Raw genomic sequence first — 132,346 nt, 5'->3', positions numbered from 1 at the left:
GGACGAAGTCCATGCCACTCACTATTTTCAATGGAGTTAGCCCCATGCTACTGTGAACAGCATTATTGTACATGACCTTGGTAAAAGACAAGAGGTCAGCCCAATTGGATTGCTGATAGTTCACATTACACCTCAGGTACTACTCTACCATGGCGTTCAAACGTTCTGCCCCCCACCCTCCACTCATAGCCAGATGAAAAGCTGAACTAAGGCCCTGGGACGACTCAATAGACTGCAGGAACTCCCTTCGGCCACTGTGGGTTTCTGTGGAGACAATCTCCGCATTATCGGTTGGAATTTGCCATGTTTTGACTGAGATACCAGCTCCTTGATGCAACTGCGAAGTTGCTATAAGGGTTCCGACAGGTGCCCTAATTCAGGGGTGTCCAAACTTGGCAACTTTTAAGACTTGTGGACTTCAACTCTCAAACTTCCTCAGCCAGCGGGAGTTGAAATCCACAAGTCTTAAAAGTTGCCACATTTGGACACCCTTGCCCTAATTAAATCATGAGTCTGAAGCCAAGTTTCAAAAGAAATCCAGTTATTTATTAGGAGCTTCATGCCGGCAGGGACCAGATGGAACCAACTGGGACCTCAGTTAATTTGTGCTTTGCCTCTGACTGTCAGGGTTCCAAGTAACATCCCCAACAAAAGAAAACTCAGGAGGCTTGAGTTTCCTCGAAGTTCCATTTTCTTAGATATATCATATTGGCACACCTGGGAAAACCCAAATGTGAAAGCTTCCAGGTTTTCCCCACCCAAAAGAAAGTTCCTGCCACATCTCCATCACATGGTCCAATCTAAGCGCCGTCCAAACTGGAGATGTCTCCCAGTTCTAGCCTTCCAGAGCAAGTAGTCCTTGACTTTCTGATAAAGGAATGTTATTATGACTATATATCACCATGGCGCTGTACAATTCCTCCCTCCCAGTTTCCTACAGCAGTAAACGTGGCAGGCCTGAAGATCCAACGAAAAAGATGGCTTCCAGGCCTGACACTGACCCTGTTTCTCCTTCCCGCAATATGCGTCATCAGTTGGAATGTGCCTTGTTTTGACTTAGATACCAGCTCCTTGATGCAGCTGCAAGGTTAGCTTTTCCATCTCCCTTTTCTATAGCAATTCGAGAGCAGGTCAGGGATGCGCTGCGGTTTGACATACTATCAATCAACTCATACAGCAACAAGATAAAAAGTTTTCTTACATTCCAGTCTGTAATTATAAACCCTTATCTCCATTTTAAAAGAGAGAAAAATAAGTCAAATTAAAATACAAAGTACATTAGTTAAGAAGTCTGTGTCATGTGCCCCTCAAGGCAACTATCTAAATGACATTGGCTGATTCTGAAAAGATAATCTAAGAAAATGTCTGGTTAGAAGTCGGATGGAAGATAGCAAGAAATTTCAGACTGAAGAAGTGAAAAACTTCCAGGAAGAAGGCAACATTTTCACTTTGCCACATTGTTCGAACTTAGCCTAAAGTTGGGTTCATGTGGATTCATAAAACTAGGTTAATCCATAACCACAGCTCAGTTCACCAGAAGAAATCAGGTCGTAGAAATAAGAGTTACTTTAGGCAATTTTGAGCTAGTTGGACCTGAAGACCAAATAAGACCTGAAGACCCTGATTTAGCAGAAAGCAGTTTTCTCCAGAATTTAAACAGGCTCTTCATTCCTGAATGCACAACAAGCGTTCTGAAGCTATATAAGATGTACGATGCTGTTCATTTAAACCAGAGGTACAAAAATTGTAGCTAAGCATTTTTTCTAGACATCAAATGCCTCCATGGGTTCAGCCAGTTTTCTTCCCCACTGGACAACCTGGTTTCAAAGAAGCGAAATGGCTGTAGTGAAATATTTGCAACTGCTTCAGCCTTCTTTACTCCTTCACTCACTCACACACACACACACACCACTTTTAGCATGCGAACAGGCTGGATATACTGTAGCTCTAAAGCTTATGAAAACAGCATTCAACTAGTTCAGTGGTGGCAAACCTTTTACTCACAGAGTGCTGAAAAGGTGTGAGCTTGCATGCTATCTGTGCTAATGTGCAGCTCCTCTCGTGTGCTGCATGTGCAACCGCACCATCTGAACATGGACACGGCTTTTGCGTCCACCTCCCTGTGCGCTGTGTGCGCAACCACACTATCTGCATGTGCACAGCTTTCTTGCGGCTTCCCCTGTGCGCTTTGCATGCAATTGCACCATTTGCGCATGCATGCAGGTTTCGTATGGCTCCTCCCTTGCACTGTGTGCGCAATCGCATCATCTGCGCATGCACAGGAGAGCTCCAAAGACCAGCTGGGTCCCCTGAATTGCACGCATGTGCACTAGAGGCCCGAACACCAGCTGGGGCACACGCGCAGTTGCAGGTGAGTTGGGCAACAGCTCGTGTGCCTGGAAAGATGACTCTGCATGCCATCTTGGGCACGCGTGCCATAGGTTCGCCATCATGGAACTACTCCATTCAACAAACTAGACCAGGGGTCTCCAATCTTGGCAACTTTAAGCCTGGTGGACTTCAAGTCCCAGAATTCCTCAGCCAGCAAAATTCTGGGAGTTGAAGTCCGTCAGGCTTAAAGTTGCCAAGATTGGAGACCCCTAAATTAGACTATAAGGTTCTTGGAGGTCTCTGAACTTGTTTGTTTTCTTGCAGATTTTTCATTACCCAACTAAGTAAATTTATCACTGATGCCCAGCACTGATGTTACCTTACCTCGGTGGGTAATGAAACCTCTGCAAGAAAACAACCAAGCTCAGAGAGCACCAAGGACCCCTCATGTCAACCCTGAGCTACTAATATTCTCCTTATCAGTACAATGTAATGGCAAAGCACTCCTTAAACAATGGGCCACAGGGCAGAAAATATCCTGCAGAAAGCACAACTCCACAACACAGTGACTTCAACAGTTCCAAGAAGGCTCCACACCTCATCTGCACCACTCAGGTGACCATTAAGGACACAGACAACCCTCAAGTGGCCTCAGCAACAACTCCCTAAAAAGAATGCAAATGTCCAGCTGTCTGCAAGGAATATAAATCCTTCCATTCCCCACCATCCAGTCAGAGCTGAAGAAGCTTCTGGGATGAGAAGCGAAACGTCTTCAAAGAAAAAAAGAACCTTTGGGACAACCATCACCCTGTTTGGAACAACCAACTTCTCAGTCTTCTAAGGCTGAGGATGCCATCTATGGATTGCCTTGCACTAGACAAGAGAGAGACAGATGACAGACAGACAGAGAGAGAAAACGAGAACTTGACTGTGTGCGTTTGTGTGCATGCGCTCGTCCTTGATTTCTGAGAAATTACTTTTGCAACCGACCAAATGAATCCTCTCGGTTGAATTGCAGGTCCAAGAAACTCCATTCTTGGAGCTGCAATTTTAGGAAGCGCTCAAAAACTGCGAAGCGATGGGCTGCTGCTGCTGGTGGGGGTTGGTTTGCAGGGAAAAAAAAGGACTCTTGGCGGATTCGGCTCCGATTTCGCAAAGCAAAACAGCGCAGGAATAGTTAAGTCCTAATATTCCCCTCCCTTCCTCTCCTCCCACCCCCACCCCACGCCCCCCCGTTCCCACGTGCAGAAGGACGGAAGGGGAGGGAAGGCGGCGTCTTATCCGGAGGGGGGCCATTGCGCATTTCCTGGGATGGGGGAGTTCCCTTCCTGCGGGCTCCCCCACCGCCACCACTCTTCCAGACGCAGTCAAAGAAGACAGCGCTCGGGCAATGAACCAGAGGCTCCCGAAGTGTCTCCCGTCTTCCGAGGCGGAGGGCAGGTGAGTAACTCCGGTCCCCCCCCCATCTCCCAGGGCAACTGCAACCTCATTCCCAGCCAGCCCCACCAGCGCGCGCGAGCCTGCTGCAAAAAAAGGGAATCAATTCCCCGGGAGCGAAAAGGGGCATCCCTGCCAAAGGCTCCCGTGGCCGCCGATGAACCCCAAGCTTGCGACCCGTCCAGCCGCGATTCCCTTCCCGGGAATCCGGGGTGGTGGTGGGTGGTGGTGTAAAATGAGGAACCGGGACGCCTTTCCCGCCGCCTCGCCTTTCCTCCAATGGAGAAGAAACGACGGCGCCTGCTCAATTTCGTTCCCTGCCCGCTTTTCCGCCCGTCTGTGTAGCGCACGGCGTTGCGCCCTCTTCGCCCCTTTCCCCCGTCAAATTGGATCGGGAATCCAGCCCCTTCCTACTTTCCCGTCTCCCCCGTTATTGTCGCGGAGTGGTGGTGGTGGGGCAATACGGGGAAACTGACCTTTGAGATCCTTCATCACTGGAGGTTTTTTTTTAATTTTTATAAAAGAAGAGACTGGACAGCCCCGCTTGTCTGAAACGTTGTAAGGTCTCCTGGTCGAGCAGGGGGTTGGACTAGAAGACCTCCAAGGTCCCTTCCAGGTCTATTCTGATATTGATTGATTGGTTGAGATTACGCTAAGGGTATATATATATGTGTGTGTGTTTTGCGCGTGTATGCGTTTCTCTGTGTATCTGAACTTGGGACTCTTTTGCTTTTCCCGTGAAAGCAGTTGCTAAGGTCGGGATTTCCGATGTTGGAGTCATGTGGATTTTCTCATCCGCTACTAAATTTAATTTTTCTCTGGAGCTCACCCATTTTTTTGTTGTTGTTTTTGGTCCGGTTCCTTTGTTGCCTTCAAATTTGGCCACCCCGGTGTGGAGCTGGTAAGAACTTGATCTCTGAATTTGAGAAAGAGACTTTTTTACCTTTGCAAAGGGGCTTCTTTGCCCACCAGGTAGTACGAATTAATGCGGGCAAAGCAAAATGTCGGACCTGCCACAACTTAAACCTCTAAATAGAAAGGATCTGTCAGGTCTGCCATCTTCAGCTTCTTTCGCTTTGCTGGCATCCTGCCATAAAAAGGGAGGGGGGAGGAATTTGAGGGAAGCAAAGGTCGGGAATGGGAATGAGTGGACAAATGGACATGTGTGAGTGTGGTGGGGGAGTCAAGTTGATCAGAGGTGTAAAACTGGAATAAGCCGGTTACCTGGGACACAGCTTGGGAATAGAATGGGAAACTATAACAAGTGGCGTCTAACATCAGAGCTGTCCCCAAAACATTGAAAAGGAATGCTGTTGGACACTGATAACTGGTTAAGGGAGAAAGGCCGGAGAAAGTCTGACATTAAAGTTAGATCTAAGAATTCCCGTGTAAAGGTTACATGGGAATTCTCAGATCTAACTTAATGTCAGACTTTTAGACATTTAGGAAAGAAAGATTCTTGACTCCATTAGGCTCCGTTTTACTAAAGTTAAGTGGTTGCAGCGGAAGTAAAGCTAGATCTGAGTATTCCCAGGCAAAGATTTCATGGTATGACACGATCCTTGGCTCAGTTTATTGAGAAAGATATAGTTTATTAGAGTGTATTATGGTACAAGTAGTCCTCGACTTAAGACCACAATTGAGCTCAGATTTTATGTTGTTAAGTGAGAAATTTGTTAAGTGAGTTTTGCCCCATTTTATGACTTTTTTGCCCTGTTTGTTAAGTGAACCACTGCTACTGTTCCCCCTTGACTTCCCCCTTGACTTTGCTTGTCAGAATGCAAAAGGTGATCACATGATCCCAGGCCACTCCAACCATCATAAATATGAACCAGTTGCCAAGCATCTGAATATAAATCACATTGTGAAAAATGGCCATATGCCACTTTTTTCAATGCCATTGTTAACTTTGAATGGTCACTAAACAAACTGTTGTTAAGTCCAGGACTACCTACATAATTGCAAAGCCAGAACTGAAAATCACAGGCCAAAATTCCTAAGTTCCACTTTTCCTTCCCTTAACTCTCGTCTCTTTGTTCATCCCAGTGTAACCAATCAGGTTCCGGCAAGATGTTTTCATAACATTCAGTCCAAGGGCAGTTTGGTATGCGGCTCCCCCCTTCCAGCTGGGTGACCACAAGGCAGGATTTTCATTTTTTCCAAACAATTCCCCCTCCCCACAATTCATGGCACTTTGTCGCCGCCTAGCAGCGAACCACATAAAGTGGCAGCTGACACACACAAAAATGATTAATTGGGGGGGGGGAAATCTTTTTGTAGGGTACAGAAACAAATGATATAATGTGTTGGGAGAATTTCCCTGGTTTCCCCCCCCCCCCACCCAGCTGGGAAGCAATCAAGATGCTGCTTTTGGAAAAAAGATTTATTATTCCAAAAACAATTTGGAACCCATTGATATGAGATCACAAGAGTGTGATGTATAAGTTTTATGGTCACCGAGAAACAGGAAATACAGGTATGATATACTTTTATAGTCTTGGGAACTTAGAAAATATTTTGTCTTGTTATCTCCCTCATCAGGAAAGATCTTCCTGGCCAGGCAGAGGTGCTAAATTCCCAAGGCTTTTAAATGTTGATTGACTCCAGAGCCAGATATTCACACCTGTCAGTGATTTATTGCCTTTAAGAAAACATTGCATTTTTTGAGTAGAGATGGGTCTCTTGGATTCAAGATCAGAAGGCTGTTAAAAAGAGGCTGATTCAAGACTTTTTAACTTTTCAGTACTGTAAATAGCAATAGCAGTGGCACTTAGACTTATATACCTCACAGTACTTTTTACAGCCTTCTCTAAAGCGGTTTACAGAGTCAGCCTGTTGCCCCCAACAATCTGGGTCCTCATTTTACCCACCTTGGAAGGATGGAAGGCTGAGTCAACCTTGAGCCTGGTGAGATTCGATCGGGCAGTTAGCGGAAGTAGGCTGCAGTACTGCATTCTAACCACAGCACCACCCCAGCTCTTCGATCATTTATTTCGTAAATAAATGATCGGTTAAAATACATTGATCATTTTTGAAGTTTGAACAATAGAAAAAAAAATAGATTTTTACGTAACATTCCACAAATGACCGGTGTATGGCTTATGATGATACTCTTTCCCAGTTAGGTTTGCGTCTTTTTTGCACATTGCAAGTGTATTCAGAAGTTGTGGGAGCTTCAGCACTGGAAGCTTTCACAAAGAGGCTGGACTGCCATCTGTCGGGAATGGTGTAGGGCAGTGGTTCCCAACCAGTGTGCCGCGGCACTAAGGGGTGCCGTGAGATCTTTTGAGGGTGCCGGGAACTTTTGAGCTACGGAGATTTTAAATATCTATTTCCTTATAAGGGTGCCGGGAACTTTTGAAAGGCTTTCCAAGGGTGCCTCAAACAAGAAAAGGTTGTGCCTCAAACAAGAAAAGGTTGGGAACCACTGGTGTAGGGTCTCCTGTTTTTGTGTGTGTGTGTGTGTGTGTGTGTGTGTGTGTGTGTGTGTGTGTGTGTGTGTGTGTGAGAGAGAGAGAGAGAGAGAGAGAGAGGTTGGACTAGATGACCTACAAGGTCCTTTCCAACTCTGCTATTATGAAGTGGAGCTAAATCTTTTATTATTCAGGACAATAGCTCTTTCTGCAGTTGCTGAAAAAGCCAAGTCTCACACATAAGAAATGGCCCTGGCTAATAAAGGAGGAATCATGTTTCTTAGAGATAAAAAAGAGGGCCAGATTTGGATATTAGAAGTGGTAGTATCACCTTTTAAAATGCTAATTTTCAGCATTCCAGAAAACCCCCTCCTGCAGAAAAGACTCCGAAGCAAACATCTTTCAAAGTTCTTTTACTAGCTGGCACAATCTGGGGATCCGGGTTTTTCCTCAGTAAGACAAACTCCAAAATCACCCCACCCCCACCCCTCTGCCGATCACATGCTCCAATCGCCAACCGTCCCATCTCGAGACATCACTCCGGCCACTCCTTCTCCAGATGCAGGACTGGCCTGGCCTTGACCAGCAGGAAGAATGTTATTATGTCTAATTGCCCCCTCTACCAAATCCCCCCTCCTACTTTCCCACACAGGAGAAAGTGGCAGCACGGAAGCCTCTGGCTTAGTATGGCTTTCAAAGCTGACACTAATAACGAAGCTTAAAATCTGAGGCCACATCTTCCTACTTTGGAGACTACACCCATTGAAAAACAAGTGTGATGGAATGTGCAGGGATGGAGGATGTGGGGAGGGGTAGTACCACTGCAGGTTCTCATAGAAGAGGCAGCACATTCCAGAGAGGGGGCAGAGATAGATCGTTGCTACGGGAAGTCCTTAACCTACAACCAATTAGTGTGTGTGTGTGGGGGGTTTCTTGGTGTTCTCTGAGCTTCCTTGTTTTCTTGCAGAATCTCTTAGATTGGGGTATTTACTGATGGCTCTTTGGCAGTTTCTTGGTCAACAAACTGCCAAAGAGCCATCAATAAATAGCCCAACCAAAGAATCTCCAAGACCACCCCCACCCACGCACACAGACAAGGCAAGTCACCAGAATATAAGCTGACAGCAAACACCACTCTTTCCTAGCACTATTGATGTTACCTAGTTGGGTAATGAAACATCTGCAAGAAAACAAGCAAGTGTCAGGGTTCCAAGTAACACCCCCAATGAAAGAAGGCTTCGAGGCTAGAAGTTCCTCCAAGTTCCATTTTTATTAGAGAGATGCCATATTGGCACATCTGGGAAGCTTTCAGATTTGGGTTTTCCCCACCCAAAAGAAAGCCAAAGTCCCTTCCTCTGAACCCACATGTCCATCACATGGCCGTCCCAATTGGAGATGCCTCCCAGTCAGCCCACTCCAGATGCAGCCTGAGTTGTCCTTGACTCCCAGAGACAAGAATGTTGTTATGGCTATATATCTCTACTCCTCCATGCAAACCCCCCTCCCAGTTTCCCACAGGATTAAGTTTTGCAGCCTTGAAGATCGAAAGTAAAAGATGGCCTCCAGAGCTGACAGCAAGCTCAGAGAGTACCACGGGCCTCTCATTTCAACCCTGAGCTAGAAATATTCCCCTTTATTGCTACAACCGATCATTTAATGACTGTTTGCAATTACAGCCACTCCTGCAAAAGCGACTTACAACCATTTTTTCACACTTATGGCCATTGTAGTATCCCCGTGGTAATGTGATCAAAATTTGGGCCCTCAGCAACTGGCACATATTTATGACATTGCACTGCCCCAAGGTCACGTGATCCCCATTTATAACCTCCTCAGCTGGTTTCTGACAATTGTAATCAACAGGGGAAGCCAGTTGACTTAACAACTGCATGGTTCATTTAACAATTGCAGCTTAACAACTGTGGCACAAAAAGGATTGCAAAATTAGGGCGCAACTCACTTAACAACTGTCTCGCTGAGCAGCAGGCGATTTGGGCTCAATTGTGGTTGTCAGCAGAGGACTACCTGTATTGCTGATACTCCCCTCCCCACATATCCTTCAATTGCACATCCCATCTCACCAAGCACATATCTTTGCTCACAAGTGGCTTGCACACCTCTGGCTTTTCTGTTGGGGAAAAAGAAAAGAGGTCTCAAAGTGGACAGTAAATTTAATTTTAAAGAGGGACTAGTTCCACAGAGTTTGCATGGCCTGATGCCAGTCCATGGATGGGGGTGGGGGACCCTTGCACTACAGTTAGTCCTTGACCCAAGACTATTCATTCAGTAAACTGAAGTTACACTACAGTTCTGAAGAAATGATGGTTATGGTTGGTCTTTGGAGTTCTGGCTGGCCCAGCAACTCTGATTCCATGACTTTGTTCTAGGTATTGGACAACTGGTTCGTGCTTATGAGTTGTAGCAGTTCATCAGCATGCTCACCACCAGTTGTAACCTTCCGTAGTAAATTAATAGGGAAGCTGGCTGGATAGGTTTCCACACCTTCACACCTTCTCTCTGCCCCACTGACATGCCCAGACCCTTGCTCATGGTAGCAATAGCGCTTAGACTTATACCGCTTCACAGTGCTTTACAACATTCTCTGTTTTATTTATAGAGTCAGCCTCTTGCCCCCAACCATCTGGGTCCTCATTTTACCAACCTTGGAAAGATGGAAGGCTGAGTCAATCTTGAACCGGACAGGATCAAAGGAATCAAACTCCTGGCAATGGGAGCAGAGTTAGTCTGCAGTACTGCATTTCACCACCACAGCTCTTTTCAGCTAGGGCAGGGGTACCCAACACCTTTTCCATGGGCTAGAACTGGTCCGTGGGGTACCAGAAACTGGATCCACGCAGACAAGTTAAGGGGCTGCTGCTTGCGTCTGTGGGATGCAAGCAGCAAATGAAACCTTGCCCCCACTGGTGCATGGAAAAAACTCTCCACGAACCAGTTCCTGGTGCCCCAAAGATTGGGGGCTGCTGAGTTGTGTCTTTCACTCTCCCCCCTCTTTCATGGCATCTTTTCAACCACTGCCACTTGTGCACCTTCATGCAGTCTCGTTCACCCTCCTCTGATGGACTCCCTTGCACTTTCATGACTCGCACCATGCCTCTTGCACACCCTTTGTGTATTCCTCCTGAGCCATGCCACTCCTTGCACCTTCCTGATCTGTGCAAGCCTGTGTGGCCGACGTGCAAACATTCTGACCAGCATCACACCCTCTTCCTCGCACCTTTCCCGACACATCGCGTTTCTCATGCATCCTTCCAAACCTATCCTTCACCTCTTGTACATCCTTTTAGCACAAGGATCCCCAACCTTTTGTACTTCAGGGACCACCGAGTTCTTAATTTTAAATCCCGTGGACCACTAATACGAATCCAGCGCGCCACTTGCTGAAGCACCTGGACTCCCAGTAATGGGATGGGGTCCTTCAGGCACTGTCCCTCTTCTCTGTTTCTCCCCTCCCCTCCCCTCTTTCTCCCACTCTTTCTCTCTCATTCTCTCTTTCTCTCCCCCCTCTCTTCCACACCTTGTCTCTCAGTCTCTCATCTCTCTCTTTCTCTCTCTCTCTCCCCTCTCTCATTCTTTCTCTCTCCCACTCATTCTCTCTTTCTCTCCCACTCTTTCTCATTCTCTCTTTCTCTCTCCCTCCCCCACACGCACTCTCTCATTCTGATTCTCTCTCTCTCTGATTCTCTTTCATTCTGTCTCTCTCATTCTCTCTCTGATTCTCTTTCTCTGTCTCTCGTTCTCTCTCATTCTGATTCTGTCTCATTCTTTCTCTCTCACTCTCTAATTCTCCATGCATCCTTTTCAGAGCCAGGCGGCTTTGAGCAAGAGCTGCGAAGAGAGCGGTCCCCCAGGCAACATCCCTGGGCAGGTGGGCAAGCTGGGCAACGGAGCGCCCTTTGAATTTTTCCTCTGGCTGAGTAAGCAGCCCAGAGACTCTGGGAGGAGGAGGTGGGCAGAAGCGGGAGGGGAGGGGGTCTCCAGAGAAACAAGGTACACCGGGAAGGACCGCTGCCTGCTGCGCCGACCTCGCGAAATTGAAGGGGGGTCGATACTTAATGCAATACATCCCCCTTCATCCCCCCACACTTCTTTCAAGAAGGTGGTGCTCTCTCTCTCTCTCTCTCTCTCTCTCTCTCTCTCTCTCTCTCTCTCTCTCATTCTCTCTCTCTCTCTCTCATTCTCTTTCTCATTCTCTCTTTCACTTGTGTCTTTTTTTTTCTATTTCATTCTGTGTGGCATCAGCATTCCGCCTTGGTATATTTGCCCAGCTGGTGGCGCAAAACAGCCTTCGTCTCCTGTTGCTTGGGACTCAGAGCTGTAAATGGTGTCTGATCAGGGGAGCAGCCGGATTTTGCTCTCTATTGCGGATGCCAGATCGGCCCCCTGCAAGCTCTCGTCTTTCGAGGAGCCTGGCCGAAGTTTCCCGCGCCACTTCAGTGAGCGCTCCTCGAGAGACGAGAGTTTGCAGGGGGCCGATCTGGCGTCCGCAATAGAGAGCAAAATCCAGCTGCTCCCTGGATCAGTCGCCATTTACCGCTCTGAGTCCCAAGCGGAAGGAGACAAGGGCTGCTTTGCACCACCAGCTGGACAAATATGCCGAGGCGGAATGCTGATGCTGCGCAAGTACAAGTAGTGCTTTGCTCCCACAGCTTCCAGCCATCGCAATCACTGCTTCGGCCTGCTTGCGCCACACCTCCTCCACTAGGGTGCACTGGCAAAAATATGAAGATTTCTCCACGGACCACCAAAATTTTCTCGCAGACCACCAGTGATCTGTGGACCACCGGTTGGTGACCGCTGCTCTAGCACTCTTCCTAACCTTTTATACGTCTCTCATTCACCCCCCTCCCAGATCTGGATTACATCTTTTGTCCACCCCCCCCCCCTTGAACCCTCTCACTTCCCCAACCTGCACTATGCCTCTCATGCATTCTGTCACACTCTTGCACATTGTCTTGCTCCATCCCTAGGACTTAAAACTCTTCCCTGTCTTGCTCTATGATTGCATTGCTTAGCAACAGAAATTCTGGCCCAGTTGCTGTTGTAAGTTGAGGACTGCCTGTATTTTTTTTTCACAATTGCCAACTTTTTTGACCAGACATATTTTCTTTCTTTTTTCCCCCCCTTCAGCTGGCTGGAAGAATCCTCTTTATCTCTTTTCTGGAGAGTGTCTATTCATAGGGAGAACGTAAACTAAGTTCCAAAAAATCAGCAAGAGGTGACAACGACTGCTTCTCAGGAATCTGACTTCCTAGTAGACTCTAAGCTGGTTGCTTCTTTTCTTCACATTTCCAAAGCCAGAAGTCTAAATTAAAGTTGAAATGGAGAAGTGTTCACCTCCTGTTGGAATGATTAAGGAATTCCTAAATTGCTTACCATCCAGGAATGACTGCATGTATTTAAATGGGACGGCTGTGAAGCCCCAGTGCTGGGAAGTCAGACAGCAGGTCCTCCTACCGACTCCACAACATAAAGAGACAGATGCAACACCTCCTAAGACAACAGTGGATGATATTCAGATTTGTGTGGTTTCCTCTGAAAATTCTCCTGACTCCTTTAAAGAGAAGAAAGCCAACCCTGAAGGGACGGCTGGAATTGATTGTGTGATTACTGTTGAAGAAGAAATTGAAGTCCAAAGAAGGTCCTCACCAGAATCTAGAGATGATCTCAAGATTTGCACTGTGCCTGAATTACAAGACAAGGCCCCATTGATGGTCATAGATGGAGAGAGGTCTAAAACCTTCACAAAACCTGTTAAAGATAGCGGCCTCTCCAAAGTTGAAAAGGCCACTCAGACTGAAGTCACCCTGATAGAGATGGCTAAGATCTGTGGGGACTATATTCAGAAATCAGAAGGATCCAAGGACATCCTACAGGACAATCACCAGGCCATTGTGGTTTCCCAAAACAAACCAAGAGATTCTGAAGAAGGAATGATCCATTTTACAGAACCTGACAGAGTAGGAGAACCTGAAAAGGCAGCTGGAGACAAGGGAGGTGAAGAGCAAGAAGAGACAAAAGGAGGCCTTGCCCTGGAGCATGCCCGCCAGGGTTTCCGTTGGTACTGTTACCTAGAAGATGAGGGACCTCGAAAAGCTTGCAGGCAACTATTGGACCTTTGCCACAATTGGTTGAAACCAGAGAGACGTAGTAAGGAACAGATTCTAGATCTGCTGGTCCTGGAACAATTTTTGGCTACCTTGCCCAAAGAAATACAGAACTGGCTATGGCATCAGCACCCGGAAAGTTGTGGGGAAGCTGTCGAGTTGGTGGAAAACTTTCTGACAGGATTGTCTTTGCTTAAGAGACACGGGGAAAAGGTGAGGGATCTTAAAGGCCATTGGCTGTGAGGCGTAGTGTCTTAATATTGACCCACTCAGGGCTCAATAGTTTAGAAGGTGATGGTATTAGAATCACTATTTGAAGTTGAAAAACAATCTATCCATGAGGAAAGGAAATTCCCAAAGACTGAAGATCAGGTCTTCAATTTTTCAGACTGAGGAACTCTGGAAAAGCAGACATATTTATATAGGGTGGCTTGGATTGCTATTGAATCATTTGGGTCACTTGACTCCTTGGAGTTCTTCAATGTTCCCCAATGATGTGCCCTTGAGAACTCATTCATCTTTTTAACAGATTAACAGAGTTGGAAGGGACCTTGTAGGTCATCTAGTCTAACCCCCACCCCCTGCCTAAGCAGGAGACAGAAACCATTTTGTGGCAAACCATCCTACTTCTAACAATTCATTCTTGAAATAAGGATGAGTAGCCACTCACCTGGCAGGGTTGATAATGTGGGTAAAATAGGAGGAGGAAGGCATGTTGGATATGTTCATTGCCTTGAGCTATTTGTAAAAACAGTAAATATCAATAAGTTGATATAACAAATGGGCGCACTGATGCTTGCAGTAGCCTTCACTGAGGTGGTTTTATAAATTCATAAACAAATGACATTGTTTTAAAATTAAGTTTTTTTCTCCCTTTCTCATCCCACAGGATATGTATTCTTTGGACTTCTATCAATATTCCTATTTTTTGCCATTTAAATAATTTGAGAAAATGTGCATGATTTAGTGATTCTGTCTTAATATAAATAATATATATGCTATTCCGTAATTTAAATGCAAAATTTAAACCACATCTTGGTGGCATTTAGAATGTAGTAGTTTCTGCCTTCTCAAAGAATCATATAACATGTCTGTGACTAAATTTGTTTAGTGACTGTTCAAAGTTTCAACAGCGCTGAAAAAAGGGACTTAGATCAATCCTTACGCTTATGACCATTGTACAATCCAAACAGTAACATGTTTAAAGTTTGGGGGCTGGGGAGCTGGCATGTATTTATGATGGTTGACATCATACATGACAACATCCCGGGTTTATGTAACCACCATTTGTGACCTTCCCAGCTGGCTTCTGACAAGCAAAGTCAATGGAGGAAGTCAGGTTCACTTAATGACCACATGATTAATTTAACAACTGCAGTGAATTGTTTAACGACCATGGCTGAAAAAAAAATCATAATATTGAGTGTTACTCGCTTAACAACTCACTTGCTTAGCAACGGAAAACTTGGGTCCTAACTGTCGTAAATCAAGGACAAGCTGCAACAACTGGTCATTTCTATGTTAGAATAGAATAACCCCCTGTTTAGGCAGGAAATTCCATACCATTTGAGATAAATGGTTATCCAGCATCTTCTTAAAAATTTCCAGTGTTGGAGCATTTACAACTTCTTGAGGCAAGTTTTCCCACTGATTAATTGTTCTCACTGTCAGGAAATTTCTCCTCAGTTCTAAGTTGCTTCTCTCCTTGATTAGTTTCCATCCACTGCTAAAAGCTGTGGAGACTCTCAATCATTCCACCCATTGCTTCTTGTCCTGCACTCAGGTGCTTTGGAGAATAGTTTGACTCCCTCTTCTTTGTGGCAGCCTCTGAGATGTTCTCATCAGTTTCCCTTGGAAGCACAGGTGGTCTGTGACTTATGACTACAATTGAGCCCCAAATTTGCACTGCTAAACAAAACACTTTTAAGTGAGTTTCCCCCCATTTTATGACTTTCTAGCCCACAATTATTAAATAAACCACTGCAATTATTAAATTAGGAAGATGGTTGTTAAGAGAATGGCTTCCCCATTGACTGAAGCTTACAGGAAAATTTCAAAAAGTGATCACATGACCTGGGGACACTACAACTGTCATAAATATTAGCCAGTTGCCAGGCAGCCAACTTTCGATCACATGACCCTGGGGGGATGCTGCAAAGATCGTAAGTGTGAAAAATGGTCCCAAGTCTTTTTTTTTCCAGTGCTGAACGGTCTCCAATTGGTTGTAAGTCGAGGACTATCTGTACAGGATGGGGTCTCAATTATTAAACATTTGAATGGTTTCAGGCTCTGGTGACTTTTGAAGAGGTGGCCCTGTATTTCTCAGAGGAAGAATGGAAACTCCTAGATGAATCTGAGAGGAAGATTTTCACAAAAGTGATGATGGAGAATTATGAGAATGTCCGAGCATTGGGTGAGAGTTGGACAGGATTGGGGAAGTGTAATGGGATGGGAGACTAAACCTGAGGAACAAGAGGAAGGGCTGAAGCCTACACAGGTGTTTCTTAACTGTAACCACCTGAAGATGTGTGGACTTCAACTCCCAGAATTCCCCAGCCAGAGAAACCTGAAAGCAGGCATGGAAGTGGAAAAAATCTCTTAGAGTTGACCCTTCCACATTCTCTGGAATGCAAAGTTAAGGAAGGAAGAGGCACTTGCAAGATTCTGTTACTATAACCTTACAATAAGCTTAGAACAGTATTAGTATTGTTTACCTGATCTGGACTACTTTGAAAGACTGTCGGAAAGAGACTTATGTCTTATGGACTAAACCTGGCTCACTTAAATCAAATAGCTTAACAACAACCAGATCTTATATACCTTTGGCCTGTTATATTATGAAGACAAGACAAAGACAAGATAGTCTAAGTTAGGTTTAACCAGGCTGAGTTTGGAAGGCTTTTAATAAAGCCTCCAATGAAACTTATTTATCCTTTCCTACTAGGTTAGCATAGCAGCTGTAAAATCTCTGAGATTTGATTGTGAATAGAGTGTTTCCCCCCAAATATCCCCCCCCCCCGGGTCTTATATTAATTTTTGCTCTAAAAGACGCATTACGGCCTATTTTCTGGTTAGGTCTTATTTTGGGGGATATACAGTACTAAACGCCTCCGTCTGCTGATGGATCTTAACTGGGTCTTATTTTCTGGGAAACAGGGTATATGATAGCCTATCACAGTAATAAATAAGATCACTGAGCCGCAAACCATAGCCAGATACCTTCTAAGGCAGAATTCCCCAACCTTTTCGGAGAGGGAGGGGGGAGGGGATAGCACTGATGTGCGGCCTGCTCCATTTGCACAAATGGTGGGCATTCGCTCGTGTGAATGGAGCACACATCCATGTGCCAGCCCCTTGCTCGTTCAAGTGGGGATGCCGCACACTCGCCCGCCACTTCCCATGGCCCGCTTCCGAACGGTCCAAGGCCAGATAGTGGGTTGGGCATCCCTGTTTTAAGGAAGAAGCTACTGATTGGTTCCTTCACCATAAGTTTGAGCCTACAGCTGGTGTTGCCATTGAAAACCGGAAGTTGGGTTTAACTTGTGCTGTCGAAACATTCTAACTTGACATGCCAGGCAGATTTGATTTTTATGTAAATTGTTCTCCTGGATTATCGCTTAACACGTTGTTGTTTTTTAAAAAAATATTTTTTTTCTCCATCCCCCTTTTCCTTTTTTATTGGTAGGGTTCCCCACCAATAATCCAGATCTCGTCTTCAAAGTGGGGAGAAATGAGAACCAGAAACTGAGTACGGATAAAATTCAGAACCCTGCAGAAGGTGTATCTCCAAAAGTCAAAGGTGAGGAAAAGGTTGCTTCTTATTTGAGTTCATTTGCTTCTATGCCCAAAAGCAAGGAATGGGGATGGAGCTGCTTTGTGAAACAACGTAGAGTAGCAGGTGAGTTTCTCAACATCTGGAAAACCTACCCCCACTGGAATGTGTAGCAGCTACATGAGGGCATGGCACCTCTTCCAGAAAAAAAATCTTCAAAGTAATTGATATTTATTTAGCATGTCTTATGGAGAACATAGATAATGGTAATAAAATTATATGGAAGGCTCACATAATGCTATGGTAAATGCATGATGGAAATATGTAATAAGTTTAGTAAGATTTGAAGAATTCAAGAAGTTAAATCACTTCTTAGATCACTTCACCCTCATGTCAAAAGCACTGAGGTGCCTCCAAGTTGAATGGATTAGTTGAAAAGGATCATTATTGCTGCCTGTGAGATGCGAAATCAGGGGCTCCAGCTGGAGCTGGAGCAAAGGATGGGAGCTCATCCTACCCCAGGGCATCACACAAGTCGCAAACACGGGCTTGCTAACCTCCAACCCACCATCCTAACCACAGGTGCCAACATGCTCCTTTAGTTATAGATTAGATTTTAAAATATACTGATTCATAAGAGTAGAATAAGTTTTCTATATATTACCGTATTTTTCGGAGTATAAGGTGCACTGCAGTATAAGACACCAAGATTTCCAAGAGGTAAACAAGGAAAAAAAAAGGTTTTGCCCTCCCCGGCCCCCAGGAGCACTCTGCAGACCTCAAACCTTCTATGCATCCTGTTTTTGTGAAAAACGGGCACGTTTTTCGCAAAAAAAGGGATGCACAGAGGTCTGGGAGGCCTGTATAGTGCTCCTGGGGGCTGGGGAGGGCAAAAACGCGACAAATTGGGGGGTTTGGGAAATGCGCCCGATTTCTGCAAAAACGGGCTGCAGAGGGTTTGGGAGGAACCTCCCACATGTTCCATTTTTGCCCTCCCCGGACCCCAGGAGCACTCTGCAGGCCTCCCAAACCCCCTGCAGGCCCTGTTTTTGCATTTTTACTGGCCTGTTTTTGGTGAAAATGGGATGTGCAGGGCGGGGTTTCGGGAACTCAAAATGGCTGTATTCGGTGTATAAAATGCACCAACATTTCCACCCTCTTTTAGGGGGAAAAAAGTGTGTCATATACGCCGAAAAGTACGGTAATATCAAGCCATTTATCCAATTAAGCACACTATTTGTTAGTTGGAGAAAGTCTGCTTTTTCCTCCTGCTTAAACTATCAAAAGACAGCTAGTCATTGATAGGTTGTGGAGGCTAGTTTTTTTAAATTAATGGTTTGCTACTGGGAGAATTTTGCCGAACAGTTTGGAATGTATTATTAGACAAAACATAAAGCTTTCTTGTGGGAACCTAGGTAATCTCCTGGGCTATGGAGGAAGGAAGAGAGGAATACAGGAGAAGCCTGCCAATCAACCTAATTGGCCAGTGTGATTAATGACACAGGGAAGGAGTCATTACTGGTTTTAACCATACTGTAACCTTGGAGGAAAAAGAGTTGGCTTTCCTTCAAAGTGTGCCGATATAATTTACCCAATAAAGAAGTTCTTTGAGGAAGTTTACAAAGGTCACATGACCTCAAGATCCTGCAAACAGTTTTAAATGCAGCCTAGTTGCCAAGCACCTGGTTCAATCATGATGTTACATGCAGGGGTGACCTTTGGAATTTAGAATAAAAGTAGTGGGTAGACCCTTGGCAGGTCCGTCGTAAGTTTGAATGGTCGCTAAGCAACTGATCATAGGTTGAGGACTATATGCATGATAAGGTAGTGGTCTAGCAGGATCTAGTTTCGTGTTGACTGGAATTTCAGGGTATCAGCCAATGGAAAAGAACAGTGCTCCAGGCTGAATATAATTCCTACTTTCCCCCCTGCCCTTCTGCTTTAAAGGAAAGTTGGTGCTTTCAAATGAAAAGAAGAAGCTGGCAACCCGGAGACAAAAGGATATGAAAGATGTCCTGCCCGCCGGGCCAACGTCTCCAGGAATTCTCAAGATTTGTGATGCCCCTGTTGATGGTCGCTCTCCCAGAAACCAGATGGTAAAAACCGTATGGCCGCAAATCATGCCAGGCTTTGTATGCCCAGACTGTGGCAAAGCATTCTATAGCAAATCGGACATGGCTCGACACCAGTGGTACCATTCCAGAAAGAAGCCCTACCAAGTTGTGAGTTGTCCCAAGAGCTTTGCCAAGCCCTCCCACGTGGCCCAGCTTCAGCATTATCAACCTGGAGAGCATCAGTGCTCCAAGTGTGGGAAGCGGTTTACAGATTGCCATGGACTGGCGCACCACCAAGCGATCCATTCTGACAAGCGACCTTTCCTCTGCCATCCCAGGGGCTTCTACTTTAACTACAACCTGCGCCAGAGCCAGAACCCAGACCAGCAAGTAACCGCAGCAAAACCCCTCTTTCACTGTTATCACTGTGGGAGGCAGTTCACTCGCCGCTGTAACCTTATCCAGCATTCTCGAGTACATCAGTATCAGTGGCAGCCACAAAGGAAGCAGAAGGTGGACCTCCACCCTAGAGGCCAAACTCAATGAAGCAATGGAGGTTCAGGGTGGACATTTTTCATAGCAGTAGAGTTGGGGTTCTCTGTACGGGGAACCCTGAAAATAAAGAGGTGGGAGAGCTTTGGATAGGGGACAATAATGATAGCAGATTTTTTTTCCTTCCTAACAATTTCCTGCAAGGGTAAAGTCTGCTTTTCAACCCCAAATCAACTGAGTGTTGATCTGTGGGTTGCAAGAGGAACCGACCGACTGACTGGCTTGTCGCCTGTACCTGACGTCGTATAGCCATGATTGCAGAGAGATTTGGTGGTGGTAATGACTCTTGACTCATCCAGGATGGAGACCTGTTGCACCAGATCAGTTGGGTGGATGTTCTGATCTAAATCTCCAACCCACTAATGAGCCTCTTCTGAATAATCCTCTGCAGACACTCAGTAGGAATTCCAGCTTTTCTTAAGGCTAGGCAATCCTGAAGCATCTTGGGAATTCTGGCACTCTTTCCGTTTGTCCAACATAGCCATCCAAGATCAGTTTGCTTGTGTTTTTGACCAACCGTACGCAGGTCTGGATTGTCCGCAAAGTTTTAGGCAGTATTTGAACAATGACTGTCAAGAACACAGAGGACCATTGAGTCATTCCTATGGACAAATACCCATTCTGGTATAAGCAAATGTGGACAGAGCTGCAGAGACTATTCTAGCACTAGTAAGTCCAAGATTAGTGTCAGGTTTTGGCATTTGCTTTGGTACAGAATACCTTTGTCCTCTCACCTGAATCTGTGGTCATGATCTTGTAATTCATTGTTTCTCAATCTTGATGGCTTTATGGACTCCAATTCCCAGAAATCCCCCAGTCAGCCTTTTAAAGCCAACAAGTTTGAAAAACACTGTTGTAACCTATCTTGACTAGTGAAAAAAATTGTGGGCAAATTAGACTGCAGGAAGTCTTGGTTACAACGGGCTTGAAATACTTGACATGGATGGTCTAGGTCAGGAGTCTGCACCCTTAAACACTCAAAAAGCCATTTGGACCTGTTTCCCGCAGAAAAGAAAACATCAGGAGCCAATAATTTAACAACCGGTGTGACTGGGTGGGCATGGCCAACTTGATGTCACTCACCCACCCAGTCACATGACTCCCCCCAGCCATGCCTACCCAGCTGGTCATTAGGGCAGAGAACCAGTTGTTAAATTATTTGCCCCACCCCACCCCTATCCCCCCTCCCAGCCACCTTTTGCCACACCTGGCCTTGGGTGTGTTGTTCACCTTTCCCTGTCTCTCTCTTTTCTCTCTGTCTCTCTCTCTGTGTCTCTGATTCTGATTCTCCAGTGTCTCATTTCTAACTGGGTCTTGCTGCCCGATAGACTGCAGCAGGAAACAGCGGGCGGCTACTTCTGATGCGCGACCTGCTCTCCGCCCCGAGTTACTGACCCTCCCTGAGCTGTGGCCGCTGCTGCCGCTGTTGCCAGCGGCGAGTAGGGCAGGGTCGCATTGTGGCTCCGTGTCGTAATGGGCTCCAGGAGGAGGAGGGGACCCTGTATCCTCCATTGTGAAGCGTGCTAAATTTCACTGTGCTGCACAACGCGCTACGAGAGCAGTAGGCACACCATGGAGATGGCAACAGCTGTGGCATCGGCTGCGTCTGCATCAGGCCAGTGTCTCGGGGCAAAGAGCTGGTCATGCGTCTCCCCAAGCAACCGAGGCATGCCCAGCACCAACGAGGGCCAGAAGAAGTGCCTGCGAGACCTTGTAAGCAGGGGTGAAATGCTCCCGGTTCGGACCGGATCGGCTGATCTGGTAACGATGGTGGCGGGTGGCTTGGAGAACCGGTAGCAAAAATCCCTGCCCCTCCCACCCCTGCCCACTCAATACCCAGTTGCCCGCTTCTTTTAAAAAATGTTCTTAAAAGGTAAAAAAAGGGCTCTGACGATCACAGCTGAGCTGTGCGATTGTCCGAGCCTTTTTTTTTACTTTCAAAAGCACTTTTTTACAACCTATTTGGACGAATAGGTTGTAAAAAAAATGCTTTTAAAAGTAAAAAAAAAGATTGTGCGCCATAGCTGATCACCCCCGCGCGCTATTCTATTTACCCCATGCCTCCTTTTGGCATGCACTGCACGCATGCGCACCTTGCATTTGGTTCATGGTGCGCAGTGCGCATGCACAGCCAGCGAACCGGTAGTAAACCGGTTCAGATATGACCACTGTTTGCAAGAAATGAGGCGGCATAGAATCAGCCCCAGTCGCTTCTCTCTGCAGCAGATGGATGAAGGGAGGGAGCCATAGCAGAGGGACAAAACCCACATGCAGCTCCGGAGTTGTGGGTTGCCGACCCCTGGTCAAGATTGACCCAAGCTGGTTTCCATTTGTGACTTTGACTGGGATGTGGGGTTGATGACAAATTTAAAAATTGCTGCTGTGGAAATATTTACCTTGAGAAATTCAGTTCAGCAGAGGCAAAATGGAAAAAGAAGATAGTTGGGTAAAAAAAAGTGCCCCTCACTTGTAATATAGTTTGTATATAGTTTTCTAGTCCAAAGATTTATTCAGGTTCATCCTAAGATATTCAAAGAACAGGCTGTGGTAGCAGATCTTGTTCTGATTTTGTTTTTGTTTAATGCTTTGCTTCACATTTAGATGACAGTGGGACACCCCTGATTAGACAAGCTGTATTACCCAGGGGACTCATGTTTTAATATTATTTTCTCCCATCAGAATTGGAGGAAATTGAAGGTTGAAGGTTGTCATAGGTCACCTCTAGAGCTTGGTTGACAGGCCTATCAAACAGAGAAAAGAGCCTGGATGCATTCAGTCAGAATATTCATAATATTCAGATAGTCAGTATTGAATAAATATAGACCAGGGGTCTGCAAACTTGGCTCTTTTAATTTGTAGACTCTTAAAAGAGCCAAGTCTTAAAAGAGCCAAGTTTGCAGACTCCTGATATAGACTAAGATATAGATATAGAACACACATGGATGTGTGGTCAATATTTCATAACTGGACTGTAACATCCACATGACCACTAGGTGGTAGCAAGAGTTTTCTATATCTCCTTGTTGCCCTCTACTAATTGTATAGTTTTTTGCAGATTGAATAAGTCAGGCCTCCCCAACTCTCGTTCAGTGACCCAGTGCTGGGCTGCAGCACTTTTGGAACTGGGCCGCAGAAGTGGTGGGCGAGTGCATGTGTACGTAACACGAAGCTGCATTTGTAAAAGTGGTGCGCACACACGTGCGGAACCAGCCTGTTTCCACGTTGCCGCCACCTCCGCTGGTCCGCCGAGACAAACAACTTAGAGACCGCTGGAATAAATGATGTGAACAGGGATAAGTGCTACATACAAAATACTTCCTGCGTCAGGGATCCCAATGCAGAATGCACATTGAAGATGCCCTTTTCTTTCCTGTTTGCACAGATTGTAAATCCATGCTGTTACTGTTACTGTTCTATTAAGGGTTGGAAAAATTGCAGGTTTTTTTTTTTCTGTATACAGGAAAATGGATGAAAATCATTTGTCTATGCAGTGCCACCCTTCCCGACCACTGCCTGGTCTTTATGCAAATGAAGAATTTTTGAGAACTATAAAAAGATACTGCAGGGGCAACCTATTGTTATATTTCTGTATTGCATACTTTTTCTCTCCAGCTTGCTTCTTTTGTTAGTGGAGCCAGAGGTCATTAATGGAATTACTCTTAGACTGGATTTTATCTACTGTAAATTCTCTCCAATTTTAGCCAAATGGAGAAGAATGCACGTTTTGTATTTTTTAAATGATGTTTCTGGGCTAGTTAATTATGTACAAAAAAATAAATAAAATTGTTTTGTTCACTTTTGTGACTTTTCTGGAAGAAGGAGGAGGGCTAAGGCTGACCTATAACATAAAAGGATGAATTGTGTGACACTGCTATCGCAGCCTCTAGCCAGAACGCTTTATAATAGCAAAACAATAGCACTTAGACTTATATACTGTGTTACAGTGCTTTACAGCCGTCTCTAAGTAGTTTACAGAGTCAACCTATTGCCCCCAACAATCTGGATCCTCATTTTACTTACCTCGGAAGGATGGAAGGCTCAGTCAACCTTGTGCCTGGTGGGATTTGAACTATCAAATTGCAGGCAGCCAGCCAGCAGCAGAAACAGCCTGCAGTACTGAACTCTTAACCACTGCACCACCAGAGCTCTTGCAAAACCTTTGGATTCAGTTCTGCTTAATGGCTATACCAGTGGTCTTTCACAACAGCTCTACCCTGGAGAGAAACCATTTCAAAATCTTTGGGGTTGGTTCACATATTTTGCAACCTCAGACCTGTGCAGGTGAGCATCTGTTTCAGCACCTGGATGGTGGGCATTGTTTATCAGGAGGGCACACTTGGTCCTACATCAGAAAATCCACTAAAGCAAGGTGACATCACCGCCCTCTTCACCAACTCCTATTTGCAATGGCTGTTGGAAGAACATCAAGCAGAGGTCCCATCTAGTGATGATGCTCAGGGTGATACAGGAAGTCCTCAACTGACACCCAAAATTTATATTAAGTGAAAAAATTGTTATATGCTCTATTTTAGGACTTTTCTTGCCACATTTATTAAGCGAATCACTGCAGTTAGAGGCGGCATCAAACAGATACTTTTGCAAAACATTGGGGCTTGGAAATCCTTGGCATTAGTGCAAAGCAAACTGCTTATCAAGTAAAAATGTAATTAAATGCTCTTGAAGAGTGTGCGTATAGGTGTAATTGTGTAATTACAAATTGGTTTCTTTATATATATATATATGTGTGTGTGTGTGTGTGTGTCTTTGGTTATTCGGGTTTTCTCCCGCGTAAAATTGGAAGTGTCTTGGCGACGTTTTGACGAACGTCGCCAAAACACTTCCAATTTTACGCGGGAGAAAACCCGAATAACCAAAGACCTACATACAAACACCCGCGAAAACCTCAGAAAACATATATATGTATGTATATATGTGTGTGTGTGTGTGTGTGTATGTATACACACACACACACACACACACGGTAAAGGTTCCCCTAGCACATACGTGCTAGTCTGCTAGTCGTTCCCGACTCTAAGGGATGTGTGTGCTCATCTCCATTTCAAAGCCGAAGAGCCAGCACTGTCCGAAGACATCTCCGTGGTCATGTGGCCAGCATGACTAAATGCCAAAGCTGCACAGAATACTGCTACCTTCCCACCAAAGGTAGCCCCTATTTTTCTACTTGCATTTTTTGCGTGCTTTTGAACTGCTAGGTTGGCAGAAGCTGGGACAAGTAACAGGAGCTCACCCCGTTACACGGCAGCACTAGGGATTCGAACCACTGAACCACTGAACTTTCGATCGACAAGCTCAGCGTCCTAGCCCCTGAGCTACCGCGTCCCATATATACAGCCTGATATTCAAAGTACAGCAGTTTTTAACACTTAAAATGGAAAAATGTCAATCCCAACTCTTAGGTTTAAAAATATGATTTAGTTTGATGTGATTGTTTCTTCCAACAAACCACAGTTAAATTATGGTTCAGCTTGGTGCATGAACCCAGTCAAACAAGGAAATTCAGCACATCGTGTCTCCAGGAAAGCATCTCTACTTCTCCATCTCTGACATATGTGATAACAGCCAGAAATCCCAACAGGAATATCTTTTCCCAAACTGGTAGCATTGATCTGTTTCAAAAGTCTGGTCTATAAATTGCTTTTGGTAGTTGGCACTGGCATTGCCATCCTTCAGTCTCAAAAGACTATGGTATCGTGCTCTGGAAAGAAATCCTAAAACAGCATCTAGTGTGACTAAAATGGCCAATTTGAGAATGGCAATCCCTGCCACACTGAGACCAGATGCATTCTGTCCCCTGCCCAGACCCCAGATTTCACTGGTTCCGGGACTGCCTCTTTGCCTCAGCCTGCTGAACAAATGTCTCTTCGAATTGGAGAAGGCCATGCTGTGTCTTTAGCCTCCAAACTGAATGATCAGAGATCAAGGTTTTCCAGTTGTTAAGGTCTTTCCCAGGGCCTTTAAATCCCTCTTGTTATATTGCAGCTGTGGTCTCCCTCTGAGGCGTTTTCCCTGCACTAATTCTGCATATAGGAGATCTTTCAGAATCTGACCATCAGCCATTCACATGACATACCCAAACCAGCATAGACGTCACTGTTTCAGTAGTGTATACATGTTAGAAATTGCAGCATGTTCCAGGACTGCACTATTTGAAACTTTGCCCTGCCAGGTGATGTCAAAAATATGTCAGAGACAACGCATACGAAAGGTGTTCAACTTTCTCTCCTGCCATGCGTAGTTAATTTGGTAGTTAGGCAACAGTAAAATAACAAGAATAGTCAATTGCAAATCGTATTTTTACTTGGAAAATCTTAGATCCTGCAATGGCTCCATTAATATTAAGAAACATCTGCCTATGCTAGGACATTGAAAAGGACTCGACTGATGGACAAAAATGCCAAATCCAGTCTAAAAATATGGCTCTGTAACCAATCATAAAGGCCTACACAAGTTGTAGCCTTTTAGTCACAGAGTAGAGCAGTAATGATATCCAAAAGTCCAGATTATTAGTCAATTTATATACCATATGCCTGCAAAACTATGGGCCCAAGATCCATTATGCTTCTGCTAAACAACAATCACACATGTCAACATGATAAATATGATTCCACAAAACAGTGACAACACCAAACTTCCAATTTTATGATTATTGTAAACTTATTTGCTGATATTTTTTTCTTCCCCTGCTGTCTCTTCATCGTTTCTTCTTCTTGCAGCTGTTCATTCTGTTCCTTCAAATGTTTTTATAAATTAGGCTTTGCTTGTGTTCTGTAGGACAGCAGCTGGAAATTCCAGGTCCATACATTACTGAACAAAAAATAAATATTCTAAAGAAAATTAAGAGCAAATGACATTTATAGAAAACTACACAAGTAGGATTACAGATAGTTAGGAGGCATCAAGCTTGACTAGAGATTTATGTGGTCTAGCACAGGGGTCTCCAAACTTGGTCACTTTAAGCCTAGAGGACTTCAACTCCCAGAATTCTGGGAGTTGAAATCCTCCAGGCTTAAAATGACCAAGGTTGGAGACCCCTGGTTTAGCACGAAGTTCAGCAACTTTAAGATGTGTGGACTTCCACTCCCAGAATTCCACTACTCTAAAGCAGAATGGAATATGGAATGGGATAGAACAGAACAGTACAGAACAGAATAGAACAAAGAGACCTTGGAGGTCTTCTACTCCAACCCCCTGCTCAGGCAGAAAACCATTTTAGACAAATGGTTATCCAACATCATCTTAAAAACTTCCAGTGTTGGAGTGTAGCAGTCACAACTTCTGGAGGCAAGTTGTTCCACTGATTAATTGATCTGACTGTCAGGGAATTTCTCCTTAGTTCTAGGTTGCTTCTTATCCTGCCATCAGATACTTTGGAGGACAGCTTATATGGTACATCCCAGGATCTCCTGGTGATGTTCCATCCAGATACTAACTTGATCCGACCTTGCTTAGCTTGTGTTGAGAGCAGCCAAGGTCGGTGATAGCGTGCCACCTGTGGTAGCATCAAATAGAGTCAGGCGAGAGTGTTACAAACCTTCCCATTCGGATTTGGGTAGGAACGACAAAAAGCGTCGGCACTGAATTTGAGCGGAGCGAAGATCTTTTCAAAGCCTCTGTCCGCAAAGCCTGAGACTCCCGGATCGGTTTCTCCCCGTTGGCATCGCCGCGCCTTTTCCCACGACGCTTGCAACCGATTCGCGAACGCTTTCGCTCCCTTAAAAAAAGTTGGAAGGGACCTTGTAGGTCATCTAGTCCAACACCCCCCACCCCCGACCAAGCAGGAAAGCAAAGCATTTCTGACAGATGGCAGCCCAGTCTCTTCTTGAAACCTTTCAGTGATGAAGCTCCCCACAAGACAAGCTGTTCCTTGGATGGATTGTTTTATTTTATTTTTTTAACTTTATTTATTTCGTCAAGCATGTATTTTATAACAGATACAAGTGTAAACATAATTATAAATACATGTAAAGGATACTAATAAAAGAAAACTTTAGGACAGGGACGGTAGGCGCGCTGGTGCGCTTATGCACGCGCCTTGTTCCACACAGCCAGAAAAATTTCTCCTTTACTTCTGGGTTGAATCTCCTCTTGGACAGTTTCCCTCCATTATGATACCCCATTATTCGTTATGCACCATCCCTTAGGATTCGCCATCCGTGCATCGCGACAGCCCGAGCGATGAGTCGTGCACAGCCGCCCAGGCGCCTGGCGAGCACGCACTATCCGCGCTTCGGTGGCGCTCGGAGCGCTGCGCGTCCTTGCAGCCCCGTCCGCTGCCTCTTTAAGGGGAAATGGTTAAACACCATAGAGAAGGGCTCCTTCTCCCTCGCAGTCGGCAGCGGCGGAAGAGGGGAGCTGCGCTGCCAAAAGCACTTCCTCCGCTCTCTCCCAGTCACCCTGAGCCTGCTTGCTGGTGAGCGGAGATCGGTGCCTCCATCGAGCGGTGCTTTTTGGGGAGGGCTAGTGGGGTAGGTGGGGGGAGAGGAAGAAAAGAGGAGAGGGCTAGTTTGCAAGAATGCGGGGAATATCCCCGGGATGCATCTCTGCAAAAGCGGTGCAATATTGGGCCAGAGCAGCTGCAAGGGTCAGGTTTGAGTCTTTTGCAAGAGCTGCGAAATGGGTACATTATTATTATTTATTTGCAACGGGGGGTTTGGCCTAGAAGGCTGCTCTCGTCGAGGCGGAGCTCCCCTTGGTTAAGTTGCAAAGGAAGCGAAGGAAACAATAGGTTGATTCCTCGGTGGCGACGTTGTAAAGGAAAGTTGGCAGGAAGGAGATTAGAAGCGGTTCTCTTAGCACGGATTAAGGATCCTTCCCTTCCCCGGTTGCGTGCCTTGCCGGAGGGATTTATAACCTGCGTTTTTGTCCTTGACTTCAGTGACAAGGCACAGTTAAGGGATGGGACGACACGAACCAACAAGCGGACAGAAGAAAATTTGGGGGCAGCTTCTGAAGTTGGTGGAATCCGCCAGGTTGCCTAGGTGCGAGATGCTTGTTCCTGGTGAACAGGGACCAGTGGAGGGGGGAGGGGGAGGGAGGAGAGACTTAAAAGACCAACTCTTTTTGGCACTTTATTTTTGCAAGGTTTCTCACTATTGCTTAGAGAATTTTGTATTTGTAGTAGTTGATAGTATGTATCTAAGGCTTTTTTTGTTTCTCTCCTGTATGGATTCTAAAGTTTTATTAAGTTTTAGAGCAGGTGTCACCAACCTTTTGGACCTCAGAAACCACTAAATTCATAATTTTAAATGGACAACTAATATGATTTTTTTTAAAAAAAATGAATAGTATTTAGTGCAATATAAAAAAATGTAAATCATTTTTCTGGGGACCACCCAAATTTTCTCACGGACCACTGTTTTAGAGGGCTTTTGGTGTTTGTGAAGTATATTGCTTTAATTTTAACTGAAATGAGGATTGTACACCACAGTTCTATAAACTCTTTGGGATTATAAACATTTGTAAGCATTTGATTGGTGGTCTCCCTAAAATTCATTTACTTGAAAATAAAATTTAAAAAATTGCAAAAAACAACAACAAAACCCTTAGATCAGGGGTCTCCAGCCTTGGCAACTTTAAGACTTGTGGACTTTAACTTCCAGAATTCTGGGAGTAGCTTTTGTAGCACTGCCTTTTTTGCTTGATGATCAGTGAAGTTCTTGCAATTAGTGCAAATCCAGAATTTTTTTGACATTTAGCTTGCTGTCTTACTCGATTGTTTGGAGAGGATGAAGGAACCCTGTTTTTCTTCCAGAAAGTCCAGTGGCTGAGCCTTTCCAATTGCAAAACATTTTGGATACCAAGGCTTGAGAAATCTTCAGCCTGAGGCCCTACTGTCCAAAGGGGGACAAGCTGTCCTTAAGACGCTTCGCTTTAAGACATGCTGCATGGGTTTGTGGGTCCAATAATCCAAAATTCAGGGAAGGACTGACTCTTGGTCTGTTTGCCTTTATCTCTTCTAATCTTTTTATGATTGCTTTTTCTTCCCTTAGACATTGATTCATTTTTGTTTCCTCTGCTTGCAAAGTGGGACCAGACTAAACGTGCAAGGCCTTTGTATTTTAAGTTCTACAGAGGCTGTGTTGGATCATTGCATCCTTCATCATAAAAAGAGTCCACTTTATCCACTAAAGATGGCTACTTGATTACAGGCATTCTGTTATTTTTAATCCATTTTAAAGACTTAATTAAACTTTTCTGTAACTGCCCTTGTTGTCAGTGTTTCTCAACCTTGGTCACTTTAAGATGTGTGGACTTCAACTCCCAGAATTCCCCACCATGTATGCAGCAGTTTGACTGGCTGCTGCTAGGGAATTCTAGCAGCAGCCAGTCTCCCAGAATTCCCTAGCAGCAGCCAGTCAAACTGCTACATACATGGTGGGGAATTCTGGGAGTTGGGTCTGCAGATCTTAAGAAGTTGCCAAAGTTGAGAAATTGTTCTAATCTGCTTCTAATTCCCATTCAATCATGGCACTATTGAGAACCATTTCTGTAACTCTTAAGGAGGATATTAACTGGATTTATTATCAGCTGTTATTTCCAGTCTTAAAAATTAGGTATGCCTTCTTCATCTGGATTTGGCTCTTTTAGAGACGAAGATCTCGGCTGTAGCAATTTCCTTTTAAGAATAACCTCCTAAACAGAAGCAGGAAAGAGGACAATCTTGTTAGCTGTATATCCTTTGTAGAGTTGACTGACTTGACTTTGTGAATGTATTTTGCAGAGACTTCTTTTCCTATTTTGAGTTGCTTAAGCTGAGGCAATTGGATTATTTAAGGAAGATTTATTTATTATTTAAGGCCAGATTGGTCTAGTGGTTAAGGCAGCAGGCTAGAAATTAGGAGACACAGAGTTCTAATCCTGCCTCAGGCATGAAAAACCAGCTGGGTGACATTGGGCTGGTCATTCCCTCTCAACCCAATTCACCTCACAGGGTGGTTATTGTGGAGAAAATAGGTAGAGGAAGGCGTATAAGTAGTTTTCAACTTACAACCATTTGTTTAGTGACTGTTCCAAGTTACAACAGCACTGAAAAAACTGACATGACCGTTTTTCACACTTGTGGCCATTGCAGTGTTGCCTATGCACCCTTGGTTGAAATTTGAATGCTTGGAACTAGCATTTATGATATTTATGATGCTTTCAGTGTCCCGGGAGTCATATCGCCTTTTGCCACCTTCTTACAAGCAAAGTTAATGGGGAAGCCAGATTCACTTAACAATCGTATTGCTAACTTAATAAGTGCAGTGATTCACTTAACAACTGTGGCATGAAAGGTAGTAAAATGGAGCAAAACCCAAATCTTGCTTAGCAAGAGAAATTTGGGGCTCAATTGTGGTCGTAAGTTGAGGACTATCTGTACTAGGTATATTCGCTGCCTTGAGTTACTTATAAAAACAATAAGGGTGGGATTAAAAAAAGTCTTTAAAAAGATGGAATGGAATATGCAAGTATTCCAGGCTTAGATTGAATAGATGGAAAAAGGTGTGTATCTTGTCTCATCTTGAAAAGCTAAGCAGGGTTGGATGGGAGACCACGAGGGAAAAAAAAGCAGACTAGACTGGATAATTAAAAAAATATCTGGGAAATAGGCAGTTGAGAAGCCACTTCCAAATTGCTGGGCATGATACCTACATGGTTCTGTCTATCAAATCTCCAGGAGTTGAGTTTAATGCAAAGAATACTTAACCTTTACTTCCGCTAGACACACATATCCTAAAAATAAATGCCTGTTTCCAATTTTGTCCTATTTAACACTAGACTTTATTGGTCTTGTATATTACAGGTAATCCTCAATTTATGACCATAATTGAGCCCAAAATTTCTCTCGCTAAGCGAGAGAATTTTGCTCCATTTTAGGACCATTCTTGACAGAGTTGTAAAGTGAATCACTGCAGTTGTTGAGTTAGCAACATGGTTGTAATGTGAATCTAGCATTCCCACTGGCTTTGTAAGAAGGTTGCAGAAAGTGATCCTATGACCCTGGGACATTGTAGCCGTCGTAAATATGAGTCAATTGCCAAGTGTCTGAATTTTGATCACAATGACCATGGGGATTGCATAACAGTCAAGTGTGAAAAATGATCATAAATCAGTGCTTTGAACGGTCACTAAATGAACCGTTGTAAGTTGAGGACTACCTGTATTATTTTTATCCTTGAACTACTCTGAGCATATATCTTCATGGTGGAAAACTAGTATCTGAAAATGGGGGAAAAATATTCTGGAGAGGTTTTTTTTTTAAACAAAGGATGTGTAACCAATGTCACCTTAATTGCAGTGACATCTTTTTAATTATTTTCTAATATTTCTTGTGAAATGAAGTTCTGTACTGATTTCTACCATGGCAGGGAGATAAAACTTCCCGTGTCACTAGTATTTGGCCGCCCACCTGCCCTGGAAAAATGATGCATGATGGGCAGAGATCTCCAACTTTGGCAACTTTACGACTTGTGGACGTCAATTCCCAGAACCCAGGAATTCTGGGAGTTGATCCAGAAGTTGTAAAGTTGCCAAGGTTGGAGACCCCTGTTCTAGGGTTCCTGTGGATTTGTGCATGTATTTGTGCATGTATCTATCTCCAGTAGTTTATATTTAAGTACCTACCTTGCAACAAAGGGAAGCCAAGGGGCACAGAAGTAGAATATGTTGGCTTCTGTCAAAAACGTTTAGAAGAGTGTCCAAACTTGGCAACTTTAAGACTTGGACTTCAGCAAAGCTGGCTGAGGAATTCTGAGAGTTGAAGTCCACAAGTCTTAAAGTTGCCAAATCTGGACCCCCCCCCCCCCCCCCCCCCGGTTAAGAATGGCGGTATCTCTCCTGCAAAAATCCAGCTGACTACTGGGGCAGCAAAGCCATATATATCTCAGGGATGCAAGTTATTTTTATTTATTTATTTGTCAACAAGTACAAGGAAACAAGTGACAGTATAGATATAGACATGAACACATGAAAAAAAATTGGCACAAATAAAAGGATATAAATAGGCAAAACATAGCCATAAACACATAGAATGATTACATATAAATGGGGACAGTAGGACAGGGATGGTAGGCATGCTGGTGTGCTTATGCATGCCCCCTTAGGGACCTCTTAAGAAACATGAAAGGTCCACGGTAGACAGTTTACAGTAAAAGGTATGGGGATTAGTGAAACTAACAACAGGATCAGGTAGAGTGTTCCAGAAATTTATTACTCTATTGCAGAAGTCATATTTCCTACAATTAAGTTTAGAGCAAAATTACATTGAGTTTGAATCTATTGATAGCCCTTTACAGTTGAAACTGAAGCACTCATTTACAGGTAGGACGAGCCTACCCAGACCTAAAATTTCAAGCCTGGTGGTATAGGGAATTTTATTTTGAGCAGAAGTTTTGTGTATTCTAGTAAAATATCTCAGTTGGTGATAGTCTGGATTTTTTTTTTTTTTTGCAAGCCAAATCTGGTAGTTCCAGGATTGTGATGTAGGAAATTTAAGACCTACTGTCCCAAAGGTGCTTTTTCAAAAAGTAACTGAACTTCCTTTGTTCTTCCTCGAAGACATTTTGCTTCTCATCCAAAAAGGTTCTTCAGTTATGAACTGAACTGAACTGAAGGATAAACAAAGAAAGTCCAATTGCCTTTTGAAAAAACACCATTGGGATATTTGTGACTCGGATGACTGAGAATCTCCATAGATATGAAGACCTAATGATCATCCAATCTACAAAATAAAAATAAAAAAAAATTAACCAATGGGATGATTTCTATTTGTCTTTCAAAAGGTTCTCTATTTATTGGTACGATTTATATCCCGCCCAGTGGTGAAATGTAAAATTGGTTACTACTGGTTCTGTGGCCGTGGCTTGATGGTGGTGGGTAATGTGACTGGGTGGTTGTGGCCAACATTTTTTTTTAACTTTTAAAAGCATTTTTTTTCTACAACCTCTTCGGCCAAAGAGGTTGTTAAAAAATGCTTTTAAAACCCTCTGATGATCAGGCAACTTAGCTGGGATCACCAGAGGAGCCTTCTAAAAGCATTTTTTTATAGCCTCTTCGGCTGAAGAGGTTGTAGAAAAATATGCTTTTAAAAGGCTCTGACGATCCCAGCTGAGCCGTGCGATCATCAGAGGCTTTTTTTTTTACTTTTAAAAGCATATTTTTCTACAACCTCTTCGGCCAAAGAGGTTGTAAAAAAATGCCTTTAAAACCCATCAGGCAACTCAGCTGGGATCACCAGAGGAGCCTTTTAAAAGCATTTCTTTTACAGCCTCTTCGGCTGAAGAGGTTGTAGAAAAATATGCTTTTAAAAGGCTCTGACGATCCCAGCTGAGCCGCACGATCATCAGAGGCTTTTTTTACTTTTAAAAGCATTTTTTTAGCCAAAGAAAAAATGCTTTTAAAAGTAAAAAAAAAAGCCTTTGAAAATCAAGTGGTTCAGCTGGGCATTGGGGGGGGGGGGCAGGGATTTTTTTCTACCAGTTCTCTGAACCACCCGCCACCATCACTACCAGATCAGGCAATCCGGTCCGAACCGGGACCATTTCACCCCTGATCCCACCCTTTGTAAAGGAAATCAAGGTAACGTGCATACAGCTACTTCCTCTTGTCTTTTATGCAAAACAGTTCTGTAGGGAAGGCTGAGTTGTTAGAGAATAACTGGTCCAAAGTCACCCAGAGGCTTCTATGGGTAAGGGACCGAGGTGGTATTCTGCCAGTTCAGACTGGTTCGTCTGAACTGGTAGCGGAAATTGTAGGTGGGCCTGCCCCGGCTCTATGCCATCATATTTAGGCACGTTTTTGAGGCCGGGCAAAAGGCGCACAGGCCAGCAAAGCACATGCACTGAAGGCCAGTAGGGATGCGTTCAAATTTGCAAGCCAGTAGGGAAAGTAAGTGAATACTACCCCTGGTAAGGGAGGAGTCTCATACTATAGCATTTATTGTCATTATACATCATATATACAACGAAATTGGTCTCATTAGTCCAACACTTAGATGTACACCACAATTGTTCTTAGTATTCAGGCTACAAGATAAAGGTAGTCCTCAACTTACGGTCACAATTGAGCACAAAATTTCTGTGGCCAAGTGAGACAGTTGTTAAGTGAGTTTTGCCCCATTTTATGACCTTTCTTGCCACAGTTCTTAAGTGAATCACTGCAGTCGTTAAGTTAATAACGTGGCTTTTAAGTGAACCTGGCTTCCCGTTGATTTCGCTCGTCATAAGGTTGCAAAAGGTGATTGCGTCACCCTGGGACACTGTGACCTTCATAAATATGAGCCAAATATCTGAATTTTGACCACGTGACCTTCGGGATGCTGCAGCGGTCGTAAGTGTGAAAAATGATCCTGAGTCACTTTTTTCAGTACTTTTGTAACTTGGAACGGTCACTAAAAGAACGGTTGTAAATCAAGGACTACCTGTTCTTAGCAAGTTCTTTTTATGAAAGAAATATCCAGATTCATCCTGGAGAGAATTGCATTCTAACTGTCTGTTTATTCATACATTGGCCTTATGAAGATTTTTTTTTCTTCAAATTCTGAATCAGCAGTGGGAAAATGAGGCTAGAGGAGGAGTATTGGGGTGCTAAATCTTGCAATTAACTTGGAAGATAGCGTGTAGAAGGGAGGGGCAAATTTCGGGTAAAGGGTGTTCTGACCCAGCCTTAGTAGAAGCAAGAAACAGAATCCTTGTCATGAAAAAACCCTCTTTACTTGCCTCTTGCGAATTAATTGCATTCACCCACCAAAAATTCCAGGCAATAATCCTTCAAGTAATTAACGGCAGTAACAGACCTTATCAGTTCCTTGCGCAAGTCTGTGAGCTCCGAGCCTAAAGGCTGCAAATTATGTTCTGGCAAGCACTCTTTGTGGCATCAAACACAATGAGCAAAAATTGTTTTTGCCTCAGGGCAAAGCCCCTGAGGGTAGAACAAGAAGCAGTGGGTAGAAAGTAATCAAGGAGAGAAGTAACTTAGAACTGAGGAGAAATTTCCTGACAGTTAGAACAATTAATAAGTGGAACAACTTGCCTCCAGAAGTTGTGAATGCTCCAACACTGGAAATTTTCAAGAAAATGTTGGATAACCATTTGTCTGAAATGGTGTTTAGTTTCCTGCCTAGGCAGGGGGTTGGACTAGAAGACTTCCAAGGTCCCTTCCAACTCTGTTATTATTATTATAAATCTTCAGAAATACAAACTGTTATCTCATACAACAACCACTCCCCTTTCCGTCTTTATTCCCCAGCCAGGGAGGGGCCATTCAGCATTCACATGTGGTTTGCTTCCCGAGTCGACTCCTTGTCCTCTGTTGCTCACCTCTTCTAACTGCTCTGCGCATTTGTGCATCTGGAACAGGCCCCAGCTGTTCTTCCTCCTCACTCTTCCTCCAAAGGCAGCTGCCTCTTCGGTGGCTGGGAAATGTCAGATGGCTCTGGCTCTATCTCTGCATCCGACGCAGAGCATCCATTAGAGCTTTCCGCAAACTTCAGAACTGGCCCAAGTTCCTCCCCAACCTCATCATCAGAATCTGCCGCCAGCTCAGCTGGCAGCTGGTGGATCACAATAAAGGGAAAGAAGAGAAGAGAATCAGATTAAGAAAATGCAGGTAGCTAAGTGTCGTGACCTTAGGAATTCCGTAAGGGTTGTTAGTGTGAAAAAAAGGTCGTACGTCACTTTTCAGTGCCGTTGTAACTTCAAATGGTCACTAAACAAATGATTGTAAGTCAAGAACTACCTGTAAGTGTACTGCTTACTTCTAACCATTGCATTTTCATCTGCATGTTGCAGGAGTTTTGCAATTCCACAAAGAGCAAGGTGTGTTGTTAATCTCACTTTGCTTTCCCAAATCTGTCAGGTTTTTTTGTAAAATGTCACTCTTTCTAATTTTCTTCTTTTGGTGAGTTATGTCTGGAAGGGTTTTGTTCTTGTGATGTCAAGAGATGCTCCATACAGAGGTAGATAATTGACAACATTTTCAAACTTCATGTAAACTCTGTCTGTGTGTCCCAAAGGGGCTTTTTCAAGAGGCAACTGGATTTTTTTACTTTTCTTTGAAGACGTTTTGCTTCTCATCTGAGAAGCTTCTTCAGCTCTTCTTCAGAGCTGAAGAAGCTTCTCGGATGAAAAGCAAAACATCTTCAAAGAAAAAAAAACCCAGAAAGTCCAGCTACCTCTTGAAAAAGCACCTTTGGGACAACCATGACCTGGATGACTGAGAATCTCCATGAGCATCTGTCTGTGTGGATTCTTCCCCCAAGAAGCCTCTGCAGGGGAATTGAAGATAAATGACCCCCATTGAGGATTTGCACGAACCAAAAAGAGGGATGAGGAAATATCTACAGACTAGTGGTGAAATCATTTTTTTTTTACTACTGGTTCTGTAGGCGTGGCTTGGTGGGCATGGCAGGGGAAGAATACTGCAAAATCTCCATTTCCACCCCACTCCAGGGGAAGGATACTGCAAAATCCCCATTCCCTCCCCACTCCTGGGGGTAGGATATTGCAAAATCTTCATGCCCACCCCACCCCACTCCACCCCACCCCACACTGGGGCCAGCCAGAGGTGGCATTTGCCAGTTCTCCAAACTACTCAAAATTTCCACTACTGGTTCTCCGAACTGCTCAAAATTTCTGGTACCGGTTCTCCAGAACCTGCTGGATTTCACCCCTCACATCCTGGACACAATCTATTTCAATTTCTCCCTTCATGCCTGCATGACAAAACCACTAGATACAAGATAGTTCCCCACACGTTGTTCCATCACTCTGTTGAACACTTAATTCCCCCATCACTGTCTCATTTCTCATCCTCTCATCTTTCCTATTGTCTCCTCCTATTGGTTTCTTATTATTTATCTATTGTTGTTTATTATGATCCATGACCTATTACTTACTGTTTACACAGGCAGTCCTCAATTTACAACAGTTCATTTAGGGACCATTCAAAGTTACAGCGACACCGAAAAAAAGTGACTTATGACCATTTTTCAGAGTTACAACCTTTGCAGCATTTCCACGATCATGGGATCAACATTCAGATGCTTGGCAACTGGTTCATATTTATGACTTGTGTCCCGGGATCTTGTGATCATTTTTTGGGACTTTCTAACAAGCATAGTCAATGGGATAGCCAGGTTCACTTAACAACTGGGTTAGTAACTTATCAACTGCAGTGATTCACTTAACAACCATGGCAAGAAAAGTCGTAAAATGTGGGGCAAAACTCATTTAACAAATGTCTCAATTAACAAACAGAAATTTTGGGCACAACTCTGGTCGTAGGTCAAAGATTACCTGTACCTGTTGTACACTGAGTACCTGTATGTACACTGAGAGCTTAAGCACCGGAGACAAAATCCTTGTGTGTCCAATCACACTTGACCAATAAAGAATTTCTATCATTCTATGAAGACCTTATCCCATTGATGAATGTTAAATGAATGACTCTCATTTGCACCTTTTTTAATTGAGAGGTTTTTGAATTGTTTTTGCACAGCATATTTTATTTTTTATTTTGGAAGCTGCTTTGAAATTACAGTTTTCAAGGGAAGTATTATGGAAATGAATTAAATAAATAATAAAACCAAGCCCCCCCCCCTCCGGCCCCTTCCTGCACTGACCCAGTCTTCCTTGCAGCTGTATAGTAGAAAAGAAACCTAAACAGGACTTTTAGTTTCTATTCTTGCCGATGTTTATGGAGATTCTCAGTCATCCAGGTCATGGTTGTTCAAGAAGCAAGAAGGTGCTTTTTCAAGAAGGTGCTTTTTCAAGAAGCAACTGGACTTTCTGATTTTTCTTTGAAGATGTTTCGCTTCTCATCCATGAAGCTTTTTCAGCTCTGACTCCTCACCATCCAGTCAGAGCTGAAGAAGCTTCTTGGATGAGAAGCGAATCATCTTCAAAGAAAAACCAGAAAGTCCAGTTGCCTTCTGAAAAAACACCTTTGGGATATTCTTGCTGATCTTCTTTCAGGGCACACTGCAGCCTTGACCAACTGTTAAAGAATATCAGTCGTCTTCTGATTAAATTTCAAGTTTACCATTTTGCTTTTGTGCTTCCAGTTCATTTAGAAATTGCTTCTTGCCAGAAAGTAAACTTGACTGATCCTGGAAGTTTGGAAGCAGTGGAATCCCTGAGAATCCCCTATGCAGGTGAGAAAGAAAGAGACTTGGTGGGGTGGGATTTGTGAGTGTGTGTGTGTGTGTGAGAGAGAGAGAGATCTTGGAATGAAATTGGAAGAGGTTGCACAGGAAGATGAGTAAGAGCTAAATCTGAGATGAGAGAGCCAATCAGAATGAGACACAAGCACTGAGTTGAGTGTTTTATGTGGCCTTGAATGCCTGGCTCTTCAAGAACAGTGGGTCAAAACAAAATTGGGTTTCAAATGTCTAGTTAGAGGTCATTCTGACACAGGGCTGTCTAATCTTGGCAACTTTAAAACTTGTGGATTTCAACTCCCAGAATTCCCCAGCCAGCCAGCCAGCCAGCCAGCCAGCCAGCCAGCCAGCCAGCAATGTTGGCTGAGGAATTCTGGGAGTTGAAGTCCACAAGTCTTAATATCGTCAAAGTTGGACACTCCTGCTCTAACACAATAACACAATACAGAAGAAACTTTGGGGAGTCAGAGCACATTTGGAATTTTAACTGGTGGCTACTGAAAGACAACGATTGCTGTGCAAGTTTTGCTTGTTCATGAAATGGCCACCTTGGTCATCGCTGTAAGACATAAGGTTCCCATTTACCAGAAGGTGGAGTAATCCTAAATATTTTCTATCCTATAATGGAGCATTTCTGTAAATGAATCTGATGGTCAAGCCTGGTGAGTTATCTGGCAGCATGCCAGTTTTATATTTTATTTTCTAAAAATTAAAATAGTCTTTTAAAAAATGCAGGAGAGATGATAGGGAATCTTATGGGTGCTGAAGGAAGGGTTTGGATACCAGCTGGCTTTGCCTTTGTCGTTTTCTGCCTTATAAGCATTCAGACCAATGTTTCTCAAATTGGGCGGCATGAAGATAATATGGGATTCAACTCCCGCAACTGCCTGGGGAATTCTGGGAGTTGAAGTCCACATCTACCCTTCAAAAAGACCTCGACTATGTGTCAGATTGGTCTAACAAGTGGCAGCTTCAAATCTCAACCAACAAATGCTCTGTCTTGCACATTGGCAAAAAAATAAAAATAAAAACATAAAATACAAAGTAGATGGACATGATCTTATAGATGACCCTCATTCTGTCAAGGACCTTGGAGTAAGATTTAAGTGCCAGAACCCACCGTAACAACATTGCCAAAAAGGCACTAAGAGTTGTTAACCTAATCTTGCGTAACTTCTTCTCTGGTAATATTGTACTACTAAGTAGAGCATACAAAACATTTGCTAAACCAATTCCTGAATACAGCTCATTTGTCTGGAACCCGCACTGCATATCAGACATAAATACAATTGAGAGAGTCCAGAGATATTTTACAAGAAGAGTCCTCCACTCCTCTACCTGCAATAAAATACTTTATGCCACCAGACTCCAAATTTTGGGCTTAGACAACTTAGAACAACGCCGACTTCAGTCTGACCTAAGCATAGATAAAATTATCTACCACAATGTCCTACCTATCAATGACTACTTCAGCTTCAACCACAACAATACACGAGCAAATAATAGATACAAACTCAAGGTAAACGGCTCCAAACTCGATTGCAGAAAATACGACTTCAATAACAGAGTGGTCAATGCCTGGAATGCACTACCTGACTCTTGCTACATCATCAAACCCCCAAAATTTTAACCTTAGACTTGTCTACTGTTGACCTCACCCCATTCCTAAGAGGTCTGTAAGGGATGTGCATAAGCACACCTGCGTGCCTACCATCCCTGTCCTAATATTCCTTTTTACTTACTCTTTTCATGTATCCAAATTATGTTTATATTTTACCTGTTATCTTATATATGATTGATAAAATCAATCAATCAATCAATCAATCAATCAATCAATCCTTTCAAGTTGCCCAGTGTTGTAAAACACTGATTCAGAAGAATAATTCTATTGGTCTTAGAATTATGACCCTTTTATGATTTATGGATTTTTATGATTTTATGACTTTTGTGATATGGGGACTTCAACTCCCAGAATTCCTGAGCCAGCCACGGTCTAGAAGTGAACCTTATGTACTAGCTTTGTCATGACACAATTGAAAATCTGTGTCCTTTGTGAAATGACATGATGGCACCAGTTGTCATCCTGCTATCATTATGGCTTTTTACAGATACTGCTGAGCCAGTAGACTGACCACTGAAGGCAGAATCTTCTGTTCTAGAAAGTCCCCACCTGATATCACCTTAGTGGGAGAACAGGGTCAGTTTTGTCTTCTGGATGACACACAGATGGACGTGGAAAACTTAAATTTGTTGAGAATGCTCTTTTTCTGATTCTTAATCTGGTTTTGTCTTTACATTTTCCCAGGCTGTGGATTATAGCATTGCCCCTGAATGAAGAGGCAGGGGAGATTGTCCTGAGCATTGAGCCCAGCAGCCACATGGAACAGGACGACGCGCCTGCAGTCGATCTAGCCCCTGTGCCCCGAGGGAAGGGAGAGCGCAGCTACCCCTGCAGCGAATGTGGGAAGGCATTCAGCCAGTGGTCCAAGCTAGTGCGCCACCGGCGTATCCACACAGGGGAGCGTCCCAACACCTGCACGGACTGCGGAAAGTCCTTTACTCAGAGCTCCCACCTCGTTCAGCACCGGCGGACACACACCGGCGAAAAGCCTTACGTCTGCCAGGATTGCGGCAAGGCCTTTTCCTGGAGCTCCAACCTGGCCCAGCATCAGCGCACCCACACCGGGGAGAAGCCGTATGTCTGCCGGGAGTGCGGCAAGGCCTTCTCACAGAGCACCAACCTCATCAAGCACCAACGTAGCCACACCGGCGAGAAGCCCTACCGTTGCCCTGAGTGCCCCAAAAGCTTCTACCGCTCTTCCGATCTCATTCAGCACCAGATCACGCACACCGGCGAACGCCCCTTCAAGTGTGAAGAGTGCGGGAAAGGATTCACACAGAGCGCCAACCTGGTCAAACATCGTAAGATCCATGCTGGAGAGAAACCCTTCCGTTGCAACGACTGTGGCAAGACCTTCATCCAGAGCTCGGAGCTCATCCAGCACCAGCGCACCCACTCTGGGGAGAAGCCCTACCAGTGCCAGGAATGTGGCAAACGCTTTGGTCACGGTGCCACCCTGGTCAAGCACCAACGGCTTCACATGGGGGTGGAGCCCTATCGCTGCACAGATTGTGGCAAGACTTTTGGACTCAGCTCTGCACTGGAGCGCCACCGGCGGTGCCACAGCGAAAGCCGCCCGTACGCTTGCGGGGAATGTGGTCAGAGTTTCTCCTTAGCCTCCAATCTTACTTTGCACGCTCGTATCCACCGGGGCGAGAAACCATACCGATGTGCTGATTGTGGTAAGTGCTTTGGCATGAGCTCCACCCTCATTCGCCACCAGCGCATCCACACAGGTGAGAAGCCATATGCGTGTTTGGACTGTGGGAAAGCCTTTGTCCGAAGCTCGCACCTCACCCAGCACCGCCGAACGCACACGGGTGAACGGCCGTACCATTGCGAGGAATGCGGCCGCCGTTTCTCCCAAAGCTCCAACCTCATCACCCACCAGCGCATCCACATGGAGGAACGGCCCCACATCTGCCACGGTTGTGGGCAGCGCTTTGCCCTGGAGGAGGAACTGCAGCACCACCAGCAGGAAGAGAATGGGAAGTGCAAGGAGAAAAGAAAGGCCAAAGAACCAGAGAGAAGTGTTTCCCCCGTAGAGGACCTGTATGGTAGCAGCCCTGAGGATGATGCCCACATGGAAGAACTTTCAGAGGACAGCAGTATAACGTGTGCCACATGCCGTCTGGATGGAACAGATGCTGGAGGAGTGGAGCAGAGCCACCGTGCTGTTCATCTTTGTAATATTTGTGGGCAGAGCTTCCAAGATGCTGAAACGTTAGTGCAGCACGAAGAGAGCCATACTTCTTACATCTGCACGGAGTGTGGGAGGAGCTTTGATGATGCCGGAACCTTGGCTTGTCATCAGGAGGACCATGAATCTTGGATATGTGGCACATGCGGACAGGTGTGCAGGGATAGTGTGGCTCTGGTTGAGCACGAAGAAACCCATTCGCTGCCAATCAGTAGGGCCTGTAGGGTGAAAGTGATCGACCGCAAGAGAGATGGGCAGCATGAGAGAAGCAGGAAGGGCAAGGAAAATATGAAGCGTTCATTGGTCCAAGAACCCCCCAAGGTCCTGCCGTGCATCAATTCCAAGGTTGCGGAAAGAGACCTCATGGAGCCAGAGGAAGCACAGGACGCTTGGGTCCGTCTTGAGCGTGGAAAAAGCTGCAAGGATATCTCAATCCTAGGGAGTCATCGGCAGAGTCACAGAAGATCTCTTGTCTGCTCTGAACATGGGCATGGTGAGGTCAACTCCAGACAGGAGAAATTGTACCAATGTTCTGAATGTGAACAGGATTTTGGAGATCTGTTGGCCCTGACTTGCCACCATAGGGAACAGAAGTGTGGGAATCTGGATCAGTGTATGGAGCGTGGTCAGCCCGTGGTGGACACCTCAGCCCTTATGCTCCACCAGGAAAGGCAGCTGGCGGACAAAGCGCACGAGCATCTTCAACCCAAAGAAGCTTCCAGCTCTGAATTAGATATTCCTGTACATCAGAAGAATCGGACCAAGGAACCTTCTGATACAGCTCTCACTGACCCTCAAGAAGTCTTGGCAGAAGAGACTTCCAAAGAAAGGGTTCTCTCTAGCTTCAATCAGGGAAAACCACTGGAAGGTCAGCTGTTTTGGGGCTCCTCAGGTCTTTCCGCCCACCAAGGAACCATCACGGATGACAACACTTTCAACAACAAACCTCAGAGAATCCCCATGGGACCCTCTGTTGGGCTGCCACAGAGCCATTCATCTCCTTCCTTACAAGAAGGTGAGTCCTGCTTGCATCCACAGGATGGCTATAGAGCCAAGAATCCCTTAGATATTTCTTCTTTCAAAGAAGCCTCTATCCGTGCTCTGATCTCTCCAAGGACTAGCATCTTAGACAAGTCTTCTCCGGTATCCACAGTAATGACCGCCCTCATCCAGCAGTCAGGCACCAAACCCTACAAGTGTCATGAGTGCGAGCAGAGTTTCACCACTGCGGCCGGCTTGTCTCATCATCAGATTGGCCACACAAAAGAACCTTTGCTGAAGTGCCCTGAATGTGGACAGGGATTCCCAGAAAGGTGGGCTCTGATCCAGCACCAGATGGACCACAGGGTGGAGAAAGACAGAGGGGCCCATAACCCATCATCCCCAAAACAGAATTGTAACAAAGACAAGGGGAACCCAGAACTTAGGGAGAACTTCACAGGGTTCTCAGCCATCCTTTTGCAGAGAGGGAACCACATCTCTGAAAGGATGCAGCCCAAAGACCATGGAGCTGATGGAAAGCAGACCTTGGCTGATGCCTTGGAGACCTCAGAATCCTATTTCAATCTTGACTTGGGTAAATCTCCCCGCTCTGGTAGCCTGTTGGCCCAGCACCACATACGGTCAGATAAAGGCAGATATTTTGTGCGTTCTGAGCCCAGAAAGATTTCCAGAAACAGTTCACTTTTGCTGCACCATCTCCAGAACCACACGGTGGAGAAGCCTTGATGCCCTGAAATTGCAGGTCATGTCAGTATGACTTGTGGTGTTGGCCATGTTCATGCTTTCCCCTCCTGGTGAACAGGCCTATTGAGCTGTGTGGCCCTTTGATGCAATTGTCATTCTTGAAGTCTGCCAACCAGAGGAAAGTTGCCAGCTAGGAACTGTGGGAATCATAGCCCCAAAAAGCACCAGGTTGGGGAAGGTTGCTTCCGATGGAGATAAGATACAGACATTACTCTATGGATGGGATGTGGAGATGAAACCGGACTGAAACAGAATGCGCTGTTTGACAGATGTGCAAGATGAGAAACCCTTACAGTATTTCTCTATCCTCAAAACAGAGCAAATTTCCTTTCCTTTCCTTTCCTTTCCTTTTCTTTCCCCCTTTTCCTCCCCCTTCCTTCCTTCCTTCCTTCCTTCCTTCCTTCCTTCCTTCCTTCCTTCCTTCCTTCCTTCCTTCCTTATTTCCTCCCTTTCTTTCTTCTCCCTCCCTCCCTCCCTCCCTCCCTCCCAACAGGCAAAAAACTCAAGAATGATGTGAACTCAAATTTCTGTCATCTGTACTGGGTGAATGGAAGCGGAAATGACTTGAATTGGGATTCATGATCAGTTTAGAGCAATGTTTTTTTTTTTAACTTCGCAACTTTAAGATGTGTGGATTTCAACTCCCAGAATTTAATCCTGGGAATTGAAAGCCCTAGTATATGAGTGTGAAAAAAATCGATAGAAAAAGAAAATGAGTTTTTTTTCCAGAATCCATCTCTTTCTCTGGCATATTTCAGTGCTTCTCAGAAAAACCTACCCCACTACAAAGAGATTTCTTGAAAACCGTGAAGAGAGACCTTTAGATCAAGTGAAAATTGTCCTTTCTCGCCAAATGGTGGTTTTCTTATCACTGGCAAGCTTCTGAATTTTCCATGGCTGATTTTGCATTCTGTATTCATCGGGTTTGTTTTATTGTACATTTGATAGCAATTTGGAAGCTTCAACTTACAGTCTTCCTCCAACGAAGATTGCATTGCCACTTCCATGCCACCAGATGGTATCTGTAAATCAGAATACTCAGATGCAGGCATCTTCTAGACAGCTGGGCAGTATATAATTTTAATAAATAAATACATCTTCTACACCATAGATTTCTGCTCCTTGGAATAAAACCTTACATAGCAAAGAATTTTGAAGTTTGCTAAAAGGGGTAGGTCTAGGCAGCATTTATGATTTATTTCCTTGATGAAGTTCTGGATATTCCAGTCTTTCTATATTGCCAGTCTCATATTGTAGAGATGATAAATAGCAATAGCACTTAGACTTATATACTGCTTCATAGCGCTTTTACAGCCCTCTTTAAGCGATTTACAGAGTCAGCCTGTTGTCCCCAGTAATCTGATTCCTCATTTTACCCACCTCGGAAGGATGGAAGGCTGAGTCAACCTTGACCCAGTTGCAGTCAGCTGAAGTAGCCTGCAGTACTGCACTCGAACCACTGCGCCACCTCAGCTCTTAAATAAATGATGGTTGGCTTATTGCAGACAGTTTCAGAGATTTGATGGGTATCTCTTGGATCCAAGTGTACAGCAGTCAGAATTTGTAATTAAAAATTGATGAACATAGTGGGTCTTAAAAATAAAATTAATACTGGTATAGTCAATCTGATCACAGGGAGCAATGCCAGTGTTACGATTTTTAAAATTTTTTTCCAGAAATGGATGAGTGATCTTGGTCGAAAATTGATTTCTGCCCAAGGTGACTTGATAATCTGTCAGCTTGGCTTTTTATTTTTTAAAGCAATGTTATCTCACCCTTGGCAACTTGAAGATGTGTTGAACTCAACTCCCAGAATTTCCCAGTCACCTTGCTGCCCAGAAAATTCTGGGAATTGAGCATACATTTTTAGGCTGCTGAGATTGAGAAACATTGTTTTAAAGAAAAAATAAGTCTGGAATTAAAACAGATGGGCTGAAATTTCAGGAGAGATGTCCGCTATGCTGGTTTTGTAAGAGTTTTTTTTTCTCTGTAGTTTAGGAAATGTTTTACTCATGAGATTGGATGACTAGTTTTTAGCTTTTCAAGTCAGATGTTCATATTTCTTTCTCCATCTTCTGAATTCTTGTAGTTTTTGATTCTTGTTAAATTTATAATAGAATTTTATGGTCTATGAAAATATTTTAGATTAAACAGCCACTGGTTCTTTAATTTATCAATCTAAGTTAGATCGTATAATACCTGTTGCCACAGCAAGAGCTATAAAACACACAAGAACTGAAAATCAATCTATTTGTAGAGAAAGTGTTTGAAACAAAATAATCATAACAAGGGCTTAAATTGTTCAATTTAGACTAATACAGATTTTCTAACCTTCCAATAATTTGTTCATAATGGTGAATCCTCTTCATAACATATGATCACACATAATTATTATTTTAAATTAATGATCTCAGATTATGGGACTGCTTCCATTTCATACCTCTTAACAATTCAGCTGGTTTGGCTCCATATTTTTGGAAAAACTGCTAAATTGGCTGGTTGCTTCTGAAGGAGCTGCTGTTAGTGACACTCCGAGCCAAAGGATGAATGTTTTAACCCAAAGCATAGCATCAGTGCTTCCATTTGGCTATAGCAATTTGTTTCGTTTTTTTAATGTTACTTATGATTTTGATATGCCATCTTACCTCTAGGAACTCAAATGGTCTGCATGAGAATCTTCTTTTATTTTATCCTCACAAAAATCACCCTATGAAATTGGCTGGAGCGAAAGAATTGGATCAAAATTTCCATGATTGGGGCTGGATGTGAAACTGGCTTTTCCTGGTCCTATCCAAGGTTGGAGCATGCTAGAAATCCAGGAACATTCCTTTATCCATCAACGGGAACATTTAAGCCTGTAGAGGCTTTGCTTGGTTAAGAGTGGATAAAATATACAGGTGAACTGAGAAGAGGTATCAGATAGCAAAGTGCTTCAAGAAAGTGTCCAAAATTTTGTGGCTCCCATGTGAACCATCGTACTAAGGAGGTCAAGGAAACCAAAGAGCCAGTGTGGTCTAGAATAGAATAGAATAGAATAGAATAGAATTTTTTATTGACCAAGTGTTATTGGACACACAAGGAATTTGTCTTGGTGCATATGCTCTCAGTGTACATAAAAGAAAAGATAAGATACATGGTTAGGTGTAAGCTTAGAAATAGGAGACTGGGTTCTAATCCTGCCTTAGGCACGAAAGCTGGCAGGGTGACTTTAGGCCAATTGGCAGGAGACTGTGAGGTATAGTCCCGCTTTAGGCATGAAAACCGACTGGGTGACTGGGCCAGTTATTCTCTCTAAGCCCAACACACCTCACAGGGTTGCTATGAGAATAATGGGAGGAGGAAGGAGTATTAAATACGTTTGCTACTTCGAGTTATTTATAAAGTAATAAAGGCAGGATAAAAATCAAATAAATCAAACCTCAGCCATTCTTGTTTTGAACACAACTCCCCTTCCCCGGGAAACCAAATAGCAGATAATGATGTAAAAGGGGAAAAAATCCTCCAGTGTTACCTTATCTGACTATCTGGACCATCTATGCAGTTTTATTGAAGCAGTGGGAAAGTGCTCCATCATGACAACTTCAAAGGTGCTTTTGCGGTATGTATCCCTGCTTACAGTTCTGAATTTCTGGGTCTGTTCTTCCATCTATGTTCTAGACACTTCTATTCAGCCTACTTTCTCCTGCTCTGCGCTGTAATGATGTTCTAATATTCAATTTGAATTTTATCTACCTTCTCCATTCCCATTCCTTCCTATTATTTTCTTTTCAGGTCTCCACTGAAAACCGGATTTCTCACCTTAAATTTGAAAAACTATGTTTCTCAGAAACAAGTTCCATTGTGTTCAGCAAGGTTTCTTTATAAGCATGTGCAAAATGATTACTTTTAGCACTTGTCTTTTGTAACTCAGGGCTAACATTTTATTTTCTCCAAATCTTCACCTGTCCAATATCGATAATTTTTAAAAAAACCCCTTTCATTAGCATTCAAGTGTTAACTGTTGGAGATTTTCCGATATAAATATGATTTTAGTTATTGGAAGAGCTATAATATTGTTTTTCTTTTCGCAATCCTTTGGTTTCAGTTTAATGAATTGATTTCCCATCAAAATTTCATTGTAAAACTAAGAATGATCAAACCCGGAACTAATACAAACTGAAAACTGATTTATTCAATTGTTTTGTGTTATTATTATATAGCCAACAATGTGAAATCATGGCTGTCAGTTCTTTAGCTGGTGTTTGCCTTCACATGCATTGAATTCTTCCCCCATTGTTCTTATCCAAGCAGTGTTGCATTTTGCAATTTACAGATGGAAATTTTGTCAATGATTAGTTTTTCCAAATTTTATCCAAGGTATTTTGGTATGGCACCCGTCTCAGCTGGTTTATTCCATAATCTTTCAATTTTGATATATTTGGGATATGATTATGGTTGATTGCACAATCAATCAGATGTTTAGATTGGATTTGGCATTTTTATCCATCTATCCTTCCTTTCCAATTATAATTGTTCCCATGTAAAGAAAAAGCTGTTGAAATCAGTGAAACTTAGGTCACTGGACACTTGATCATATGTTTTAAACTGTAGATGGCTGCCAAAGAATTTGATAGATAAAATAATAATTTAGCATTATAAGCAAGAACAATGGGTTTACAGTTTAAAACCCATTCATATACAGTGGTGGATCAAATATTTGACCCTAAGATGCAAGGAACATTCAGACATGTCTCTTACAAATTGAGGATAAGATGGTGCCTGTCTTGCAATCCAAACCTACAAGTGATTTTTTTGTGGTATTATAAAACTTGAGGTCATCCTGACTAACCCTCTATTCAAGAAAGGAATCCTAACAACAGCATCCTGGACATGACGGTAGCTATTTACAAAACAGTCATCTAGCTTTTCTCATATAATAGGACAGGGGTGTCCAGCCTTGGCAACTTTTAAGACATGCAGACTTCAACTTTCAAAATTTGAAATATGAGGGTGTAGGAGAAAAATTCTAAGTTTTCCTGAAAGGTACTAAAGTACTAGTCTTTGACTTACGAACAATTTACTTAGCGACCATTTGAATTTAACTCATTGAAACAAGTGGATTATGACCAGTCAATGGGGGACCTTGGATTTGACATGATTCACTTAACAACTCAGTGATTTACTTAATGGTAGCAAAAAAGTAATAAAATTGGGTCATTCATTCAACAACTGTCTTGCATAGAAACGGAAATTATAATCGTAAGTGAGGACTGCCTGAAATTGAATTAGGCTACAGTGAACTCAAACTTTTTCCCCACTTAACATTTTCTAAGAGTGGTGAATTTGGTTTCATTGTGCCTTTTGATCTCTGCAGAAACCTCAATTTTTAATACCATTAAACCATTTGGGCACTTTCTAGAGCAGAGGTCTCCAACCTTGGCAACTTTAAGCCTGGTGGACTTTAACTCCCAGAATTCTGGGAGTTGAAGCCCCCCAGGCTTAAAGTTGCCAAGGTTGAAGACCACTGTTCTAGAGGGGAAAGAATTTAAAAGGCAAACTGTTTTAGGAGCCTTTCTCGTGTAGCATGATTGAATTTATCAGCATTTTGGATCCTCCAAATATTTCATCTTCTCTAAATATGGCTCATTAGGACTTACGGTAATCCTGCTCAGATGGAACTGGATCACCACTGATGCAGATTCGCAGAATTGCTCTATACATTAGTGGAGGGATGATTTGACTTTGATTAGTGCTAATTCTAGCTCAACTACCTTAAGATGGCACATGGTTCCATCAACTCTTCCTCATATATTCATTTCCCATCTCACTTTTATGAAACAGCACAGTGAGGTGCTGTGCCTAATTGTTACAGTGAGCCATGGTGTACTTAGCCAGAATAATTATTTATTGAACAATTGGCTGCAAATACACCTCATACCCAGCTTTCAAATTGCAGTGGTTTTGTTCCTACAGCCAACTAAACCAGATCCCAACACTGCAGAGTAATGTCTGAAGCCAGCCAGCCATTATGTCCTTTGGATATCTCAAAAGTGTCTTTTGGATACACAGGGAGACTGACACTACATGATATTAACTTATATATTCAAGCCAAATCTTCAACAATTGGCTGTCCTTTTAATGTATTCAAAGTCCAATAATATCTGGTATCCTATAATATTGATGAAGGTGATGCATCCTGTGGGAAGAAATATCCATCTGGATTCAGTTCTATGTGGGGAAAAAGACACTGGAAACATGGAGGCTGATTGGAAAGATGATTTATTGTTGAAGCAGAACCACATGGATTTGTGATTCTGGTCAGCTGACCAAATGGAGTTGTGAGTAGAGGGTTTTTATACCTTCTTTGGGCTTTGCTCTTGAGCTTCCTGTTCCTGTGCAAGAACATAGTTTCCTGCCTGGGCAGGAGGTTGGACTAGAAGACCTCCAAGGTCCCTTCTAACTCTGTTATTATGTTATGTTATGATACATACACATACATATACATACTACATACATACAACATGTATTCTATTAGTTGTCAGATTTCTATGGGGTTATGTAGGGTCATAGCTGGCTCTATAGGCAAAAAAGAATATACAAATCCTAGGTCAGTGGTTCCCAACCTTTTCTTGTTTGAGGCACCCTTGGAAAGCCTTTCAAAAGTTCCCGGCACCCTTATAAGGAAATAGATATTTAAAATCTCCGTAGCTTTTTTATTATTATTTATTTATTTGTTTCATTTCGAGAGTTTGCATGCAACAACACCTTATACTCCTAGATGATATGAGAATACTGTTTAACTGATTCTGCCTTAATAAAAAAAATAGTATTACGATACAAATATGTAATTGTGACAAGTTTTACTGTAGTTGCACAATGTATTCAAGTACACTATGATACAAGACAAACACACAAATAGACCACAGTGCATCATGCATGTATACTCAGTGTGAAACTTGTGATTGATGCTTGGAACACAAACTCTTGATATCAGGTCTTATTGTTGACAATGCCACCCGCATATCGTCCTCAAGTGAAAGAAGCCTATTTCTTTGTTTCGATTTTATTGTAGCCATGGCAGAAAATGCCTGCTCGCACAGATACGATGTGGAGAAGGGCAAAAGTAGAGAAATAGCTTTCTGACCCAAATTAGGGTATTCCCCCAATGTTGCATGCCAAAAAGCTGCCAGTGTCTTGTCACTCTTCTCAAATTTGACTTTCAGTGTTGGAGCATGCTAGAAATCCAGGAACATTCCTTTATCCATCAACGGGAACATTTAAGCCTGTAGAGGCTTTGCTTGGTTAAGAGTGGATAAAATATACAGGTGAACTGAGAAGAGGTATCAGATAGCAAAGTGCTTCAAGAAAGTGTCCAAAATTTTGTGGCTCCCATGTGAACCATCGTACTAAGGAGGTCAAGGAAACCAAAGAGCCAGTGTGGTCTAGAATAGAATAGAATAGAATAGAATAGAATAGAATTTTTTATTGACCAAGTGTTATTGGACACACAAGGAATTTGTCTTGGTGCATATGCTCTCAGTGTACATAAAAGAAAAGATAAGATACATGGTTAGGTGTAAGCTTAGAAATAGGAGACTGGGTTCTAATCCTGCCTTAGGCACGAAAGCTGGCAGGGTGACTTTAGGCCAATTGGCAGGAGACTGTGAGGTATAGTCCCGCTTTAGGCATGAAAACCGACTGGGTGACTGGGCCAGTTATTCTCTAAGCCCAACACACCTCACAGGGTTGCTATGAGAATAATGGGAGGAGGAAGGAGTATTAAATACGTTTGCTACTTCGAGTTATTTATAAAGTAATAAAGGCAGGATAAAAATCAAATAAATCAAACCTCAGCCATTCTTGTTTTGAACACAACTCCCCTTCCCCGGGAAACCAAATAGCAGATAATGATGTAAAAGGGGAAAAAATCCTCCAGTGTTACCTTATCTGACTATCTGGACCATCTATGCAGTTTTATTGAAGCAGTGGAAAGTGCTCCATCATGACAACTTCAAAGGTGCTTTTATGCGGTATGTATCCCTGCTTACAGTTCTGAATTTCTGGGTCTGTTCTTCCATCTATGTTCTAGACACTTCTATTCAGCCTACTTTCTCCTGCTCTGCGCTGTAATGATGTTCTAATATTCAATTTGAATTTTATCTACCTTCTCCATTCCCATTCCTTCCTATTATTTTCTTTTCAGGTCTCCACTGAAAACCGGATTTCTCACCTTAAATTTGAAAAACTATGTTTCTCAGAAACAAGTTCCATTGTGTTCAGCAAGGTTTCTTTATAAGCATGTGCAAAATGATTACTTTTAGCACTTGTCTTTTGTAACTCAGGGCTAACATTTTATTTTCTCCAAATCTTCACCTGTCCAATATCGATAATTTTTAAAAAAACCCCTTTCATTAGCATTCAAGTGTTAACTGTTGGAGATTTTCCGATATAAATATGATTTTAGTTATTGGAAGAGCTATAATATTGTTTTTCTTTTCGCAATCCTTTGGTTTCAGTTTAATGAATTGATTTCCCATCAAAATTTCATTGTAAAACTAAGAATGATCAAACCCGGAACTAATACAAACTGAAAACTGATTTATTCAATTGTTTTGTGTTATTATTATATAGCCAACAATGTGAAATCATGGCTGTCAGTTCTTTAGCTGGTGTTTGCCTTCACATGCATTGAATTCTTCCCCCATTGTTCTTATCCAAGCAGTGTTGCATTTTGCAATTTACAGATGGAAATTTTGTCAATGATTAGTTTTTCCAAATTTTATCCAAGGTATTTTGGTATGGCACCCGTCTCAGCTGGTTTATTCCATAATCTTTCAATTTTGATATATTTGGGATATGATTATGGTTGATTGCACAATCAATCAGATGTTTAGATTGGATTTGGCATTTTTATCCATCTATCCTTCCTTTCCAATTATAATTGTTCCCATGTAAAGAAAAAGCTGTTGAAATCAGTGAAACTTAGGTCACTGGACACTTGATCATATGTTTTTAAACTGTAGATGGCTGCCAAAGAATTTGATAGATAAAATAATAATTTAGCATTATAAGCAAGAACAATGGGTTTACAGTTTAAAAACCCATTCATATACAGTGGTGGATCAAATATTTGACCCTAAGATGCAAGGAACATTCAGACATGTCTCTTACAAATTGAGGATAAGATGGTGCCTGTCTTGCAATCCAAACCTACAAGTGATTTTTTTGTGGTATTATAAAACTTGAGGTCATCCTGACTAACCCTCTATTCAAGAAAGGAATCCTAACAACAGCATCCTGGACATGACGGTAGCTATTTACAAAACAGTCATCTAGCTTTTCTCATATAATAGGACAGGGGTGTCCAGCCTTGGCAACTTTTAAGACATGCAGACTTCAACTTTCAAAATTTGAAATATGAGGGTGTAGGAGAAAAATTCTAAGTTTTCCTGAAAGGTACTAAAGTACTAGTCTTTGACTTACGAACAATTTACTTAGCGACCATTTGAATTTAACTCATTGAAACAAGTGGATTATGACCAGTCAATGGGGGACCTTGGATTTGACATGATTCACTTAACAACTCAGTGATTTACTTAATGGTAGCAAAAAAGTAATAAAATTGGGTCATTCATTCAACAACTGTCTTGCATAGAAACGGAAATTATAATCGTAAGTGAGGACTGCCTGAAATTGAATTAGGCTACAGTGAACTCAAACTTTTTCCCCACTTAACATTTTCTAAGAGTGGTGAATTTGGTTTCATTGTGCCTTTTGATCTCTGCAGAAACCTCAATTTTTAATACCATTAAACCATTTGGGCACTTTCTAGAGCAGAGGTCTCCAACCTTGGCAACTTTAAGCCTGGTGGACTTTAACTCCCAGAATTCTGGGAGTTGAAGTCCTCCAGGCTTAAAGTTGCCAAGGTTGAAGACCACTGTTCTAGAGGGGAAAGAATTTAAAAGGCAAACTGTTTTAGGAGCCTTTCTCGTGTAGCATGATTGAATTTATCAGCATTTTGGATCCTCCAAATATTTCATCTTCTCTAAATATGGCTCATTAGGACTTACCGGTAATCCTGCTCAGATGGAACTGGATCACCACTGATGCAGATTCGCAGAATTGCTCTATACATTAGTGGAGGGATGATTTGACTTTGATTAGTGCTAATTCTAGCTCAACTACCTTAAGATGGCACATGGTTCCATCAACTCTTCCTCATATATTCATTTCCCATCTCACTTTTATGAAACAGCACAGTGAGGTGCTGTGCCTAATTGTTACAGTGAGCCATGGTGTACTTAGCCAGAATAATTATTTATTGAACAATTGGCTGCAAATACACCTCATACCCAGCTTTCAAATTGCAGTGGTTTTGTTCCTACAGCCAACTAAACCAGATCCCAACACTGCAGAGTAATGTCTGAAGCCAGCCAGCCATTATGTCCTTTGGATATCTCAAAAGTGTCTTTTGGATACACAGGGAGACTGACACTACATGATATTAACTTATATATTCAAGCCAAATCTTCAACAATTGGCTGTCCTTTTAATGTATTCAAAGTCCAATAATATCTGGTATCCTATAATATTGATGAAGGTGATGCATCCTGTGGGAAGAAATATCCATCTGGATTCAGTTCTATGTGGGGAAAAAGACACTGGAAACATGGAGGCTGATTGGAAAGATGATTTATTGTTGAAGCAGAACCACATGGATTTGTGATTCTGGTCAGCTGACCAAATGGAGTTGTGAGTAGAGGGTTTTTATACCTTCTTTGGGCTTTGCTCTTGAGCTTCCTGTTCCTGTGCAAGAACATAGTTTCCTGCCTGGGCAGGAGGTTGGACTAGAAGACCTCCAAGGTCCCTTCTAACTCTGTTATTATGTTATGTTATGATACATACACATACATATACATACTACATACATACAACATGTATTCTATTAGTTGTCAGATTTCTATGGGGTTATGTAGGGTCATAGCTGGCTCTATAGGCAAAAAAGAATATACAAATCCTAGGTGCTTGTGTGAGCTAATTTGCTCAGCCTCTGGCTTATTTATTTTAGCTCCTGGACTGCTCTGGGGTCATGCAAAGGAGGGGCTTGTGTTCTGAAAAGATGTTGGGCAATTCCTATTGTGTATTAAGAGGCTGCTTCTAATGCTACCATTCTACCTTTGTTTGAACTTCACTGCATCTTGAATGGATTTCTGCTTGGATTGTTTGCTTTGCTTATGAATAGAGCTATCTAGATACTTGCTTCTTATTCAATAGCTCTTTAACTCTTAAGTGCTGACATATGATGTGGGATATTAAGAAAAGTGGGGGCTGCCTCTAAAAAAACATGTTCTCCATTTCTGCCTTTGAAAAAATACAATATTCTGCCTTTTTAATATTTCCCAAGATATTTCATTCTTCTGGGGGTGGGGTGCCAACTTTCTACAATCAGAAGATCGAAAAATAGTGTTATGAGCTTCCTGTCCACGCAGGACATGAGACTTAGCTAAATTGTATGTGAAGGATATGTAAGTTAATAACAACAACAAGAAGAAGAAGAAGTTGGAAGGGACCTTGGAGGTCTTCTAGTCCAACCCACTGCCCTGGCGAAAACCCTATACCATTTCAGACAAATGGTTATCCATATTTTCTTAAAAATTTCCAGTGTTGGAGCATTCACAACTTCTGCAGGCAACTTGTTCCACTGATTAATTGTTCTGTCAGGAAATTTCTCCTTAGTTCTAAGTTGCTTTTCTCCTTGATTACTGTCCACCCATTGCTTCTTGTTCTACCCTCAGGTGCTTTGGAGAATAGTTTGACTCCCTCTTCTTTGTGGCAACCCTTGAGATATTGGAACACTGCTTTCACGTCACCCCTGGTCCTTCTCTTCACTAGACTAACCATGCCCAGTTCCTGCAACCGTTCTTCATGTTAGCCTCTAGTCCCCTAATCATTTTTGTTTCTCTTCTCTGCACTCTTTCTAGAGTCTCAACATTATTATATGGGCATCTTATATGGGCATCTGTTGATTATACAGAACTTAAAAGAAGACAAGACAATGGTGAATCCAACCTATACATCGACTACCGTGCTGATTGCATAAAAAATAAAACCTACAATCAAAAAATCACCTCCAACCCCCCATCACCCATAACAATCAACCAGCCATCCCAATATTCAATCAAGTACCCATCACCCTACCACCCTTTCAACCAACAATCTTACCAGCCATCCAAACAGCCATTCAACCAACAATCCAAGCAGCCATCCAACCAGCCATCCAAACAGTCACCCAACAATCCACCCAACCAGCCATCCAAACAACCATCCATCCAAACAACCAAACTACCATCCAACCATCTATACAACCATCTGTTGTACACAACCCCCAACCTACTAACATCCAAAATTAGGTATACACGCCCCTTCCCTTTTCAACACCAATCACTTCAGATCTCAAATGCAAATTGATAAATGCAAGAAGGATTGTCAACAAATTACCTGAATTTATCCTCTTGTTAAACAGTGGCACATTTGGTATTATTTTTGTTTGTGAAACATGAACAACTGAAGAGGTGGTGGAGTGGCTATCTTTTACAAAAAGTCACTGAATCTAAAAAATATCCAAGAAGCACATAAACTTTCTCTTCCTGAAACTATTGTATGTGACCTATCCCTTGACACTACTCTTCGATTCTTACTATGCTACAGAGCCCCTGACTACGACATTACCCATGCAAATATGCTAACCTCAATGCTAACATGGGCTACCTCTTGCCCATATCCTGTCATCTTCCTGGGTGACCTAAATCTACCTCTCATTAACTGGATAACTAATGAATGTTCAACTGACCCAATCCATACTACACTATACAACGCTGTTACAAACCTAGGTCTTGAACAACTTGTAACTAACAATACAAGACTCAACAACTGCCTTGATCTCATCTTCTGCAACAATTCAAACTCAATTTACGGACTACAAATTAAAGAACCTTTTTCCAACAGTGACCACTGCATGATTGATTTTCATCTCAATATACATCCATACTTAAATCGTCATAACAACAGTATTCCCAACTACAACTTCAAAAAAGCCAATTACGACCTTATAAACAACGATCTTTCATTTCTGGACTGACAAAATCTGTTTGCAACCTGCATAACCGCTGCAGACCACTATAGAGTCTTCCTACTTGAAATCAATAGTCATTAAACTATATGTACCACAAATGACTACCATGATCAGGAAAAACAAACTACCCATATCAATAAAAAAGCTTCAATAAAAAAAAATCCCTCTGGAAAAGAAACAAAAAAGGCTATGTTACAAATTTCAAAAACCGCTACAGAAATATATGCAACCAAGTAAAAACTGAATGCACAAATTACCACACCAAGCAAGAAGAGAACCTTCTGCGCACAAATTCCAATCGTGCCTTTTATAATTTTGTTAACAATAAACTTAAAGACTCAAGATCCATCCCACCACTAAAAGATTCTAACAACAAAGAATGCAATGATGAAACAATTAAAGCAAACCTCTTCAACATTTTCTTTCGCTCAGTTTTTGTTAACTCTGATAACACATATCCGACATTCCACAAACGTACCAGCAATGATTATGATGACTTAACTCACATAGATTTCACAGAAAATAACGTTAGGAAAGCTCTTCATAACTTAAAACCATCGCTATCTATTGGACCCGATGGACTATGTGCATACTTCTTAAAAAAACTTTCCATTAATATAGCAGAACCCCTAAGTATTATCTTTGACAAAGCTTTCACTACCAGTTCCCTTCCCAAACTTTGGTCACTAGCCACAGTCATCCCTATCTTCAAAAAAGGAGACCCCAGCTTAGTCGAAAATTACAGACCGATCTCTCTTTGCTGCATCATCTGCAAAGTCATGGAATCAATCATCAACCAATCCATTACCTCACACTTAGAAACTAACAACCTACTCTCCAATAAACAATTTGGTTTCAGGAAAAAATTATCATGTAACTTACAACTTGTCCACTGTAAAAACATATGGACTACAAATCTTGATCAAGGCAAATCAATAGATGCAATCTACATAGATTTCTGCAAAGCTTTTGACTCAGTAGCACACGATAAACTTCTCCTAAAACTAATATCCTATGGCATCTCAGGACCACTTCACAAATGGATATCTGCTTTTCTGTCTAACAGACAACAAGTGGTCAAAATTGGCAATGCTTTATCAAATCCTGTTCCTGTCAAGAGTGGCGTTCCTCAAGGCAGCGTCCTTGGACCAACACTCTTTATACTATATTTATTTATTTATTTATTAATTAGATTTCTAGACCGCCCTTCTCCCGAAGGACTCAGGGCGGTGTACAGCCTTATTAAAACACATAGGTACACAATAAATTTAAAATACATTTAAAATGAAATATTTAACCGGCCAATTTAAAACTAAAAACGGTCAAACGACCGATATAAAACCCTAAACTATAAAATCACCATTAAAAACCCATAACTTAAAAAACTAACCCAGTCCAGCGCAGATAAATAAGTAAGTTTTGAGCTCGCGGCGAAAGGTTCGGAGGTCCGGAAGTTGACGAAGTCCTGGGGGGAGCTCGTTCCAGAGGGCGGGAGCCCCCACAGAGAAGGCCCTTCCCCTGGGTGTCGCCAGACGACACTGTCGTGCCGACGGCACCCTGAGGAGTCCCTCTGTGTGGGAGCGGACGGGTCGGTGGGGGGTATTCGGTAGCAGCAGGCGGTCCCGTAAGTAACCCGGCCCTATGCCATGGAGCGCTTTAAAGACGTTCACCAACACCTTGAAGCGCACCCGGAAGGCCACAGGTAGCCAGTGCAGCCTGCGCAGGATAGGTGTCACTCGGGAGCCACGAGGGGCTCCCTCTATCACCCGCGCAGCTGCATTCTGACCAACTGCAGCCTCCGGATGCCCTTCAAGGAGCCCATGTAGAGAGCATTGCAGTAGTCCAGACGAGACGTCACAAGGGCGTGAGTGACTGTGCACAAGGCATCCCGGTCTAGAAAGGGGTGCAACTGGCGCACCAGGCGAACCTGGTGGAAAGCTCTCCTGGAGACGGCCGTCAAATGATCTTCAAAAGACAGCCGTGCATCCAGGAGAACACCCAAATTGCGCACCCTCTCCATCGGGGCCAATGACTCGCTCCCGACAGTCAGCCGCGGACTCAGCTGACTGTACCGGGATGCCGGCATCCACAGCCACTCCGTCTTGGAGGGATTGAGCTTGAGCCTGTTTCTCCCCATCCAGACCCGTACGGCTTCCAAACACCGGGACAGCACTTCGATAGCATTAATGATCTTTGTGACCATATCTCAAGTAATTGTGTTCTCTTTGCTGACGATGTCAAACTATTTAACACCACAGACAATACTTCTATCATTCAAAACGACCTTGATCATCTAACCGCTTGGTCTAAAAATTGGCAGCTCCAAATTTCAACCAGCAAATGCTCAGTCTTACATATAGGAAAAAAGAACCCAAACACTAAATACATACTAGATGGACATTACCTTACAGACGACCCCCATCCCGTTAAAGACCTTGGAGTTTTCATGTCAAATGATCTAAGTGCCAAAGCCCACTGCAACTACATAGCAAAAAAAGCTCTAAGAGTTGTAAACCTAATCTTGCGTAGCTTCTTTTCCAAAACAACCACATTACTAACCAGAGCATATAAAACATTTGTTAGACCAATTCTAGAATACAGCTCGCCTGTTTGGAACCCTCACCACATCTCTCACATCAATACAACTGAACGTGTCCAGAAATATTTTACAAGAAGAGTTCTCCATTCCTCTGAAAACAATAAAATACCTTATCCCAACAGACTTGAAATCCTAGGCTTAGAAAACTTGGAATTCCATCGCCTTCGACAAGACCTAAGTTTAACTCACAGAATCATCTATTGTAATGTCCTTCCTGTTAAAGACTACTTCAGCTTTAATTGCAATAATACTAGAGCAACTAATAGATTTAAACTTAATGTCAACCGCTTTTAGATTGCAGAATATATGACTTCTGTAACAGAATCATCAGTGCTTGGAATACTTTACCTGACTCTGTGGTTTCTTCTCATAATCCTAAAAGCTTTAACCAAAAACTTTCTACTATTGACCTCACCCCATTCCTAACCACCCCATTCCTAACAGGACCATAAGGGGCGTGCCGTTCCTGTCCTATTGTTTTTCTTTTCTTCTTCCTATATATGTATATATATATTTGTTTTCTGACAAAATAAGGGCAGGATTCCAAATGGCTGGTAGGTGGGAGGTATCATCTCCTTTGTTCATGCTGTGTGGGCATTTTTCTATCTCGATGGCTTCTCTGATTATTCTGTTGTTAAAGTGTTCAGTTTTGGCGATAGTTCTGGTCTTTTTAAAGTCATTTGGAAACCTGCCCTTATTGACAAACGTGTCCCTAACAAGAGGAATGACACCAGACCCACACTCACGAGGTCCACACAGGATGTCACCACCACACATCCACCCAGAAAGCAGATCCAAACCCACACTGATCATGAAGCACGACCAAGGACCAGAAGCCAGACCGCAGCTGCAACATTAACCATTTCAAACCCCTCCAATCCATACATGCAGCAGACTGACACCCACTATGAAGATGTAGCACGACCACGAACACAAAGCCAAACAACAGCTATGCAGCTCACCAGCTCAAATCCCCCTGCAGCTCAGACTAATCTGAGCACAACCAAGCCCCCACCCAAAGAGGACACACCCCCATCCAATCAGAGCACCAAAAAAACCCCATCCAATCAGAGCACAGCCAAGCTCCCACCCAATCAGTTCAAACCCCCACTAGCAGTTAAAAAGGAAGAAACAGCTGCAGTCACACATTGCTCCCAGAAGCACAAAGCTGAAGCCTGAAGATGACGAATGAGACTTCGTCGAAACGTCGCCAAGACACTTCCAATTTTACGCGGGAGAAAACCCGAATAACCAAAGATCTACATACAAACACCCGCGAAAACCTCAGAAAACAAATATATATATATATATACCTCCTTATATTTACTCATATATGTGTTTATATACTATATAATCCTTTTTGTATGATACCTACATATATTGTTGTGACAAAATAAATAAATAAAATAAATAAATAAATATGTAGATTATGTTAGGCACACACCTAACTTAAATAAAAATCAACTTTATTTTGCTAAAACAATTGAAATAGCAAAAACAACCACCACCACCCAGCAAAAATATAAGGACTTTTCCGAAGTGCTTTTGTAAGAGTTTCAGTAAAGCCTATTTCATTGTAAACATCTATACTTAATCTGCAAGCAACTCATTTATGAATCACTGCACATATTTCTGGACTTCCATCTACTGAATAACTAAGGCTACATATTTCTCTTTCCAACTTCGAAAGTGGGGTGGAGAATGGCGCCTCCGCAACCCACAACAATAGAGGGCTGAAGGGCAACAGGTGAAGCTCCCGCCCTCCTCGTAAGGCTAACAGAACGACTCCACTCGTATGTTAATATTATCTTATTCACTCTCTCATTGGCTCCCTTGCCTTTTTTTTCTTCTCCGCGCTCTCCGATTGGCTCTCCGGAGCGGGCGAGGTGGGGCGTTTCGTTTTGTTCAAGAAAAGGTACCGACGGCGAAGCAATCTCGGGGAGCTTTTGCCCTCGTGGCCACGCCCGCCTGCCTTTTGATTGGCTGAGGAGCAGTCGGGAGCCGTAACATCCGGGCACTCTCTTAACCAGCCGGGCGAGCCATCATCATCTCCACCACCACCGCCAGGGAGTAGCGGATCAGAGAGGGAACCGCCCCTGTTTGTCCACCTCCCGAGACCTTCTGCGCCTGATCTCGCATCTTGGCAGGTGGGGACCCTCTTTCTCCCGCGCGTTCCTTCCTATCCTCATTAGGGGGAGACGGTTCCAGCTGGAAGGAGGTTGGGCAGCGGTAGAATTTTCTTTTTCCATTGCAGCCTCTCCAGCTCATCATCTGCCCCCTCCCCATCGGCAGCCCCTTCCCCTCCTTTTGATTCCCTCCCCATCCCCGCTTTGCCCCACTAGCCACATTCAGCTTGGCCGCTGTACCCCAGCCCCTCCCCATAAGATCCCCCTTCCCCAATTACTGTCATTGTCTAAGAGATCAGCGTAGGTTGGGTCTTCATTCTTTGTCCTGTTGGGTGGGGTGAGAAAGGGAATGTGGCTGATCCAAAGTCACTCGGGAGAGTTTTTAGGGCTCTGGGTGGATTTGAACTTGGGATTTCCCAGTCTTGAGCAAGTGCCTTAACTACCATAACCAATATGACTCCCTTCCTACAAAGACACACTTTTCTTTTTCTTGCTTTATAAAATCGGTTAGTGTCACTGTCCCTTTTTTTTCCAAATCCAGCCCAGATTGTTTCTTAAAACTCACTCTGTCCTGAGAACTGATTTGGGGTGTGTGTGTGACACACACACTATTTTTTCTCTTCTCTGAAATCTCAGTGATAACTATGTTTTGATTGATAGGAGGACAACTTCTCCGTGCTTCCCTTCTCTCCCCCCCCCCCCATTCCATCCTGTAATAGATTCTTCTTTATTTCAAGCTGGCAGATTAAACTGTCACTCTGCTCTATTTTATTTTCCCAGTCAGAGGGGACGTAAGTTGAAGACTACTTGCTGATTGCCCTAACAGTAACAGTTGGAAGGGACCTTGGAGGTCATCTAGTCCAACCTCCTCACGCAGGAGACCTATACTAGAGATTTGAACTGCCAACCTTTCTGAGCGACAAGCTCAACGTGGGTTGGGTCTCCCTTCATTCTTTGTCCTGTTAGGGAATGTAGCTGATCTGAAGTCATTCGGGAGAGTTTTTAGTGCTCAGGGTGGATTAAAAAGGAATTTTTTTCCCCACCTTCTCTCCTCAAGCTTTGCATCCATCTTTCTACAGTACTTTCTACAGTGCAGTATTTTATTACAAGATGCTCAGTAGGTTGAATTATCTTGCAAGTAATTTGAGTTTGTTACAAATAATTTGCACACCCGCTTTTGTGCAAGATTGTTGATTGTAATAGATGAGCCACAATTTTTTTAAAAAGCACAAAAGGAGAGGATGCAATTAAGAGCAGATAACAATCTGCATAGCTAGCTAATTAAGGTCAATAATAGAAAAGCAGGGGAGAAACAATTGATGGATTATATTCAATTATATGTTTCATCTATTGATATAACACACTCATATTTTGCCTGTCATTCTGCCCATAATTCCAAATTTTTGCAATTCTAAAGCCTCTAAAATAATGTAGTCATTGAGTATTTCAGGAGAAATTAGTCCGAGATTTGAAATGCTGTACTAAATACCAGCACTTTTATCTTGTGCTTAAATTGTAACAAGGTTGGCACATATTTGAAAGCTGGTATGTCTTGCTTGGATGAGAAGCAAAACGTCTTCAAAAGAAAAAACAAGGAAGTCCAGTTGCCTCGTGAAAAAAGCATTTTTGGGATAACCATGATGTGAATGACTGAGAATCTCCATACACTTTAATTAAACTGGTTCTCTGGTAAGGCATACATGTCTCTAGTTGGCCCTAAATCCATTTATTTATTTATTTATTTATTTATTTATTTGATTTTTATACCGCCCTTCTCCCGAAGGACTCAGGGCGGTGTACAGGCAAAATAAAACAATACAATATACAGATTAAAATACCATTTAAAAAACTTATTTAAATTAGCCTGAGATTAAAAATTTCCATACTAAAAAACCCCATTTAAAAATTAATAAAATTTCCCATTAAAACTAATTTAAGCCAGCCCCGCGCGGATAAAGAGATGTGTTTTTAGTTCGCGACGAAATGTCCGAAGGTCAGGTATTTGACGTAGATTGATCATCATCTGCTAAATTCTATTGCTATCTTGGGTTACCTTAAACAGCTTGGGTGCCACACAGTGTTTTAAGGCTTGCCTTTTGTGTCCACCTGCTACATTTCCTGCAACAAAGATGAGAATAGAAAGCTGGGCATTGGACAGCAACCTCTTGGAACGTTTGGCCAAGGCAGCAGGATTTCATAATTCACATTTGTCTCTTTGTGTGTGTATGTGTATGTGGCAGACCATGGCTGAACCACCAGTGGAAGACGAGGGTGAGGAAGCAGCTCAAAGTCAACCCAAGCAGGAATCCACTCATCAGGCCACGGTGGCAGCGAAGAACTTAGCCATTTTGAAAGCCCGGTCATTTGACGTCACCTTCGAAGTGGGAGACGAGTATGAAGTCATTGAAACAATTGGCACCGGAGCTTACGGTGTGGTGAGCTCAGCACGACGCAAAGACACAGGTGTGTAAATCGGAGAGCTTCACACTGCTCTCTGCTGGGTGGCTGTTAAGAACTTGTGTGGTTTCTCTCCTGCATAGAGGTGGGGCGTAGAGGAATTCTCCTTGACTAGAATTGCGTATCAATATATTTCCTGCTGTTCTCTTTGCTTTCTGCAAAGTTTGGGTTTAGTACCCTGAAATATTAATGCATATGGGTAGTTCTCATTTAGCCACTGCCTCGTACAGTCATCGTTTGCATTTATGATTGTGATGAAAAAATAACTATGCAGCCAAGCTTTGCACTTACGATCTTAGCAGGCTTATAAAACTGAAGAAAACTGAAGTAAGATCATATCTTAAGCACAGTGACGGTTTAACTTAACTGCTTTGCTTAATGATGAATTGTTGATTTCAGGGCTTTGACAATTCTCTGTAGCCAACTGGCCATGGTCAACTAGCCCCGGGACAACTCACAACTCACTATGGGATAATTCAATTATTTAAAATAAATTTAAAAAATATTTTAATGTTTATCATTCACATTTCATTTTGTCCCTCCTTTGGTATCCTTTCTTTAATGATTCTGTTCCACCATTTCTTTGATATTAATGTAATTGTTGTCCTATGGCGAGTTGGCCATGGCGAGTTGGCTGTAATGAGTTGTCCCATCCCTCTGATTCCAATTACGGCCGCTAAACTAGGATTACCTATAATTTACTCCTAGAAGATATTTTATATACTAGTATTGAAACAGGTAACAAACTATACAGATTAATGAGCCACTATTATTGAACTTTTATCCCACTTTTAAAAAATATTTTTTTATTGGAAAAACTCAAGACAGTCAACATACCTAATACTCCTGCTTCCTGTTTTCCCCACCACAACAATCCTGTTAGATGGATTCATTCACTTAATGACTGTTGCATTCACATAACTGCAGTGGCATTTGCTTAACCAACACCCTCACCCCCACACCAATTTTTTCCCACCACAAGAGAGAGAGAGACTGACTGGGCCAAAGTTACTCAGCTGTCTTTCATGCCTAAAGTAGGACTAGAGCTCACAGTCTCTTGGTGATTGGCCTAAAGCCTCCAGCAGGCTTTCATGCCTAAGGCGGGACTAAAGCTCACAATCTTCTGGTGATTGGCCCAAAGTCACCCAACCAACTTTCAGACCTAAGGTGGAACTAGAACTCACAATCTCCTGATTTGAGGCTACTCCCCCTTGATGTTTTAAGGTCTATGCTGCTGGGTACACATCTTATCAATACACTAGCTGGACGCCCGTGCTTTGCTACGAAACTGTGTACTTGGGATTGATAAATTTGACACTTGCAGCCTGAAACTTAATGTAGAATGTGTAACTCTGTAGCATCAGAGTGTGTTAATATAATGCAACTGGCAGTTGGAACAGAGGGGGAGGGCGAGTAGAATGTCTAGCCCCCAGCATCCATCAGTATTCATCTGGCTAGCATCCTGTCAGTGTGTGAGAGAGTTGAGGGGTGTTTGGAAACTCCAACAGTATTTGCTGTGTGAGCAAGAAGGAGACAGCAAGGTGGTTGGGCGTGGCTTAGCTCAACTGTTCTGTAGTAAAGCTGCTTGCTGCTGTGAAAGTAAAACTGAAAGTGAAACTCCTCTGTGTTTTACATTTGGAACAGATTTCTTTTCAGGTGGGGAGGGGGAGTACATCTCTTTAGCATCAGAGCGTGTTAATCATAATATAGGAGATACTAATGCTCTGATGGTCATTTTGAAAAATCCTTTCTTAGTGAGCACCTAGAAGCCAAGAGGAACATACGTGGCAAATTTCAAGTTTGTAGGCTTTACGGTTCTGGAGATTTTGTGATTAATGTGTGAGTGGTTTTCGCTTTTATATATATAGATTGATAGTGACACTGCTTTAAAGGAAAGATTTCCTGCCCAGGCCATGCATTTTCTTCAGAATGCTTTTGTTTGTGCCACGTTCAAACTTGATGCCTGGATCGAAGCCAGTCTTTCCTGACTACAGTTTCAAAATTCTTCCTCATGCTGGCTTGGGATTTCAGGAAATATAATTCCAAAGGCACTGCGTGATGCCAGCTGGAGAAGGCTTGCCAGAGTCTGGGAAATAGGGAGACTTAGTTTTATATGTTGCACTGAGATGCAGATCAGACCATTGGCATAAGGGCCCACAGAAATGCCAAGGTCCTAAACCACATAAAATGTTTAGGTTAGATTCAGAAACTCTCTGAATAAAGGAATAATGTACTTGTTTACTTTGTTCAACTTGTTGTACAGCTAGTCCTTGACTTACGACGTAACAGAGCTCGGAATTTCTACTGTAAGTCATGACGGTCATAAGTCAAGGCATCCACATGATTGTATCTGAATTTATGGAGTGTGTGTGTGTGTGTGTGTGTGTGTGGTGGTGGTGAAGTGCAATTGCTGTTACCTGGATGCAACAGTCATTAAAAAAATCAGTATATTCCTATGAGTGATAAGTCACATGGCTATAAATTGTCATGTGACTATGTTGACAAGTGTCAAGTGCCTGAAATGCATGTGTGTGTGCGTGTGTGCACGCACCTGTTGGAACTCCGGAACCAGGTGCTATAGCTTTTGGTTGTCCGTTGTAATTTTGAATGATTGCTAAAGGACCAGGCATAACTTGAGGACTACCTGTATGAATTTGAATCCATGTATGTGTGGTTCATTTGTAAACAGTGGTTAAGGAAAGGTGCAAGTTAACTGGTTGGATCTGTGAAATAACTTAGTTTGGAAAATGAATTACCTGTTTTTGGGATTCATGCAGTACAGTGTAATATACATTGACTGAATAGGCTGAGTTCCCACAAGAACTCACTGTTATGAGGACATAAATATATTAGAAATAAAGATGTATCTAACTTTCCTGACAGTTACAACAATTAATCAGTGGAACAACTTGTCTCCAGAAGTTGTGAATGCTCCAACACTGGAAGTTTTTAAGAAGAGATTGGACAACCATTTGTCTGAAATGATATAGGGCAGGGGTGTCAAACTGGTGGCCTGCGTGCCGGATGTGTCATGTGCAGGCCACGCCCACCCCAACTCTGCAAAGGGAAAAACCGTTGTGATACATCACGTGACAGCAATGTGACGCCATGAGTTTGACACCCTGTGGTATAGGGTTTCCTGCCTGAGCAGGGGGTTGGATTAGAAGACCCCATGGTCCATTCGAACTCTGCACTTTCTGATTCTATTCTATTCTATTCTATTCCTATTCCTATTCCTATTCCTATTCCTATTCCTATTCCTATTCCTATTCCTATTCCTATTCTATTCTTGAACTTTAATAATATTCATGTTATATCAATATTATATTTTGTTTTATTTTTTCTATTGTGTTTTTAAATTTTTTTTAGAAACTTTTGTTTCTAATACACTTTTAATGCATTTTTCCCCCATTTGAGAATGTGTCCATTGTAATTATTTTGGCGTTTTTTGTCCTTTTTCTTTAGTACTTTAAAAGGAAAATAAATAAATAAATAAAGTTGCACTAAGAAGGTAAAAGGTAAAGGTTCCCCTCACACATATGTGCTCGTCGTTCCCGACTCTAGGGGGCAGTGCTCATCTCCTTTTCACAGCCGAAGAGCCAGCGCTGTCCGAAGACATCTCCATGGTCATGTGGCCGGCATGACTAAACCCAAAGGCGCACGGAACACTGTTACCTTCCCACCAAAGGTGGTCCTTATTTTTCTACTTGCATTTTTTATGTGTTTTCGAACTGCTAGGTTGGCAGAAGCTGGGACAAGTAATGGGAGCTTATCCCATTATACGCACTAGGGATTCGAACTAAGAACTAAGAAATCACTCCTCAAATCCTCTCCAATAAAAGCCATTAGATTTAACAGCATATAACCAATTAACAAAACAAAACCCACCCAGTGCTTGTCAGAATGCATTTAAGAACCTTTAGAGTGACACAACCTGTGAACAGGAAACAAATTTGTGATTTGGAGAATGTGAGAGATACACACCTCATCTCTTTCTTGTTTTCCACTTGCCAGGCCAGCAGGTGGCGATAAAGAAGATCCCGAATGCCTTTGACGTTGTGATGAATGCCAAGCGTACCCTCCGGGAACTTAAAATCTTGAAACATTTCAAGCACGACAACATCATTGCCATCAAGGATATCCTGAAACCTTCCGTGCCTTATGCTGAATTCAAGTCCGTGTAAGTGTCTGTCTTAGAAGTTTGTCAGTCTTGAGAAATACTAGCTGGTCCTAGTCGTGCCTTCTAGCCCTATCTGAAATTCCGGTAGCCTCTATGAGATAATAAATTAAAACAGTTCACCTCTTCTTGTAGAAAGCTGATTAAATCAGTATGAGCTCAGAAGTTTACACAAAGAATCCTGAGGCCACAAGTTACCCATCTCTACTTTAGAAGGATTAGTTGACATTTTTATTTAATTGTTTGTTTTATGTAGCTGCCCATCTTCAAGTATATGACTTCGGTAAACATCTTTGGAGGTTTTCAATCATTGAGGTTGTGGTTGTCCCAAAGGTGCTTTTTTCAAGAGGCAATTGGACTTCCTTGTTTTTCTCTGAAGACACTCGCTTCTCATCCAAGAGCTGAAGAAGCTTCTTGCATGAGAAGTGAAATGTCTTCAAAGAAAAACAAGAAAGTCCAGTTGCCTCTTGAAAAAAGCACCTTTGGGATATATAATTTTGGGTTTCTCACATTAAATATGAAAAACACACACCAGTTGTTTGTTTTATATAGCTGCCCACCTTCTAGTATATGACTGGGTGTTTCACATCAAATATTAAAAACAATTAAAACACCAAAATTAATTTAAAAGTAAAAATAATAACCTTGCTTGATATCAGACCACAAATGCAGTTTTGACTAATTGACATGAAGGCTTCTTGAAATATTTAGTGCTTGGGGAATTTGCTACTTCTGGTGGAGGTGATTCCCACCCACCCCCCAGTCTGGTTCCCAGATCCTTTGGGACCATGACAGTTTCCAGTGAAAGATCTGTCCTATTTCTCAAATAAGGTGAGATAATATTAGTGGTTGTCCGGAAATTTGGAAATCCAGATTCAAATAATGATAGCTTGTTGGTTGTCCTTGGGTGAGTTGGTCTCTCCTGTTCTTACTTTCCAGGCTTATTGTGGATATTTTATTGACTTGGAAATAGCATGTAGAATAGAATAGAATAGAATTCTTTATTGGCCAAGTGTGATTGGACACACAAGGAATTTGTCTTTGGTGTACATGCTCTTAGTGTACATAAAAGAAAAGATAAGTTTATCAAGAATCATAAGGTACAACACTTAATGATAGTCATAGGGTACAAATAAGCAATCAGGAAACAAATCAATATCAGTATAAATCGTAAGGATACAAGCAACAAGGTTACAGTCACACAGTCATAGGTGGGAAGAGATGGGTGATAGGAACGATGAGAAGATTAATAGTAGTGCGGATTTAGTAAATAGTTTGACAGTGTTGAGGGAATTATTCGTTTAGCGGAGTGATGCATTTGGGCAAAAACTGTTCTTATGTCTAGTTGTTCTGGTGTGCAGTGCTCTGTAGCATCCTTTCGAGGGTAGAAGTTGAAACAGTTTATGTCCAGTATGTTAGGGGTCTGTAGATATTTTCTCAGCCCTCTTTTTGACTTGTGCAATATACAGGTCCTCAATGGAAGGCAGGTTGGTAGCCATTGTTTTTTCTGCAGTTCTAATGATCCTCTGAAGTCTGTGCCTGTCTTGTTGGGTTGCAGAACCAAACCAGACAGTTATAGAAGTGCAAATGACAGACTCCATAATTCCTCTGTAGAATTGTATCAGCAGTTGGAGCTTCTTGAGTTGACTCAGAAAGAACATTCTTTGTTGTGCTTTTTTGATGACGTTTTTGATGTTAGCTGTCCATTTTAGATCTTGCGATATGATATGACCTCTCAGTTCAAGGAAGTAGAATAAAAATGCACGGCCACTTTTTAATTCATTTAAAAAGAAAATTCATTTCTAAGAAAATATATATAGCCATCTGGCTCACTCACAGTAACTTTGGCGGCTTATAAGGATAAAAGCTCAATACAAGAACAAATGGGGACCAATCTTAGCTCCAGTGGATGATGTTTCTCAGGAAGGTAGAAACTACAGAGAAGGCCCTTCATCTTGGTCCTGCTGGATGGACATCCTTAGGAGAGGGGACCCATAACGTCCCCTGCCTCCCTGCTCTATTACAATTCTTTTACTCTCCATTTCCAAGTGGACAGTCTTCTAGGTAATCACATCAATATGTGATATGCACATCAGCATATGTGCAGTGCTACCATTCTTGAACAGCACACAGGGTTATTTTTACAACAACCCCTAACAAGGAAGGTATTGCGTGCCTGCATGCGAGGAAAGGAGAGGTCCAAGATTATTCAGCAAGTATTGTATGTGACCAATACTCTAGATTCACTCTTTCATTGTCTTATGCCCTTTCTTCCTCCCACCCCCACCCTCCATTGGCAGCTATGTGGTGCTAGACTTAATGGAAAGTGATCTCCACCAGATCATCCATTCGTCACAGCCTCTCACCTTGGAGCATGTGCGCTACTTCCTCTACCAACTCCTCCGAGGCCTTAAGTACATCCACTCAGCAAATGTCATCCACCGAGACCTCAAGCCCAGCAACCTGCTGATCAATGAGAACTGTGAGCTGAAGATCGGTGACTTTGGGATGGCCCGAGGCCTCTGCACCAAGCCGGTTGAATACAAGTACTTCATGACAGAGTACGTGGCCACTCGCTGGTACAGAGCCCCAGAACTAATGTTGTCTCTGCACGAATACACACAGGCTATAGATATGTGGTCGGTAGGGTGCATTTTTGCAGAGATGCTCGGGCGAAAGCAGCTTTTCCCCGGGAAAAACTATATCCATCAACTGCAGCTGATTATCACCGTCCTGGGCACTCCTCCCGCCAAAGTGGTCCACTCCATTGGTGCTGACCGGGTGCGTGCCTACATCCAGAGCTTGCCGTCGCGCCAGCCAGTGCCATGGGACAGCCTCTACCAGAATGCCGACAGGAAGGCCTTGTCTTTGCTCTCCAAGATGCTCCGCTTCGACCCGCGCGAGCGCATCTCTGTAGTGGAGGCCTTGAACCACCCGTTCCTGTCTAAATATCACGATCCGGACGATGAGCCAGATTGCGTCCCGGCTTTCGATTTTGACTTTGACAAACAGGTGCTTACCAAGGAACAAATCAAGGAGACCATCGTGGCGGAAATCAAGGACTTCCACGAACGCCGGGAAGGCATCCGGCGGCAGATCAGCTTCAAGCCAGCTCTTAGGCCAGCCGTGGTGGATGGCGGGGTGGATGATGCCACTAACCAGGCGTTGCTACTGCGCTGCAACGATATTGACATGCCCAGTGCTGGTTCTCCACGCGCCGATGATGATTATGCGATGGCCTCTCCCATGCCTTACCCAACGGAGACCATTGACTTCACCTCTCCTCTGGTGGCTTCCTCCGTCACGCCGCCAGAAGTAAAGGCTGAGGTGGAGGCTCCAGTGGCCCCACCAAAGCGGGAAGGCGCCATCTCAGATGACACCAAGGCTGCTCTCAAAGCCCTCATCTTGCAGTCTGCACTCCGAAATAAAAACAAAGGTAAAGTTTCTTCGGGTTTGGCCCTGGGAAATGATACAACAGGCGTCAAGGTTGGAGGTAATCCAATTCAGGGGTCCCCAACCTGTGGGCTGTGAGGGGTTTGCAACTGGGCCACAGAAACGGCCAGCCAGCATGTTCACATGAACGCACCTCCTCACTTGCTCGAGCAGCGGGCGAGCATGCGCGCATGCTCCACTAAAGTGAGCAGCAGGCACGTTTGCACCCTGCTTGTGCAAAGGGAGCTGTGCATGTGCGTGTGCTTTCCGGTCATTTGCATAGAAGCATCCTCTCCCCCCCCCCCAGTCTGTAAAGCCAGAAATGTTGAAGGATTCTACGTTATTTACCTTTCCTCTCTGATATACAGGTAGTCCTCAATTTATGACCACAATAGAGCCCCGATTTTCCGATGCTAAGCAAAACAGTCGATTTCCCCTGTTTTACGATTTTTTGACTTGGTTGTGAAAAGAGTGATGTAATTATTAAGGGTAACAAGCAAATCTGGATTCCCTCATTGACTTTGTTTGCTGGAAGTCAGCTGGGAAAGTCACAGATGGGGGTGACATGATCCTGGGACAGTGCAACTGTCATAAGTCCATGCCAGTTGCCTGAATTTTGATCACATGACCCTGGGGAGGCTGCGGTAGTTGTCAGTGTGAAAACTGGTCAAGTCACTTTTTTCAATGCCACTATAACTTCAAATGGTTGTTAAGTGAAGGGTTTCAAGTTGAGGACTTCCTTTTCAATTTCATCCCAAATCAAAATCAAGTAATCTTTTAGAAAAAACAAGCCTTTTTTTTAAAAAAAACCAATCAGATAATATTTATTGCATATAATACTGCATCTTGATAACATTGCATCTTAGCAATGACTGCGTTGCTCAAAACTACTCTTTGGAGATTGTAACCCTGAAGAGCAGGATATAAACAATTGCAGTAAATAAGTATACAGATGCAAATGTTTTCACCTGTTTAGCTTTGTATTTGTTCTTCCATCATTTTTACATCTGCCCTGTTTTAAACACAAAGCAACCTTGAATATTCATTTCAGGCAAAAGCATAGCATATCATGAAGCTACTAAGAAATGAAATGTAGGTAATCCTCAACTTACAACTCAATTGAGCCCAAAATTTGTGTTGCTAAGTGAGACATCACTTAAGTGAGTTTTGCCCCATTTTATGATTTTTCCTGCCACATTTGTTAAGTGAATCTGGTTTCCCCATCAATTTCGCTTGTCAAAAGGTTGCAAAGGATGATCGCATGACCCAGAGACACTGTGACCATCATAAATGTGAGTCAGTTGTTAAGCATTCGAATGTAAATTACGTGCCCCTGGGGATCCTGAAACTGTCGTAAGTGTGAGAAATGGTCATAATTCACTTTTTTCTGTGCCGTTGTAATTTTGAATGGTCTCTAAGTGAACTGTTGTAAGTCGAGGGCTACTGGCATTCTTTTAGACCCTAGAAACCTGCTTTAAAAAGCACAGCAGTTGTTAGTTTTCCAGGGTTCAGTATCCTGGATACTGTAAGATCATGATAATTAAAAACCTGGTTAGAACCCAGGAAAATGCTTAGAAACCTGGGGATAATTGGAGTAAATGCAGCTAATACTTGACTTACAACCACATTTGAGTCCCAGATTTCTGTTGCTAAGCGAGACAGTTGTTAAGTGAATTTTGTCCCATTTTACAACCTTTCTTGCCACAATTTTTGGATGAATCACTGCAGTTGTTAAGTTAGTAACATGGTTGGTAAGTGAATCTGACTTCCCCATCGACTTTGCTTATCGGAAGGTCACCAAAGGTGATCACATGATCCTGGGACACTGCGACCGTCATAAATATGAACCAGTCCATCCAAATTTTGATTATGTGAGTATTTGGATGCTGCAATGGTCATAAGTATGAAAAACGGTTGTAAGTCACTTTTTTCAGTGCTGTTGTAACTTTGTACAGTCACTAAACAAATGGTTGTAAGTAGAGAACTACCTGTAGTGATGCCTATGGAGATTCTCAGTCATCCAGGTCATGGTTGTCCCAAAGATGCTTTTTTTTCAAGAGGCAACTGGACTTTCTGATTTTTCTTTGAAGACGTTTCGCTTCTCATCCAGGAAGCTATTGTAAATCCTTCCATTCCTCACCATCCAGTCAGAGCTGAAGAAGCTTCCTGGATGAAAAGTGAAACGTCTTCAAAGATAAATCAGAAAGTCCAGTTGCCTCTTGAAAAAAGGCACCTTTGGGACTACCGGCAGTGTGGCCTTGATAATATGCTTGCAGCTGCCATCTTTCCTTTTTGGATTCCTTCTTCACGAGTACCACTTGCTCCTTCTGTCCTGCAGATATACCTTCCTCTGTCTCAGAAACTCCTGATATCCGGCGACCGGTAACGGCGAAGGAACGCCAGCGTGAGAGGGAGGAGAAACGGAAGCGGCGCCAGGAACGGGCCAAGGAGCGGGAGAAGCAGAAGAAGGAGAAGGAACGGGAACATAAGGACATGCTGACCGAGAACGACCGGAACCTTCTGGAAAGATGGACCAAGATGGTGGACCGCACCCAGAACAAGCCAATCCAAAACGGGTCCACGGTCCCACCCCAGAAAAACACGGCCAGTCATGCCCTACCTTCAGTTTCAGCTGCCAAGCCTTTGCCCCCTCAGGCCCATGCATCGACCTGCGTCACTCCTGCCGCTTCTCGTAATACGTCGGCACCTTCTGAATTCCTTGCTTTCTCAGACAAAGCGGCACCAGGCCTTGCCCCCAAGCTCACCCTTGTCCCAGTGGGGACCGAGCTAGCCTCGGTCCAGGCTTCTAACGCCAATGTTATTCGCTTTTTCCCGGCCCAGACTGCCCCTTTCGTGGTGGCCACCCCGGCTTGCCCCAAAGCCATCCCTGCCAAGTCCGAGTGCCTCTTGAACGTCAAATATGCCCCGAGCCAGATCTTCCAAGGCCCGTATGGAGTGACGGCCCTCAACGCTTGGCGTAGTGTCTCTCCGCCTGAAAACTGGGCTGTGTCTGGACAATTACCTGTTGGTCAGCCTGAGGTGGCACCCACTGGGCCTTTGTCAGAACCGGTTGTCAATTTTGTGGCAGGAGCTGAGGCGGATCAGTCTCTGTTCCAGTCTGAGATAGGCAAGTCTGAACGTCCGCCCCAGGGACTGTCCACAGAAGAAATTAGAGGGTCAGTTCAGTCCCAGGTGACGTCAGGACTACCTTCGGAGTCCCCCGATATCAACGTGGTAACCCAGCAACTGTCAAAATCTCAGGTAAAAGCCCTTGAAGGACTCTTCTTTTTGATATTAGGAGGCTTGGGTAAGTCAGCCTATTAATGTTTGTGCCTTTCCTATTATATCCCTTACTCTAATCCACAGGAGTTGGGAGCCCTCTGGCATCTCTAGAATGCCTAGGATGCTTAATAGTTGAATTCCTACAACGTTTTGTGCAGCGTTTTTTCTTACGGAGCTCCTAGACATGAGCAAGAGTCTTTTTGCAGCCTGAAAAAGGAGTGCAACTCTTTTTGTTATGTGTGTGTGTGTGTCGGTCAACACAATGCCTTGAATAAATCTGTTTATTCTGGATCAGATCTGGAGAACATTAATTTTCTTCCACTCCCACTGAAAGGAATTTAGCAAGTTTAAACTTGTTTATTTCTCCGACTTCTGATAGTTGATAAATGCAGCTGAACCTACCCTTCCCCTCCTTTCCTTTTATTTGCTAGTGTTTCCCTTTTCCTGCTGTGCTCCAGATGTGCTTTAACAGCCATAATTTTCAAAAAAGACGCTGACTGAGGGGATCTCTTTTTAGAGTATCAAGTTGAGGAGATTGGTTTGCTCATGGGGGAAGGAACAGCTGTGTAACTAGGCTATTCATGCAGGAATAAGATTATACGGAGAGTCCCTGGTCTTCAAATTGTTGGTAAAGGTAAAGATTCCCCTCACACATATGTGCTAGTCATTCCGGACTCTAGGGAGCAGTGCTCATCTCCGGTTCAAAGTTGAAGAGCCAGCGCTGTCTGAAGACGTCTCCTTTGGCATGACTAAATGCCAAAGGCGCACGGAACGCTCTTACCTTCCCACCAGAGGTGGTCCCTATTTTTCCTACTTGCATTTCTTTACGTGCTTTCGAACTGCTAGGTTGGCAGAAGCTGAAACAAGTAACGGGAGCTCATCCCGTTACGCGGCACTAGGTATTTAAACCACTAAACTGCCGACCTTTCGATCGACAAATTCAGTGTCTTAGCCACTGAGCCACCACGTTGGTATCAAATTGTTGGTAGTTCCTACATTAATTTCCTTTGGTTCTTCATTCCAGGTGGAAGATCTTTTGCCTCCTGTTTTCTCGGGAACACCCAAAGGCAGCGGTGCTGGTTATGGGGTTGGATTTGACCTGGAAGAATTCCTGAACCAGTCTTTCGACATGGTGGGGGAGAACAGAGAGAGGTGAGCGGTATTTCACGTATCCTGTTTGTTGGGGGCTTTGTGTGGAGAAATTTGTGCCGTGGAATCGGTGGAAGAATACATGCTTTCAGGGACAGATGTTTGCTTTTATTGGAAATAGCTTCTTGGTGGGCAGCAGGAAGTAACATGGCCCTAATAGACGAAGACGTTGTGTTTCTTCTATTGGCTTACATGCCCTGATACCATTGAAAACAGGGCAACCTTCTTTTGATAGATGTAAGACAAGGAGGAGCCAGGATACGACAGTGGTAAGATGTGACAAGTAACAATTCTTACTTGGAATCCATCTTCTGCTACCTGCTTCCCTTCCACCCCCACAAAGCCCAGGTAGCCTCATGAAGATTATGAAAGATGAGGCCCAACGTATCTAAAAGGCACCATCTTGCGGATGGCTGGTTTGGCATGATTTTCAAATGTGGCGATTTTGGACAATTTAAATTTGTTCCCTATTCTGCAATTGCCACTCTTCCTGTGTTTGGTGAGGTTTGGAGAATTGGTTAACTGCTGGCCTAAAAGCCAGGGGACTCTGAATTCTAGGCCTTCCTTAGGCCTGACAAGCTAGCTGGGTGACTTTGGGCCACTTACTCTCTTTCAGCCTAAGCCACCTCACAGGTTGGTTGTTGTGGGGAAAATAGTAAGCAGGAGGTACGTTCGCTGAATAATAATGTAACTTGTCTTCTAATTTTTGCAAATGAATCTTTATTCTCTCAGCCCCTTCGGTTCCTTACAGCAGCCCCTGAGGGCCTAAGTGATTTGGGATCCATCAAAAGCTATGCTGCAGCAGCTATCAGTAAATTTGATCTGCCTTCATGCCATGGAAAAGAATTTTATTTGGAGACATGAGTCCACTTTTTAAACAGGGGGCCAATTTGCGGTCCCTCAGACTGTTGGGCCCCCCGGACCGACTGGGTGGGTGTGGCTAGGTGGTCATGTGACTGGGTGGGCGTGGCCAATTTAGCAATCCATTTTGCCAATTTAGCAGTCCATTAATACAGTGCAATTCGGGGAAGAGCTAGGGAGGGCTCTGATGCCGCCGTCTCCCACATGCTCCTCTCCCTCCCCGCCACCGCTCTGGCTGCAGTCTCAAAGATCAGAAGGGCCATGTGGGAAGAGAAAAGGCAGCGAAACTTGCAAGAGCAAAGACGGGAGAGCAAAGCAAATGAGTGAACCTTCGGCTGCCGGCTGACCTCTTTATTCCCCCTCAGTCCCGAGGCAGGCCTCTGGAATGGCAGCGGAAACAGGAAGAGAGGCTGGGTGAGACCCAGACGCTTTCCGGCTCCCCTTGTCCCAGAAGCATCAACCTTGCACTCTCCTTTCTCTGCTAGCGATTGCCCCCTTCTCCCTCTCCCTCCTCGCTGCTGGGTGATCCCGTGTGAAGAAGGGGGTGGCCACTAGCAGAGAGGGGAGAGTGTGAAGTTGGTGCATCTGGGACAAAGGGAGCCAGCCACAGCTTCTCACCCGCCCACCCTTTGGCCTGGGATCAATGGCATCACCCCCTCCACCAACGGGCCTTTCCCCACCCACCCGCGCCCTTCGTCCTTACCTTTGCGGCATCAACGGTGAGCATTGAACTGTTGAAATGAGCAGAACTGGGAGGTGCGGCTGGACAGTGGAAGATAATGGCAACGGCTGGAGGAGGGACAATATAGTTGGCTCAGCCTTACGGTAGGCGAGGCACCTCCTCTCCAGGGGCCCCCATAAGCCAGAAAAAGCCATCCACATGGGGAGTGGCTGGGAGAAGAGGGGCGAGGGGCGGGGCTGGATCCTACCACTCCATGGGCTGGATTACATTAAAGCAGTGGGCTGTATCCGGCCCGCGGGCCATAGTTTGAGGACCCCAGCTCTAGGATTTCATTTTGAATAGTTTCTCAACCTTGGCAACTCTAAAATGTGTGGACTTCAACTCCCAGAATTCCCCAGCCATCATAGAGTTGCCGAGAAACACTGATCTGGATTATTTAGTCTTCCGTATCGTTTGTCCATTGCTTTGTCTTCATCCCATCTCCTGGTCTCTCTCTCTCCCTTGTATTTCACTTTATTAGTCAAGGTGACTCCGCCCCACTCTCGGCCTCGCTTCTCGCTGATTGGTTGGAAGTCCATCGCATGAACCCTGCTGACATGGAGTCTCTCCAACAAGAACTGCAATTGGGCTCTCCCATGATCCTCTCTGACATTCCGGACCTGCAAGACGCATGAGAAGCCGAGATCCTGTTGGGCAGCGTCTTCCTCTTCGGTCTTTCTTTTTTCTTTTTCTTTTTAAACTCAGAATGGATGTGGAAGATCAAGGCAATTTGCCTTCTCAATGACTTGGGTTGGAAATGTCACCACAGTGCCTGTGCGTTTCTGTTGTTTTGCTTTACAGCAAAGGTGAATTGGTCGGATGTTTCAGACAAGAGGTCTTTTGCAATAAGAATTGAAGTAGACTTGGTTCTACACTGCCTTCTGCAGGCATGTTGAAAGACACACACACACACACACATACACACACACAAACACACACACAAATCAGGAAAGGATTCTTGTCAAAAACACTAAAAGGATGCATCATCTCTTTCCTTGGAAACAGGCATCCAGTCAATTTCTTGCTTGACCCCACACTGTGTTTCCTTACCTCATAGCCAATAAACACAGATAACATTTTCTGTTTAAAATATTGAAAGCTCTTCGAAAGGGCTGAATTCATGTAAAACATGTTCTCCAGGTCTTTTAAGAAAGAAAGATGCACATAAGGATCAAATCCAGCCTTCCTCCATAGGCAACTGTTTTCAAATTGGTGCCCTCCGGATGTATCGGATTTCAGCTTCCCTAGGCTTCCCTTCAGTCCTCTCTTAGATACAGGTAATCCTCAATTTACGACTATGATTGACACCCCCTCCCCTGAGTTCCGTTGCTAAATGAAAGATTGGTTAAATGGAACTTTGCCCCCTTTTTACGACCTTTCTTGCCACCGGTGTTAAATGAATCACTGCAGTTGTTCAAGTTAGTTACATGGTTGTTAAGTGAATCCGGCTTCCCCATTGATTTTGCCTGTAAAAAGGTCCCAAAAGGTGACCACGGGGATGCTGCAGCTGTCATAAATATGAGTCAGTGGCCAAGCATCCAAATTTTGATCCTGTGACTGTTGGCAATGGCCGTAAGTGCGAAAAACGGTCACGAGTCGCTTTTTTTCAGCGCTGTTGTAACTTTGAATGATCGCTAAGTGAACTGTTGTAAGTCAAGGATTACCTGTATTCTAAACTTCAGTCCTCCATAAAATATGAAATCTGTTTGGGTGACTTGAGGGCAGTCACTCTCTTTTCAGTCCAAGCCCACATCCTCAGGTGTTGGGAAAATAGTCAGGAGGCTGATGGATATAAATATAGTTGTATAAAATAAAGGCGGGATATAAATCTAATAATTAAATGAATAGCCCTCTGGCTTCCTAGGGATAATAGATGCTGAAGTTCATGTACATTTGGAAGGCGCAGGTGGGAACATTTCTTTTTCATAGCATGCTTTGCCCTGCACTGTGAAACAGCTGGATTACAAACTTGTGGAAATCAATTGAATTAGGCCAACGGGCTGTCCAATCTCATATGCTGTATTCTGACCAGCTATACCTCTTCAAAATCTTGGATAGAGGATTTTCCTGCATTTCTGAAACTGGAAATACCAAGAGTGGAAGCTTCAGCCTTAAAACGCTTCAGGTTTTTGCTTTTCTGTTTATTGGTTATTACTGTGGTTGCCCAGAGTAACGTCCTGGAGAACTTTGACAGCGGCTATCTTCAGTAATGCTGTGAGGATGGGACAGAAAGGCCCACAGATTCCAATGGAAAAGAGACATAAGCATCAAGGGTTTCCTTGGCCTCACCTCAACGTGCCATATGGTCATGCAGAAGAAGCCTTCAAATTATGAGGCAGGGGAGGGAAGTCTATTAAATATAGGTTTTTCCTCCTGTGATGGTGTTGCAGTGACCATGATCGCCCTGAGGCAAGGCAACCTCCTGCTTTTTAAGAGAAGATATGCAATGTTGATGGTGCCTACGCTCAAGGTTTTTGAAAACAGAGATTGTACAACTTTGTCTTCTGCTTTCTGTGTACAGATGTGACTGTCCTACCAATACATATAGTACTGTCAACTAGAGGAAGGGACCACTTCTCCCTCTAATTTACACAGTTTCTACCCCACGTCTGCTGTACCAGGAGCCTTTTAAAGAGCCTTCTTTGTGTCCAAGATAGCTGGACAAGACTTGTTTCCAGCATCCTGATTGCCATATCAATGTGCCTCCAGACAGTGGCTGTTTAACAGTGTCTCTGTAAGGCTGGCGCTACCATACCTTGTCTGCAGAAACCCGGGTGACCCTTAAGTGGCAGCAGGCAGAGAATTTTTGTTCCTGTTAACTGTCATCTTAGATATTTGCAGCCCAGCTGTAATATTCCTGATAAGGTCTTTGTGAACACCCTGCATATTCAGCCTGGTGACTTACATGGCCTGCCACTAATGTGCGTGTATGTATGTTGTGTATGTATATGTGCCTGTACCTTTTATTTATAGAGCTGCATTGGCGCAGTGGTCAGAATGCAGTACTGCAGGCTGCTTCTGCTGACTGCAGGCTGCCAGCAGCTCGATTCACACCGGCTCAAGGTTGAATCAGCTTTCCATCCTTCCGAGGTCGGTAAAATGAAGACCCAGATTGTTGGGAGCGATATGCTGACTCTGTAAACTGCTTAGAGAGGGCTGGAAAGCACTGTGAAGCGGTATATAAGTGTATGTACTATTGCTGTTGCTATTGTATCAAATTGGGTGACCTGTTTCTGTTTTGGTAGTGCCCGGTAGATAAATGTTTTCGGTTAGCAAACCCTGAATCTCTTGTAAGCTTCCATCTTACCAGCACAGGGTGAGACTTTCTATGTGCAAGACTTTGTGAGCCAGTATTCTGTGGAGCAGCCTGAATTTTCCTACACCTCCAGTGTGAAGTTGGGCTCGCCTGATATAATTAAGCCATCCTATGATTTGTTTGACTCTGGTTGTGGGAACGTGTTGCAGCTTATATACCATGGCTTAGCATGTTGAGCCAACTCATCGAATTGTATGTGAAGGTGTATTCCCCCCCCCCCCTGAATCATGTTTTAAGTATGTTTCATCAAGATATGTGTGAAGGAGAATCTTACTTGAGTGTAAGTCTCTTTGGATTTGATGGCACCTGGGTTTGAGTAGATATATTTGTTATTGCTTGAAAAACAGCAACGATGGCACCCTTGGAAATGCTTTGGCAAGATTTGTTCCTTTGGATGTGACTGTTCCAATATTTAAGTTGCCTATCTTTAAATTTAGAAGGTTTTTACTTATAAGCCCCTGCCCTGAAATATCTAGTCCAAAATTTTGGGTGGAGATGCTTTTGTGTTTCTATAAAGCAAGGGTCTCCAAACTGGGCAACTTTAAGACTTGTGGACTTCAGCTCCGAGATTTCCCCAGCAAGCCATGCTGGCTGGGGAAATCTGGAAGCTGAAGTCTACAAGTCTTAAAGTTGCCCAGTTTGGAGACCCTTGCTCTAAAGCAATGTTTCTTAAAGAAGTGTGGTCTTAGGATCTCTGGAGGCTCTTTCAGGAGTCCTCCAAATCCAAATTATTTGCCAACTTGTGTTGAAAAATAATGCAATACTAAACAACTTGATTGGGTTATCCTTCTTTTTCTTTTATAATATAGGCTGGTACCATTTCCCCTCCCCTCATAAGCCTCAGCAGGATCCCTCCTCTTCCTTGGTTGACCTGTGGAAGAGCCTGCCACTTTGCTGGGAGGAATGGGACCAATGGGAACCATAGATTGTGAGAAAAACTTCCCATTCTGGCCTGCCCCAAGGATCCCTTCCTTCCAGAGGGCGCACCCATAGGCATCTCCAGCCAGCCCTTTCTCAGCAGCAGCCATCCGTATCGCTCCCTTGTCCTTCCTTCACTGACCACTGCCATTAAGATATTTCAGATTTTGGGCTCAATTCCAGAGTAGCCAATAGCTACTCCCCCATTGGCCCTTGCCGGCAGCTGATTGGGTACAGAAACCAGAAGGAGGTGGGAGGAAAGGCAGGGATATGCCCACGAAGATCACGTGATTCATGGCTGATCATGATGGCACAGCAGCATGGCAATGTTGAACGGCCACAACTTTACCAGATCCCACGGGCGTAATCATGGGTCCTGGATTTGGAGTGCATTTTTTTAAAAGTTAGCCCATCTGAATTACATCGATTCAAAAATTATTGCTCTATGATGCACCATTTTGCCCAGTTAAAGCCTACAAATAAACTGGCATATTTATATTGAATAAAATTCCATCACTTGATAAAGGCAATGAATACATCACTTTTTAATTTGTAATAGGGTAAATATGGATAAATACAACTCATACCGCCCTGAGTCCTTCGGGAGAAGGGCGGTATACAAATTAAAATATTATTATATTATTATTATTATTATTATACGAATAGGGGTTTTTTTTTTGATCCTCCATATTTTTTAAAAGTAGGTAGGGTTCCTGGGAAAAGAAAATTTAAGAGACACTACTCTATGGAAATATATATAATGCGTTATTTAGTAGAAAAGCTCCTTTTCCAATTCATAGAGCAGGAGTATCAAACACAAGACCCACGGGCTGGACCTGGCCCATGGGGTTTTTAGAGCTGGGCTGCAGGGCAGCCCTGGAAACAGCAAAGGTTTGGCCCATGGTGCCTCTGCTAGTGAAAACGGAGCTTGGGAGGGCTGTATGTGGCCCTCCCGAACTCTGTTTTTTCTGGCAGACGGTTGCAGGAGGGCCTTGTGGCTGAAAACAGAGCTTGCAGGGGCTGCATGCATCCCTCCCAAGCTCCAATTTTGCTGGCAGCGGGTTGCAGGAGGCCATCGTGGCTGAAAACGGAGCTTGGGGGGGGGGTTGCATGTGGCCTTCCAGAACTCTGTTTTTGCTGGCAGAGGCTTGCAGGAGGCTACCGCGGCCGAAAGTTGAGTTCACCAGGGCTGCATGAGGCCCTACCAAGCTCCGTTTTTGCTGGCAGAGGGTTGCAGGAAGCCATTGTGGCTGAAAACGGAGTTCAGTGACCATTTTCACTGGCAGAGCACGCGGGCTGCTACAGGTACCCCCACACAAGTGACGTCAAGCTGGCCATGCCCACTCTGGCCACACCCACCCAATTGCCCAAGTTCAAACAATGCTGATGTGGCCCTCAATGAAATTGAGTTTGACCCCCCCCTGTCATGGAGTATGGCTATTAAAATTACTTGCTGTCCAATTAACTTGGATTTAGTTGGAATCAGTTGGTCAGACTTTCCTGTTACTTCCAAAGTAACCAGTGTCTTCACCCCTAAAATATTTACAAGCCAAATTGTTACACTATTCCATCTTCACCCTCCCACCCACCCCCACTTGCCTTTCACTATGCGGGTGGGAGTGTGTGGATTTGAGAGTTGGTACAGGTAGTCCTCAACTACAACCACAAAATGGTTCTGTCATTAAGCGAGACAGTTGAGATGTACCTTATTTTACGATCTTTTGTCACAGTCATTAAACGAATCACTGCAGCTGTTAAGTGAACCATACAATCGTTAAGTGAGTCTGGTTTTCTCCATTGACTTTGCTTGTTAGAAGCCAGCTGAGAAACTTAACAAAATGGTGAAAACATGACCCTGGGACAGTGCAATTGGGATAAATATATTTCAGTTTCCAAGCCCCCAAATTTTTATTATATGACCATGGGGTTGCTTGCAGCGGTTGTAAGTGTGAAAACCGGTCGTTTTTTTCCAGTGCTGTTATAACTTCAAATGGCGACTAAATGAATGGTTGTAACTCGAGAACTATCTGTACATGGAGACCGTATGAACTTTTCTGATCAATACAAAATTAACCTCTGACGATACAAAGGTCAGTTTTGGGACCAAGCCTTGGGTGCAGCTTTGAATTAGTATGTGAAACTTGTTTGGAGAGCTTTGAGCGTTGTGTCAGTTATTTGTGGTGCCTTGGTATGGTGTTCTCCCCCCCCCTCCCATGATGTCTTAGGGAAAAAAAGAAATTGTTCATTAAACTTTATATTAAAATTGTTATTTGTAAAATGCCAGAAGAGTGTTATTTTCCTTTATGGGTAGTGTGAAACATCTCTCAGACGTTTGGTTTTTGAGACTTTCCACAGATACTTTGAAAAATAAAAAAAAAGATGGAAAAAGCACAATGATATGAAGGAAATATATATATATCCCCCAAGAAAACATTATCTGGGTCTCAGTTAACAGTCTCCAGAAGAGGATTAAACAGGCAGGAATATCCCACACCCCTGAAGAGAACCCCGGATCCAAAAAGATCTAGACAAACTTGAACAATGGGCAAGTCCAATCCAAAAAAATGAATTTAATGTGGAGAAAAGCAAAGTTTTACATTTAGGCAGGAAAAAAAAATCAAAAGTATAAATACAGATGAGGCGAGACCTGGCTCAAAAACAGTAAACTGTGAGAGGGACCTTGGAGTCCTAGTGATGATCACTTGAATATGAGCCAGAATCATGCAACAACAGACAAAAAAGCTAATACAATCCTGCGTTGCATAAATAGAGGCATAGAATCAAGATCATATGAAGTATTAGTATTGCTTTATAAAACCCTAGTAAGGCCACACCTGGAATACTGCAACCAATTTTGATCATCATACTACAAAAAAGATTGAGATTTGGAAAAAGTTGGGAGAAGATCGGGGTGAAATGCTACCAGATTGGGGCGGTTTGTCCAAACTGGTAGTAAATAATGGTATTGGTTTGTTGAACCGGTAGTAAAAAAGATTTAAAAAAAAATTCCAAAGATCAGCTGAGTGACGTGCGATCGTCTGAACTTTTTTGTTTACTTTTTAAAGCATTTTTAACTACTAGTTCTAGAGAACCGGTAGTAAAAAAATGCTTAAGAAGTTTTTTTTTAAAAGTTCCGAAGATTGCGTGTTGCTCAGCTGATCTTTGGAACTTTTCTTTTACTTTAAAACCGGTAGTAAAAAAGTTTTAAAAAAGGTTGCCAAGCTCGCGCGCCACAGTTGATTTCCCCCCTTGCTGTCTACTTCCCAAGCCTCCTTTTGGCGCGTACTGTGCATGTGGACGCAGCACGTGTTTGTTGAGGACTATGCATGCGCGTGCGCAGCGTGTGCTTGTCACACAGTGTGTATTTGCAGCCAGTGAACCGGTTTGTCCAACCGGTTCACATTTCACCATTGGAGAAGACCAAGTGGGATGATCAAAAGCTTGGAGACTAAAACATGAAAAACAACTGCAAGATTTGGGTTTGGCTAGTCTAAAGAAAAGAAGAATTAGGATCGACATGATAGCAGTCTTCCAGTATTTGAGGGGCTGCTGCAAAAAAGGGAGTCAAATTATTCTCCAAAGCACCAGGGGCCAGGACAAGAAACAATGGGTTGAAACTAATCAGAGAAGCAACCTGGAATTAAGGAATAAGTTCCTAACAATTAACCGGTGGAACAGCTTGCCTTCAGAAATTGTGGGCACTCCATCATTGGTGGTTCTTAAGAAGAGACTACTTCAGAGTCAGTTATCTGAAATGGTATAGGGTCTCCTGCTTGAGCAGGGGCTGGATTAGACCTCCAAGGTCCTTTCCAGCTCTATTCTATTCTCTAAAATGTCATAAAAGTTTTGTCTGCAATTATTTTAGATGGGTATCCCAATCCTAGCCTGATCAATCTCTAATCTAAAGCATTGTTTTTCAAACTTGGCAACTTTTAAGATGGGTGGACTTCAATTCCCAGAGTTTCCAAACCATTCTTTCTTTAGTTCTTGGTAGCAAATCAGAATATAAATTGGAAAAAAAAAAATCTTCCACCTCATCATCAAATTATGGACAGAAAACAAATAAGCTTGCTCAGGGCCATTTCTGTACCTCAAATATGTCTAATCAAAAACTGAAGCTTCTCATTTCAGAGAAAGATGCATATTTCCCAACCAAAGCTTTTAATGCCAATAAGATCGCAGTTGGAGGTATCTCATGTTTTGAAGTGTTACAACATTTGAGGTGGAGCCCTTTTATCAGTGTTGATACAACAGCAGGATAAAGACTGGAATAAAGCTTGAAAAGCTGAAAGTAACTTGGTGCAAAATTCTCAGGAATGCAATGCTTTGGATTTTTGTTCAAAAGCACCGCAGGGGGATATATTGGTTAAAGCTCTGCCTGCTGGAAAAATTGGCTTTATGATGTGTAGTCACATTTAGTGTGCAATGTTTCACTGATTTCCATTTTGGTCATCTTAGTTCAAGTACAGTATTGTGCAAGAGAGCTCAGGTCACAGAATCAAGTGATTGCCTATGTGAGATGATGGATGGATAGATGAAAGGAATGAGGGACGAAAGGAACGAGGGACGAAAGAAAAGTGGCATGCGTCTAAGAAGTGGCATGTGTCTAAGAAGAACCTCTGGGGGTTTTTAAATAAGGGATTTTTAAAGGGGGGAGGGTAAGGACGGGCGTTGGGGGAAACCCGTCGGGGAGGGGACCAGTTCCTGCTTATGCTCGTGGCGTTATTCCAGCAGGTTTGAGGGTAATGGGGAGGATTGTGTTCCTGCTTATGAGGGTTGTTCCATCGGCACGGTAAGTGGGAGGGGCAGATATGGCGGAAGCGGGGGGCCGTATCGTTTTCCGGGGGTGCGCGCTCGCTGTTTAAGAGCAATCACGTGCTCCGGCCCCTTAGTGGCCAGAATCCAGCCCCGAGTGGCCAGAATCCACAGAGCTTGGACCTTCGGCTAATGCTGTGCAATGCAAGGTCCGTGGTGAACAAAGCCCCCCTGATTTGTGATCTTATACAGGGGTGGGGGGCACGGACCTTATGGGCATTACGGAGACCTGGTTGGGCACGGAAGTGGGGGTTCCCCTTGTTGAAATGTGCCCTCCGGGTTTCCGAGCATTCCATCAGCTGAGGGCCAAGGTAGGGGTGGGGGGTGGCGGTCGTTATTAAGGAGAGTCTAGAACTGAGGGAGGCCACTGTACCTCAGATAGCTGGCTGTGAATCCCTCTATGTGAAGTGAGGTCGTAGGATGTAGGTGGGCTTGTTGATCACATACCTGGCTCCTTGCTGCATGACAACAGCCCTGCCCGAGCTGTTGGAGGTGCTTGCCGGGATGGCGGTTGAGACCCCTAGACTTTTGGTCATGGGGGATTTCAACTTGCCATCAACCGGCATGGCATCGACGACAGCTCGGGAGTTCACGGCCTCCATGACGGCCATGGACCTGACTCAAGTAGTTAATGGCCCTACTCACATCGTGGGAGGCACACTGGATCTGATTTTTGTCTCTGGGCAGTGGTTGAATGTTCTAGAACTAGGAGATTTAGTTATTGAGCCCTTGTCATGGTCAGATCATTCCCTTCTTCGTCTGGACTTTTGGACTGCTACTCAACACCGCAGGGAGACGGGACCAATGCGTTGGTTCCGTCCCAGGCGCCTGATGGACCCGGAGAGGTTCCTGACGGAGCTTGGGCCGTTCCCTGAGGATCTAGCCCACGGCATGGCCGAAGAGCTAGTCACAGCCTGGGATCAGGCTGCAGCCGGGGCTTTGGATTGTGTCGTGCCTTTGCGGCCTCTGACCCGGCGTAGAGCTCAACCAGCTCCTTGGTTTTCCGAGGAGCTGAGGGAGATGAAGCGCCAGCAAAGAAGCCTAGAGAGTGCCTGGAGATCCAGCCGTTCGGAAGCTGACCGAACACTAGTTAGATCATATATTCAGACCTACCTAGTGGCATTGAGGGAGGCTAAGCGTTCTTACGTTTCCTCCCTTATTGCATCGGCAGATAACTGCCCGGTCGTCCTGTTTTGGGTGACCCGCTCTCTTCTGCAGCAGGAGGTGCGGGATGATCCCCTACAAGGGCGTGCCGAGGATTTTAGTGCGTATCTGCACGATAAAATCGCTCAGCTTCGGGACGGGTTGGATCAAAATTGGGTAGATTCAGGTGAGACGTCCGAGACTCATCTTGTTGAGACCATTTGGGATGAGTTTGATCCTGTGGCTCCTGAGGACATGGACAGGTTATTGGGAAGGCTGAATGCCACCACTTGTTTACTGGACTCATGTCCCTCCTGGCTGGTGCTGGCCACACAGGAGGTGACACAAGGCTGGCTCCAGGGGATTATTAATGCTTCTTTGTTGGAGGGGGTTGTTCCTTCCGCCTTGAAAGAGGCGGTGGTGAGACCCCTCCTCAAGAAGCCTTCCCTGGATCCAGCTGTTTTAGGAAATTACCATCCTGTCTCCAAACTTTGCTTTGTGGTGAAGGTTGTAGAGAGTGTGGTGGCACGTCAGTTACACCAGTACCTAGATGAAACTGTCTATCTGGATCCGTTCCAGTCCGGCTTTTGGCCTGGGTACAGCACAGAGACAGCTTTGGTTGCGTTGGTCAATGATCTCTGGAGGGCTCGGGACAGGGGTTATTCCTCTGCCCTGGTCCTGTTAGATCTCTCAGCGGCTTTTGATACCATCGACCATGGTATCCTACTCTGCTGGCTGGGGAGTTTGGGAGTGGGAGGCACCGTTTTTCGGTGGTTCTCCTCCTATCTCTCCGACTGGTCGCAGACGGTGTTGGCAGGAGAGCAGAGATCGACCGCGAGGCGCCTCATGTGTGGGGTGCCGCAGGGGTCGATTCTCTCGCCTCTCCTATTCAACATCTATATGAAGCCACTGGGTGAGATCATCAGTGGTTTTGGGGTGAGTTACCAACTGTACGCTGATGATACGCAGCTGTACTTTTCCAACCCAGGCCACCCCAACGAAGCTGTCGAAGTGCTGTCCTGGTGTCTGGAAGCCGTGCGGGTCTGGATGGGGAGAAACAGGCTCAAGCTCAACCCCTCCAAGACGGAGTGGCTGTGGATGCCGGCATCCCGGTACAGTCAGCTGCAACTGCGGCTGAATGTTGGGGGCGAGTCATTGGCCGCGATGGAGAGGGTGCGCAACTTAGGCATTCTCCTGGATGGGCAGTTGTCGTTTGAAGAACATTTGACGACCGTCTCCAGGAGAGTTTTCAATCGGTACGCCTGATCCGCCAGTTGCGCCCCTTTCTTGACCGGGATTCCTTATGCACAGTCACTCATGCTCTTGTTACCTCTCGCCTGGACTACTGCAATGCTCTCTACATGGGGCTCCCCTTGAAGAGCACCCGGAGGCTCCAGTTGGTCCAGAATGCAGCTGTGCGGGTGATAGAGGGAGCCGCTCGTGGCTCCCATGTAACACCACTCCTGCTCAAGCTGCACTGGCTGCCTGTGGTCTTCCGGGTGCACTTCAAGGTGCTGGTTACCACCTTTAAAGCGCTCCATGGCTTAGGACCGGGTTACTTACGGGACTGCCTACTGCCACAGTTTGCCCCCCACCGACCTGTGCGCGCTCACAGGGAGGGACTCCTCAGGGTGCCATCAGCCAAGCAATGCCAGCTGGCAGCCTCCAGGGGAAGGGCCTTCTCTGTGGGAGATCCCACCCTCTGGAATGAACTTCCCCCAGGACTTCGACAACTTCCTGACCTTCGGACCTTCCGCCACGAGCTGAAGACATATCTATTTCTCCACGCAGGACTGGCATAGAATTTTTAGAATTTTTATTATTGGGTTTTAAATTTTAATGGGTTTTATGGTTTTTAAATGTATTTTTAAATCGGGGCCAAATTGAATAAGTTTTTTAATTATTGATTTTATTTGTATTGCATTTATTTATTTATTTTATTTTTTTTTATTCAAAAAGTTTTACAAAATTTTTTTCCCCCTTTCCCCCCCTCCTCTCCCCTCCCTTCACAACCTTCCTCCCCCCCCCCCCGACTTCCCGGAACGGGCACAAGGTATAGTTAAAAATAAAACAAACATATGCTAAAAAATTTTCATCCCAACTTAATTATACCCCTACAATCATCAATTCCTAACTTCCCCCAAAAACAATCAAGAATAATACATCATAATCATTCAAAAACAGTCTGATAACTCTTAGTCTGATATCTACGTTGAATATAGTCAATCCATTTTTTCCATTCCTTTAAGTATCTTTCTTGCGTATTGTCTTTCAAAAAGGCTGATATCTTCGCCATCTCAGCCAAATTGGCAACCTTCAATATCCATTCTTCTATTGTAGGTACTTCTTTTTTCTTCCAGTATTGTCCTATTAGTAATCTTGCTGCTGTTATTAGGTTTAAAATCAATTTAGTCTCAATTACTGTACAATCCGTAATAATTCCCAACAAGAAAAATTGCGGCAGAATATCTTCTTTTTCAAAACATTTTGAATAAAAAGAATATCTTCTTTTTCAAAACATTTTGTAAAATCCACCAAATTTTTATCCAAAAGGCCTTTATGTCCTTACAAGTCCACCAAATGTGAAAATATGTAGCATCATCACAATTACATCTCCAACATTTTGCTTGCATATCTGGATACATACATGATAATTTTTTAGGATCTAGATGCCATCTATAAAACATTTTATAAAAATTTTCCCTCAGATTCTGTGCCTGCGTGAATTTAACATTTGTAACCCAAATTTTTTCCCAAGTTTCCAATAATATTGGCTCCTGAAAATTTTGTGCCCACTTTATCATACAGTCCTTTACCAAGTCCCTTTCAGAATCTATTTCAAGTAACACATTATACAATCTCTTTATATGCTCCTGAGACTGATTTCTAATTTGTATTGCATTTATTTACTGTTGTTTTTACTTGGCTGTGAACTGCCCTGAGTCCTTCGGGAGAAGGGCGGTATAAAAATTAAATTATTATTATTATTGTTGTTGTTGTTGTTGTTGTTGTTGTTGTTGTAGGAAGGAAATTGAAAAAAAAAAGCCCTCTAGCAATCAGCAGGCTCCTCTCATGATCTTATGATAGAATGTCCACCAAAGGTGATGGGAGTTTTGATTTATTTATTTATTTATTTATTTATTATTCATATTTGTATACCGCCCTATCTCCCGAAGGACTCAGGGCGGTTCACAGGCAAATAAAACATTTATATACACATTAAAATAACCATTAAAAAACTTATTCTAATTCAAATGTCTGAAAAATATTTCCCAGTTTAGGAAAACGTATATTACCAAACAACTTCAACTCATGGTGCTTGCTAGATACTTGTCACCATTTTTCCTTTTGGAGAAGCAGACAACCCTCCTCCCAAGACATTTTAAAAACAAACAAGGAGAAACCTGAGATCAATACATTTTTCTAAAAATATTGCAAGGATAACCTATGAGAGTGCTTTAGGATAAAACCTTGTGTTTCATTACTTCTCTGAATGTTGATCCTTAATCCCCAAGAGTTACAACTCTCAGAAAAGTGTAGTTCTTATATATGTATAGCTAGAATTTAAAACATGGACATGAATAGAGATGATTTTTTCGGGAGTACTTTGTGCCTCGCCTTTCCTTCCGGTTTTTGTTCTCCCAAACTTTTCAAAAGAAGCTTAAAAGAAATAATGGGTTCTGCCCAAAAGCAATACAATATTGGCACCAGATGAGGGAATTTCCTGCCTTTTCATTAGTGAATCATTTGAATCCCAATGGCAGGAGAGTCAGTTTGGACTAGTGGTTTAAGGCACCAGGCTAGAAAGCAAGGGACTGTTGAGTTCAAGTCATACCTTAGCCATGAAAGCCAGCAGGGTGACTCAGTCTCCCAATCACTGGGAGAGTGAGAGTGAGAGTTCCACCTTAACTATGAAAAGGTGACCTTGGCCAATCACTCTCTCTTAGCCCATATTACCTCACAGAGTTGTTATTGTGGGGAAAATAGTAGGGGGAAGGTGGATTGGATATGTTTGCTGTATGGAGTTATTTGAAAAATAATAAATAGTATATGTGTGTGTGTGTGTGTGTGTGTGTTTGTGTGTGTAAAAACTGGAGTGGGATGATGGGTTGGATATGTTTGCTGCGTTGAGTTACATATATATCCCATCTTTATTATTTTTACAAATAACGCAACAAGCATATCCAACTCAACTTCCCCCTCCTATTTCCCCCACATTATATATATATAAAATGGCAGTCCATGGGGTGGGTATTAGCCTATTGCAGTGCCCCAGTGAACCAGGATGACAATACTGTAATGGTGGAACATTCAAATACAAAATCTGCATTCTGGAAGCAGAGATAAATATCAATAAAGGAGAATATTTGTAGTTCATGGTTTAAATGAGGGGTCTTGGTACTCTCTGGGTTTAGTTGTTTTCCCATCATCAGTGCTAGTAAGGAATGGGGTTTGCTGTCAGTTTATATTCTGGTAGCTTGCCCTGTCAATGTCAATCAAATGAATATAAGATTAACACCAAGATTAATACCAGACCAACAATTAAAAAGTAAAGAATGTTCCAATCAGGGAAGTGCCAAGCAAGCTAACAGTAAGCAGTCTTTTAAGACCAATCCCAACTTCATTTTTTTTTAAATTTACATTTGTATCCCGCCCTTCTCCGAAGACTCAGGGCAGCTTACAGTGTATAAGGCAATAGTCTTATTCTATTTGTATATTTACAAAGTCAACTTATTGCCCCCCCAACAATCTGGGTCCTCATTTTACCTACCTTATAAAGGATGGAAGGCTGAGTCAACCTCGGGCCGGGCTTGAACCTGCAGTAATTGCAGGCTACTGTGTTCTAATAACAGGCTTCTAACAGCCTGAGCTATTACGGCCCTACCGTGAGCTATTCCCTACTAGCACTGATGATATTACCTAGATTGGGTAATGAAACGTCTGCAAGAAAACAACCAAGCTCAGAGAGCACCAAGGGCCCCTCATAAACATATTAAAAAAAAAAGATCCAGAAGGAGAAGCAAACTGAAGTGGGAGATCTTCCCCTCAGTCTAAGGTTTTGAATCTTCCTCTCCCCCACCTCCCCAAGGCCAAGGGGGAAAAATGGTACTGAGTGAAGAAGTTGCACAATAATCTTTTTCTTTACTTTCTTATGACTGAATCATCTCTGGAACCAACAATGTTTATACCTAGAAGGGTCAATGGGTCAAAAGCCTCTTAAAACTAATCGCAGAGAGAATACCAACAATGGGTTTCCTCACATGAAAGAGAAAAGCAAAGAGTATTGATTAAGACATTTCCCTTCCTTGGGTGAGGCCTGATGACTCATTCCTTACTTTTCCCAGCCTGTGCTTTCTTCCTTTTACAGAACTGAGATGACAAACCAAAGACACAGAGAAATCAGCATTTCTGGGAGTCAGCCTTGAAATTGCTAAGGCTGAAAAGCACTGCTCCAAGTTACCAGTAATCCTTGACTTACAACCACAATTGGGACCGGAATTTTGGTCATAAGTCGAGGCACCAGGTGACTGGATTCAATTTTACAATTGTTTTATGAGAGTTGTTAAGTGAGTAACTATAATAGTTATGTGAAGCACATGGTCATTGAGTGAATCACGTGGTCATAAAATGAACCCATTTTATCCAATAGGAGATTGGAAAATGGTAAAAAAGTCTCAAATTTCATTTACCTACTTGTGGTAGGTACTAATTCTGGTTTCTGGTAAAAAAACACCCATTGCAGAGGCAGTGTGTTTACTTAACAACCATGACATCTGCTTAATGACCAATTAATGACCATAACATTCACTTTAAGATTGCCACATTTTGTTTGATTGTTCACATGGGTGCCTTGATTTGCGACCATCATGACGTACAGCAGAAATTCCAGGCTCCATTGTCATCATAAGTTGAGGACTATCTATATATTTAAAAGCCTTGCATTCCTAGCCAATAATGGTGATTGATCTATCTATCTATCTATCTATCTATCTATCTATCTATCTATCTATCTATCTATCTATCTATCCATCCATCCATCCATCCATCCATCCATCCATCATCTATCTATCTATGTTTCCCTGAAAATAAGACCCAACCGGAAAATGTCCTAGCATGATTTTTTAGGATGCTCGTAATATAAGCCCTATCCCCAAAATAAGCCTCAGTTAAGATTGTAAGCCAGATGGGTTCATTTAGTACCGTATTTCCCCCAAAATAAGACCTAACCAGAAAATAAGTCCTAATGCATCTTTTGGAGCAAAAATTAATATAAGACCCGGTCTTATTTTTTGGGAAACATAATCCCCCCCTCCCTCCCTCCCTCCCTCCCACCATCAGTTTGTCTAAAGAGGCAGTCGTATAGATGGGGGTGGTGCAAAGCTTCGTCAAAAGAGGAAGAGATTTCAGACAATGATCAAATTCAAGGTGTGGTTTCAGTGGGAAGCCCTTTAAAAACGATCAGCAATTCTTCAGAAGGTGTGCTGAGACTTGTCTGGGCAGGGTTGACTGGATGAGAAGAACCCATTAAGAGAGTCCTATTTTGAACAAAAACCAGGCAGCAAAGAGCTTTGCAAAGGTCCTTTTCTGTCATTTTGTTTACATTTGTTCAAAATCGGTTTAATTACCCCTGGAGTACATTTTTAAAAAGTGCCAAGAAGGGAAAGAAAATGAGGAAGTAAGGACGAAGGAACGAAAGCTCAGAAACTCCATCAAACGTTGAATTCCTTTTTTCTAAGGGAAAGTAACCCAGAGAGAGAGAATGGTCATTTCAAATAACTGAGAAGACAGAAGTTCAGGATCTGAAGAGGTAACAAACCACAGAAGAAACTTAAGAGATTAAACAAAACTGGGAAGACCAAGGAAGCTTTCTGAGGAGACAGGAAGGAGCTATAAAATAAGCTTCTTTTCTGATTTGGGAAAATCAGATTTTCTTTCTTCCATGGCAGCCCCAACAGGCATAGAATGTTTTGCTGAGGATCTGCGCTGTTCTATTTGCTTGGAGCTCTTTTCAGATCCCGTCATACTGGAATGCGGACACAACTATTGCCAGGTCTGTATCACTCGGTTCTGGGCAGAGATCCCTAACAACCATGAGGAGGACATGCCTCCAACACTTCCTACTTGCCCAGAATGTCGGCGTGAGATCCCTGGTGGCAAATATACACCTAATCGGGTGCTGGGACAGCTTGCTTGCAAAGCCCAGGAATCTCTTTTGGTCAAGGCTGGTGATGAGGAGACCAACGGTGGTGAAGATGACGAGGAGATGCAGGGCGACAAGCTTTTTTGTACTGAAGACGGGTGCCTGGCGAGAGTTTTGCAACCAGACCACTGGGGCCACCAGTGTCTCCCCCTAGTTGAAGCTGTGGAGCACTTCAAGGTCAGTAGAAGGGGCTTATGGAGTCGGTGACGAGGAAAAGAGATCCACAGCGCATGTTCTTGGGGTTGCTTATGGAAAATGAGAAGATCTGAGTCAGTAATGGCTAACCTTTTTTTCCTCGGGTGCCAAAAGCAAGTGCCCACACCCATAAAGCAATGCCCCCCCCCGCGTGCCATGCTCCCCGTTCATGCTCATGTGACACCCCTGTGTTGCCCCGCTCTCCTGCACATGTGCACGTGGCCTCCTCATGCCACGTTTTGGGTCTAGCAGGCCTCCCTGAAGCCTTCCGGTACTTCTGGTAGGCCGTTTTTTGCCCTCCCCAGGCTCCAGTGGCTTTCCTGGAGCCTTCAGGAGGGAAAAAACGGCTTCCCCTGGCCCTCCAGAAGCTCTCCAGAGGCCGGAAATGGCCCGTTTTCAGACTTCCAGGAAGCCTGTTTTTCCCCCTCTCAGAGCCTCTGCGCGAGCCCTGTACTTACCTGGCATCCAAAATGGGCCATGTGGGGACTCTTGGGAGGGGAGGGGTGGCATGGGAGGGGCCAGCCGAAAATCAGCTGGCCGGCAGAAGGTGCGCGCGCATGCACGGTAGAGTTGACCTAGAGCAATGACTTGGCTGCCTGCAGAGATGGCTCCGCGTGCCACCTGTGGCATGCGTGCCATAGATTCGCCATCACAGATACAGATTATCTGAAAGGAAGCAAGACAAAGCAAGTGACAGTTAAGGAAATGAGGGCAACTTTAGTTTTTGAAATGAAAGTACAACTTATTGCTTAAAAACCGTTTTTCTGAAGTGTAGGGCTTCCTGCCTAAACAGGGGGTTGGACTAGAAGATCTCCAAGGTCCTTTTCAACTCTGTTATTCTATTCTAACCCTTCATTTGAAGCTACAATGGTATTCATAAAAAAATGGTCCTCACATATATCAACTTCGCAGCATTTCCATGGTCAAATGCTCATGATTCGGGTACTTGGCAAGTATTGCAAATTTATGACAATTGTGACCAACAAGATTGTCATTTGGAACTGTCCCAGCCAGCCTCTGACATGCAAAGTCAATGGTGAAACTGACAACGGGTTACAAATCATATTTCACTTAAACTTACCTCAACCAAGATTGTTGGAACTGCCATCATAAATAGGCAAGATCTCATGATGTTTTTCCCTTAACGATCGCTTCATTTAGCAGCAGGATGGCTGGTCCCAATTATGATTGTTAAGTGAGGATTACCTGTGGACATATTGAAGAAGATAATATTCACTGGCTATTAGTTACTCTAACAAAGATTAGACAGATTTATTTATCTATTTATCAAGCATCTTACATTAAAAGAAAGATATAATATTTAAATTAGTATAATAGTCTAAATCAGGGGTCTCCAACCTTGGCAACTTGAAGACCAAAGCTGGTGAGGAATTCTGGGAATTGAAGTCCACAAGTCTTCAAGTTGCCAAGGTTGGAGACCCCTAGTCTAAATTAAAAAAAAAATCAATAACTATATAACAAATATAAAAATTAAAACACGGAAGAAATTTAAAATACTTATGTGACATCATATAGCATTTGAGACCCAGAAAGTAGTGGTCTGAATAGCTGCATCATTGGTCAGGAACTAATTATCCATTGTACGTGGTCCATCATGATCATGATTCTTCATGATATGTAGAAACAACCAATTATAGTGTTTGGGGAGGGGGATGTTTTTCTAGTGGGTTTCCCAGAAACATCTGACTATCCACAGCATCTGGATCACGAGAGTATCGTACTGTAACAAATTGTTTTGAACTGGGTCTTTGTCAACTTTTGGAGCTGGTAAGTGTGTTAAACATTTTGTGGGCCTCTGGTAGGCATTTGCAAATGTATATGTGCTTGGGTGTGATTGCTGATTCACAAAGTGGCTGACAGGGGTTGTGCGATCAGTTGCATAACACCGTTTTTCAAAAGGGAAACTGGTGGTATTCTTTCTCCTCTCTTTGGTCCTTCAGACTTCTATCGGTTGTTTTTCTTTTCTGAGGAACGGTAGAAAGAATGGCACTAAATACCAAACAACTGTCAACCCTCATTTCTATTGTTTTGCAAAAAGCTTTATGGTTTTCAAAGATCCGACATTCTTCTCAAGCATGGGGCTGGTAATAGGCTTTGCTACAGGCCATCATCTATTGCAGGAGCAATTCTGGGAGTTGAAGTCCTCCAGGCTTAAGGTTGCCAAGGTTGGTGACCCCTGATCTATTGAATTACTTACTACATGCAGGGAATCAGGAAGAATCTAAGACTAAAATACCATGTTCAAGTCTTACCAGATTATTGTCTTCTTTGATAAGGCGGTGCAACACTTTACTTTTGAAAGCAACTGTATACTTTGCAGCAAAACTTACATCCCTCTGTGTTTTGAGAGACCATCTTGTCTTCATACCCAATAAAGTCTGAGCAACTCTGGAGATACTTGTTTTAAATTCCACCGACGCCTTCCTCAGTGTGGTGCCAGACTGATTGTGACATGTATATTTCATTTGGATTAGATTTCCTGGGAAATAGGCCTGCAACACATCTGGAGAGCCTCAGATTGAGGGAAATTGTTCTAGGATTCTTAAGACAAAGCTAGCTGTGTCCATACCAAAGGATTCTGTTTTGTGGAGCTAATTGTGCGATTTATTTATTTATAAAGCAAAAGTTTATTTAAAAGTGGCTTAGCTAGCCTGCCCTTATGGTAATTACCCTTCCTTCCTTCCTTCCTTCCTTCCTTCCTTCCTTCCTTCCTTCCTTCCTTCCTTCCTTCCTTCCTTCCTTCTTCTTCCTTCCTCCCTCCCTCCCTCCCTCCCTCCCTCCCTCCCTCCCTCCCTTCTTCTGTTTCTCTCCATCTCTTTCTCCTCTTTTCCAAATGAATGTTAGGAGGGGTCTCTGGAAATTTTCTTATTTTAAACGCGTGCATTCAGAATATTAAAGTTAGTCCTGACAGAACTGTGCCATTGCCAGCTATAGATTCATATTTAAGCTTTCCCCACCCTCTTTTGTATATAGCTGATAACTCACAACGCAGGCATAATGAGAAGAGGCCAAGTTTTCCACACTACCTTTCTATATGTCGGGAATTTTTTTTTTAACACACTAACCAGCTGTAGCACAACTGAGAATTACTTAACAGCAGTCTAAAACACTGCAATTTGAGTTGGGTTCAGTCCAATGATCGATTTATTAATATGCTTCTCACATCTTCCTGCCAACTGATTGCTCATACTTTTCCTTCGGTTTAAAAAACAACAACTATTATTCACAAACATTGAGCTCTTGTTTCACAATTCTGGATAAATAATCCTTATTGGATGTGATTTTGTTTCAGTCCCTTGGTGCGTTCTTCACCATGTAAGCTAACCTTTGGCCACCACACCCAGCACGGACTGCGGTTTGCTCATCTGTGGGAGATCCACATATGCCTTATTCGCCTCTTCTCCGTTACTGCATGTTGAACATTAAGTGAGAACTTACTACACGTAGGGAGATTATTATTTTTTTAAAAAAAATAATCACAAGAGAAACTGTTCCAAACCCAGAGAAGGAGGAGAAAGAGCCAAGTACACCTCGGCTGGTTAGATCAGTGGCAAAATCTTCCCTGGTTTGCCACTGGTTCGCTGCCGTGCATGTGCGGTGTGTGCCAAATGCATGCTGCGTGCGTAGGTATGTGCAGCACTCACCAAACGAGCGCTGCATGTGGAAAAAGGAAGTTTGGGAACATAAGTAGAACAGTGAGGGGGGGGAACAGCTGTGCCTCGTGATTTAGATTCACTAGAAAGCAAGATTTCCTGCTTTCTAGTGATTTTAAATCGTGCGGCACAGCTGATCATTGGAAATACCAGTTTGGACCAACCGTAGCATTTTTTTTTTTACTACCGGTTCGCCTGAATCGGTGCAAACCGGTAGGATTTCACCACTGGGTTAGATGTTTGGAAGATTTTTTTTTTTGAAAGATGAGTTCTGAGTGCCAGAACTCAGTTCTGAGTTCTGAGTGTTTAAATACCACCTGTATTATCTCTGACAGTTAGCATAGTTGAAGAATGAGCAAAATATTCCAGGCACAAACATCTTTCCTGACCAGCTTCAGGTTGACTCAGCCTTCCTTCCTTCTGAGGTCGGTAAAATGAGGATCCAGATTGTTGGGGTCAATAATGAACACTTAGACAGTGCTGTTAAAGCATGATAGCAATATTCCATATTTGAGCACATAGCAATATTTGAGAGGCTGCCACAAAGAGGAGGGGATCAACTTATTTTCCAAAGCAAACATAAGGCAAGACAAGAAACACTGGCTGGAAACTAATCAAGGAGAGAAGCAACCTGGAATTAAGGATAAATTTCCTAACAGTGAGGACAATTAACCAGTGGAACAGCTTGCCTTCAGAAGTTGTGGATGCTTCGACACTGGAGGTTTTTAAAGAAGAGACTGGACAGTCACTTGTCTGAAATGGTATAGGATCTCCTGCTTGAGCAGTGGGCTGGACTAGAAGAGCCCCACTCCCATGGTATATAAGTCTAAGTGCTATTGCTATTGTCTTGGGGTAAACTGCCCAAATGCAAGCATGTGTGTTTCCAGTTTTGTGAACTGTATGCAGAATAATAATAATAATAATAATGATGATGATGATGATGATGATGATGATGATGATGATGATGATGATGATGATGTTTTAATTTGTATACCGCCCTTCTCCCGAAGGACTCAGGGTGGTGAACAGGCAAATAAAATACAAACAGAAACATACACCATAATTAAAACAACCCTTAAAAAACTGATTCAAATTTGCCAGAAAATTTAAAATAACATTACACCCTATAAAATTACAGAAATTTAAAACCCATCAAAATTCAATTAAAATTTAAAATTTAAAATTTAAAATCAGGCCAGTCCAGCCATACGAAATAAATAGGTTTTAAGTTCGCGGCGAAAGGTCCTAAGGTCAGGTAGTTGTCGAAGCTCGTTCCACAGGGTAGGAGCCCCCACAGAGAAGGCCCTCCCCCTGGGGGCTGCCAGTCGACACTGTTTGGCTGACGGCACCCTGAGGAGTCCCTCTCTGTGGGAACGCACCGGACGCTGGGAGATAGAGGCTGGCAGTAGACGGTCCCGTAAGTAGCCCGGTCCTAAGCCATGGAGCACTTTAAAGGTGGTAACCAATACCTTGAAGCGCACCCGGAAAACAACAGACAGCCAGTGCAGTCTGCGCAGGATAGGTGTTACGTGGGAGCTCCGAACCGCTCCCTTAATAACCCGCGCAGCCGCATTCTGGACTAGCTGAAGTCTCCGGGTGCTCTTCAAGGGGAGCCCCACGTAGAGAGCATTGCAGTAGTCCAGACGAGAGGTAACAAGAGCATGAGTGACCGTGCATAGGGCATCCTGGTCCAGGAAGGGACGCAACTGGTGGATCAGGTGAACCTGATAAAAAGCTCTCCTGGAGACAGTCGTCAGATGATCTTCAAAGGACAACCGACCATCCAGGAGCACGCCCAAGTTGCGTACCTTCTCCATCGGGGCCAACGACTCGCCCCCGATAGACAGCCGCATCCGCAGCTGACTGTACCGAGGTGCTGGCATCCACAGCCACTCCGTCTTGGAGGGATTAAGTTTGAGCATGTTCCTCCCCATCCAGACCCGTACGGCTTCCAAACACCGGGACAGCACTTCGACAGCTTCGCTGGGGTGGCCCGGGGTGGAAAAGTACAGCTGAGTATCATCAGCGTACAGTTGGTATCTCACCCCAAAGCCACTGATGATCTCACCCAACGGCTTCATATAGATGTTGAACAGGAGGGGTGAGAGAATCGATCCCTGCGGCACCCCACACATGAGGCACACATGTCAACACCGTCTGCATCCGGTCAGAGAGGTAGGAGGAGAACCACCGATAAATGGTGCCTCCCACTCCCAACCCCTCCAACCGGCGCAGCAGGATACCATGGTCGATGGTATCAAAGCCGCTGAGAGGTCTAATAGGACCAGGGCAGAGGAATAACCCCTATCCCTGGCCCTCCAGAGATCATCCACCAGCGCGACCAAAGCTGTCTCCGTACTGTATCCGGGCCGAAAGCCAGACTGGAACGGGTCTAAATAGACAGCTTCATCCAGGTACTGGGGTAGCTGACATGCCACCGCACTCTCTACAACCTTCGCCGTAAAGCGAAGATTGGAGACTGGCCGGTAATTCCCTAAAACAGCTGGGTCCAGGGAAGGCTTCTTGAGGAGAGGTCTCACCACCTCTTTCAAGGTAGCGGGAAAGACCCCCTCCCGCAAAGAAGCATTTGTAATCCCCCGGAGCCAGCCTCGTGTCACCTCCTGAGTAGCCAGTACCAACCAGGAGGGGCACGGATCCAGTAAACATGTGGTGGCATTCAGCCTACCCAGCAACCTGTCCATGTCCTCGGGAGTCACAGGGTCAAAATCATCCCAAACCATCTCAACAAGACGGGTCTCGGAACTCTCGTCTGGATCTATCCAATTTTGATCCAATCCGTCCCGAAGCTGAACGATTTTATCGTATAGATAACCGTTAAACTCCTCGGCACGCCCTTGTAGGGGGTCCTCCTGCCCCTCCTGTTGAAGGAGAAAACGGGTCGCCCGAAACACAGTGGCCAGGCAGTTATCTGCCGACGCAATGAGGGAGGAAACGTAGGAACGTTTTGCATCCCTCAGTGCCACTAGGTAGGTCCTGCTATAGGACCTAACTAGTGTCCGGTCAGCCTCAGAACAGCTGGATCTCCAGACACTCTCTAGGCGTCTTCTCCGGCGTTTCATCTCCCTCAGCTCCTCGGAGAACCAAGGAGCTGGTTGAGACTGACGCCGGGTCAGAGGCCGCAAAGGCACGACACGGTCCAAAGCTCCAGCCGCGGCCTGTTCCCAGGCCACAACTAGTTCTTCAGTCGTGTCGTGGGCCAGGTGCTTGGGAAACGGCCCAAGCTCCGTCAGGAACCTCTCCGGGTCCATCAGGCGCCTGGGACGGAACCAACGCATTGATTCCATCTCCCCGCAGTGGTGAGTAGTGGTCCGAAAGTCCAGACGAAGAAGAGAATGATCTGACCGTGACAAAGGCTCAATAACTAAATCATTTAAAACCAGATCATTCGCCCACTGGCCAGAGACAAAAATCAGATCCAGTGTGCCTCCCCCGATGTGGGTAGGGCCGTCCACTAATTGAGTCAGGTCCATGGCCGTCATGGAAGCCATGAACTCCTGAGCTGTCGAGGATGCTACGCCAGTTGATGGCAAGTTGAAATCCCCCATGACCAAAAGTCTAGGGGTCTCAACTGCCAACCCAGCCAACAACTCCAACAGCTCAGGCAGGGCTGTTGTCACGCAGCAAGGAGCCAGGTACGTGATCAACAAGCCTACCTCAGTCCTACGACCCCACTTCACATAGAGGGATTCACAGCCAGCTATCTGAGGGACAGTAGTCTCCCTCAGTTCCAGGCTTTCATTAATAATAACCGCCACCCCGCCACCCCTACCTTGGGCCCTCGGCTAATGGAATGCTCGGAAACCTGGTGGGCACATCTCCACTAGGGGAACCGCCCCTTCCATGCCCAACCAGGTCTCCGTAATGCCCATAACGTCCGTGGTCCCCTCCTGAATTAGATCTGAGATCAGGGGGGCTTTGTTAACCACGGACCTTGCATTGCATAACATCAGCTGGAGGCCCAAGTCCCGAGTGCTCTGGCCACCCGGGGAACGGGAAGAAGCAGGAGGGCCGGAGCACGCGATCGCTCTTAAATAGCGAGGGCGTACTCCCAAAACCTGATGTGGCCCCCCCCTTCCGCCATATCTGCCTCTCCCACTTACCGTGTCAATAGCACTACCCTAATAAGCTGGAACGAAACCCTCCCCCACCTCCCTCGGACCTAACTTAATGCCGCAAACGCACATTGGACTTGGCTCCCTCCCCGACGGGTTTCCCTCCCCACCCATTCTTCCCCTTCCACCCCCCAACCCAAACCCGTCGATTTCCACCCTCCCCGTAAAATTCCCATTAATTAAAAATCCCCTAAGTCTCCTATTCTTGGCATGCCACCTCTCGGGATTCCAAAACCTGTCCTCAAGATGGGCCCTTGATAATGTAGAGGGCCAAACCCGCGAGAGAGGGGAATCTCGCAGGGCTAGAAGGTCAGCCGCTGAAAATGTCCGCATAGTAGAAGTCCGGCAAACAGACCCATCCTGGACCAGTCAAGATGGTAACTGACAACACCAGCAATTCTGGGTGAGAAACAGTCTGGGAATAGTTCTTAGGTGGTAGATGGACAAAACCGCCATGATTCAGTCAGTTCACCAACCCTTCATATAAAATCCGGAGGGGTGGTCTGTAGAAGAAGAGAGAGGGAAAAGATGGAGTCCTACAATTTGCTAGGATTGTCCAGGACCGTCCTCAATTCCCCCAACTGGGGACCGAAGATCTTAAACGGTCCCCCGCAGCCAGCCCATAGGCGTCCTCAGAATATTAAAAAGGCGTCCGCAAAGTCCGTGGTCGTCCTTCAAGATGACAAAAAGGCGTCCACCGGGCCAGTTGGCGACCACTAGGCCAAACCGCCAGGCTGCCAAACCACCAGGCCGCACACGCGCCCACTGGGCCAAGCTGCTCGACCGCCGAGCCATCTCTCTCCCAAAGTCCGAGGGGGGGGCGAAGGTCTTGAAAGGTCCCCCACAGTCGGCACATAGACGTCCTCTAGATGATAAAGAGGGCATCCACTAGACCCGTGGATGGCCTTCAAGATGATGAAGAAGGCGTCCATCAGACCTGTTTGCAACCACTAAGCCAGGCCGCCAAGCCACCAGGCCGCCAAACCGGCCAGGCCACTAGGCCGCACGATCGTCGCTGGATTCGGCCACTCACCCACCGGGCCTGCTGGGCCATGCCACCGGCTCAGGCCATCAAGCCAGTTCGCCAGACCCAGCCGCCCACTGTCAGGCCAGGCCATCGCCAGACTGGCCATCGCCAGGCCGTCACGGCCGGGCCGCTGAAAAAAGCCCGGCCGCCGCCGCTGCCGCTGGAAAAGGCAAGGCCGCCGCCGCCACTGATAATGCCACCGCCAGGGGGAGAGAGCTCCGGGGCTCCTCCCGAAGCAACGCCAAGCCAGGCTGCCGCCGCCACTAAGAAGCCCGGTCGCTGCCGCCACCGCTGAAAAAGGCCAGGCCACCCCCCTCGCCGATAATACCGCCGCCGGGGGGGAAAGCGCTCCGGGGCTCCTCCCGAAGCAACCTGGAGCCGCTCAGCCTCAATCCACCCATCTTCTGACTGCCCACACTGTCCTCTACCCGGGTGGGGGGTCCAAGCTCTCAAAAAGACCCCCCCCAGCCTGGTCGGGTCCAAAAAAGGCCCGTCGCCGCATCTCCCATTTAGCGGCACGGCGCCATCTTGGACATGCGCGCTAGAACGCAATAGAATTATTTTGTCTTGTGTGTGAATACATGAATGCAAGAGGGTTATTTTTTCCAATATACAGGTATTCCTCAACTTACAGCCATTTGTTTAATGACCGGTTAAAGTTACAACAGCACTAAAAAAAGTGACTTATGACCATTTTTCACACTTATAACCATTGCAGCATCCCTGTGGTCATGGGATCAAATTCAGACACTTGGCAACCGACTCATATTTATGACAGCCATGGGGTCCTGGGATCTCCTTTTGCGACCTTCTAACAAGCAGAATCAATGGGGAAGCCACTTAACAACCATGTTATTAACTTAACAACTGCAATGATTTACTTAACAACTGTGGCAAGAAAGGTCATAAAACAGGGCAAAGCTCATTGAACAAGTGTTCCACTTAGCAACAAAATCTGTCTTTTATGGCTGGTTGTTTGACATCTGTTTTCATTGATCTCAGACGAACAATAACTATGAATGTGTTACTGTAATCTGTTTCTATCTTGTGATGTCTTTGCTTCCTTCCAGGGGATCTTAATAGCATCTCAAACACAGCTGGAATCCAAAATTCAAGCAGAAAGATCTGTTGAAAAGCAGAGGGCCCAGAAACCTCCAGAAATCACAGTAAGTCAAATCTTCCATGTTGCTGAATCTACTGAGTATATTTTTGACGTGCTCAGCCGTCAGTGATTCTTTAGAAGGCAAATCAAAGTAAAGTTGCGATAATGTGCTGGTGCCAAATTAATCTTTCAGTGTTATATTCAGTGTTGTATCATTAAGTGTTAAATTGTACCCTATGACCATCATTTGTGTTGTAAGTGTTGTACCTTGATGAAGGTATCTTTTCTTTTACATACACTGAGAGCATATGCACCAAGACAGATTCCTTGTGTGTCCAATCACACTTGGCCAATAAAAATTCTATTCTATTCTATTCTATTCTATTCTATTCTATTCTATTCTATTATGCAAATATAGAGTTGAGTGGCATGGTGGCCTAGTGGTGAAGATGCTCACTTCCCACTTGGAAGGTTGAAAGTTTGATTCTAGGTAGCAGCAGACATTTTTCTCATAGAGTGCAAAAAGAAAATATCTACTGCAAACTCTTTGTAGCATCAGGAAGGGCATCTGGCCAGTAAACGCTCAGTTCCATCTAGTAGCCTTGATTCTACCCAGATTATAGGGTCATAAAAAGGGAATATATAGAGAGAGATTATACAGTCAAAACCAGTATAGGCTGGAGAATTCTGGGAGTTGCAGTCTACACATCTTAAAATTGTCAAGTTTGAGAAATACAAATCTAAATTATCAATAAAATCAGTCCATAAATGAGATAGAGGTGAATGGATAGCTAGCTAGCTAGAGATAGCTAACTAGAGGTAGGTAGATAGATAGTGATAAGTAGATAGATAGATAGAGATAGGTATGCATGTATGTATGTATAGATAGATAGAAATAGAGATAAGTAGATAGATAGGTAGATAGATAGATAGATAGATAGATAGATAGATAGATAGATAGATAGATAGAATAAATATAGATAGAGATAGGTAGGTAGATAGGGATAGATAAATAGATGGTAGGTAGATAGAGATAGATAGATAGAGGTAGATAGAGATAGATAGGTAGGTAAATAGATAGAGATAGACAGATAGAGATAGGTAAATAGATAGAGATAGATAGAGATAAGTAGGTAGATAGAGGTAGAGGTATGTATGTAGGTAGATAGATATAGGTAGATAGGTAGGTAGGTAGGTAGGTAGATAGATAGATAGATAGATAGATACCCTGTTTTCCCCAAAATAAGACATCCCCTGATAATAAGCCCAATTGGGCTTTTGAGTGCATGGCAATAAGGCCAAGTCCTTATTTCAGAGTTCAAAAAAATATAAGACAGGATCTTATTTTCGGGGAAAAATGGTAGATGATAGATAGATAGATAGAGATAGGTAGGTAGGTAGATAGAGATAGATAGATAGATAGACAGAGAGAGATAGGTAGATAGAGGTAGATAGATAGATAGTAGATAGGTAGATAGATTGATGATGGATGAATGAATGAATGAATGGAGACATATATAAATAAACGTATGGTTGGGGCTGGTTAATGTCTGATGGGAGACCACCAAAAATATCATATTAAATAGAAAAGTTAAAAAAACCCTAACAGCAGGTTAAAAAAAAAATCCGTATTATTCAAAGAAATGTCATAAACGAGTCCATGCGATTGGAAATCTGAACTTGATTAGTGGGAGTCTTGACCTTATTTCCCACTAAACTATGCAACAGGGCAACTCGGAGGGCTCTTCTTGATGTACTGTATTTTCTAAGAGCAGGGATGGTGGGGATCTCACACATTCCTCCTCCTTCTCTTCCCGAGGCCCAACGGCTGCGCCTGGAGCAAAATGTCTCTGCCCAGTTCACGGAGCTCCATCAGTGGCTTCAGGAGAAGGAGGCTGCGCTTCTCAGAGAGATCCAAAGGGAGGAAAAATTGCTTCTTAGTGAACTGGAGAGGAACCAGAGGAGCAGCCAAGAGCAAATCCGCACAGCCAATGAGCAAATAGCTAAGATCCAGGCTCGGCTTGCGATGGAACCGGACTCTGAAAGCTTCCTTAAGGTCAGTGCATTTCTTAATCCATATCCTCATTTGTGTGTCTGGGTGTGCATGTGTCCTTCTCTTACAGGTAGTTGTTCTGACCTAGGCTTCCTGAGTCAGTAAAACACACGAGTAGTCCCAAAAACTTCTTTTATTTCAACAGCTGTGAGTTCGGTTCATTCATAGATGAGTCTGTCGTGTCCCACTCCTCCGCTGACGGCCGGGTCGGGGAAGTCTGTATCAAGCGTGTCTCTGCAGCTCTGCCAAAGTCCTATCAGAGTTCTCAAGGCAGGCAGGAGACCAGGAAGTGACTTCAGCAATCCAAGGTAGACTTTGCCTGACTCAGAGAATGCCAGAAAGCAGATCCTTTATATAGGCCATGGGGTGTGGCTCCATGACTCAGCACTTATCCAGGCCTGCCCCTCCCTTCCTTTTGCTGACGTCGCCTATCAATTCTCCGGAAGCGAGGATCTCTCCAGGCTCCAGCTGTTGGCAATTCACATTCCTCAGGCTCACATGCTGTGGGGGAGGGGGAGGGGTCTAGTTGCTCTGTTTGCCTGGGCATGGAGCCAGGGCTGGGGGCTGGAGGCATGCCAGGACATTCCTCAGTGTTCGGCAGGAGATAAGAGGGACCTGGCTGTGGGGAAAGCGAGCGAAAGAGACACAACACTATCCCTCACCGCAGGGCCCTTTCCCCGGGGCTGACGATCGGGATGCGGTCGGGCCGGGTTCTGCCCGTGGAAGGCCCGCACCAGGTCCGGGGCGTGGACATCGGAGGCGTTGACCCAAGTAAACTCGGTCCCGTACCCCGGCCATGCAATCTGGTATTGGAAGCGCCCTTCAGCCAGTGGGAGTCGCGTATGCTGTGCACCTTGTACTCCTCCGCCCCGTCCTTGCCGATGGCGCCGGGTGGCGCCAGGCACCGAAGGGGACACGGCGATGCCTCAGGGACCAGCAAGGACCGGTGGAAGATGGGATGGATCGGCATGGAATGCGGCAGGGTCAGTTGGTAGGCCACTGGATTGATGACTGCCTTGACGGGGAACGGACCGATGAACCGGTGGTCCAGTTTCTTCGCCGGCAGGTTGGACAGGAGATGCTTGGTGGAAAGCCACACGCGGTCTCCCACCGCCAGCAGGGGCGTTGCCTGTCGGGAGCAGTCGGCAACCCGCTTGTAGTACTCCTTCGCCTGATTCAGCTGCCGCCGCACCATCTGCTGGACGGCGTGCAACTCGGAGAGGAAGGTCTGCGTCTCGGGAACCAGGGAGTCCGGGGGCGCCAGAGGGAAGAGCCGCGGATGGTACCCCAAGTTGGCCAGGAATGGGGTTGTCTGGGTGGAGGTGTGTTGGGAGTTGTTGAAGGCGAACTCCACCAGGGACAGGTACTCGGCCCAGTTGTCCTGCTGCTGGTTCACGAAGCACCGGAGGTACTGCTCCAGGATGCCGATGACCTTCTCCGTCCCGCCGTCGGTCTCCGGATGGTGCGCCGACAACAGGCACACCTGCACCTCCAACGCGGCCATCAGACTCTTCCAAAAGCGAGCCATGAACTGCACCCCACGGTCCGACACCACCCTGTCCGGCAGACCATGGAGGCGGAAGACGTGCTGCAAGAAGAGACGGGCCGTCTTGGTGGCGGTGGGCAGCCCGCGGCACGGGATGAAGTGTGCCATCTTGGTGAGCATGTCCACCACCATCAGCACCGTGGTGAACCCCGAGGACGGTGGCAGGTCCGTCAGGAAGTCCATGGAAATCGCCCCCCAGGGTCTGTCAGGTCGGCAAGGGCTGGAGGAGACCGGGAGGGGCCCCCGTGGCGGCCTCGGCTTGCCAGCACAGCACGCAGGATGTCACATAGGCATGGACGTCATGCCGCACCTGGGACCACCAAAAGGTCCGCGTCACCAGGTTGAGAGTCTTGAAAAACCCGAAATGGCCCGCGGCAGGGTTGTCGTGGCACTGGGCCAGGACGAGGGCCCGGAGTGGTCCCGTGGGCACATACAGCCACCCCCGGAACTTGAGCACATCCTCTTCCAATGTCCACGGAGACGTGGGGCCCGCCTCCACTTGCCGCTGCTGAGACCAGGCGTCTTGGCGCTGCGCCTCTCGCACCTGGGGCCGTAAATCCACTGGTTCCCGGGCGGCAGCCAAGGCTTCCGCCAGCAGCACTGTCCATGGAGGAAGAGGGTCCTGGGCGCTCAGGTACTCCGGCTTACGGGACAGGGCGTCCGCCCTCCGGTTGTGGCCGCTAGGGATATAGGCTACGCGGAAGTTGAACCGGGTGAAGAACAGCGACCACCGGATCTGCCGCTGGTTCAACTTCCGAGCCCCCTCCAGGTGGTGCCGCTACACCTTGAATGCGGCATTGATAGCCAGCAACTCCTTTCCCCAGATGGTATAGTTGCGCTCGGAAGTGTTGAGCTTCCGCGAATAGTACACGCAGGGAAAAAGAGTGCTGCCATCCGCCAGGGTCTGTAGCAGCACCGCTCCGAGGCGATATTGGAGGCGTCCGTCTCCACCACGAAAGGCTGATGCAGGTCGGGATGTCACAGGATGGGCTCCGTGACGAAGGCCTTCTTGAGAGCCGTGAAGGCCTCCTCCTGTGGGGGACCCCACCAGAATGGGACTTTCTTCTGAAGGAGCTGGGTGAGCAGAGCCGTCAGCGTGGCGAAGCCCGGGATGAAGGTCCGATAGTAATTGGCGAAGCCCAGCAGCCGCTGGACATCCTTCACCCGACGTGGGGCTTCCCAGCTGCACAGGACCTCCACCTTGCGCGGGTCCATGGTGATCCCCTCGGGTGAGAGGATGTGCCCGAGGAACTCGATGGACGTCCGGAGGAAAAAGCACTTCTCCAGCTTGGCGTAGAGCTGGTGCTCCCGCAGGCGCTGCAGGACCAGGCGGAGGTGCTGGAGGTGGCTTTCCCTGGACCGGGAGTAGATCAGGATGTCGTTCAGGTAGATCACCACGTTCCCTGGACCGGGAGTAGATCAGGATGTCGTTCAGGTAGATCAGGATGTCGTTCAGGTAGATGGCGAGGGCGTTGGTCAGCCCGAACGGCATGACCGTGTACTCGTAATGTCCGTACCGGGTGCCGAACGCCGTCTTCCACTCGTCCCCTTCACGCATCCGCACCAGGTTGTAGGCCCCCCGGAGATCGAGCTTGGTAAAGACTGAGGCCTCCCGCAGCCGGTCCATCAGCTCCGGGATGAGCAGCAGGGGGTAGCGATTCCGCACCGTGATGGCGTTCAGCCAGTGGTAGTCGCAACACAGGCGCAAATCCCCGTCTTCTTCTTCTTCACGAAGAGGACCGGGGCCAACAGAGGGGACTTGGAAGGCTGGATGAACCCTCGGGCCAAGTTTTTGTCCAGAAAGCCCCTGAGGGTGGCCAACTCGGGCTTGGACATGGAATACAGGCATCCCGTTGGCAGCGGGGCACCGGGCTGCAGGTCCACGGGGCAGTCTTAGGGCCGGTGCGGGGGCAAGCGGTCCGCCTCCTTCTCACTGAAGACATCAGCAAAGTCCCGCAGTTCAGGGGGCACGGCGACGGCCGGGGTGAAGACGTCCCGGCTGGCGCAGGTGTGGCGGATGTGGTCGACGCACTGCAGGCTGGGGAACAAGATGGCGTTCCACGACCAGGCCACCTGAGGGTCGTGAGTCCGCAGCCAGGCCAGTCCGAGGATCACCGGGAAGTGGAGGTCTGCCATCACGTAGAAGCGAATCGCCTCCTCATGGTCCCCGATGGCGAGGCGCAAGGGCTGTGTGGCGAAGTTAATGGGTCCGGCCACCAGCTCCCTTCCATCGATGGTCTCGACGCTCATCGGAGGGTTCACCGGTACTAAAGGGACCCCAAAATGGTCCACGAAGGCCCGGTCCATAAAGTTCGTGGTGGCCCCCGAGTCCACCAGCGCGTGTGCTGGGATCCCCTCCGGCTGGTCACCCAACCACACCTGGGTGTCCAAAATCAGGTGCCAAGGGGGCCCGGGGTCCATGTCGGCCATGTCTGGTGGGGGCTTGGTCTGTGCCCGGCCTAAGGTTTTCCCTAGGCCGGGCCTGCCCCGTTTCCCGACTGGCCAGGCTGGGATTCTGGATCTCTGCTAGGCGCCGGGCGGCTGTCTGGGCCCGCACGGGGTCCTCATACATAAGGTGCAGTTGCCCCCAGAACCCCTGGTAGTCCGCCAGCAAGGGGCTGTCCCTGAGCACCAAGGGTGTGGCCCACTGAGCAGCCTGGCCAGACAACAGGTTCATCATAAAGGCCACCCTGGCCCGGTCATCTGGAAAGTTCCCCGGCCGCATCGCCATGTAGGTCTGGCACTGGGCCATGAAGGCCGGGAACATCTCCATCCGTCCTGAGAACTTCTCCGGCACCGGTACCGGGCTGTGGTGCTGAGGAGGAGGAGGAAGAGGTTGGACTGCTGGGGCATTCCCAGCAGCCAGTTGAGCAGTCAGCTGGGCGACTTGCTGTTGCAGTAGCTGGTTATTTGCTTGTAGCTGCTGCACAATTTGCTCCAGCTGTTGCTGATCCATCTTGTGGTGTAGATGGTGATGTGTGAGGAGTCAGGCAAGATGTCGTGTCCCACTCCTCCGCTGACGGCCGGGTCGGGGAAGTCTGTATCAAGCGTGTCTCTGCAGCTCTGCCAAAGTCCTATCAGAGTTCTCAAGGCAGGCAGGCAGGAGACCAGGAAGTGACTTCAGCAATCCAAGGTAGACTTTGCCTGACTCAGAGAATGCCAGAAAGCAGATCCTTTATATAGGCCATGGGGTATGGCTCCATGACTCAGCACTTATCCAGGCCTGCCCCTCCCTTCCTTTTACTGATGTCGCCTATCAATTCTCCGGAAGCGAGGATCTCTCCAGGCTCCAGCTATTGGCAATTCACATTCCTCAGGCTCACATGCTGTGGGGGACGGGGAGGGGTCTAGTTGCTCTGTTTGCCTGGGCATGGAGCCAGGGCTGGAGGCTGGAGGCACGTCAGGCCCTTCATCTTGCTCGGCCTGTCTGGGCATGGTGTCAGGGCTGGGGTCTGGAGGCATGCCAGGACATTCCTCAGCGTTCGGCAGGAGATAAGAGGGACCCGGCTGCGGGGAAAGTGAGTGAGACACAACAGAGTCCTTCGGGATAAGGCTGATAATCATCCACCTTTATCTCCCTTGACACTCTGCCAAAAACCTAATTGGGAAAGCTACATGGAGTCCAGAATCAAACAGAGTTTCAGACTTTAAACTGAACAGAATCAACAGTGTTGCTTTCTGCAAAGGCCCATGTTCCTTTGCTCCTCTTTTAAGTCTTATGGGAGAGGCCAATCATCTCCAAGCCCTACTCCCGAGTCATCCCTTTTGTTTTAACTTTTCTTGCCTTCTGGCAGCTCTGCGCATATGCGCACTGGGAACGGGCTCCCCCTGTTCCTCTGCCTCGCTGAGCTCCATACCTCCCAGATGGCCCTTTCTCTGCCTCCGATGCAGAGCCCTCATGCAAGCCTTCCCCAGACTCCAGGACTGGCCCATGTTCCTGCCCACTCATTGTCCGATTCTGCTGCCAGCTCTGCAGACCACTGGCAGACCACAACAGTAGTGCTCAACTTTTGACCATTTGTTTAGCAATAGCAATAGCAATAGCACTTAGACCTGGGGTGTCAAACTCGATTTCATTGAGGGCGCATCAGGATTGTGTTTGACCTCAGGGGAGTGGGGTGGGCATGGCCAGCTCAGTGTCACTTGTGTTGGGGAGGCCTGTAGTAGCCCAAGTGCTCTGCCCATGAAAACAGGTTCCCAAGCTCTGTTTTCAGCTGCGATGGCCTATTGCAACTCTCTGCCAGTGAAAACGGAGCTTGGGAGGGCTATGGGAGGCCTTTCTGAGTGCCATTTTCACTTGCAGAGGCACCCTGGGCCAGTCCTTCGCTGTTTCCAGGGCAGGCTTGTGGGCCAGATCTAAGCACCCCGTGGGCTGGCTCCAGCTCCCAAGCCTTGAGTTTGATACTGCAACTTAAACTTATATACCCCTTCACCGTGCTTTTACAGCCCTCTCTAAGTGGTTTACAGAGTCAGCCTATTGCCCCCAACAATTTGGGTCCTCATTTTACCCACCTCGGAAGAATGGAAGACTCAGTCAACCTTGAGCCTGGTGAGGATCGAACTGCCAAACTGGCAGAAGAACAGGCAGCTGGCATTCGGCAGAAGTAGCCTGCAGTACTGCACTCTAACCACTGCACCACCGTAGCTCATAGCGACTGTTTGAAGTTATGATGATACTGAAAATGTAAAACTTACAGGTTGGTCCTTGCAGTTACAATGGCTGCAGCAACCCTGCAGTCATAGGAATGCTATCTCGTCCAGCTGGATTTATGATAGTTGCGGATCCCAGAGGCACATGATAGCCAATTGCCACCTTCCCAGCCAAAAAGGCTTTAAGAGTTGTAAACTTAATCTTGCGTAGCTTCTTCTCCAGAAAGATTACACTACTAACCAGAGCATACAAAACACTTGCTAGACCAATTCTCAAATACAGCTCGCCTGTCTGGAACCCACACCTCATTTAGGACATTAATACAATTGAACGTGTCCAGAAATATTTTACAAGAAGAGTTCTCCACTCCTCTGATCACAACAAAATACCTTATGCCACCAGACTTGAAATCCTGGGCTTAGAAAATTTAGAACTCTGCTGCCTTCGACATGACCTGAGTTTAACTCATAAAATCATCTGCTATAATGTCCTTCCTGTTGAAGACTATTTCAGTTTCAATAGCAACAATACACAAGCACACAATAGATTTAAACTTAATGTGAACCGCTCCAATCTTGATTGTAGAAAAAATGACCTCAGTAACAGTTGTTAATGCCTGGAATGCACTACCTGACTCTGTGGTCTCTTCCCAAAATCCCCAAAGCTTTAACCAAAGACTATCTACTATTGACCTCACCCCATTCCTAAGAGGTCTATAAGGGGCGTGCATAAGAGCACCAGCGTGCCTACCGTTCCTGTCCTAATGTTCCCTTTGATTGTATCCAATTTATATGGTTATTTCATGCTTATACTTATATATACTGTTGTGTTTGACAAATAAATAAATAAATAAATAATAAATAAATAAATAAATAAATAAATAAATAAATCTGACAAGCAAGCCAACAGGGGAAAAGTTGCAACTTGTGGTCATAGGATGTTTTGCTTAATGACCAGGAGAAAAAAAAAGTCGGGCAATTGGGTGTGGCCACATAATGCCTTACTTAGTGTTCACACTGCTTAACAATGAATTTTACAGTCCTCATTGTACCATGGTGGCGCAGTGGTTAGAGTGTAGTACTGCAGGCTACTTTTGCTGATGGCTGGCTGCCTGCAGTTCAAGCAGTTCGATTCTCACCAGCTCAAGACTCAACCTTCCATCCTTCTGAGGTTGGTAAAATGAGGATCCAGATTGTTGAGGGCAATATGTTGACTCTGTAAACCATTTAGAAAGGGCTGTAAAAGCACTGTGAAGCGGTATATAAGTCTGAGTGCTATTACTATTGCTCTAAGTCAAGGACTACCTATGTACCTCCACTATTTATTTATTTTTTTACATTTATATCCCGCCCTTCTCCGAAGACTCAGGGCGGCTTACATTGTGTAAGGCAATAGTCTCATTCTATTTGTATATTTATATACAAAGTCAACTTATTGCCCCCCCAACAATCTGGATCCTTTAAGATTTAAGATCACATGCAGTTTTCCTTTCATCTAACTTAAGGCTTTCCCCACTGCATTTATCAGTAGGGCCGATTTTTAAGCCAACTCAGTATTTCCTTTCCAAAGAATCTTCCTAAGCCTTAGGAAGTTGCCGTCTAACCAAGCCTCCCTCAGTTGTGTGATCTTTCTGCCAAAAAAGATATTTATTCTCCACTAATCTGTCTTCAAACACTTCAAAGGCTGTCACAGAGAAGGGAGTATGGATTCATTCTCCCCAGCCACCTAGGCTAGGAGCAAACAGAACCAATGGGTGGAAGTGTTACAGTATATGGAGACAATCAAACTCAAAACAAGGAGGACATTTCCTCAACATAAGAGCAATTAAACAGTGGAATAGATTGCATCGTTCCATCAGTGCAGAAGGGATAAAATTCAAAAAAATTTCCCTACAGGTTGTGTGGGCATGGCTTGGTGGGCATGGCAGGGGAAGGATATTGCAAAATCCCCATTCCTTCCTCACTCTTGGGGGAAGGGTATTGCAAAATCCCCATTCCCTCTCCACTCTGGGGCCAGCCAGAGGTGGTATTTGCCAGTTCTCCGAACTACTCAAATTTTCCACTACTGGTTCTCCAGAACCTGTCAGAAACTGCTGTATTTCACCCCTGGATTGCAGGTTTGCAAGCAATAGTTGGACAAACATTCATCAGGGATGGTTTAAGAATTCCTACTCTGGCTAGAGGATTGGACTAGAAGATCTTCAAGAGCCCTATGATTCCATGATTCAATGGGGAAGAGGGTGGCATTCCTCTTTCTTCCATTAAATGAATTCTGGTGGAGCCAGTTTAAAGTAATGGGCTAAAGGAGACAGGAAACTATTTTTAACAGCTGGCCTTTCTCTGATCATTCTTACTATTTCTTTCCATAGGATATCAAAGCCTTCATAGAAAGGTGAGTATCTCTTCTTGGTGAACCAGTGTCCTGACATTCTGTTGGTCCTTTATAAATTGGGTGGAGGCCTTCTGTTGAGTTATTTTAATTTGGTTTATTTGTAATAACTACAATACAGTCACTGTCTGCTGCTCTTTGTCTGGCTTGGAGCTTTCCCCCACTGCTGAGCTGGAGTGCTCTGCGCTCTTCCTTGAATCAGTAGAAGACTATATCAGCACGACATTGGTTGTTTTCTTTGCTGATCCCTGCTGCCTCTGATTCCAGATTCAATGATCTGCCCAAAAATATCAATCATGACAAATCTTGGAGCAACCTTGCAAGTTACACTTAGTTAAGTTACATTTAGGTAAGAAAAACCAAAGCACACATATAGATTGGGGGGAAACCAGGCTTAATAGCAGTGACTGTGAGAGGGATCTTGGAGTCTTAATGGAGAATCAGCTAAATATGAGCCAGCAGTGTGCAGCGGCAGCCAAAAAAGCGATTCTAAATTGCATTAACAGAGGGCTATAATCAAGATCAAGTGAGGTACTAATACTACTCTATAAAGCCCTAGTAAGACCACACCTAGAGTACTGCATCCGGTTTTTGTCACCAAACTATAAAAAAAAGATGTTGAGACTCTAGAAAAAGTGCAGAGAAGAGTAACTAGGATGATTAGGGGACTGGAGACTAAAACATATGAAGAACGGTTACAGGAATTAGGCATGGCTAGTCTAGTGAAGAGAAGGACCAGGGGAGACATGATAGCTGTCTTCCAATACTTGAGGAGCTGCCATAGAAAGGAGGGGGTCAAGCTATTTTCCAAGGCACTTGAAAGCCAGACAAGGAATAATGGATGGAAACTGAACAAGGGGAGATTCAACCTAGAAATGAGGAGGAACTTTCTGACGGTCAGAATAGAATAGAATAGAATTTTTTATTGGCCAAGTGTGATAGGACACACAAGGAATTTGTCTTGGTGCATATGCTCTCAGTGTATATAAAAGAAAAGATAAGTTTATCAAGAATCATAAGGTACAACACTTAATGATAGTCATAGGCTACAAATAAGCAATCGGGAAACAATCAGTATCAATATAAGTCGTAAGGATACAAGCAACAAAGTTAGTCATACAATCATAAATTGGAGGAGATGGGTGATGGGAACAATGAGAAGATTAATAGTGCAGATTTAGTAAATAGTTTGACAGTGTTGAGGGAATTATTTGTTTAGCAGAGAGATGGTGTTCGGAAAAAAACTGTCCTTGTGTCTAGTCGTGTGCAGTGCTCTATAGCCTCATTTTGAGAGTAGGAGTTGAAACATTTTAGAATAGAATAGAATAGAATAGAATAGAATAGAATAGAATAGAATAGAATAGAATAGAATTTTTTATTGGCCAAGTGTGATTGGACATACAAGGAATTTGTCTTGGTGCATATGCTCTCAGTGTACATAAAAGAAAAGATACGTTCATCAAGGTACAACATTTACAACACAATTGATGATCAATATATCAATATAAATCATAAGGATTGCCAGCAACAAGTTATAGTCATACAGTCATAAGTGGAAAGAGATTGGTGATGGGAACTATAAAATGATTAATAGTAGTGCAGATTCAGTAAATAGTCTGACAGTGTTGAGGGAATTATTTGTTTAGCAGAGTGATGGCCTTCGGGGAAAAAACTGTCCTTGTGTCTAGTTGTTCTGGTGTGCAGTGCTCTATAGCGTCGTTTTGAGGGTAGGCGTTGAAACAGTTTATGTCCAGGATGCGAGGGATCTGCAAATATTTTCACGGCCCTCTTCTTGATTCGTGCAGAATACAGGTCCTCAATGGAAGGCAAGTTGGTAGCAATTATTTTTTCTGCAGTTCTAATTATCCTCTGAAGTCTGTGTTTTTCTTGTTGGGTTGCAGAACCGGACCAGACAGTTATAGAGGTGCAAATGACAGACTCAATAATTCCTCTGTAGAATTGGATCAGCAGCTCCTTGGGCAGTTTGAGCTTACTGAGTTGGCGCAGAAAGAACATTCTTTGTTGTCCTTTTTTAATGATGTTTTTGATGTTAGCTGTCCATTTGAGATCTTGCGATATGATAGAACCCAGAAATTTGAAGGTTGATACTGTGTTGTCAAGTATTGTGAGAGGTGGAAGTATGGAAGGGTTTTCCCTAAAGTCTACCACCATTTCTACGGTTTTGAATGTGTTCAGTTCCAGATTGTTTTGGTTGCACCACAAGGCTAGTCATTTGACCTCTCGTCTATATGCGGATTCGTCATTGTCTCGAATGAGACCAATCACTGTTGTGTCATCTGCGAACTTCAGTAGCTTAACAGATGGATCATTGGAGATGCAGTCATTGGTATACAGAGAGAAGAGAAGTGGGGAGAGCACACAGCCTTGGGGGGCCCCTGTGCTAATTGTACAGGTATTTGATGTGATCTTGCTTAGCTTCACCTGCTGCTTCCTGTTTGTTAGGAAGCTTGTGATCCACTTACAAGTCTGTTCCGGTACCTGTAGCTGGTTTAGCTTAGTTAGAAGAATGTCTGGAATGATGGTATTGAATGCTGAACTAAAGTCTACAAAAAGGACCCTTGCATAGGTCTTTGGAGACTCAAGATGTTGTAGGATGTAGTGCAGAGCCATATTAACAGCATCATCTGTTGATCTATTTGCTCGGTATGCAAATTGCAAGGGGTCTAACAGCGGATCCGTGATGGTTTTCAGGTAGGAAAGCACTAGCCTTTCAAAGGTTTTCATGACTACAGATGTTAAAGCAACTGGTCTGTAGTCATTCAGTTCCTTGATGGTGGGCTTCTTCGGCACTGGGATGATGGTAGAGCGTTTGAAGCAAGAAGGAACATAACACATCTCTAGTGATTTATTGAAAATATGGGTGAAGATGGGGGCCAATTGGTCAGCACAGACTTTTAAGCAAGAAGGAGTTATCTTGTCTGGACCTGGAGCTTTTCCTGGCTTTTGTCTGTGAAATAGGTCCTGCACTTCCTTTTCTGTGATCACTAGGGGTTGTGAACCCAATGAAATGGGGTCAGTTGTAGGAGGCTTGGTTGTTGATGGTGTGTCTGAGATGGGGGTTGTGGAGATAGGTGGCTGTAGTTTCTTTCAAACCTGCAGTAAAACTCATTCAGGTCATCTGCCAGTTGTTGATTACCTTCAGCCTGGGAAGGAGGTTTGCCATAGCCGGTGATATTTTTAAGAGTTTTCCACATGTTTGCTGGTTCATTTGCTGAAAACTGATTCTTTAGCTTTTCAGAGTAGCTTCTTTTTGCTGAACAATCAATCAATGGAACAGAAGTTGCCTTCAGAAGTTGTGGAAGCTTCATCACTTGAGACTTTCAAGAAAAGACTGGACTGCCATTTCTCAGAAATGGTTTAGGGCAGGGGTGTCCAAACTTGGTCCCTTTAAGACTTGTGGACTTCAACTCCCAGAGTCCCTCAGCCAGCAAAGCTGGCTGAGGAACTCTGGGAGTTGAAGTCCACAAGTCTTAAAGGGACCAAGTTTGGACACCCCTGGTTTAGGGTCTGCTGCTTGAGGGGGGGTTGGACTAGATCCCTTCCAACTCTGTTAATCTGTTAAATTGTTGTGAGGATAAAATGAGGGCTGATTGCTCAACAGAGCCAGTCTGATATAGAGGTTAAGGCATCAGATTAAAAAACTGGAGACTGGGAAGATAGGTGGCAAATAAATTTAACAAATAAATAAATTCTAGTCCTTTTTAGGCAGAAACCAGCTGGATGACCTTGGCCAGTCACTCTCTCTCAGCCCTAGGAAAGAGGCAATGGCAGGCAAACTCTTCTGAAACCAGGAAAATTGCAGTGACTTACCAGGAGTCAACGCTGACTTGAAAGTCCAAAATAATACTAATACTACCATTACTACTAATACTACTAACAACATAACAAAAACAACAATAATAAACATAATAATCATAATAAATCAATTTCATTCATAAATAAATCTATAACTAAATTTTAAGAAGATACTTGGTTGATACCTAAGATGCTGACAGCAACCATTAGTTCCAGTCAATAATATTTGTGATACATTTTTAATTGTTCAGTTGACTAAGTTTCATGTTTAATGAATAGAAGTATAATCATAATAAACATCCAGATTTGCCTATCCCAGATCGTCGGTAAGGACTTGATAGATAGACAAAAATGCCAAACCCAGTCTGAACATCTGGCTCACTGTGCCATGATCAACAACAACAATAAAGTTTCCTTAGCTTAGTTCATCATTTTAAACTGGAGGAAAGCTAGTATTGAGAGACTCAGAAATTCCCAGATATGGCCACCAGATGGCGGTCAAGATCAAGCCATGGAATTGCACAATTCTTTTTGATTTTTTCTGTCTTTGCAGATACTGTTGCGGTGAGGGCAAAGCAAGTCCATTGCCTGTGATTTCTCGTGATTTCAATTTAGGTCAGTTTAAAGGGCCTATTCAGTACATGGTCTGGAGAGAGATGCTGCTGGCCTTAAGACCTTGTGAGTATCAAGGGGGAACAGCATTGAAATCATAACAAAGCTGAGTTACATAGTGATTTCATCGTGCATAACTCATTTCAGTTTTGGATCACAGTAAGGGTGGCATCGTGGCTAGAGTATCAAACTAAACTACAGCCTTGTTTGAAGTAGGTCTCTCCCTATTTTGTGGATTAAAACTCCCATCAACTGAGAGATAACGGGTTGGTTCCCAGGCTGATAAAAGAGTCAGGAGGCTGTTATGTAAATTGACAGACACAAACCTCTCCATTGTCATTGAAAAGGCACATCTCTTTTCCAGTCCATAGGAAAGCTGTTAGAAAACAATTCACCCTCAGTGTACACACTGAATCTAAACAGTTCAGCAGCTGAAATTGTTGTAAAGCCCATTCATTTTAATTCAAAACATGCTGCTCAACTGAACTCTGAAAACATTGTGGCTGGAAAGAATCATGATAAGCAGCTGCCAAGGAGCATAACAGTACGCTTAATATTTATGGATGTTGGGAATAACAGAATAATAAAGTTGAAAGGGACCTTACAGGTCATCTAGCCCAACCCCCCATCCAAGCAGGAGACCCTACACCATTTCTGACAAGTTTTTGCTATTCCAGTGCTGTGTTCACACAATGTGACTTAACTGGGTCTGTTTTATTTAGTGTATGGCATCTTCCGAGATTAGGCAATCACTGATATGCAAATTTAGTTTACATAAGGCACAAGCAAATATATATATTTGGAAAATAGGTTGACCCCTTTGTCTTCGATCTCTTTTTAACGACCCCATAATCCCTTGCTGGGTGGAGTCTAGGCAACTGAATGGAGCTGAGTATTTACTGGCTGGATGCCCTTCCTGTCATCAATGTGGAGTTTTATTCAGCAGATATATTCTTAACGTGCCCGGAGAAAGAAATATCTGCCTCTACCTAGGATCGAACTCACAGCCTCTGTTTGTGAGGCAGATATATATATCCAAGCTGGCTTCCCACAAGCAATATTGGAGATAATGAAGAGAGGGAAGGAGGGAGGGAGGGAGGGAGAAAGAGAGAGGGGGGGAGAGAGAAAGAGAGAGAGAGAGAGAGAGAAATAAACATGTGGACAATACAATATTGGAAGTAATGTATTAAATTAAGGTAAATCCATAATAAAATCACGACTAGTGCCCAACCTCTGGATGGAATCAGGTTTAGGATGCTAGGCTCAGAAATTAACTTTCAGCCTGGAGCCATCTTTTACTTTAATCTTTTTCACAGAATTGGGAGGAAAAAGGTAAAAATGGCACGGGTACAAGTGAAGTATAACTACTCGCAGCTCTTTGGAAGGAAGGCAAGATCCCACCTTCCTTCCCTCTTCAGAATTTGTTTCCATCTTTTTGGAAGGGGATTGTAACCTTGACTAACTTTTAAAGTTGCCCCAAAATTGAACTTTCTAGGCTTAAGTGATTGTGCTTTGCCATGAAACTCAAAGCTTTTACAAGCTGGCTGGTGGTTTGCAAAATATTTAACCATGAGGTGATCATATAATATCCTCATAGGAAATGGTACCAGAAAGGTATGATAGTGGTGTTCCAATATTTGAGGGGTTGCCACAGAGAGGAGGGGGGATCAACCTATTTTCCAAAACACCTGAAGGCGAGACCTATTGGTGGAAACCGATCAAGGAGAGATTCAACCTAGAAATAAGGAGAAATTTTCTGACAGTGAGAACAATCCACCAATGGAACAACTTGCCTCTAGAAGTTGTAGGAGCTTCATCACTGGAAGCTTTCAAGAAGAGATTGGACTGCCATCTGTCAGAAATGGTGTAGGATCTCCTGTTTGGTGGGGGGGGGGCTGGACTAGATGACCTTCAAGGTCCCTTCCAACTCTGTTATTCTGTTACGTAGACCCAGGTAGTGTTTGATTTCTTCTTGGACACCATCACTAAATAATCATTTCAAGTGGAGAATCATGCAGGAAGGCATCCCCTTGTAGAACTTGGAGAAAATACCTTCAGGGAATTTGGATACCTTACCCTACCCTACCCTACCTTACCCTACCTACCCTACCCTACCCTACCCTACCCTACCCTACCTTACCCTACCCTTCCCTTCGCTACCTTACCCTACCTTACCCTATCCTACTTTATCCTACCCTACCCGACGTACCCTACCCTACCCTACCCACCCTACCCTATCCCTATCCCTACCCTATTCCTACCCTACCCTATCCCTAATCTATCCCTATCTTACCCTATCCTACTTTATCCCACCCTACCCACCCCACCCTACCCACCCTACCCTATCCCTATCCCTACCCTATTCCTACCCTACCCTATCCCTAATCTATCCCTATCTTACCCCATCCCATCCCACCTTACCCTACCTACCCTACCCTACCTTACCCTACCCACCCCACCCTACCCTACCCCACCCCACCCCACCCCACCCTACCCACCCTACCCACCCTACCCTTCCCTTCGCTACCTTACCCTACCTTACCCTATCCTACTTTATCCTACCCTACCCGACGTACCCTACCCTACCCTACCCACCCTACCCTATCCCTATCCCTACCCTATTCCTACCCTACCCTATCCCTAATCTATCCCTATCTTACCCTATCCTATCCTACCTTACCCTACCTACCCTGCCCTACCTTAGCCTACCCTACCCTACCTACCCTAGCCTAGCCTACCTTACCCTACCCTAACCCTAGCTTATCCCTCTCCTACCCTATCCCTATCCTACCCTACCCTACCCTACCAGCTCATCAATTAAAAAGCTGGAAAGATGATGTGTGTGTCCAGAGACATACCAACTAATACATTTACAGGTAGTCCTCAACTTACAACCACCAATGAGTCCCGAATTTTTCTTGCTAAGTTAAATGAGTTTTGCCCCCATTCTACTTGCTGCAGTTAAGTTAATCACTACAGTTGTTAAATTAATACCACGTTATTAAGTGAATCTGATTTCCCCATTGACTTTGCTTGCCAGAAGGTCACCAAAAGTGATCTCATGACCCCAGGACACAGCAATCCTCATAAATATGAACCAGTTGCGAAGCACCTGAATTTTGATCACATGACCATGGGGATACTGCAATGTGAAAAACAGCACTTTGTGCTGTTTACAACAGTGCTGTTGTAACTTTAAATGGTCATTAAACAAATGGTTATAAGTTGAGGACTACCTGTAATCACCTAATTAGAACTCTGGGAATGGAATCAATAGATCCCAAATTCACTGAATTTTTAGCAGGACAATAACAGGATTTTTTGGTTGGCATTGCTGAAAACTGATGTGAATTTGAATTGTCTGCTTAGCCTAGACCTGTGTTTTTTTGTTTTTTGTTTTATAACTTCTTGGGTGGAAGTTTCCAAAGTTGTCAAAATAGAGATAACCCTCTTATTGTTTTCCTCCCAACAGTCCCTTCCCTTATAACCTTGGACCCTGCCACCAATCATCCCAACCTCGTACTCTCCAAGAATCTTGACACAGTACGCTTGGAAGATAACCCTGAAGAAGTGGTCCCGGATGGTCCAGAAAGATTTAGCAAGACTATATGTGTGCTGGGTGCCCAGGGTTTTAATTCTGAATGCCATTATTGGGAGGTAGAAGTTGGAAATAAAACCAGCTGGGATATTGGGGTAGCCAAGGAGTCGGTGAACAGGAAGGAGGCCAAAGTGACCGTCAAGCCCAGCAATGGTTTTTGGGCTATTTGGCTACGGAATGGCAATGAGTACAAGGCCCTTGACTCTCCCTCCAAACAGTTGCTCCTCAAGATCAAACCTCAGAAAATAGGAGTCTATTTGAATTATGAAGGAGGACAAGTCTCTTTTTACGATGCTGACACCATGACCCACATCTACACCTTTCTGGATGTCTTCTCTGAGTGCCTGTACCCCATGTTTAGCCCTGGGGTCAACAAAGACGGCCTCAACGGTGAACCTCTCTGCCTCCTGTGGCCACGGATCTAGTAAGGACTATGTAAGAGTTATTGAGCTCTGCGTTGGGTTTTATTTCAGTTGTGAATAGTCTGAAGATGATCTAACATTGGGGTGGGTTTCAGCAGGTTCTGACCAGTTCTGGAGAACCGGTAGCGGAAATTTTGAGTGGTTTGGAGAACTGGTAGTAAAAATTCTGACTGGCCCCGCCCCCACCTATTCTCCCATGTCCCAGATGATCAGGAGGAAATGGGGATTTTGCAGTATCTTTCCCCTGGATTGGGGAGGGAATGGAGATTTTACAGTATCCTTCCCTTGGAGTGGGGTGGGAATGGAGATTTTATAGTATCCTTCCCCTGCCACGCCCACCAAGCCACACCCATCAATCCATGCCACGCCACCAAGCCATGCCCAGAGAACCGGAAGTAAAAAAATTTGAAACCCACTCCTGTCTAACATGTCATGTGGTTAAAACTTGGTGGAACTGAGCCTATTCATGGGACCACATGACAGTTGGCTTGAACTTGAAAAAAAAACATTTAAGAAGAGACAATGTTATATTGTACACTGCCCAGAGTTCTTCTTTGAGAGAGATGGGAGGTTCAGAAATGTGAAATATAAATAAATAAATATTCCCACAAATTCAAACACAATCAATCAGCAAGTTTTGAGGGGCTCTGGAAAAAGTTTTGAGATTAGGACTGTCTATAAATGATGTTCTTTTGCAGACTAGCTTTCTTAACCTTTGACTATACCAGCGATTTATGACTTGTGAATTTCAACTCCCAGAATTTTTCAACCAACCATGCTGGCTGCAGAATTCTGGGCCTTGAAGTCCACAAGTCTTAAAGTTGCTGAGTTTGGAGACCTCTGCCTAGACTATACTTAACAACCTGGTTTCAACTCGTAGGTTCACTGCATCCCATTTGGAAACCCTGTTCTCTCACTTATGATATTGAATTAAATCAATCCAAGTTCCGATTTTATGGGACCAGCATTTCTTGACTATTCCCCCCCACCTCAATCTGCATATTAATAATTAGAAATTTATGTTTAGCATATCTTCATTTAGAAGATATTTTAAGAAATTAGAAGTTTCTCTAGGCAGCAGATGCTTCTGTGGCTCATTCTCCTTAAAAGGAAGTGGGTTTTTCCAGCCCTACAAATCAAACAATAACAACATTCTGATTGCTTTAAAAAAATAAGAAGTTTGTGTTTTGAAAAGTATCTAAGGGACCCAAATGCTTTGAGGGACGTCATTACTTCTGGGAGAGAAAGTACGTCAGTTCACTGGGGAAGCCTCATGGGGAACTCTGCAATATAGAAAGACTTTGGTTGAGCCAACCAGAGATTTTCTTCTCTGACAATAGATTGGATCAGATTTTCAAAGATAAGTGCAAAGGTAAGTGTTTGTGAATAGAATGAATATACTGTCTTAATTTTTTTAATATAATTTCAGGATGAAAAAAAAATCTTTAAAAAAGTATTTTGGGTTCCAAAAGACCCTAGTTGTGCTGTTTGCAATTGTTCACGAAGGCCCAGTTGAGAGTTGCTTGTTTGATAGAATCTCAGATAAAGCAATCATTTTCTTTTCATTTCAAGATGCTGGAATAATTTTCTTCCCTTCACACCTTGTGATGGCAAACATTTCATTCTGAAGTGCATCTGGAGAACTTGATAGTGACTTCCTGGGAATTTGTAGGCGATCATGATTTGCTATATGGAATAAGTTAATATCAATATGTTATGTATCCAAACACACATAACAATCTTTTAAAGTTTTAAATTTTTTATTTACTGCTACCATTTCGATCCTATTGAACTCCATATGATTCTGCTTAATTGTCTAGTGGTTTTAATATAGAGATTTTTCACTCTGGATTAAAGTTAGACTATCCAAGTCCTTCCTTCGAAAAACTTTGGGAGAAGCCTATGATGGGATCTGTCAGTTGGCACTTTTAGCTTTATCATTTATGGTAAGTTATCCTCCAATATTCAGTAGAATGAACTGAAGTTAATTTCCAGATGACAATTTATTATCTTTTTATAAATAATGGGACCCCCCCCCCGCAAGCGGTACTGTGGCTTAAAAAAAACCTGAGAAATTTAGGAAACCTAGATTTATTTAGGATCAGATATAGTTAGATACATATATTGCACCAAGCCATGGTTTGTTTTAAACAAGTTAATAAAGTACAATCTGGTTCTCCGTTTCTCTCTGTCTCTGTCTCTGTCTCTGTCTCTGTCTCTGTCTCTCTCTCGGTCTCTCGGTCTCTCTCTCTCTGTCATTCTTTCTCTGTGTGTCTTGCGCTCTGTCTCTGTGTCTCTCTCTGTCTGTCTCTCTCTTGGTCTCTCTCTCTCTCTCTCTCTCTGTCTGTCTCTCTCTCTCTCTCTCTCTCTGTCTCTCTCTCTCTGTCTCTTTCTCTTTCTCTCTTCCTGTCTCTGTCTGTCTGTCTGTCTGTCTCTCTCCCTCTCTCTCTGTGCATGCTTCATGTAGCAACCTTGTTTTCTCCTTCTTACTTTTGTGCAATTACTCTATAACTAGGGTGAGAAATCAGAACCTGTCATCACCAAGGAGATAAGTCCATCTTTCTATTAAAAAGCAGCAGCAGCAAACAAAGATAATTTTTCATTGGTGATTCTTTGTTTTCTCTTACATCTTGCAGATGGGTCATCGTCTGGTATGAATTATGTCCAATCGTTCTTTGCTGGTGACTGAGTTCATTTTTGCTGGGTTTTCTGAACGACCACAATTGCAGGTGCTCCTCTTCGTTCTGGTTTTCTTCATGTATGGCATGTCCCTTGCTGGAAATACTATCATCACCACTGTGATCAGACTCAACCCAGTCCTTCATACACCCATGTACTTTTTCTTGACTAACCTATCCCTCCTAGAAATATGCTACACCACTTGCATTGTTCCTAAGATGCTAGCAAGCTTGATGTCAGAGCATGGCAAGAAGATAGCTCTCTGGGGTTGTGCTACCCAGATGTATTTCTTCACCTTGTTTGGAATCACAGAATGCTGTCTCCTTGCTGCCATGGCTTATGACCGCTATGTTGCTATCTGTAACCCCTTGCGTTATAGCGTCATCATGAGTCCAACGGTCTGCGTCCAGCTCTCAATGGCCTCCTGGTCAGTAGGATTGATGGTGGGGCTGGGTCAGACCAACTATGTCTTTAGCTTGACCTTCTGTGGCCCTAATAGGATCAACCACTTCTTCTGTGACATCCCCCCGCTCTTGATGCTGGCTTGCGGTGACACCTCCAGAAATGTAATTGCTGTATACATTGTGGCTGTCCTTTTTATTACCACACCTTTCCTACTGATCCTGACCTCTTATGTCTATATTGTCACCTCTGTTTTGAAGATCCCATCAGCTGAGGGCCGCCGGAAAGCTTTCTCCACTTGTTCCTCTCATCTCATTGTAGTCTCGCTATTTTACGGGTCAGGCATTATCACGTACCTTCGGCCCAAATCTAGCTATTCAACTGAGAGTGACAAATTGTTGGCCCTCTTCTATACAGTGGTGACATCCATGTTGAATCCCATAATCTACAGTTTGAGGAACAAAGAGGTTAAAGTGTCTTTGAGAAGAATGATGGGTAATAAACTATGTTCTGGAGAAGATCCACAATGATTGTTATTGGAATGGTTCCTTATCCTGTGAGGTCCATATAATCCTACTGCGAATATTTGTTTTCTGACCAAAACCAGTGATCACCTACATCGTTAGATTTTTGTATCTTTGCTGAGACAAGTATGTAAATGTTGGTTGGTTGTTACTCCTTGACCAGATAAATAATCTGAATAATTGCAATCTAGAAACTCTGGATTGGAGAGTATACTCAGTATGTGGCCCCGTCTAGTTAGATCTCAGCCTTGGTTAGCTTTCGGATGTGAAGTATTGGAAGTCCCAAGACTATAGATTGAAATGGAAAACTAAAAAAAAAAATATCCTGAAAGCAAGCAAGGATAAACCACTTCTATTTCACAGCCAAGAAAACATCATCTATTTATTTTAATGCTAGTTTTAATCTGGATTGAATTAATGTGACACCCAAAGGTGCTTTTTTAAGAGGGAACTGGACTTTCTGGTTTTTTCTTTGAAGAAGTTTCGCTTCTCATCCAAGAAGCTTCTTCAGCTCTGACTGGATGGTGGGGAATGGAAGGATTTATACTCCTTGCAGACCGCTGGTCATTTGCATTCTTTTAGCGAGTTGTTGAGACCACTTGGAGGTTTTTCCATGTCCTCAGGGTCACCTGAGTAGTGCAAATGGATGTGGAGCCAATGACACAAATAAACTTCCAGGTGACCTTAACAACTCACTAAAAGAATACACACTCAACTCCTAGAAAGGCTCTGGAGCCTGTGGGGAGCAAAAACGGGCCTACCATGCCCACAATGCCATTGTGTGCCAAAAGTGGGGGGAGCATGGGTGGGTTGTGTGCGCATGCATGGCGGGCGGGACAAATAGAATTATGTGTGTGGGCACACATGTGCTCAACCCCCCCCGCTCCCCCCGTTTTTGGCACGCGATGGCGAAAAGGTTAGCCATTACTGGTCTAAGCGAAAGTAACCCATTAACCCTCAAGTTAAAGCTGTAATAGAGCTTGCTCATATGGTCATAAGTCATAATTATGATTGTTACATAGGTCAGTCATATGATGGACCCAATTTTACACTCTTTTTATGGTGGCTGCAAAGCAAACACGTTATTAGACAAACCCATTACTTTATGAAAGTGCTGCTTTTTGGCAAAACCATTGTAAAATACGGCCATGTGACCATGGGATGACACAAACAATAATAAATTCACCTATGTTTCCAAGCACCTGAAGTGCACGCAGTCACTTGACCATGGAGGGGTGGATCAGCCTGATGGAACTTTGGATCTGGGTCATAAGTTGTTTTATTCAGGCTGATTATAACTTCTATCAGTCATTAAGTTACTGGTTGCAAATTGAGGGCTATCTGCATAAATAAACGCCGTTCATGGAATGCTGCCTTTATGTTCTTTCAACACCCCCCTCCACCTTGTCTTTGTAAACCTGCCCCATACTTTTCTAATTGCCTCATTGACCATACTAGATTCATGATGTGCAGAATTCCATCAAATACGCTGCCGTTGTATACATCACTCTCTTTTCCAAAAGCCCAGAAAGAGGGATTGTATCCCATAAACTCTTAGCCTTTGACCCCAATAAACCAATTCATGTTTCAGTGCTGTGGCAGGTTTCACATTATATTACTAACAGTTCGCCATGCATGTACACGATCGGTCCATGTGCACGCGCTCTTGGTTCACACGCGTGCCTGCTTTCCGTGCATGCGGCCAGCCTCAAAAACATCCTAAATAGGATGTCATAGAGCTGGGACAGGTGGGCAGGCCTACCCGCGATTTTCACTACCGGCTCGGGCGAACTGATCCGAACTGGCTGATACCACCTCTTCACTCAGTGTCATTGTGTCCTAGTCTCTGGTTTAAAAGCTATGCCTGTGAAAATTCTTCTAGAAGTATCATTTTATAGATACTTTTGTCAGCCTTGAAGCCGTTTTGGAAGCATTTTCAGGGCTGCCACAGCTAGGCCTGTTGGAGCTGTGCGGATGTGGCAGGGAGAAGGAGATAGCTGAGGAATGTGTAGCTAAAATACTGCCACCCACCATCGCAGGGAGATGGAACCTATACGTTGGTTCCGTCCCAGGCGCCTGATGGACCCTGAGAGGTTCCTGACAGAGCTTGGGCCAATTCCTGAGGATCTGGCCCACGGCTCAACTGAGGAACTAGTTGCAGCCTGGGAACAGGCCGCGGCTGGGGCCTTGGACCGGGTCGCGCCTTTGCGGCCTCTGACCCGGCGCAGGTCTCGTCCGGCCCCTTGGTTCTCCGAGGGGCTGAGGGAGATGAAACGCCGGAGAAGACGCCTAGAGAGCACCTGGAGGTCCAGTCGTTCCGAAGCTGATCGGACACTAGTTAGGTCCTATTCTAGGACCTACCTAGTGGCAATGAGGGAGGCGAGGCGCTCCTACGCCTCCACCCTCATTGCGTCGGCAGATAACTGCCCGGCCGCCCTGTTTCGGGTGACCCGCTCCCTCCTTCATCAGAAGGTGCAGGATGACCCTTTGCAGGGACGTGCCGAGGACTTTAGTGGTTATCTATACGATAAAATCGCTCAGCTCCGGGATGGTCTGGACCGAAATTGGGATGATCCAAGCAAGGGAGAGGAGGCACGTCTTGTCGAGTCTGTTTGGGATGAGTTTGACCCTGTGGCTCCCGAGGACGTGGACAGGTTGTTGGGGAGGCTTCACGCCACTACATGTTTACTGGACCCGTGTCCTTCCTGGCTGGTACTGGCCACTCAGGAAGTGACACGAGGCTGGCTCCAGGGGATTATCAATGCTTCTTTGTTGGAAGGGGTTTTCCCTGCCGCCTTGAAAGAGGCGGTGGTGAGACCCCTCCTCAAGAAGCCCTCCCTGGACCCGGCTATTTTGGGTAATTATCGTCCGGTCTCCAACCTTCGCTTCATTGCGAAGGTTGTAGAGAGTGCTGTGGCGTGACAGCTACCCCAATACCTGGATGAAGCCGTCTATCTAGACCCGTTCCAGTCCGGCTTCCGACCCGGATACAGCATGGAGACAGCTTTGGTCGCATTGGTGGATGATCTCTGGAGGGCCAGGGCCAGGGGTTATTCACCTGTGTTAGGCACCGTGTATCGGCGGTTCTCCTCCTATCTCTCTGACCGGTCGCAGACGGTTTTGACAGGGGGGCAGAGGTTGACCGCGAGGGGCCTCACTTGTGGGGTGCCGCAGGGGTCGATCCTCTCGCACCTTCTGTTCAACATTTATATGAAGCCATTGGGTGAGATCATCAGTGGCTTTGAGGTGAGATACCAGCTGTACACTGATGACACTCAGCTGTACTTTTCCACCCCGGGCCATCCCAATGAAGCTGTTGAAGTGCTGTCCCGGTGTTTGGAAGCCGTACGGGTCTGGATGGGGAGAAACAGGCTCAAGCTCAATCCCTCCAAGACGTAGTGGCTGTGAATGCCGGCACCCCGATTCAGTCAGCTGCAGCTGCAACTGACTGTTGGAGGCGAGTTATTGGCCCCAAAGGATAGGGTGCGCAACTTAGGTGTCTTCCTGGATGAACGGCTGTCATTTGAAGATCATTTGACGGCCGTCTCCAGGAGGGCCTTCCACCAGGTTCGCCTGGTTTGGCAGTTGCACCTCTTCCTTGATTGGGATGCCTTGTGCACAGTCACTCATGCGCTCGTTACCTCTCACTTGGATTATTGTAATGCTCTCTACATGGAGCTCCCCTTGAGGTGCACTCGGAGGCTTCAGTTAGTCCAGAACGCAGCTGCGCGGGTGATAGAGGGAGCTTCGCGTAGCTCCCACGTAACACCGCTCCTGCGCAGACTGCACTGGCTACCTGTGGCCTTTCG

General features: G+C 44.5%; 4 protein-coding genes across 4 annotated transcripts; all 4 read left to right on the top strand.

The window, feature by feature from the left end:
• Positions 1-3,606: 3,606 nt before the first annotated feature.
• On the top strand, positions 3,607-48,544 carry LOC131198062 (zinc finger protein 91-like). The gene is made up of 8 exons (XM_058182572.1): positions 3,607-3,771; positions 12,330-13,519; positions 15,593-15,719; positions 16,992-17,105; positions 19,026-19,664; positions 21,013-21,154; positions 27,847-28,170; positions 41,146-48,544. Exons 2-8 carry the CDS (start codon positions 12,521-12,523, stop codon positions 44,387-44,389), a joined length of 5,589 nt encoding a protein of 1,862 aa, XP_058038555.1. The 5' UTR covers positions 3,607-3,771; positions 12,330-12,520; the 3' UTR covers positions 44,390-48,544.
• Positions 48,545-62,134: 13,590 nt separating this feature from the next.
• MAPK7 (mitogen-activated protein kinase 7) lies at positions 62,135-85,615 on the top strand. Its single transcript, XM_058181180.1, has 7 exons — positions 62,135-62,264; positions 64,484-64,706; positions 68,715-68,880; positions 71,178-72,313; positions 74,648-75,570; positions 76,616-76,743; positions 78,804-85,615. Exons 2-7 carry the CDS (start codon positions 64,487-64,489, stop codon positions 78,955-78,957), a joined length of 2,727 nt encoding a protein of 908 aa, XP_058037163.1. The 5' UTR covers positions 62,135-62,264; positions 64,484-64,486; the 3' UTR covers positions 78,958-85,615.
• Positions 85,616-94,872: 9,257 nt separating this feature from the next.
• Positions 94,873-127,710, top strand: LOC131197300 (zinc-binding protein A33-like). Its single transcript, XM_058181181.1, has 7 exons — positions 94,873-95,892; positions 105,815-105,910; positions 107,666-107,902; positions 116,465-116,487; positions 120,854-120,978; positions 124,385-124,934; positions 127,569-127,710. Coding segments are annotated over exons 1-7 (1,470 nt in total). The 5' UTR covers positions 94,873-95,454; the 3' UTR covers positions 127,570-127,710.
• On the top strand, positions 127,593-130,127 carry LOC131197302 (olfactory receptor 10AG1-like). Its single transcript, XM_058181184.1, has one exon. It carries the CDS (start codon positions 127,593-127,595, stop codon positions 128,541-128,543), a length of 951 nt encoding a protein of 316 aa, XP_058037167.1. The 3' UTR covers positions 128,544-130,127.
• The last annotated feature ends 2,219 nt before the right edge of the window (positions 130,128-132,346 follow it).

Source organism: Ahaetulla prasina, chromosome 4, assembly GCF_028640845.1.
Source record: "Ahaetulla prasina isolate Xishuangbanna chromosome 4, ASM2864084v1, whole genome shotgun sequence".
Classification (NCBI taxonomy): Eukaryota; Metazoa; Chordata; class Lepidosauria; order Squamata; family Colubridae; genus Ahaetulla; species Ahaetulla prasina.
This window is presented reverse-complemented; position numbering and strand designations above follow the sequence as displayed.

Bases quoted from the DNA above. Each gene is read 5' to 3' on its own strand.
- LOC131197300 (XM_058181181.1), top strand. From the start codon at position 95,455: ATGGCAGCCCCAACAGGCATAGAATGTTTTGCTGAGGATCTGCGCTGT. The intron at 107,903-116,464 runs GTCAGTGCATTT...TTCTTTCCATAG, and splicing joins ACTCTGAAAGCTTCCTTAAG to GATATCAAAGCCTTCATAGA. The intron at 120,979-124,384 runs GTGAGTATCAAG...TCCTCCCAACAG, and splicing joins GCTGCTGGCCTTAAGACCTT to TCCCTTCCCTTATAACCTTG.
- LOC131198062 (XM_058182572.1), top strand. From the start codon at position 12,521: ATGGAGAAGTGTTCACCTCCTGTTGGAATGATTAAGGAATTCCTAAAT. The intron at 15,720-16,991 runs GTGAGAGTTGGA...TTTTATTGGTAG, and splicing joins TGAGAATGTCCGAGCATTGG to GGTTCCCCACCAATAATCCA. The intron at 28,171-41,145 runs GTAGGTGGGGGG...ACATTTTCCCAG, and splicing joins TTTTGGGGAGGGCTAGTGGG to GCTGTGGATTATAGCATTGC.
- MAPK7 (XM_058181180.1), top strand. From the start codon at position 64,487: ATGGCTGAACCACCAGTGGAAGACGAGGGTGAGGAAGCAGCTCAAAGT. The intron at 72,314-74,647 runs GTAAAGTTTCTT...TCTGTCCTGCAG, and splicing joins ACTCCGAAATAAAAACAAAG to ATATACCTTCCTCTGTCTCA. The intron at 75,571-76,615 runs GTAAAAGCCCTT...TCTTCATTCCAG, and splicing joins AGCAACTGTCAAAATCTCAG to GTGGAAGATCTTTTGCCTCC.
- LOC131197302 (XM_058181184.1), top strand. From the start codon at position 127,593: ATGTCCAATCGTTCTTTGCTGGTGACTGAGTTCATTTTTGCTGGGTTT.